This window comes from Eutrigla gurnardus (assembly GCF_963514095.1).
Source record: "Eutrigla gurnardus genome assembly, chromosome: 5".
In the NCBI taxonomy this organism is placed as follows: domain Eukaryota; kingdom Metazoa; phylum Chordata; class Actinopteri; order Perciformes; family Triglidae; genus Eutrigla; species Eutrigla gurnardus.
The window spans coordinates 21,607,040-21,737,423 of record NC_139919.1 but is presented as its reverse complement, the minus strand read 5'-3'; the positions used below and the strand labels follow the sequence as shown (position 1 = coordinate 21,737,423).

General features: G+C 44.0%; 5 protein-coding genes and 1 long non-coding RNA gene across 9 annotated transcripts in view; 3 read left to right on the top strand and 3 right to left on the bottom strand.

Moving 5' to 3' along the window:
• Positions 1-8,903: 8,903 nt before the first annotated feature.
• Positions 8,904-93,961, bottom strand: dock2 (dedicator of cytokinesis 2). The gene is made up of 51 exons (XM_084009213.1): positions 93,810-93,961; positions 91,795-91,878; positions 91,476-91,516; positions 91,227-91,282; positions 91,052-91,148; positions 90,814-90,962; positions 90,564-90,699; positions 89,859-90,016; positions 88,527-88,608; positions 88,152-88,287; positions 87,533-87,608; positions 87,306-87,382; positions 85,385-85,635; positions 85,167-85,265; positions 84,897-84,969; positions 84,566-84,669; positions 82,929-83,127; positions 81,923-82,020; positions 81,745-81,834; positions 81,419-81,519; positions 79,365-79,499; positions 74,552-74,660; positions 74,071-74,141; positions 71,725-71,831; positions 59,593-59,735; positions 53,687-53,782; positions 23,973-24,071; positions 23,606-23,700; positions 22,928-23,006; positions 22,707-22,807; positions 22,340-22,398; positions 21,852-22,000; positions 21,440-21,525; positions 21,095-21,251; positions 19,375-19,415; positions 17,574-17,664; positions 16,518-16,628; positions 15,982-16,071; positions 15,201-15,305; positions 14,842-14,983; positions 14,157-14,238; positions 13,957-14,041; positions 13,505-13,591; positions 13,179-13,355; positions 12,619-12,702; positions 12,394-12,531; positions 11,849-11,976; positions 11,461-11,668; positions 11,245-11,350; positions 10,993-11,141; positions 8,904-10,612 (listed from the first exon to the last, which is right to left on the bottom strand). Exons 1-51 carry the CDS (start codon positions 93,850-93,852, stop codon positions 10,550-10,552), a joined length of 5,523 nt encoding a protein of 1,840 aa, XP_083865339.1. The 5' UTR covers positions 93,853-93,961; the 3' UTR covers positions 8,904-10,549.
• On the top strand, positions 29,844-53,652 carry insyn2b (inhibitory synaptic factor family member 2B). 2 transcript variants are annotated; one of them, XM_084009292.1, is made up of 4 exons: positions 29,847-30,022; positions 42,145-44,071; positions 46,773-46,847; positions 51,532-53,649. In XM_084009292.1, exons 2-4 carry the CDS (start codon positions 42,501-42,503, stop codon positions 51,713-51,715), a joined length of 1,830 nt encoding a protein of 609 aa, XP_083865418.1. In that variant the 5' UTR covers positions 29,847-30,022; positions 42,145-42,500; the 3' UTR covers positions 51,716-53,649. The 2 variants fall into 2 exon arrangements, with proteins under 2 accessions (XP_083865419.1, XP_083865418.1); XM_084009293.1 differs by lacking the exon at positions 46,773-46,847 and having other exon boundaries at positions 29,844-30,022; positions 51,532-53,652.
• LOC311013270 lies at positions 30,868-32,481 on the bottom strand. Its single transcript, XR_014597118.1, has 6 exons — positions 32,422-32,481; positions 31,935-31,992; positions 31,690-31,751; positions 31,499-31,594; positions 31,290-31,406; positions 30,868-31,153 (listed from the first exon to the last, which is right to left on the bottom strand). It is a non-coding gene; the product is annotated as an uncharacterized lncRNA (long non-coding RNA).
• Positions 93,962-97,398: 3,437 nt separating the features above from the next.
• On the top strand, positions 97,399-107,297 carry hrh2a (histamine receptor H2a). Its single transcript, XM_084009832.1, has 5 exons — positions 97,399-97,470; positions 103,742-105,228; positions 105,377-105,548; positions 105,784-105,938; positions 106,689-107,297. The coding sequence occupies exons 2-4, from the start codon at positions 104,223-104,225 to the stop codon at positions 105,791-105,793; spliced, it is 1,188 nt and encodes a 395-aa protein (XP_083865958.1). The 5' UTR covers positions 97,399-97,470; positions 103,742-104,222; the 3' UTR covers positions 105,794-105,938; positions 106,689-107,297.
• A 10,648-nt stretch (positions 107,298-117,945) lies between these two features.
• tlx3a (T cell leukemia homeobox 3a) lies at positions 117,946-121,780 on the top strand. Its single transcript, XM_084009420.1, has 3 exons — positions 117,946-118,685; positions 119,659-119,896; positions 120,518-121,780. Exons 1-3 carry the CDS (start codon positions 118,259-118,261, stop codon positions 120,699-120,701), a joined length of 849 nt encoding a protein of 282 aa, XP_083865546.1. The 5' UTR covers positions 117,946-118,258; the 3' UTR covers positions 120,702-121,780.
• A 134-nt stretch (positions 121,781-121,914) lies between these two features.
• kcnip1a (Kv channel interacting protein 1 a) overlaps positions 121,915-130,384 on the bottom strand; it is a 32,257-nt gene continuing 23,787 nt past the window's right edge. For all 3 annotated transcript variants that reach the window (XM_084010064.1, XM_084010066.1, XM_084010065.1), the window contains exons 2-8: positions 126,445-126,569; positions 125,799-125,868; positions 125,643-125,713; positions 125,439-125,546; positions 125,242-125,346; positions 123,977-124,039; positions 121,915-123,508 (exon numbers count right to left, since the gene is read on the bottom strand). In XM_084010064.1, coding sequence (XP_083866190.1) covers positions 123,461-123,508; positions 123,977-124,039; positions 125,242-125,346; positions 125,439-125,546; positions 125,643-125,713; positions 125,799-125,868; positions 126,445-126,569 — 590 coding nt within the window. In that variant the 3' untranslated portion in view covers positions 121,915-123,460. The remainder of the gene's footprint in view (positions 123,509-123,976; positions 124,040-125,241; positions 125,347-125,438; positions 125,547-125,642; positions 125,714-125,798; positions 125,869-126,444; positions 126,570-130,384) is intronic.

Sequence of the window (130,384 nt, the reverse complement as noted above, 5' to 3'; positions counted from 1 at the left end):
TGGATATGAACGTCGGCTCTATTGATGTGCCGTGCGTCACGCCTGGTATCTGTCATCTACTGAGGATGAGGCATCAAATCTGCAGCTGCTGATAATATTCCCTTGAGTTTTCATTTTAATCATGAAAGATGAATGTTTTTGTGAGGACGGTCGTGGTAACGCGGTCAATGAATCTCCTTTCAAGGGTTTAACAGGCTCAACGTTTTAAGGTCGGTTTAATCTTTAAACGTAAATTAAAGGTATAAATTGAGTCATTTTTGCTCAATTTGTATCCTGGGGCGTCTGAAACCCAATCAAATTACATCTAATGGTTTTCCCTTCACTTATTATTCCGATATCCATGTCTAAGACACACCAAATTAGTTATTGATCTTATTGGGCTGTAAGATTCAGCATGCCTATCATAAGAGGCACACTGTTGTGTGAAACAGCTTTCATGATGCACAAAAGCTGCAATGAAATTGTATTTATTCATTTTGCTCTTATGTTTGATGTTTGTCAATTCTATCCGTCACTATGTATTTACTGCTGGCCAAAACAAAGCCTTTCTGCTCTGTTTTCCTTCCGGATGACCAGAGGGCTCTCAGCAACCTGCTCTCATTGCTCCTGATACTAGTCTTATGGCATGTTTTGTTGAGTGGTATTATTTTATTTATTGCAGCCTGAAATTGAAGTGCATTGCGGAATCACAGGTTTGAGCCCCTGTTCCTGAAACGCTCTGGCAAATGGCAGTAAGCCTTGTCACCATCCTGACAACACCTGTCTGCTCCGAGGATAATTGCTTGCCGTTTCCTCCCCGTATTTCCTAAAGTGCTGACTTGCTTTGACATGTGCTCTAGACATTTCGTCATCCCCATCTGTCCAGTTAAGAGAGCTTTATGTTGGAGAGCTTTCTCACAACATGTTGACTTATGATAGGAAAAGTACAGGTGCAATTAATTATGTTTATGAAGTCATTAAGGTTATTAATTACACCAGTTCTTTTCCTGAGCTGTCTGCTGTGCTGTTATCATCGACGTTCTAACCAACTCTTTTAACAGTTAGTTATCAACCTCACATAAGTGTTAAACAGCCCTCTGTTTTGATAATATCACCTCCGCTCAGCAGGACATCTTCAGACAACTTCACCTCTGGCAAGAGACTTGAAGAAAACATCTCTGAGGAAGCCCCCCCCCCCCCCCCCCGCTGATCCCGACATTTAAGCTCCCCCCCAAGTCTTCCTTTGACTCCTCATTCCTCCTGCTATCACCAACCATCTGCTTTATTTTTCAAGCATTGATATCATTTTTCACACGGTGGTTTTCTCTTCAGTAATGCATTTGTCTCGGTGGGGGATTTCTTCATGTCTATATTTTGAAATTGCATTCCTTTAAGGTATCGTAACTTTAATGCGAGTCCTCACGGGGTCCAATTAAGAATTCATCCCAAAAAGAGGCAAAAAGCTACAGGTCCTATTTTTCTTACCAGTGGTAATTATTAAATACATAAATATAATATATATTTCCAATATTCATGCCTGGAAGAATCTGGCAATACAAATTCAGACACCCCTAAAATGGAATATACCATTTTGGTCTATTGTCATTATATAATCTGTTCTCTGTTTAAGGCCAAGCTTATGAAGGAATTGTTGTCTTTCTGCAGAGTTTTTATTGATACTAAATTCATTTTTGTTCGTCTCCAGCAAGGATTTACTCCTGTTTGAATTTCTTTGCAACGTCTGAAACGATGACTCAGCCTGAAGTGTTTCTTAGTCATGCTGGAGAGTGAATCTCTTTAATAGTCTCTCTTTTCTTTTTTTAATGTTCTGCATCTTTCATCTCTCCTCCTATCTGGTCTTCAGATATCAGTGCATATGTAGAATCTGTAAACAACGGGAGGTAGCATCTGGTTTCTATTTGTAGTCCGTATAGCGTTGACCAATCACGTTGGAGTAGTCTTTGGTTGAATGCAGGTAAATAGTCCGTGTGGAGAACCAAAGGCTGAAATGTAGCCACCGGATATTGAATGAGGATAATTTAGCTTTTTATTGGTCTGAAATCAGCTTGGTAAAACAACCTGGTCGTAAACATCATCTCTCAACTCCAACTGGTCTCACGTCTGAAGATGCTAATTGGACTGTAAACAATGAACAGCGCACAGAAATGCAAGTCTTGGCCCGGATATTTGCTGGCTACGCCGAAACAAAAGAAACATAACCCCTCAAAGGTTTATCTGTTGCCAGACTGATAGTGACTGTACCATCTGTGATACACACTTCACATCAAAGCACACATGCTCACTAGTGGGAGGAAACTACGTGGCTAGAATAAACAAAACAGGTGCAACGGCTCAGTCAGCAGCCTTTCATTACTAATAGTGCAAACAGAGCGTCAGCGTTACTGTATTCAGGTCTGTGAGTGGCTGGATGTTCCTCCACAGGATGACATTGAGATGGAGCGTGCTGATCTGGAAACTCCGGTGTAATTAATGAGCCCACTGTGCATCACGGGGACGGGAGAGGGATGAGAGGAAGGAGTGGCGCCAATGAGAAAGCTGTGTTTAATTAGACTCATACAGAGGACTGGACGTCCTGCGGGACCTGCCTGTCCTCCATAAACTCTTACAGCATTACACTCTGCTGAGAGAAGAACCGGCCAATCGGCAGAGACAACAATAAGAGGAAGGCAAAGACATTGGCTGGCATTGGGCATCCCAGTGGCTAAGGGCTTAAGGCAGAGCAGATACTGGACTTTGCATCGATAATTTTAAGAAATCTTGATGCCTTGCTGATACCGGGCAGAGCTCAGCATCCATCTGGCAGCCAGGCACACACAGATGGAGGGGGGTGGGGGGTCTCCGAGGATCAGGGGCCATAACCCCTGGATTCTGATATCCTGGAGCTTTTTACAGATGTGTGCGCCACCAGATATACTATATGTCACTCTCCTGAAGGCAATCTCATTCTAATCGGCCGATAAACAGCATCAGATCGTACGTGCCCAGGTCAACAAATCTATCATTCTATTTCCTGGTACGAATTTAAGGTGCTATGCGTGGAACATTTTGTTATATCTCAACACACATTGCATCTACTGTACTACCTTAGTGTGAGTCTTTTATTTTGACACACATATGACACACACACAGACACACACACACGCTGAAAGAAGGGAAAAAACAGCAAAGATAGCAAAGAGTAAGGAATATGGAGGGAGGGACGGGTGAACGGGTGAATGGGTGAAGAACGATTTTTCTGTGTCTGTCCTTCCAGCTCAGTCCTGACAGAATTGTTGCGAGCTGGTGCAACAGATTGGCATCACAATCCATCACCAGGGGAGCCAGTGGCCACTCTGCTGGACTGATAACACAGTCAAGCTGTGGCTAACACACACACACACACACACACACACAATAGAGACATGGAGATACACTCAACGCATGCGCGAGAAGTTTGCGAGTGTTCTTGCCCTTTGAAAAAGAAAAAGGCAAGGAGCGTGCAGGAGAGCGAGAGCGCAGCAGAGAGTGGCGAGCAGCAGGAAGCGGACGAGAACGGGAGGTGACAGAAGGCTGTTACCTTGGCAACCAGGCCCCTTGTGACAACTGCCTAATCAGTGGGCGGACAGTCAGATACCCAGGGTGATTCCCCAGAGCCGTATGCTCATTTCCCCTGTGGATGGCTGGAACTATTTTACATTAATGACCAAGCTGTGACTTCTCACACAATCCCTCCTGTATACACACCGTGTTTAACGGACTCGAAGGTCCAACACTATAGCTGGCAATTTACATGCTGAGCTTCAGATTCTTAGAATGTGCTGCGGAGGAATATGAGCTCACTGTCAAAAGTTTGTGTTCAACACTTGATGGTAGAATGTTTTTTGATTTAGATGAACTCCTTCAACCTTGCTGTATATTTTATAAGAAATGATGAGAGTGCTTTAATAAGTTTGTTCCATATGAAAACCCTACAGAAAAAAACCCAACAATAAAAAAGTAAGTCAGTTACTGAGAGAATATGGTAAAAAAACAAACCAGTGTCAAACTATTATTGCTATATTATGACTTTTTACTGTTGAATAATGTGTTTACTTTTGTACTATAACTGCTTAATATGGATGCAGAGTTTGTTTTTTCACATATATATATATATATATATATATATATATATATATATATATATATATATATATAAACCCTGAGTATATCTTGATTAATTGCGTCCTCATTGTCTAAGGTAACACAGTCCTGTTAAACAATCTTCCCTGGTGTTAAGGTGTAAAACTCCCATCATTCCAATAGGCATCACACAATCCCCCGAGCGTGGGTCAATAGAGGCCTGTGATTGGTTGAATCCACAGAGTCTATTTGCTCTGGGGAGTAAAACACATGCAGATTCCAATCAGCTGTCAGTGCAGTCAAATTAACATGATTTGCTTAAACGAGTGCGGTTTCCCCGAGGTGAACCAAGTGTCAGACTAACATCTGCAAACAAAGGTCCTTCATGACCGCAGGCTTGTGGCTGAGATCAAAGGTCACAACCTTGTCAAGCATCCAGATCCCTCAACCTGGGAACAAAACACATTACCCTCAACATTCAGTGCTTTCATCCAAGAAGCACACAAAAACAAACACAATCGCACATCTTTCTTTGTGTTGTTTTTATGAAACTGTCACCTCGCCAGCTATTTCTCTCTCCCACCATCAGATATTATGTTCTTGTGTCAGTCTCCTTCCATCTTCCCCTTTTCTTCCATTTCCTCTGCTGCCATTGTGTCTCTGACACAGACACAGACTGTCATTAGGCCGAGGAAGTATCTGGTGGCAACACACAGACACGACCCGCGTGGCGCCTCACGTTGCATCGACGCCGCGCTTTGACACAGCATGGCCATCGCCAATTAGGATACCGATTTAAGACGTCAAACTCGCTCACGATCCTCTGCTGCTGCTGCTGCTGCTGCTCGCCCCGCGGCTACCTGGGAATGTCACGCTTGTTAGTCACACTCCTAATAAAGCGTGTTGCAGGATGTCATGGATCCCGCCAACGTTAATTCCAGCTGCCGAAGATCCATCCAATCAACCCCGAGGAGGAGCTGCTGCCCTCCTTGCTCCTGTCTGAATGAATGCCTGCCTGCAGCGCCACATCCCCCTCCAAGGTTAAGCCGTTCTAGTTTGTACAGTCTGCGTCATGGATACTGTACATATGTACCTTAATGCAGCTCTTTTAACAAGACATTCTGTTGTGTGTTGATTACATCATTCCTTTACTTTTCAGCACAACAGAAATCCTCTCATGCCCCTTGACAGTTTGTCACATAAGGCTTAGTATGATGTGTTTGCATTCGTTCTTGCTGTCATATTGCAATCTGTGTAAACTTTATTTGATAAGCTCACATCGTGTGTGTGGCCTGGTGTGTGTGTGTGTGTGTGTGGGTGTGCACCTCTGTGTCTGTCCACAGCTAATCTGGCATGCTGCAGCAGACTGCATAATATATTGGGTGTCCAGCTACGGCTGCGTGCTCAAGGACCTCTCTAGGTTGCGGTGACACACGCATTATCAAAACACTTCTTATTGCCTGCTTTGCACCGCCATCGATTGCCTGCTGACTCCTCACTCACTACTCCGAACTCACATACAGCTAAGGAAAGGAATAAGCATCCCCTCCCCAAAAAATGTTAAACTATTCCTTTTCAGAGGCTAAAAACAGGTCAGATTCATTTGTTGTGGATGGCCAACCATTACACAGCATGTAGGTACAAATCCTGATGAATGGGCTGCAGCAAGGCCTGATTAAAGGTGCTGAATCATGATCACATTTCGCCGCTTACTTCTGCAAACGAGGTGGAATGAAATAGAAAAGTTCACAGAATGGCACACTCTGATCCTGCATCTTTAATCAAATGTCACCTATCTGACATCAGGTCATTAAGTAGGTTTCCCCCTATACACTATACTATACATCCTGCTCAAGTACAGCAGGTGCTTGGCAAACACAGTGGCGTTTGTACTTCAAAGACCGCATCACATCCAAAAGTTGCACCTCAATCGACACGCAGCATGTGGGTTATTGCCCGTCACGTCGTGGCATCCGACTCTTCCTTTCGCTAGTGCGAAATTTCCATTTCGCAGTGAAACTGAGCTTTCAGAGCACCAAAGAAAATCTATATGTCTATTTCTTTTTTGATTAACGCCCCCCATATACTCTGAGTGAGGTGAGAGACTGAATTATGTTATAGACGCAGTTATATAAGTATCTGTTAAAAAAAAAAAAATCTACATTGACTTATCAGCATGGGAGCAGATACGTAAGTGTCATTACAGTCATTCTGAGATTAAGCCGTGCATCAAAATCTGTCATTAGTTCTGCAAATGCTGTAATTCCGGCAGCCTTTCATCTGCGATTTAAGACTGCCGCAGTGCATATTATTCAGTATACGTGCTGCAGTATATTATACATATAACCCATACTCAGAAGCCTGCACACACAGATTGCATGCACTACATTACACTCACAGGCATCCTGGTGAGATGGGCTGTCAGATTAAGGATTACCAAGGAGCCCCATAAAAACGCACAGCGGCAATGTTCCACTTTTCCGGCTCCCCCCCCCGTCAGCTGTTTGTGAAACCTGTCAGAGAGTTAGAGAAGTAAGAACAACACATTTAAAAGGAGGCTGGGAGAGGAACACGAACTGGCAGTAGAGGGTGTGTAGGACAGGAGAAAAGCAGCTGATAACTTGTACGTTGAAAGAGCAATTTAACAGCCTTCATCCCAAACACGTCAGATTCCTCGGTGCATCCAAAGAACTTAGTGTGTCATATCGTTGGGGTGCAACGTGTACAGTAAATCTGGTCTGCACTGGCCGAAAAACTCACTAGCAGGTGCACTTTAATAGGGGATGATTGATCCACTCGGCCTCGGTTGGATTCTATTTTACACGTAAATCAAAGCTATGAGGAACCCTTAGTGGATGTACTTATTGTGAGAGAGATTACCTACTTTTCATACACATGCTCACATGACTGTTAATAAGCCACTCGTCTGGTCCGTCAGGCAGAGAGCACACAAAGGGCACCGTTCCTATAAATCCAGCACCGTCTGCTGTAACTTCAGTTACACTGCACGTGTGTCACACCACATACAGACGGGGTCAAACACCTGTCTCAGCCTTCATTAAATAGCCTTGGATATGTAGAAGAGCTCTCTGCTGGCACATTTCAACACTGCACTCTACAGGCTGCAGCGGGAATTAAAAAAGATATATTGAGATATTGAGAATTAGTCATTCCAAAACCCTTTTACTCTGGAAATACCATATTAAGTATCTAATGTGAAACTAATTATTATTGGCATGTTATGGAGCAGTTCAGACAGCCACTGCCATTTGTGCAACTTAGTTCATATTAAGAGAAAAACTCAAATGAACCAAGACACAAGAATGCTGCACTTTGCAAACTATCTCTTCTACGACACTGGCTTTAGTCCCACCCTCTGATATTAATACCAGACACCAAGGACACACATATTCATAGTCTCTCCCCCCTCTAACCCCAACTGTCCTTTTCTTGCAGAAACACACCGAAGCTAGCCGACTAGCGGATTAAACCTTAAGACCTTGGCTGTAAAAAAGAAGATAGATCAAAACGTTGCTGACCAAAGGCAAACTGAGAGCAGAGGAAATGAGAAAACTGTCCTTGTGCATAAGTTTAACACTGGATTGAGGGAAAAAGCCAACATCTTGGAGCCAATTTTAACCATCGAATGCAAGATGCAAGACCGAAGAGAGCCCACAGCCCTTTTAGTCTTTCATGAACTTGAAGATCAATGCAATCGACTTGTGGCCGTGTCGCACCATCACTCCCGTGAGTGTACGTCGACAGATGTGCTCGGCTTCACCGGCCAACGGGAGGAATTGCATGTCATGGTGAAGTGAGAGGAGGCCTGGGAACGGTATGCATCAGGTCCTCCAGCTCCACAGTAATGAGCGAGGCTCCGCGTGTCTGCCGGATGGCTGCCATCTTGGCGAGAGGATGACATGAAAACTAGCCTTCCTGCTCTTACATCAGACCAGAAACAGCCATCAGATCATTTCTTACAAGTCTGTGTTCCTCTGAGGATGCACAGCATGCATGCTGGTGTGTGGAATCATCCTCCCCCCTTGAGCCTTACACCAGTGCTTTACTGCCCCCTAGTGGACAACGTTCATAACTCCATCCTCACATCTGCAGGACGTGATACAATGTTTGCAAATGAGGAGGTTTGCGATGCTGATCTCTAAACGGTTTGAAATTGGCCGTAAATGAGTCGTCTTCCGCCGCGCCCCCCCGACGCGTTCTCTTCAAATTAGCACCTTTATTACTTCTCCGTTAATTTCTATAAACACATATCAGCACATGAATGCTAACGCGCCGTCAGACTGACAGCCGATGCATTCTGAAATTGCTTTGCCATCAGACGCTCATTATGAAAGTCATTAGGATTTCTGACGGTTGGAGCTGCTCAGTCATGTCTGTCATCCTGCAGAGCCGCAGCAGCAACGAGCAGCCGGCAGATCTCAGAGCAGCTCAGAGAACACCGAGAATACAGACCACTCCATCCCATTTAAGTTCTTTGATGGTTTTAGCTTATGAGCACTAAAACAGCTTTGATTATGTATTGATAGATTTTTTTTTTTATGATATTTGAAAAAAAAAAAACTGTCACTGTGCGGCATTCATATTTAAACTGATCAATAGTCAGCCAGCTGTGTTTCACTGCATGCTATTTACAGAAACATCATGAATCAATGTGCCCAAGACCATTTTTTGAACACATTTAACCTTTTATATAGAATAGGTTTATTGATTGTAGCTTTGTTGTCATATTTTAATACTGAAAACATCATGTGAATGATTCAATAAAATTGATTTCTTAATGGGTGTGCATTTCATCATTTAAAACATTTATTTTACCTCAAATTCGATGAAACTGAAACTGAATAAAAGCAAAAGATATATTAAAGCCTGTAGTACGCTCTGAGAATATAGTCATTAAACTAATATAATAACTAACAATTACCCAGGGACACATAATGTGCCTTTGACAGTCTTAACACTGACTGTAACATCTGCAAGTCTCCAAATACCAATTAAAACGACATGTAAGCACCAAACAAAAACAGAACCCAAAAAAAGCAACTAAACCAAAAGAATCTGACATGCCTTCAGAGGCTAAAAAATAACACTTAATAATAACTGCAGGAGTTGTGTTTCTACCTGGTTTTTCTATAATTCATTTAGCCATAAGCAATTCATGAGTAACACTTTTCAAATAAATCACAGCTTTGTGAGCATGCTTCTATTGACTTCTTCTAAACAACAATGCACAATTTACACAATTAAACACCAGATTTTGATCAATTAGTATTTAAGTAACTTTCCAAGTCCTTGAACACACATACAGCATATCATTTAACTAATCAAATCCATCCTTTTCTCTTTTTTTTTTCCAGAAGTGAGATGGATGTCTGGACTAAAATCCCTTTGTGATGAGGGAAATGGTTTAGGTTTGGCATCACAGGCCTTGAGACGAGTTCTAAGAGGCTATTCTGCAACTTTAACTTGAGAACCTAACGTGGTCAGTGTGGCACCCGATAACTGAAGTATTAATAAATCAAAATGTCTTAATCACCCTCTGAATATCCGCACTCCGACGGGACAGAGAACAGAGAGGAAAGAAGATCACTGGGTGAGCTGTTCATCCACATCTATTAGCCATTAAAACAGCCCAATACAAAATGATATTTCATCAAACATAATTATATTCTACCATTGTAGGCGATACATTATCTCTCACATTGACTGTACTGGCGACTAATTAATACCCGTCAAATGCAGCAGCCTTTCAGCCCCTTTAACTATTGATTTTTATTAAAATGTCACTGAAGAAAGTGAGGCTAAAGCTCATTTCCTGCCAACCTCCCTATCTGTGAGGACTTTGAAGGGCTGGGTTGTGTGTGAGATGAGGGCCGACCTGCAGGATGAGTGAACCTGTGGGGGTCACCGACACACTGAGCCAGATAACAAGAGAGGTCATGAAATAAAGTTTCACGCTGGCTTCAAGGCTGCAATGTTTCTCCTATAAATCTGTCTTCATCTACGTAGATTCTATTAAACGTGCTTCAGTGACATTTTAACTTCACAGATATTTGTTTGGTGTATCAAGTCCTTTGGGAGGACACAGTAACCTTCTTTTTTGCTGTATCAAATGATTATTTTCCCATTAACTTCAGTCACAACATTGCCGAGAAGCGTATAAATGAGAAGCTTTTTAATTAAGCATGTCGGCGGGATGGTTTGTGTTTGCCCGTTCTCCTAGAAGCAGAATTGATTGAAAAGCGGGAAGGTGGCATTTGGCTTGGCTGGAAATCATTGGAATTACCAGGAAAAAAGGTCACGCCACAAAAATAGTCTTTATTGATCAGCGATATTAAGGCAACGGCAGTGCTGAGCCTGACGGGCAGACTGAGGGAGTGAGTGCAAATGCATACCGATACATAAAGAAACAGGAGATTCAAATACAGCTTTTTCAGAAGTGATTGCCACTGCCTTTGGTTGAGTCACTGGGCTTCACGTCCTCTGATTTGGAGCTCTGTTGAAACCAACAAACATGACATAATGTAAACACAAGAGTGACTCTTGGTAAAATGACTGAATGTTACTGATTTTCACCTGAAAGATTGGTATAAACATGTTCAAATAATTCACCTGTGGATTATGTTTGTAATAATCTTGGTAAAGTAATAAATTAGAAGAGAAAGGATCTATATGTCTGTACAATAAACATGAGGTCACCCAACAGCTAGTTATCTCAACATAGATAAACACGGCTTAGTGGTTCTGCTATTGGAAAGAACCAGATAACTGTGCTAAGCTAACGATCTACTGGCTGTAGCTTCATAATTAGCATATAGGAGTGATGGTTCTACCTGCCGTCTCTCTACGGGGCCACATGAAACCTGCTGGTCTCACCTTGGACTTGAAGAGGAGGTTGATGACGCCCTTGGAGCGTCGGTCGGCCGTCCGGTCAGAGGTCACACAGACAGACATGCTCTTGCTGTCCCTCCTGGCTCGGAGCGAGTCCACCTCCTCCGCACCCCCCACCACCGCCAAGGACAGACCTACACACAGAAGCAACGGAGGACTTAGCGTTTAGCCGTTTAAAGTGACTGAGAGAGAGCCTCCTCTCAGGGCCGTCGGTTTACAGGTGTGTACGTGAGTCACCTGTGATGGCTGGCAGGGATCTGGAGTTGGCGTTGGTCAGCGACACCTTCCCTTCATTCGGCTCGGATAAGTTGGTGTCACTGCGGAACTCCTGCTTCTTGGACAGCTAGAGGGAGCCAGAGATCACACCAAAACCCAGTGACAACACTTCCACAGACACAGCTCTGTTGTTTAAGCTTCCTCTCATCTTGACCTGCCACTAAAACCCAACCTCACCCGTTTGCTGTCCAGCGTGTTCATCCTCTCTCTCTCCTCTGTGATGAAGATCATGCTGCTCCTTTTCTTCTTCTTCTTACTCTTCCTCAGCTTGACCTCCGCCTCGCCCACTATCACCACCCCCTCCGGGGCGCTGCTCCCGCTCATGCTCCCGCTGGAGCGCTGCAGGGTGGAGGTCCAGGACGTGGGCGACTCGGGGGGGAAGTCCCTGGGACGGGGGCAGGGAGGATGTGAGTAATACATTCATAGGGGTCAAATGTTTCCATCCATAAGTATGGTGTTAGAAGGGTTAAAAACAAGTAAGGAGAAACGATGCGGATCATAAAATTAGGCCTTAAAACTGGAAAAATGTCAATTCCTGACAGAGCTTCAGGCGTATGAATGCTACCGTTCTGGATGGAGCTTGGTTGGAGTCACACAGTCAGATCCCTGCAGTGAGGAGATGGAGATGATGGACTGACGAATGGAACGCAGCATGGAGCGAGGACGAGTGGACTTCCTCTCGTCCAACTCCGGCTGGAAATAGAGAGTTATATTTAAAAATATACATTTCTATATGAAGAAAATGCGGCTAGGACATTACTGTTCACGAGACAAAGCAGAATACGTCATTAGAAGATAGAATAAAAGTCAAAGCCAGTGAAGTTGCATCATTAGCTTAATCTCTCCTGAAGGGCAGAGCAAATCTACAAGTTAATGACCACATTCAGGCCCACCAAGACCATCTGAACCACGTTCTGGTTGGAGAGATTTCTTTTTAAAAGGTACAACTCCCATATTAACACTAGGCTCAGAGGCTTTTGAAAGTGCTTTGATCTTTAAAATTTGCCGGGGTCAGCTCATTTGCAGCCTAATTAGCGCAGCATTACTTTGTGACCGGCCTTACAAGAGAACTAAAAGTATGTTTTTGGATCACATTTTTTCAGTTCTCACCAGCTCTCTCACTCCGTACTCCTTCTCAACCTTCTTCTTCAGCTGTTTGAAACACTCCTCCATGCGCTCGTGGAAAGGACGCAGGTCGTCCATCACTCTCTTCCCGTGGAGGGAGATCCCTCCGCCCAGTAAGGGGATCTAGAAACACGAATGCTGCGGCGTCAACAGAGAGCGTCCAGGTGGAAGCAACGCGGCGATATGAAGGTGCGTGAGCGTGCTCAGTACCTGCCACGCGATGAGGTCCTTGAGACGCAGCAGTTTCTCCCGGTCCTCGGGGTGCTGCTGGTTGTACTCGTCGGTAAAGAACGCCTGATTCAGAGGAAATATTAAGAACTCGTTTAAAGAATCGTGGCTAAACGTTTCACCTGCCCGTTTGTAAATTAATTACTGACTTTTCCACCCACGTGTGCACCCTCTAGGGCCGCTGACCGTATCTTATGCAGGATATTATAACACTATTATGTTTGAGGATTAATACTAATAATGTTTCTAGTTATGAAAACACCCTAAATAAATAAGTTCTTTATATGAAAGTTTAATGGAATTCAGCCTCAGGAGCTGATACAGATTTTTGTCTGTTAAACTCAGATAATCTTCATATAATTTTTGTGCAAATAAATGATAAACAATGACAAATAAATAAGGCCACTATGAGATGAACAAGCCAAAATGAAAGTTAACTTGCAATGGATGGATTTTAACCCCAGTATTCCCATATTATTTCAATAAAAAAACATCTGAAAATTGAATGTAAATTGGTTCCTTGGGTTGATTTGACAGTTTACCTTCTCATACTTGGCAAAGCCACCCATGACAGCCGGGTCCACGATGCCATTGAGCAGCATGGAGAGGGGGTTGATGGGAAGGGTCCAATCAGCCTGATATTGGTTAATCATGGTCAGGATCTTCTCATTGGCGTACTCCATGGTCTCGATGGCGTTCTCCAGTGGAGACAAGGTGGTCTGGAAGGAGATTAGGAGTGGTGGAAAGTACAGGGGGAAGAGAGATATTAAAAATGAGGGAAAGGATCGATGAAGGAAGGGAACAGGGATGTTTCAGGATGGGGACGTGGGAGGTGTAGAATAAAAATTCAGACCACACACAGACTTACATGTTTCATGTCAGTAGCCTCGAACCATCGCAGGATCCCTGGCAGTTTATACACGGTGGTGAAGGTTGTGCGTTCAATCCACATAGACTAAAACACAGGAATGGAAAGGAACAAAAATGATAGATTACTCTCATAACAGGATACCATATCTTCTGTCTCAACACAAATTCAATGTTTCTGGTCAATATTTATTTATATATATTTTTTAACTACACCCTTTTCTTTTTTTTCAGTCATTTGTTCTACTTCTTTTCTTCATCACTACACAATCTGATCTCTAATCGTGCACTTTAGTAATAAGTGAGTCTTATGTTGCATCTTAAATGCTCGTATGAATTCTAATAATATAATCTGATGTCTTATTGTATAATCATACAGTCTGCTGTGGAATAAAATCCCATCATTTTAGAGAATATGAACTCATCTTTTCAGACTGACAATGACTGACTCACAACAAACTCATTGTTTGGGTCTACAGGTCCTTTCCTCACTGGTCGGGAATAGTGAAAACGTTGCACGTAGTTGGACTTGTAGAAGCTGCATGTGGTGTGAGAAGAGAGGAACAGAGGTTTGAGTCAAACAAGGGAAATAAAAGAAAAAATGGCTAATAGTGAAATGTGACACAGACACGTTTAGACAACGTTTAACTGACTTGATGATCTGGTCGGGAACAGGTTTGTTCTTCAGGCGAGGAGGAATCTCAAGGACTGGTTTCACTGTGAAACACTGGATGTCTGGTTCAGATCACTCAGGAATAAATCAGAATGTACAAACTGAAAGCTGACAGACACATCTGAGCAAGTTCTACGTGTTAAAAAAGATGTTTAAAGCTGGAAAGTTTAATATCTTAATAAAGTCTGAAGTCTTCAATAACAGCCTGAATGTATGAATGAGAAGATGGCAGTTAAATGCCTAAAAATGCATGGATTTGTGTACATTCTTGCCTCTCATCTGATCAATGCACATTTCTCTAACTAACTGGAGCCGCACAGCACCAGCTTTCAGGGCTGGAAACGTTACAACATTTTCCTTTTGAAATCAGAAAAGGGCTTCAACATTTCTGTACGATGAACATTGAAATGCTCAATGTCAAACCTGAGGAACCATCTGGCTTAATTACCCGGTTTAAAACATTTATTAGAAAAGTAATCAAATATAATAAGTTCTACGACTTTCACGAAGTCATTCAAATACATTATTTATTACAACAGGGGTTCAAATTAAATATAGATCCAGATGACACCTGAAAGGTATGATTGTGCATGACTACACAAGGTCACTTTATATGACTTTTGTGTGTTTTTGAGTGTGTGTGTGCTAATCTGCCAGAAGGATACACTGCAGTGGAGAGTTCCTGATGTCATCTCCCGGCATGGTGGTGGTGTTGAGGTGCAAGGCGCTCGGGAACTGGCTCATCAGATGGTTCTGGAAGTCCTCTCTGCGTTCATACTCCTTACCACGGTGGATGAACACCTTGTCCTGAAGCCACAGGGAAGTGTACAAGTAATGATTATTTTATTCTTTTTTCCCTGGTGTCTTATTCTGTTGTCATTCTGCTGGTTAATTAGAAACACGTCCAGCTCTGTTTCAGTGCTGATAATGGAGCAGAAGGAAGGGAGTCACTGACACCTTTGTGCTTTTTACAATCTGTGTTTCTAAAACGTGAGAACTTCTTTTGTCCACTTGTTGTACAAACCCTGAGGAATGGAGGGTAGCCCTGCCCATAGTAGCCCACTGCAAAGTAGTCTGGCTTGGGCCTCAGGATCTTCATAATGTTTTCATAGAACTTGGCTTGTTTCTCCTGCAGAGAGAGAGAGAGAGAGAGAGAGAGAGAGATCAGAGGAGAGAGTTTCAGATGCAGCACTTTTTATCAGCTGGTGCCAATGACAAAGCTTCCCTCAGCACAATGCCGGGCCTTCAAGGGTGATAGATGGAGCAAAAATAAAAACGCACCGCATCCAAGGGCATTGTCTGTCATTTATATAACCACATAAATTCTGCATTAGCAGAGAGAGCCGCTGCCGAAGTCATATTAAGAAAAGGGAGAGATTTTGGGGGGGAAAAGAGTCAAACTCGGTGGGGAGGGGAGAAGGAGAGGAGAGTGAAAGGGAGATGGAGGAGAAGGTGGAGAAGCCAATGAGGAATCACACTTTGGCGGTCAAATGGTTATTGTGAAAGGTGGAAAAAGTTTGATTTGAAAGGTCAAGTAAGCATTCGTGTGTGTTTTACTGCCTGACCAACGTACATATTAACAAAAATGATGCATTCAATTTACAAAAGGGTCCGGTACACAACAGTTGAGCTAGCTGTTTTATTGCTGCTATTTAAAAACCTTAAATGGATTCCTTCAAACACCCACTTACACACGAGAACATCTGGAACATCTATAAAGGGAATCAGGTGAAGTCTCACAGAATGAAACGATGTGAGATTATGTGCAGGACGCAGCGTGGAGGTTTGAGAGCGTCATATATTACCAGTCTCTTGCTGAGCAACTCGTAGTCAAAGATCTCATTTTCGTACTGTTCAGCCAGTTCCTTACACAGAGTGATGGCCTCCTCCCACATCTAAACACACACACACACACAAAAAGAGAGGAAGAAGTGTCCTTCATTACAGCAGCTGTTAATACACCGACAGCAGCTGTTGTGGTGGGAATTCATCTCATGAACGTCTCTGGAGAGCTTATAGAGAAAATCAAGCATTCACAGAGAAGACACAATTAATCTAACACCCTCATCACTGAAAGGCATTGAAGGTCAGTGCCTTTCAACGATGGGACATTTGGAAAATTTTACAAAATAAAAGTCTGTGCATTGAATTCTGATTTTAGGGGCTTTTTTTCTCACCCCAAATCGAACAAAGAAGTTTCCCTAATATTGTGATTTATCTCCATAATTTTGTGAAAGGAATTCAAAGACTTGTGGAAACACCCAAAAGAAAAAGTTAAGTCCAAAAACTTCAAGGCGTAGTGAAGCACGAGAGGCGCGTTCTAGTGTCAAACAATGCTGACCTTGCCCTTGTCGAAGTAGTCGATGATGGTGTCGTAGAGCGTTTCCTTCAGCTGCCGCTGCGTTTGGGAGCCGTGGGACTCAAACTGGGGGCTGCACGTCTCGTCTAACCACTGGAACGGAGACGGGATGGAGTATCAAAACAAGAGCAGGAAAGTGAGACAAAGTATGGATACTTGTTTATCGCTGAACCTAAAGAAAGAAAGTTAGTCGGACAAATTTGGTTCTTTAAGCGTCCCATTTATCACAATGTTGAAACGAGAGAGGAGAAGCTTAGTTTCTTTGCTGTAATAAATCAATATTAGTCATAAGCCATGTGTGCCCAAAAGCAAGCAACACAATGCTCATTTATTATATAAATGAGACAATGGTTAATCTCCCATCACATAAATTACACCAAAATTAATTTAGAAAGCCAAGAAAAAGTGCACACTAATCTCCAAAAACTGAGTTATATTATTGGACCTGTTTTATCTGCTTAGGGAAGTGGGGGGGGGGATTAGAGTGTGCTGCGTGTTGCCGCCCGCTCGTCCCAGTAATGTGAAGCGGGCATGACGGGACTGACACCGGAGATGAATGGAGATTATAAAAAATGTTACAGAGTTCAACTGCTTTGATGTAACGATCCCAGACAGATAGAGAGGAGGAGGGAGGCAGAGGGGGGAGGCAGGGATGCCCTTATTCCTCTCTCTCTGGGTCTCTAAGTGTCCCATAAAAGAGATGAAGGGACAACAGAGGTCAAACACACACTTGTGTGATGCTGCTCACACACAAAAAAACTCACACACACAGGAATCAATCACCATAGCGCTGCACCCACGATGCTGGATGCCATGCCAGGGTCTAACCTCGGGGCTTAATCATTCGGAGGCCGGCGGTTTAACAACCATTTACCAGCTCATAAAAAACGGGTCTATTTCGTGACGGAAAAGTCACTCGACAGAGCAAGACATTGGGTCCAGCATTAAAATGACAAAACGTATCTCTCGCTCTGTCTCTCTCTATACACACGTGTGTGTGTGTGTTGGTGTGTGTGTGTGTGTGTACCTATGTCCTACCTTCAGCAGACGAGAGTGGAGCAGCAGTGTGTATGCTGCCTCGGTGTAGTTTTCACCCTCCAGATGAAGGTCCCTCAACTTGTAAAGGTACCTGATCACAACACACACACACACACACACACACACACACACACACACACACACACACACACACACACACACACACACACACACACACACACAGAGGTCAAGTTGATTTAATAATGTAACATGTAACGTATATATTCCTCCACTAGATGCCACTGTTGGGCAACTTGAAGCAAATGAAGCATTAATCACTGGTGTGACACTGCCTCACTCTGTCTGTGTCATGCTCATGCTCACACACACACACACACACACACACACACACACACACACACACACAGATACGTACCCTGAAATATGCACACAACATAAAAAGGTCAGTCAACATATAGTCTATTTAATGATCTGACAGATGTTTTGTGGCCCCATAATATGCCTGACAAGAAGGAAAACGGGAACATTAGGCTGCGAGTGAAGCGACGTACTCTTATACAGCGCCTGGTTTTTGTTTTGATTCGTTTCTGTGTCCGGCTGGACTTTCTTGCCATGGAATTGATGACAAAGCAAGAAAGCAGCGGCTTCTTGATGCTTTCAAATGAACAATCCTGCATGGGTTTGATTACTTAGTCAAGCTGCACCTCAATCTGCTTACCGAACCTGCTCATCTCAACGTCCCTTCACTTCACACCATTCGCTTGTCATCCCCCCTGTTCTTCAGTCTCTTTCTCTCTGTCTTTTCACCACTGATGTGGTTTTCAAAAAACCCAATTATGTTGGAAAAGGCAGCTCATTCTTCTTTATCCGTGTGTTTTAAATCATAAAACCATAAATTTCATCTGTCTAAATAATCACGTTAAATTAAGGTTTTATCATTACCAAATGGAAGAAACATTGCTGGTTTATAGATGTACATATATGTACATTATGGAGTGTATTGACAGATTTACTGGAAGTCCATTTAAAAATAAAAAAAGCCTAATTCTTTTGTGTAACATAGAGGCTAGGTGGCACTGAAATCACAAAATTATTATTTGGAAAGCCATTTTCCAAAGTCACAGTTTGATTGATACCAACTGTAAAACAAGCAGTAAAGTATTTAGTACATATGTCGTATATAATTAATACAGTACAGGGAATTATCAGTAGTTACGTTAGAATTAGTTTGATTTCCCATATTAATGTTAGCAATTAAGCTGCACATTTAATGGACCCCCCGCTGGGCCAGAACATAATGAGTTTGAAGTTTCATTATCCATGAATGGCCTCTACTAATACGGCTAGCACTGTATATGTGATATGATAACATTCTGGTTTATTACACCTACGTAGTGACCCAATGTGCGCTTCCATGAAACTATGTCTGTTTGCATTAACTGGCGAGCTGGTCGTGTGAAGCGTATTCTCCCCAGGATAGGTGGAGGCGGCTGATTAACCACAGAGTTGAGCTCACATTCACACATAATTATGTCCATAAGCCATCGCCAGAAAGCACATGGGACCTGACAGGATATGCCCCCCCCCCCCCCCACCCCCACCCCCACCCCCTCGCCCTCCGTCCCTCCCGCCAATCAAGCCTCTCTTTCTTTCTGCTCGCCCTCCAGTCAGACTAAGAGCTGATCCTGTGGATTCCGACATTAATTCAGTGGGACTCATATAATCCCTTGTCAGATTATGGAGCAGCACGCACGCACACACACACACACACACACATGCATATACAACACAGAAATGCACCACGTTAATGTATTTCAGGTCAAATGCAGGACATACATACCTGATGTACATCCCCTCCCGATTGATGTCCTTGTAAAAGTTCTGTGAAATCGAAAGAAAAAGTCGGTCGAGTTGCAGTCGACATGCATAATACAGATTATTAAATTCATTCTGAACAGCTGCACTGATTATCAGTGTAGTCGTTTCTGTATTTGCGTGGGAGAGTGTTTGTCTAAACAGGCTGTGCGCGCCCATTACGTGTCTTATACTGTATGCCTAATGCGCGCACGCACACTCGTTATGTTAAACTCCCAGTTAAATGAAGTTTAATGACATCTTCAGAGAACGGAGGAGTGGAACGAACCGATGTCACCCCCATCTCGCATCGCCGGCACGAGCCAGCAGACGCAACAATACACACACATAAACACGCATAAGAGCACAAATATGCAAAAAAAACAATTAGTGTGAAGTTCACTGGGAATCCAAAGCATACGCTATGCATATTTATATCTCATTGCTTTATTTATTTATTGTTGCTGTTGCAAAGGTCAGATACATATTGTTTGTTTGTCATCTTTAACTCTATTAGCTAATGTCTGTCTACATGAAGGTCAGACGTCTTTACTCTCAGCAGTCGCCTTTGAAACATCGTCCCAACATACGACAGTGGAACGACAGAATCGTCTTTTAGGCATCTTCACAAAGCCAAAACACACCAGGCGGCAGCCATGAGCCAATCTGTGTATACTTCATATGGAGAAAGGGTTGGTATCTGCTAGAACAACATGCTTTAGTCAGCATTGTGGGAGGCTATTTGTGTTCTCTTTGAAAAGTGCATCTGCATGAGGAAGCACACATACACTAGTTGTGTGTGTGTGTGCACCACCTAAGTGGAGTTTGCCCCCCCGGGGGAGGAAGGGGAGGGGTCCTCTCAATACTTTTAGCTGGCTGAACAAATGAAAGAGAATAGCTAACGGACGGCTGCCACAGGCTACAAGCCCAACATCTCTGTCATGCACCAACAGCCTGAACTCCTCATGGGAAACAAACTGACACAACAGTTCATCATTAAGTCATCCTCCTAACCGCTTGGTGTCTCGGAGATGTCCTGGAAGAATTTAAATTCTAGGAATCCACATAGAAAAGTGCAGAAATCAAAGAAGGCAAACAGAATATGGAGGTGGAAGGATAGGATTGAATCGTACGGTCGGTGGATGGGATCCGCTACTAAACTTGAGTATACTGAGGGGGAGAATCTTATTAGGAGATCACATAGGAGAAAAAGATGTGGAACAGACGGCAGCTGATGCAACCCTCTGCAAAGAGACCAGACACAGAGATGAATCCTTTCCGTCAGATCTATCAGCACACAAATCAAGTATAGGAGACGGGAACAAAGACCCCGGCGTGAAAGACAAGACATTAAATCAGTGTTGCATTATGAAATCATCAAATCGATGCGGCACTTTCGGTGCGGAGGAGATTATTGACTGAGGTCTGTCGGGAACAAACTCACTTACATCTCTCTTCTTGTATTAGTCTTTCAATTAATAATGACTTTATTGATGTGTGTGTGTGTGAGAGATCAACACCTTCGCTGGTCAATACTGCAGCTCCATAGAACAGCACAAGGTTACAGAAAAGCAGGACGTTATTATGGAAAGGCTCACAGCAACGTGGTGAAATTCAAGGATCTGCACCCACGTTGGTTTAAGAAAGCCCAGCTGAACATCTCGATTGTGGAGAACAAACAATTGTGAAAGGAGTCGGGACTTTACCAGAAGGTTGACGGTGCAGCTCATGCGGTTGTTGCGGCTGTCGTCGCTCATCACGGTGCGGTAGTCAAGGAGACGGATGAGGAGTCCTTTCACCAAGGCGACAAAGTGCTGCACCTGTGGCCTCAGCAGGGGTTTCTCTGCTGCACAGTCCAGGAGGCTGGCGGACAAGAAGCATACACAGGTGTATCAGAGGACTCTGGCTTGATATTCAGTGTTTGGACATGAGTCCAAAGTTAACTTATTGAGTGTCGGTTATACCACTTTTCAAACAGTATACCATGTTTTTGGCTTAATGGCTGTTCATGGCTTCTGTAATTGTGTTCATATTCTAATACTCAGGCCTACATGGTCTCCAGTAGTTGCATGTATCTCTCGTCTCCTCCTCCTCCCTCCACCTCGTGGTCCAACTTCAGAATGATCTCATTCTCAAACTACAGAAGACAAGAGAGGGAGGGAGGGGTGGGGGAGGTGGAGGGAGAGGGAGAGGTGGAGGGAGAGGTGGAGGGAGAGGGAGAGGAGGAGGGGACAAAACAAACACGTAGAAAAAGAAGAAAATCAATTATGCAAGCGTAATGAGGGTGACTCTTTTACCTTCATGAAGAGCCACAGGAAATCAATGGATGAGAACAATGTGCATGTAGCCGGCGTTTCTTCGTGTTTAAGCTGTGTGATTTGGCATTTTGTCATCTTCCGACAGTCTGTGTGCAGAAATGAGAGGAATGTTCTCGAGCATTTCTGTGTGCGTGTGTGTGTGAACCTTGAGGAAGTTCCCGAACTGTGCGTGTTCGCAGGTGATCATGTCGAAGAAGATGGGGATGGTGGCCCTCCTCAGCTCTTCTTCTGGGATCAAAGTCATCTCCAGGATGGGACCCACCATGCCGGGGATGAAACAGATCTTGTGACTGCCTGAAAGACACACACACACACACACATGAGGGTCCTCATCAAGGCTCCACAGGTCTCTCTCCACCAACACAACCTAATTCAATTCCTTCTATAATGGAGATGTGAATTGGAATTCCCATCTCCAGAATACGATCCTGTGCATGCAGCGTTCTCTGACTACCAGGGGCCACTGTGCATTTTATTTATACAGTTATGTGTTATATGCCTGTCCATGTGAAATGGTGCTGACATCGTGAACCCTTATTACCATGCTGTAAAGAAAACAACTTCCACTGGTTCCCCCTCCCCAACAATGCCTTGAGATGAGTGTAAACACGGATATAAACTCTGTTTTCTTACCTAGTTTGTACCAGATGTCCCGTAGAGCAAAGCCGATGAGTCTTCTCATATCTCCGTATCTGGAATTAAGAGATAAAACTGATTATATGAACAGACAGAAAGAGAAATACGCACCTTTGTTTGGAAGCAATGTTTTTTTTTAAATCTTCAGAAACCGAACAGCCCAGTGGAAGAGATAACACTGTGCTAATGTGCCCCAACATGAACTAAATTGAATGTCTTTCTGGGCCTCACACGGTTTTAATAGGCAGTGGGAGTGTAAACAGTGAATGCAGACTCCACAATAGATCACAAATCACTGAGTGTTTCATTAGAGGGGGTGGGGGGGTGGGGGGTAAATAAGGAAATTATATGGCCCTTCTCTCACTTGGCCAGAATCTTGTTCCTCTTGGTTGGCGAGAAATGCTGAAGCTGCAGAGACTCCTGGGTAATAAAAGCCACCGCCAAGTGGAAGTAGTTATTCCACAACTAGACGGAGAGGAAGAGCGAGGGAGAGGGGGGACACAGTAGAGGTCTTCATTAAAAGCAGCACGGGGAAAACAATGTCAATATGTCTTAAAGCCTTTAAACACAAATAAATACACTTACCTGCACTTCAAAGTCGTCGTTATTGAGGAACTTATGGTTCATTGTGTCTGCATAGGTATTGATGGCTCTCAGGAACACTCTGATGGGAGAAACGCACACATTGTGAGCGTCGATGCCACAAATAGAACAATCCAGAGGTCAATACTAATCAGAGCATATCCATTGCTTCCACACGGCTCTCAACATGGAGAAATGCAACTTATCTGTTGTTTTCTCAAAGAATTTCAGCTTTGACAGCCGCTGAGCTTTACTAACACAAGATTGCTTCAGATTCAAAGCTTCTGTGACGATGAGACATCACGGCCGCGGCTTCACACAGCGTGCAAGTGCATCGGTGATTTGTGACTTTATGCATTTCCACAAGTTAAGTAGCAAATCTGCTCCCCGTCCTTTCTGCACGAACACTATCTACCATTCAATCATTGTTATTCACAGCCAGCTGGCACTCCCTCTCTACCAACCCCTGCACATCTCTTCCCCAGACCACATTCTGTAGCCTCCTTATCAACCCATCTCCTCCTCTTCCTCACTCCCATTTTTACCCATTTGCCTTTTCTCTTCCTGTGACACACGGCTGCAGCCTAACATCCCAGACAGATACGCCACAGCAGCTCACACAGACACACACAGTGGGTGGACGGTTCAGATCTCAGGTCTGTATGTGTGTGCTTGTAGTACCTGTTCTGAACCATGATCATTGCCATCCAGTCAGACGGATACACATGTTTCCTAATCAGTTCCTTGAAAAGTAGGAAGGACTCCATCAGGAAGTCCTGCAGGGAAATGAGAAGGAGAATGTGTGTATATAGAAACATTTTCATTCAAGCAATATCAATCAAATCAGTTGGAGACACTTAACAGACATCTTTGCAAAAATGCAAGTTAAATATCGCAAATTTTCCACTTTCCAAGCTCGTAAATTTGCTACTTTTTTCTCCGAATATTGCCCCCCTCTCTCAGCTCCGTTATTTATTTCTTTACTACTTCCTACAGTGTCCCTAACACGCCGTCGTAGACATCTGCAGGTGTGTGTGTGTGGACTTACCACTAGATCAGAGCTTCCAGTGAAGGTTTCGATGTATGCATCATAGTGACAATCATCCATCTGACTGAGGATAGCCGTCATGCAGGCCACCACCCTGGACTGCAAAGGTAAAGTGTGAGTTACTTTTGGGGTACCGTCCAAAGACATTTCAATCTTCAGCTCATTCACTGGTGCAGCGTGTTTAATGCTGCCTAAACGCTTCTGTTGCGTCGTTAAACCGAGATGAAAATCTCTGCTAAAGTCCGAACAGCATCGTCGTAACATGAGACAAGACCTGGAACAAAAGGGCAGCGCTCTGAGCGAGACCACGCGATGGTATTGTTTTAAGATGCTGTCTGCGTGAAAAAGTAATCGCCACAATGTTATTCATAAATTACCATAATTACTGTAAACATTGCCAGGAAGTCTGGTCGCCTGTTCAGTTTCTAAATTGTATTTTAAAATGTGGCCCTCAATAATAAGGCTTCAAAATGATATTCTGAATACAACAGAAATAAATAAACCACGACAGAGCAATGCCATTATCAAGGAGAGTGGCAATTTTGATAAACATTAAATTCCCGTCCATTGTCCAACGCAAGACGTGGTCGACATAAAGTCACAGTTGACTCGTTGTCAAATATATATATATGTTTCATACAAAATCACTTCAAAACAAAATGCATAAAAGCTCCTGATTTCACAAAAGCACCTTTCATCTTGTTGGCAATGCAAACATACAGCACTGATTCACATGTTGCAGGGTTTCCTTTTAGAGTTGGCTTTTTAACTCCTCAGTATGTGCACTTAACTCTGAATATGTATACACACACACACACACACACACACACACACACACACACACGGAGAGACGGGTAATGGGGAGAATTGAATCGAGGAGATGAAAGTGAAGAAGACTCGAGAGACAGAGGCAACATTACTGTGAAAGTGAGACATGAAAAATAAGAACTGGCACAAAAATGAAGAAAGTTTTATATTTCAAGTTGAAATTGTGTGTGGAAATTTCCTATGCTAAAATAAAATATATATATTTGAGCTGGAATAAAGCAAATCATTCTTGGAAAATGTAGTGCAAACATTTCTGAGGCTGAGAGAGGGAAGACATGGAGAGGGCTGTCGGGAAAGAAACGAGAAGAAAACAGAAAAGAAATGGACAAAAAGTCAACTGCATTGACCAGAAGAGAAAAAAACAAAAAAACAATCAATGGCATGAAGGTAAAAACAATTAGCATATATAACATATGATTTAAGTAAAGCTAAACTCATCTCCCATCAGCCCCCTCCACTTCCCACTAAAATGACCTGACAAACTGAAATAAAACATTGAGTCCAAATTGAAAGAAGAAAATAAAATAAACATTTTAAATGAAAAATAATCTGCAACACATAAAGTGACATTTGATATTCAATTATTCCACTTTTGATCTTCATTTCTCCCCGTTAACAAGCAGCCACGACTCTCACACCGCTGAGATGCACTTACGCCCCGCTTAAAGTCGCCGTCGGCTCCTTTTGTTCTAATTCTACATCAACGCGTTCTGATCCTTCCCTCCGCTTAATTGCTGGAACGAAGTCACAAAACCCCTTTTCCACAAACGTGGCAGATGTGCAGGTATTCCTGCTTCATTTTAGCAGGTGGGGGTTTGTGGTGGGATTATCCTGCAGAGTTACCGGAACGGAAGGGAAACACGAGGCCGAGGTGAAGGATGACAGACGGTTAACCAAGATGAAAGATGAACGGCATCGAACGTGGTGACAGATTTCATCGAATCAAAAGGAGCGAGGCGTGTGTGTGTTTGGGTTGTCTGCACTGTAAAAAGGAGATTTTCATTTGCATAAGAAAACAAAAACAGAATTTCACCGTGTACACATGCATGTGTGTGAACTTTCTTCCTGTAGTTTCCCCTCACCTTCCCATCACATGGTAGATCTATTTAATGTGACACTGAAGTAACGCAGGTAAGTTATTGAAATTAGGGTTGTGGTCCTCTTCAAATAATGCCTCGGTTTTGTTTTAGAGGCATTAAAATGTACTCAACATGGAGAAAAAACGTGTTATTGACAGATATCCTAACATGAAAGCATTGAAATGATGTAATTATACTAAGTGGACAGAAAGCATTAACACAGAGTAGCAAATAGAAAAGCCCGCCTCACTCTCCCTTCTTTGCCTCCTTGGTCTGTAATGGTTGATCAATAATAGGATTAAGCAAACACACACACACGCACACACACTTTCTGGTGTACTATCGGGTTACATATTGGCTGGTTTTGTGTGTGTGTGTGTGTGTGTGTGTGTGGGGGGGGGGGGGGGGGGGGGGTGGTCACGTGTCATAGTGCCCTACTTCTGTGTAATTGGTCGTCTCTGAGGACTTATGCTCTCAATCTCCTCCAACACCATCTAAAAACAAACACAAACTCTCAAGGCGCCAAATAACTGACCATCGACTGTTTGTGTCCGAACATGAACATGTGTTTCATCAGAACATAAGAGGAGCTTATGAGCCTTGTGTGAATATATATATATATATATATATATATATATATATATATATATATATATATATGTGTGTGTGTGTGTGTGTGTGTGTGTGTGTGTGTGTGTGTGTGTGTGTGTGAGACAGACAGAGGGAGCGCTCAGGGCTTGTTGAGGCGAGCCTTATGCAACAGTGAAGAGATTACTGACAAAACAGGACACAGATGCTGTTGAGGTCTGGGATTTCTCTCCCTTCCTCCTCCTCCCCCTCCTCCTTCCTTCCATTTTCTCACTCCGCACTCTCATTAATAATGTATTAACAGCTGTAATTTAACATTTGCATCAATATGACAGCTTCCTAAAAGCCCACCTGCATGAGCAGAAATACATCTAAACTAAACATCGCTGGGAGCCTAGAAGCTGCAGTGTTACACGGCACCAACGTGTCAAACTTTACAACTGCTAAACTACTTCAGCCGGCTTTACAGCCTGTAAAAGCTGACCCACGGGCTGCTTTCTGTAGATTACAGAGGAAAACGAGTCCAGGGGATGAATAGACACACAACGTGAAACCAGACATGCCAACAATGCCATTTAATAACATAACATATTCTTCTTTCAGTTCAGTTTGACTTTGAATCCTATATTTAAAGTTCATCATCCCCAAGAGTTGCCCACTGGGCTGAACAGCGGAACGTGATTGATGCTAATTAAATATAATTATCACATAATTGATTTGAAATGAATACGGAGCATGAAAGTGATCACTTCCACGAGCCTAAACGGAAATACCAGGGTTTGGTCTGTTAGAGAAACACCAGCAATTGTTTCCGGCATGTTAGTCCCAACCGTCAGTCAATAGTGTGGAACAGCGGAGCGTGTCACCTGCCGGGTACGCACGGACGATTCTGCCACGCGTCACCATCGGAGACATTCTGTTTTGAGGACGTGTAGACGGACAGGAAGTCAATCACGTTGCAAAATAGACTACAAACACAAATTGTTTGTAATTGAACGAGTTTCAAAGGAAAGCTCGGGGGGACGTGATAACAACCGTCCATTCAAATACGTTCAATAAGCTCAATTTAGGTCCGTACCTGACGGTGCTCTCTTCACCGCCCTTTCCTTTTTTTTTTGGTCTCTTTTCCTCTTCCCTCCCCTGTCGGTCGTTCGGCGGTGCCCCCCAGGTGGAAAGTCATTTTGCTGCTCTCAACTGTGATTTTTCATAATTTTTTTAAAAATAGAACATCTGCAAAACACAGTCTCACACGAAGCCTGCAGCATCCCTCACAGCTCTGACCGCCCTGTATCACTCACACACACACGCACACACGCACACACGCACACACACACACACACACACGCACACACACACGCACACACACACGCACACACACACGCACACACTTTGCCAGACACCTGGGGCTGAGGTGGGAACTATGGATGGGTTGAAAGAGAGAAATGGATTGTGCAGAGAGTAATTAGAGTTAATTGTGTGGGTGAGTGTGAGAAAGCGGTGCTATGGGTGTCTTCGTTCGTGCACGGGTGCTTGCATTTCAACATGTATGTCCTTTTCAGAAAAGGGATCAATGTGTCCTCAGACAGGGAGTCTGTTCCCCCAGACACATCCAGGGAGACACTACCAGTTGCAGTTATTTCTATCAGTACCAGGTACAAATAAGGAAGGGACAGCAGAGAGAGAGAGTAGGGGAGAGGTCATGGAATAACGAGAGAAGAGTAGGAGACGAACTCACCAGCTCACACCCTGCACTATTACTCCTCTTCCTCCTCCTCCTTGACAATGAGATTCTCTACTCATCCTCTCCAAAATCAAATTGCGGAGACTTCAGAGCTTCAGACATCTCATCTCTCACCTCGTCAACCTTATGTTTTTTTGTCATCACATCTCAAGGCCCCATGTGTGGCACTGCTTATGTAATGGCAGACACACACCTATACACACACACACACACACACACACCTATATATATATATATACACACACACACACAGACACTTTGCTTGCCTCATCACAGGTCAATTGGAACAGAATGAAGGTGAGTCAACCACTTTGCAGTGCGCATACATTTCCAAAAGGGGGAGGAGTTATATGGATGCTGCACCAAGGGACCACACACACACACACACACACACACACACACACACACACACACACACACACACACACACACAATAAAACACAGAAGTCAAAACACAGTTACATAAGCCCTTGCACACAACAGGAATGCTTTCACTATCTTTTGAGCGTTTCTGCTGCATTCATGTATATCTTTTTCACTCATATGAGCCAACCTTGCCTCATATAAATGACCTCTGAATATGAGCTTGAGACGCCTAAACTTGCCCGTACAAGATGTTAGAAATACTCCCGCTTTTCCCCGATGCATGACGAATGAGGAAATTAATTTGCCAACACACAAGTCCTGCCGTGCACAAAAAAACAAAGCACTCATAATTAAGCGTAATTAGAGCCTGATGTCATACGGTGTTTAATCTCACTTTTCTATTCAATTCATCTGCTCTTTTTTTTGTCTCGTTTGCCTGGAGAAAAGAAAGCAGCAGCACTCTCAGCTGGTGGGAATGAAATAGAAAGGAACGAGAGGGTGGGAACGCCGAGGATAAGGTGAGTGTGAGGGACGGAGATAAAAAGATAAAAGAGGAGGGGAGGACGGAGTGAGGAGGCTAAAGTGGGGCAAAGAAGAGGGAGGACGGCGGCAAAACGGCTCAAGGGAGAGAGCGAGGTGAAGCTGCGAGGGAGAGAAAGTGACCGGGACAGGGAGGGAGGGAGGGAGGGAGAGAGAGAGAGAGAGAGAGAGAGAGAGAGAGAGAGAGAGTAGAATGCTTTCACACAGAAAAGCAAAGATATAAATAAAGTGACTGATAGAAGTCAGTGCGTGTGTGTGTGTGTGTGTGTGTGTGTGTGTGTGTGTGTGCCCTGGCTCGCCTCCCAGCAGCAGACACTTGCCTGCTGCCAATGTTTCACTGGGCCCACCATGCCAGGGTCACTCTCACACACACACACACACACACACACACACACACACACACACACACACACACACACACACACACACACACACACACACACACACACACTCTAACCAGGGCATGGCGTAGGATTCGCCACAGGGTAAAGACAAAAAAAAAACCACACAAAAACAGGAGAACGGACAGTGAAAGAGAGAGGAAGGTGGAGGACTTTATAACAGAGGTGACGCTATTTGAGAAACGGGTGAGAGCTAAAGAGAAATCGGTGAGCGAGAGAATTGCAGTAGATATAAAAAAAAATGAGATAAATCAGAGAGAGGCAGAAAGAGGGGGAGAGGGAGGGAGAGGGAGAGAGAGAGAGAGAGAGAGAGAGAGAGAAGGGAGGGAGGATCACTGGGCTCCGCGAGCATGTGAGGATCAGTGGCAACAGAATGAGACGGGGTGAGAGAGAGACAGAGAGCGGTACAGGGTCGGGGGAGAGCGCTACCGAGGACTAAAGGACTATCAGAGATGAGAGAGAGACGCCGTGAAGAAGCATGCGGACCAAAGGGGAGGACAGGAAAAGGTGAGTGACCGAGAAAGCCACGAAAGACAGTTGTTAGGAAAGAATACAGTGTTTTGAGTAAGTGTGTGTGTGTGTGTGTGTGTGCGTGTGTGTGTGTTTGTGAAAGCCTGTAATGTCTTCTTGTATGTTGACCCTCTGAGGAGACTCTCCTGTCTCGTTGCCCGCAGCTACACTTTATTTTCAAAGCAGCTCATTCAAGATTTAAGACACTGCCTGCGATTTGAATGGACACTGCATGAAAAGTCGGATTTTCGTCCCTGTAAACGCCCGAAAATCTCCCTAATTTTCGGGAGTTAACGACAATTTACAGGCTGCGAACGCCGCGTTCGTCTGTGCCGAAAATTGTCGGAAACGAACCACAGCGAAGGCTCTAATTAGCATATGAATAGCGGCGAAACCCCGCCTGGCCAGAGATGGCTTGAATATCCTCACTCAGGATTGGATGAAACCACTAGTTTTAAACAAGTATAATCGCTCGTGATTGGTTGGCAGATCTGGTCATTATAAATGTAAAGCCAACCCACGTTGGTAGATCTGTCACTATTGGTCAACCTGATGAGTCATTATAAATGTAAACCCCACCCCCGTTGGCAGATGTGTTACTATTGGTCACACTGGGTCTTTTAAACAAGAATAATCACTAGTGATTGGTTAGCAGATCTATCACTATATATATATATACATATATACATACATATATATATATATATACACACATATATATATTTATACATATATATACACATTTATTTTTATTTATTTATATATTTATAAATATAAATATGAATGAATTTATTGAGGAAAGGAAAAATTGCCAGGAGGAAGTATTCAAAGAAAGAGCTTTATTGACAACACAACACACAAATGAACTGGCGACATTCTGTCCGAATTTGGTCAATTTTACAGCCGCCTGCGGTGCGTGGCCCTGTACTTGGGAGTCTTCTCTAATCGCGACTGTAGAGTCGCACAGAGCTCGGTGAGCTCCTGGCTACGAGAGGATGGAGGTCGCACAATCCATCCAGACACCCCGCCAACGACGCCGTCCTCCTCATCAGACATCATGTCTGTGGTGGCGCACTTCCAACGGTCCGCCTCATCGCCAGCAAGCACACTCCGTCTCGCTTCCAGCAGCTGTAAAACAATCAATAAAGACAATCAGTACTGCGCGATGCACTGCGCATGGACACAACACATCTATTAATGCACCTGAAAATAGGTTTAGGTAGGTTTGGTCACATTGACCAAAGACGGATCTAATAAGTCTTACCCTCTTTCTCCTGGAACGACTCCGAGCTGACCTCTTCACAGCTTCCGCCTGCGATGCGAGATCAGGCTGTGTGTCTGAAGCTCCTGCGTACCGTTTCATAGTATGTCTTACAGGCAGCTGGAAAACAATTAAATGAGTGGTATGAATAAGAAAACTTAAGTCACAGTAAAATTAAAACAAGGAAGAAGAAAACAGTAAAAGTTACTTACACACAATGGCGTCACTATCGGCGTCAGAAATCCGGACTTGCGGACAAAGCTCCGAGCAAGTAAGAGGTCACAGCTTCGTTATGAGGCGAGGTTCGTCTGTGAAAACAAAATGAACAGTTAAGATCGGTATCTACTGTTAACGCATCTATTTCCTTATACAGCAGAATGAAAGCATATTCTTTAAATCGTACCCTTGCTCCGGTTCGTAGCGCCTACAATTCGTCTCCGAGTTGTGAAGACGGCGTACTGCTTCCTGTAAAAGACCAACAACGTACACTTAACAAAGCAACTTAACGTTACACTGGTTGCTCTCTCTTGTTCTTTTACAAGGCTACTATGCTACTTTTAGCTTGGACTATTAGCTTTTAAGCTACTTTTAGCTTGGGCTTGCTTTGCTAATTTTAGCTTAGCTAGCAGTCACCGAACATATTCTTACCGCAATCATCCTGAGAGTCTCCAGCAGTCCTGGGACATCCTGAGAGTCTCCAGCAGTCCTGGATATAAGAATTATAACATTTAAACCACATTTTCTTAAGTGAAGCCTCTCAGAGCAGCATTCCTGCTGCCGGTGAACGTGAACGTCTCCGCCTCGTTCCCCCCACTGAATGAGGCGCCCGGTGTCTGCATACGTCCCTTTAACGGACAACGGTGCACGGCGTTATTAATCACCGTTAGTAAATATATAACCACGGTTTAACATAAGCACTATATTATTAGTTAACGTCGGTAAAAACGGCACATTTTCCGCTTCGCTTGCGCTCGCTAACCCTAAATGGTAAATTAGCGTCAGTAGGCTAGCCGGCTGGCAGGACCTTCGATTCGTAGCGTTAACGTACAATGCCAACAACAATAAAGTAACGTTCATTATCAATACGATTTAAAAGTCAGCTGGAAACGTAAAAGTCATGTTACAGTATACTTACATGTGTACGCGGTTTGTGTCGGGCTCCTCGCCAGAATCACCGCAGTCGTCCGCCATTATCCAAAACTTGTGAAGTCAGACGAGTCGCAATGCATTTTGGGAAGTTGAGTAGATTTAGCAAGGTCCGCTGTACTCAGAAATTCTTGCCAATGCAGTATACATCCGGGCATTTCTCGCGTGCACAAATTCACATACTATTGTATGTGAACGCACTACGTACTCAAATTTACGTCACAATTAAGTACGAGTAGGACGTTAGTATGGCATTTCGAACACAGCCGAGATCTATGATCTATGAACCCATCCTTGACCCTCTAGCAGAACTACGACCAGCCATTATAAAGCAGTTTATAGTTGTTAATGTTGTGTCAAAAGGTACTGCATTTAAACATGTTACTGCGCAAGTTTCCTGGCTTCATCCCCATCCGGACAGACATTTTTATGGAGTTTGGAGCTTGCAGGGAACAGACACGTCATACCCAGCATCATTTCTGCCTGTTGAGCGCATTGCTGGGAGATGTGTGGTTAACACATCCACTGTGCATTTAAGCACAGAAAGGGTCACTGTAGTCATGCCACTATGCACAGTGGTTGAGCTCTAGGAGACTGTGATGTTGTTTGCATGAATGTACATTTTACCTTTGTGGCAAAGCCTGATTAAAAGTAATTGTTGAAGCAAATTGTTTTGTGTATCTTTGAATGAAGATGAAATTAAGTTATATCTTTGAATGAAGATGAAATGAAGTTAACACCTTTCAGAAAAATGTCACCTGGGGGAAAACTCCCCCTGCTACCCTGATTTGCATTTGTATAGCTCACAGCATTTTCATTTACATGTTAAAGCCTCCCCTAGGATTACGGGGAGGGGGGTCATGGGGGGACAACTGCCAAGCAAGGCCCACGTCAATTCCCGGCAATTTACGTCAGTTTTCGGTGTTTCCTGCAAATTGCCGTTTGCAGTCGTAAACCTGAACTTCCACGTCAATTTACAGGGCCGCTAACTGACGAAAATCCCACTTTTCATGCAGTGGGAGGTACCGGTGATTGTATGGAAGCGAGCCGCAGTGAGCCAACTGGACTAATGGACTAAATCCGTAACCTCTGGACTGCTAAAACACACACACACACACACACACACACACACACACACACACACACACACACACACACACACACACACACACACACACACACACACACACACACACACACACAGACTATAACTGGCTTTGTCCTGTTTCTTACAAGATTTGGTAGCTTTGACAAAAGTGCGTACGTCACTTCAGGCTGTTTATAGCAACTGTGCATATGTGTGTTTCTGTTTAAATAAGTAGTGTGATCACAGTGAATATGTGAGTGTGTGTGTGTGTGTGTGTGTGTGTGTGTGTGGAAGGTGAGTAATCCTATCCATCTGTCACAGTAGGATTTGCAGCATTTGATAACGTCTGTGTGTGTTTGTGTACAGTGTGTGTGTGTGTGTGTAGTCTTCTTCTGTGTTCCACCATGCAACATTAATTACAACTTTGTGCTTTTAACGAGTGCAAAGGCTTCTGTCAATTTAGGTTTGTGTGTGTGTGTGTGTGTGCGTGTGTGTGTGGATTGTGTCTGTTGGCAGATCGCTATTAAAAGCCTCTGAACCAATCGTCAGCACAGCGAGTGTAGCTTTAATATGGGATTATATTGCAATAACCTTTCTCTTATACACTAATGCTGCCCCTGTGCATCTGTGTGTGTGTGTGTGTGTGTGTGTGTGTGACAGAGAGAGAGAGAGAGAAAGAACAGGCGAATGTGTGCAGGGACCTACAACCGAGACAGTGTGGATAAATGTGACCTGTGCACTTAAATATTACATAACCTCATCAGTGAGTTGAGAACATCATTTGAAATGAAAGTTTGTGCGTGTGTGTGTTTGTGTGTCTGTGTTACACAATCAAACACACCAAGTCAAGTCAAAATAAGTATAATAATAAGTCAAAGAATCACCCTCTTCTGTCTTTTCTGTGTTGTAAATAAAGACTTTGATTTACAGATTGAATGTCGAAGAGGAAGCTCAAAATCCTCTTTGCTTGGAAGATATATAGAATAACAATACTGACAAATATTGGACCTGCAGGGAGGGAAGTACATTTCGTAAAATGCCATAATGCTTGAATATAATTGGAGCTTGTTGTGTTGTGCATGAGGTTATGATCAGAATATTGCTAAGTGCTTCTCTCTGTTTTTCTTGGATGAAAGAATGATGCATAGCCAACATAGGCTGGCAGAAATTAGATTCAGTAATCAAATCGATTTCAACTCTCTGACGAATGTGCTTTATTAATATGGATTTTTGTCACTTTAACATTTTCTTTCTTCAATATTTAGGAATGTTGTTTATTTGTCTTAAGTTGTCTGGCATTCTTTTGGCAACGTTAAGCCTCGTGTAGAATTAAAACATTGTTTACGTGGCTTGTAATAAAATCCTGCAGGCAGAGATAACAAGGAAACCACTGCCGCACAAGACGAGATAATTGGAAGGGGTATAATGCAAATGACAGACTAGGGAACCCCAATCAATAGTTTATGACATTATGGCACTTGGACTATAATAACATCACTATTCTCCCGAGCGTGACGGATGATGAGGGAGAGACAGGGAGAAAGGTTAAAGGATGCCGACATTGAGACGCTCAAAAGAAATGTGGGTACTTTCATATGCGGTGTCACTCTGCTAACCAGACAGACTGAAAAGGTGACGAGATGCGATGAAAGAGAAGAGGACGAGAAAGCCAGAAGGGCAGGGAGATGGATGAGGGGGAGGGAGGGAGGGAGGGGGGGAGGGCATCGGGGGCAACAGGATGGAGAGACGTGATGAGGAGAGAAAGACTGAGGGTTAATGACGGAGAGATTGGATGGGACATGCGGACAGGATGAGTGATATGTGAGAGGGGAGAAAGATGAGATGATAGAGAGAGGGAGAGAGACAGAGAGACAGAGAGAGAGAGAGAGAGAGAGAGAGAGAGAGAGAGAGAGAGAGAATGCAGGGATGAAAAGATGAGGTGACAGGAAGAAAGGTTTGAGCAAAAATTAAATACAGACTGTATCACATTATTAGCCACACACAAACACCCCTTTTCGTGTGTGTGTGTGTGTGTGTGTGTGTGTGTGTTTTCCCCCCGTTGACTTCCAGGATCCAGTTTGCCACCCGATTGTATTTCTCTCCGATCGTCAAATATTTGCTCATAAATATTCATTTGCATGTCGGTTTCTCGGCTCTGCTGCTCAACTAACACACATTCCTCTAGCCGGCAACAAAACAAACGAATGGAGCTGGCAGATGGATTTACGGGTGATATGCTGTTTGTCCCTATCCTTGTTACAGGTGCCTCACCGGTGGTAAATAATCCCCGCGCCATAAAATCAAATAGAATTCATATATTATCTTCCTCGGAGGGCTCTCTGACTGGAGCAGGACTTCACTTTGAATTACGTCCTATTTTCTCCTCATAAACAAGTAAAAGGGGATGAACGTGACTTAAACTTCATTAAAAAAAGAAAAAGTGGAATCTGCAGAAAATGGAGCGTCGGACAAGTTTAAACACGTACTCGATTAGTGATTTCATACGTGTGGAAGTGCAAATGAAGTTTCACCGTCACTGATCACGAGATGGAATCTCTTAAGACTTATGACACGTATGATTATGTATGAGAAGTGCAAATGAAAAGAGACCCTTTCTAAATACTTCAAATGAATATCATTGTTATGGTTATTGGTCAGAGGAAAAGGCTGACATGTCCCGGCTTGTCTGCCTGGCGGTTCTAATGAAGAATGACGACATCTCTGGCTCATTTTCCGTCTAATTGATGCATCGCTGACTTAAACGGGAACACAGACACGGCAAAGTGCATTTACTCCGAGGAGTGTTTTCAGGGGCTTATAGCTTAGAGGGTCTCTGGACACATGGCGGCAACACGCCGCATCCTGATACGCATTCGTGTTCGGAGCAAAGTGACGTTCTCAGAAGCACAACGGAGACGGAGGGCCAGATCGGAACGTGGATTTATCGTGAACACACCGTACACAATGTGGCTCCCAAAGTAGACGCCTTTCGGATGAGCCAAGGATGCTGCATTATTTATCATTTCGTTCATTCATAGTGCGTTTTTAATAACATTAGGAAACTTTCAAAACAGCTAATGACTTAATATCAGAGTCAGACAATCTGCGTTCCAGCTTGGAGTGTTTTCAAGAGCTCAGCTGATCAGAAATATGGTGATTGTTAGAGTATTTATGGGCATATTCAACAACGAAATGATGTTACACCTCAGCCCTTGAATACATTCTCTCAACACGTCAAATACCTACGCTTGGTCAGCAGACCTCCACTCCTCATAGTGTGCTTTCAAAATAAACTTCCATATAAAACTCATATAAAACTATATAAACTTCATAAAAAAACTATATGAAACTGTTAAAACATAGGCATCCTTGTAGGCTTTATGTTATATGGGGGTTGGGTGGACATGAAAAACAACTGCAGCGGTCTAAAAGTTTTCATTTCTTTTATTCATCACAAAATAAATGGTATGCGAGTGTTTGTAGGAAAGCTACATTAAGCTCTAATGCGAGATTCTCAGGCAGAAGCCGTTTCCATTATAGCCACTAATGACCTTGAAGAGACATTTGAGTCCAATGTGAGACGTTTGAATCTGCCCAGCTTCAAAGGGAGCCAAACGTGGACTGTGCAGGGTTGGCTGTGACACGCGGCTTTTGTGAGATAAATACCCAGCCTTTGTGGCTTCTGGCTCTTCAGTTAAAAAGCTGATTAAAGTGCACTGTCCCTGAAAAATAAAGAGTCCAACCCAATTAAAAATGCACAACAAAACAGAGCGCAGAAAGCCGAGCAAGTATCCGGGTGGTTTTGATGATCATTACTGGACCCTTCCTTCTGACGGAGGTGCGGGGATAAATGTTAAACACCACAGCACTTGAGTAAAGGTGAAACCAATTATGGAGACGAAAGAAAAACAGATTAACATGTGCATGCGTATTGGCTGCAATGCAGCATGCAAATATTGGACATCTGCTGACATATAATAATAACCTAAGCAGAAATGGTAATATTTGCCACTGGAGACCGAAAACTGAACACCATGAACACAAGCTGCCTTAAAGAGGAGGATTCTCAGTCATTCTGCTGAGTTTCCTCCTCAGTCTCATGTTCATCCCGGCGAAGCCGAGCAGTCGTACACGTAATGAGCTGCTCAGACCGACCGACCTGTCTGACAGCGTGTCTGCTGATCACACCGCCGCTCCTTCTCAGTCATCAATCACATCGAAACAAGTCAGAGAGAAGCTCTTAATAATTGAACAGCTCACACTCTTATGTAGCAGATCTTTGGGGCTACCTGTGCTGAAATCACTCCAGTTTCTACAATTATTCAATGACAATCACCTCTGCACGTCGCCTTGTAATTATGTGCTATGATTATGGAAATATAAGATATGTTGCATGTTGTTGTGAACTCTCGATTTGGGAAGTGGATTCTTTGAGATTTCTTTGTCCAGTTTCAAACACTTGAATAAGAGAAAGCTTTAGAGGGGGGGAAACGGACTACACTACCCAAAATGCAGTGTGTTCCCCGTCTCTATGGGCCAATAAAGTGCTGTGTTTGTTCTGTTCTGGTGGTGAGTGGGTGAGAGACAGTGAGTGAGAGAAGCAGTGTGATTACAGAGCAGTAAAGCGTACCTCGTTCTCCCTAAGAGACACACACACACATACACACACACACACACACACACACACACACACACACACACACACACACACACACACACACACACGCACACACACACACACACACACACACACACACACCCAGCCCGTCAATTGCTCTTTGAAAAATGGGGCTCACCTTGAAACGACAGGGGACTCGATTCGCTGGAGCATTTGGTTACTGCAAAGGCGTGGGTGCACACTCATTCACACAAACATGTAGGTACACACGCAAGAACGCGGGCAGACACACACACACACACACACACACACACACACACACACACACACACACACCACACACACGCATACACGCTGAGACTGCCAGCATTGTAGACAATTCTTGAATCCACCAACTGGTAAATTAAACTTGTTGCATGTATAAACAGATTTCATAAAAAGCTGCATCCTGTCAAGAAACTGCCTAGTGTGTGTGTGTGTGTGTGTGTGTGTGTGTGTGTGTGTGTGTGTGTGTGTGCGGTGACAGATGCTCCAGCACATTTGCAGTGCGTATTGATTACTGGCAGGAAGTGTGAGCCGCTTCCCAAAACTCCCTCCCTTTTACTGTCTGTCTTCATGCCACGCGTCCCTCTCTGCCATGTTTTCAACACTTTCAACTTTGGAAAATGGGCCTATTCCTCTTGCACATAAACACACATAAACACACATAAACACACATAAACACACGCAACACTTTCATCTTTCCATGATCCTACATCTGTTCTCTCCCCCTAATCCCTCCACCACTTTTCTGCTCCCCCCTTCTGCTGTCTGGGCCCTGTTTCTCCCCCCCTTTGTGTCACCTCCCCTCTAGCCCCCCTGTGCTGCCTCCCCTTCTCCTCACCGCTCGTTTCGTACAGCCAGAGGTGCGATGTGGGCGAGAGACTAAGCTTAAATATAGACAGAGAGAGAGAGAGGGGAGGGAGAAACACGTGGCAAATCAAAGACGGCATGACAGGAAGGGAAAAGGGGGGGCGGCAAGTGCAAAAAAGTGCGACAACAAACGCAGGTAATGATGAAAGACGGGGAGCGGCATCCAATAATATGTAGAGAGAGAGAGCGGTAGAGAGATGAAGAGAGACAGGTGTGTGTGTGTGTGCGTCTGTGAATCACAGAGAAACTAACTTCTGAGGATACGGTGGCACTTTCTGCCTGACAGCCTGCAGGTCAGGGGTGAAGAGTGAGACTCATGCACTCTCACGCACACACAGGGGAGGGAGGGAGGGAGGGAAGAGAGAGAGAGAGAGAGAGAGAGAGAGAGAGAGAGAGAGAGAGAGAGAGAGAGAGAGAGAGAGAGAAAGTTTGGGGCAGCAGATGCTCTGGTATCTGCTATGGCTGCTGGTGGAAAAGACAAGACTGCTTGGAAATGAGCTGCAGTGAAATTACCTTCTGACTCAGTCTGAATCCCAAGGCAAACACGAACACACACTTATACGCACATCTGCAGACACACACACAAACTCTGGCTCGCTCGCTCATTCGGGCTTTCCCTCTCTCTCTCTCTGCGATTTCTTTTTACAAACACCACATCTCAGTCCGTTTGTGGATGTAGTCTGCATCACAAATAGATTTCTAACACACCAAAAAGAAAAGAACACAAACATAAACCTGGAAGCATGAGTGAACTATGGGTCAAGACCTATATGGGTCACTACAGGACTTCCTTTATTGTTTGACCCCAAATACGCCGGCAACCACTCATAAACGGTCTGGAGTGTCAATTATCTGTGACCCCCTGCTGGCTCCCCGGCAATGTAGCAGTCCGTGAGCCAAACACACTGTCAAGATATTCACATGAATAGCAGCAATGTCACTGAAGTACAAATCCTTTGATTTATGGTCCCTTACGTAAAGCGCTTACATTTTTGAAGCTCCACTGGCTGTCAGCGAAGCTCACGAGCACAACTGTGTCCCGGGGACTTTGTCACGAGCACAAACAGCGCGGTACTTTGTGACACCAGCCGTTGTCTCAGCTGGAGTCCAGGAAGTTTCACAAACTGGAGATACCGACTCAAACAGTCTATATTTAAACTGTTCCCATTTCCATACCGCGGCCCCGGGACAGACCCACCAGCATGTTACAATGCGTTCACTCTTTTCACGTTTCATATTTAAAAAAGACCAACAATATTAATTAAACTTGCTGTCAGGAATAAAACAGCATTGGCATCAGGTTTGAAAATGAGTGTATATGGGTCACACAGAGCAGGATGTGTGCATGCCTCTGATAGGGAATACATACTGTATGAACTAATGGGGCAGCGCTCGCCTCGCACCCATTCCACTATCCGAGTCCAACATATTCTTTTACCGCTCCAGGGCCACTACTCAAAGGCAGACTTCTAAAACTTCCGGAAGCCTTGAACATGAATACGACGTTTGCCTTTGGTTTCGAAACAAGACTACTAATGATTTTTTTTTTCAGCAAACTCATGAATTCTAGAACTAATGAAGGAAAATGCAATATATCGTTTATTTTGGAAAAACACCGTAGTGTTGCAGCCTTGACCTGACAGCAGGGATCTGTGCTGTGTGTGTGTGTGTGAGAGAGAGAGAGAGAGAGAGAGAGATAGTTTAATACATAGACCCAGTCCCACTGTCTACACTCAAGGAGTCACAGACTTCGAGGTGTGTTTTCACAAAGTTGTGAGTGTGCGACGGCTCTTTCGCAGACATTTTGAGACCTTTATGCACATTTTCCAGAAGTAACATTTTTTTTTTGCCTCAGGGAATTACCCATGAATCATAGCGTTGTGACCCAGAGATGTAAAAAAGAGGACAAAGAGGACGGCAAATGGGTGTTCGGTCTGGCACATTCCATTTACAGGGAACCCTTAATGTTAATGTTTCCCTGTAAATGGGATATGCCAGACTGTGTGCTGTCTGGCACATTCCATTTACAGGGAAACATCGACATTAAGGATTCAAGATTGTACCCACAAGACATGAAATCAGGGGAATGCAAGCGTAGGCTATTACACACCTGGTTTGTTCACCAACCATTTCTTTTTAATTCTGCTTATTGAGGCTGTTTTCACAGAGACGAGTAAATAGATTCAGCAATTACCTCTCGTCTCGTAAAGGCAAGAGTCTGGAAGATGTTTGAATCGGGCAGTAAAAAAAATGCAAAATAAAAAATTGCACATAAGATGCTTTGGTTTCCATCAAGTTACCGTGATATGTTCGCTGCAAAGGACTGTCCCATTTGTATTTATACTATTTCAAGCCCATGCAGCCTCTCAAACTCAACTGTTTACCAGATGTCGTCAGTTAAATCCCTGAGGGTTCAGGGCTTAAGGCCTTAGGGGGACATTGGGATTGGATTTAACATCCCACACTGGCTGCAATGAAAAGACAACACTGGTGAAGATAGGAGGCCTTGGATGAGCTTGATTCCAAGTAAACATTTATCTTTTGCGACCACTTCCTTATCTGTTGGAAAGCACCAACATTCAGGAATCAACGGCACACCGGCTGCAGAGATATGCAGGGGTCTGATGTAAATGTAGGTGGAGGATGGTTTGTTTGATGCATCATCAGTTTGCGTGCTGCTGTGGGAGGCAAACATAACCTCACTTGAAATCACGTAATAAAAGACAACATCTGTGGTCCTAAATCTAAAGATTTAATGACGAAGCTCCTGGGGGTAAGTGCAACTACAGACATACTAACTATGACCCTTAAGGTATCCTCAGTCGTTTCGGTTCCCTCAAGAGAAACAGCTTGATGAGATTTAGAGTTTTGCCTCTGTAACACCCAACCACCTGCTGGTGTAATAAGGGTCTGATGGAGTCCCATCGATCCGGCCAGTGCGTGCGATCAGTCGAGGTTGAAGCTTTGTATGCGCTGCTTTACGTGCCCTAATGTCTGCGTCTTCTTGCCAATCTGACATTAATTCCCTGTCCTGCTCCTGCCTTCTGTCACTTCTCTCATCCACTGCCTCTCTCCCTTTCTTTGTCTCTCTGCAGAACAAACCCACAATGCCCAGAGAATCCAGCCGGCTCATCTGCAGGCCATTGGTTAGAGACCGAGAAAAGCCTCGACAGTGATGTCCAATCAGAAGTAGCTAATCTCGTAAGGAGGTCATTAATGGAAGGACATTGAGGGTTTAAAGCCTTATTGGATATTGAATTCCTGTCGGCCGCTCTCACATACAAACTCTCTCACACTGCCCCACAACCCCGCTAATTCATTTGGGTAAACAATAGCTGGAAACATTCCCGCTTTTTTTATTGGATGTGATCCTGCTGACGTTGGCTGATGTCAGTGCTTGCCTCCATCCTGTTCAGCTCCTCGGGGGGCTGAGCCAAACCTGCAGAGGAGCATGGGCAGGAGGGTGGCCGACCCTACCAATCCAGTGCCTGCGTTGGGGGTTCCCCTGGCGGGGGGGCGATGGGGGCCGCTATGCAGCGTCGGGGTGCAAACATCTCCCGGACTGCGGACTCTCCCCTCCATCAAGCGACACGGCAGCCAACCAACCAACGCGCATCGGCCAATCGCCATGGCAACAGACAAAACGACGACAGTGGAGGCAGGGGCGGTTATCAGAAGTGACAGCAACAGTCTACCGGTGTCAAAGGAGACATCTCAGAACGAGATCAACAGCCTGACACAGGACGACATGGGGTCACAGGGGTCGGGCAGCGGGGTTTACTGCCAGATCAAGACTACAAGGGCAAACCCCAAGGACACGAGAGATAAAAGGACAGCTCGGTATACCAACGGCAGCGTGGTGGCCTCTGACGCGGTGGGAGGGGTTTGCACCGAGGCCACGGAATATAATGTGACAACCCGAGAGAGGAGGAGGGTGCAGTCTCTGCGAGGGGAGGGCCACCGCTCGGTGTTAAAGACGGGGAGCGTTTGCACAACCGTGCACGCCACCCCGCCGCGGCCCTGTCGAGTGATGGCAACTTCCCCCCCCAGCCTCTGTGGGACGTGCGGGAGGAAACGGTCCCAGATTACACCGTGTACAGGCGCGTGTCGCAGGAAGGCCGTCAATCAAATAACAGCCAGTCAGACTTTACCTAATCCGCCACGGAAACCCAATCAGGCAAGAAAAGAATCGGCCCTGGACTCCCAGCATTGCACCAAAAACCCAGACGCGGCAAACGCCTCCACACACACGTTAGCAAAGACTTCTCAATTACCACAGCTGTCGCACACTATACCAAAAACACACAGCTCACATTCCAACCACATATCACACAGCCAGAGCAAAACGAAAGATCCCAAGCAGAAGACGCGGCCACTTTCTGCAGATTTCAGTCATTACAAGGACTCGGCTACACAAACAACAGACGCACACGCGCACAACAAGCCAGACGGGATCGCAGCTGCCACGGCAACACAGCGACCACACACACCATCGGCAGAAGCAATAGAGCCACATTTGACTGACAAACACAAGCATGACTTGGCTAAAATCCAGCACACTGATGAACACACTCAACAACCGGTCCGTATCACTCCTAAACACCCCGCTGCTTCCCTTCACAGTGACTTAAAATCCAGCAACACCCCTCCCCTCCCGGCAAAAAACTCTCCCAAACCCGCTCGTTCCAAACCAGCAACACCCGTAGCAAAAACCAAAAACAGCCAGGAGACCCCAAACACGCCGAAACAGGCGTCGCCGGAACGAGCCAGACTCAAGGACTACGCCAAGCAGGAGAGCAAATCAGTCGACGACCACACTCTGCCTTGCAAGACTCATATGAAAGCACAATGTAATGGGGCTCCGGGGGGGTTGTTGGTGGGACCCGCGGGGGGAGCACCGCCACGCGGGCTGGAGAGGAAGCTGCAGAGTGTGGAGGAGAACCTGCAGTCCAATCAGGAGAAGATCAAGGTTCTCCTCAATGTCATTCAAGACCTGGAAAAGAGCAAGGCCCTCAGCGAAGGGTGAGAGAGGGGGGTTAACGGGCAGGGGGTGAGTGGTGGTGGTGGGGTGCATGTGTGAAAGGAGACAAAAACAAGAGGGTTAGACACCGAGACAGAGGGAAAAGAGAGGGAGGCGTGAAGATAAGGACCAAAACAGATAAGAGATGGAGAAAAAAACATGGCGCAGAGATAAAGATATTCACGGCAATAGCGAGAGCTTCAGTAAGAGAGAGAGTGTAGAAGACAACGGGGTGTCAAGGGAGTGCACTGAGACTGAGCAAAGAGTATATTTGAGTTTTTATAGCAATATATACTGACAGGCTTTCAAGTCCGTGTAATAGATTTTAAATGTCAGGCCAGTGGAGAATCGCTGTAGTGTGTGTGTGTGTGTGTGTGTGTGTGTGTGTGCCAGAGTGCATGTGTCCAATCCCGTAGGGATATACGATACCTGCAAGCCTGTAGTCAATGTTACGAGATCCTTTCTCTTCATCTTAAAGGGTATGTAGTCCCCACGGTAACAGTGTCCCTGAGAGACATCATATCACCCGCTAAAGCAAACTACTCAGTTCAGTTTTTTTTCCACTCCTCTGCTAATTCTTTTATTCGTAAATCCTCCTTCTCCTGCTCCACATCCTTTGTCTCTCTCCTCTTAACAAATCCCTGTTGGCTTTCCGCACTCATTTTCTTTTCAATCAACGGACTCCCCTTTCTCAGAGCCTCTTTAACCCGCTTCAGGCGATCCATCCCTTCCTCCACCTCCACGTTCACATCTCTTTCCTCCTTAATTAATACCCTTTTTTCCCCTCTCTCCTCAGAGACCATTTTTTCTTTCTGCACCTTCACATGAGAATCACACTCTGCAACTAACACCCCCGGCGAATCGCTCCATTGCCCTCTCACCACTTTGGGATCTTCTCCCCTCTCTCCGCCCCGACATCCTGTCCATCACTCTCCCCCTTGCTGTCATGGGCGAGCTGTCACTCTGTTTGTTTGTTTGTTTCTCCATCCCTCCCTCATTCTCCACCTCCTCATCCTCACCATTTCACCTTTCCTGTCAGTCGTCCTTCACCTGTGGTTTCGATTGTACGTCTTTTACTCATCCTAACGTTCACACCGTTCCTTCAAGTTCCTAATCCCTCATCCACATCGATTCCTCTCCTCCCTAAAATTAGAGTTGGTTGTGATACCGACGACAGTATGGTTAATGCCTCTAATACAGACCTAAAGGCTTGATCAGGTAGCGGCGAGTACATACGACCATGCAGCCATCCAAAATCACGTTATCATTTATCCGCTCATTTACGCTACACGAAAACAGCGCCAACACGTGTCACTCACTACCAGAGAGAGATCTGCACATGTGACTTACAAATCGGGTGGGTGCTAGTGGACAGTGTAGCGTTAGCGCAAGTTAGCAAGATGTCAGCAATTTTAACATTTTAACACCGTAAAAATCCCTCCAGTAACACGTCCGATATTGGACGATACGCAAGTTTAGGTATCGGAAAGAAAAAAATGGTATCGGAACATCTCCAACTAAAACAAACTTTAAAAATCTAACTTTCTTTTCACTCCATACTCATGTTTCCCTGCTTTTTTCTATCCGGAGTTAACGGATGTCGCTAGTTCCAGACTAATCCACATCAGATTCATTTTAAGAAATGCAATTAATGTTTAAGCTGCACAAACTCAGTCTAAACACTGTCCTGCCCTGTGTGTGTGTGTGTGTGTGTGTGTGTGTGTGTGTGTGTGTGTGTGTGTGTCCTAATACTCTGTGTGTGATAAACAGGGGGAAAGGCCGAAGACAAAGGGAGAGGCAGAAAGAGGGAGGAATTATAAAGACATAAAAAGGCAGAGAAAGTGAGAGAAGCAGCTAGTGAGAGGGTCTACATGTATCTGATGCTGCGCCAGAAATGAAAGCACTTTAAGTGGGCCGCTGTGATAAAAGTGCCGGCTGAGCTAAGAGGCTGTCGCTGCGCTCGGCTCCTTGTTTTCTTTACTCTCCCGAAGCAAATACATGTCTTCTCTCGCGGTCGTTATCTTTGATAACGATTGGTAGGGGAGAAGAAGAAAAAAAAAAAAATAGATGCCAGTCACACGGTCTCTCACCGTGTAATTAAAATGTCTATTTTATCAACATGAATCAGCGACTCCCTCATTTAAACAGTTCAGTAAAGGGGCAGCCAAAATATCTTGGCAAAATAAAGCGTCCTAATTAAATGGTAGTCAGCGTGAGCTTGTCACATGTTTTAAGTCTTTTGCTCTGAAGTTGTGTTCAACCTCGATAACGAGGTCTGCATGCGTAATATTGTTTTTATGTTGCTGTTGTAATGCACACCAGTTTATATATATATATATATTTTCTTTTAGAATGAAAGACAATAAGATGATTTTAACGGAGCACCCTGTGTATGATATTGGTATAATGGCTCCCAGCTAAATGTATCTACACAGTCAGCGACTGCACATGTTGGCTGGAATACCAAACAGGCAAAACACCAGGACTATTTGGGCGATGTCCTGAATAGTGTGTGGGAACCTCGTCTGCACTACACATCACAAGCTAGTTTGTGCCCTTCGACGACCCCCAGAGAACACACCTGATGTTGCTGCACTCTCAAGTAGAAAAAAAAAAAGGTGTTTGTTCCATCAGATGTGGAAGTGTACACTTATGTTCCATTAAAGTCTGTTACAGTGTGAAACTCATCTGTTGTTTCTGCAGTCGCAGCTCATACAGAACCGGTCAGGACATTAACAACTGCCCCACCTGCCAAAAGACAGCCTGCATCATCTACAGGTAACCTGATCAAGATAATGAGCTTACTGCATTACGTAACCCAAACAGTGACAACTCATTCTTTCCTGCAGCAGAACAAACAGCCCTGAAACTTCTCCCGTACATCTGTGAACCTTTTTGCAGCGTTGAGAACTTCCATCTCCCGTTGTTTTCCTCTCAGCTCTTCCACGTTTTTATCACTTATTCACCACATCTCTCATGTTTCATTCTTCCTTTCTTCCTGGCATTCTACCCCTTTCTCTCGGTCTGATAATTGCACTACAATACACTATATCTCCATTATAGGAAAAGGAGGAGACTTTGGGGGAGATTTACTAAGAGTGGCGCAGTTTGCGCTGCGTTTGTTATTGGGAGTTCGCACACAGCGCACGCTGTGGACCTCATTTTACGTTGTATTTATCAAACCTGACAGCCACCGGAAAAACAACATATACTCTGCCCTCCAGCGTAATTAGCCTGTAAACGAGCAAGGTGGGCCCGCAGGTATGTAACATGGATCATGCAACGACAAAAAGAAAGCGCAAAAAAGCACATAAAGCAGCGCACCAAGGAAAAGGTAGCGTACGACAGGGCACAGGCGAGGATAATCAGCTCCACCAGAAATGAATGTGTCATGTGCAGCAAAACCGACAAAATAATGGGCAGATAAAAGAACTGGTTAGCTCAATTAATAGAATGGCCAGAGTAGAAACAAATGATGTCACCACCAGCAAGTCGAACGCCTGTCTACGGACTATCGCTGCAGCCATGTCGGTATTCTGTGAAAGGATTGCGCCTCAAGTGGCCACAATGTGTTAGTAAATCTAGCCAAATGAGTGATCCGCCTCATCGATATTGAAGGAGACGAGGATACTCTCTCTAGGAAATTTACACATAAAAGAATCTTCGGCACGAACAAGCAAATTAATTCAGCACCTAAATGATACGTCCTTCCTGTTCCACTCGTCCCCGGTGTGTGTGTGTGTGTGACCTAAATAAGTAATTGTGTTCTTGGATCCAGAGCTGCATCCTCGCAATCTGATACCGTATACCTCCCATCCATCTCTTATTCTCATTTTATTGTGTAAGTCATTCCATCTTTTCACCCCATGCCTGCTCCAGCTCTCTCCATCTCTAAGACTGCTTTTCTCTATACATCCATGCCACATTGCATCTCGTCACATGCCAATGCTAACATCACCTGCGCCCCACTCCCACGCCCTCAGAGCACTGTGCACGTTGCCTCACACGCGCTGGAAATGTGATGTTTCACATATATACAGTAGCTTGATGATGAACACAGAAACACACAATAAAAAGGAAACATGTCCTCGCTTAACTGGAATAATCCGGCATCAAAACCTGCTTTCAGTCCACAGCTTTTGTGAGTGCGTGTATCTGACAAAAGCTATGCTTCGAGCTAATCCTGCTTGTTTATAATCATACGTATATAAATTCCCCCTGCAGGCCACAAGGGATGAAAACACGTTTTATACGAGGCCTCTGTCTCTCTTGTTCCCTGTAACTCAAAAAGACATTCGCCTCCCAGCAGGCCCGCATGCATCCCTACTGTATTTTCATTTTCTATAACTTTGTTTAATATCTCTCATCTCTTCCACAACTACAACTCCCTCTGCCCCTCTATTATATGTTCCCCTTGATCTTAATTAACTCAGCAGGATCCTGAGCCAAGTTGTAATGAACTCCAGAGGGAAAGCACTGCCACATGGCAACATACATATCACACACACACACACACACACACACACACACACACACACACACACACACACACGCACGCACGCACACACACACACACACACACACGCACGCACACACACGCACGCACGCACGCACGCACACACACACACACACACACACACACACACACACACACACACACACACACACACACACACACACACACACACACACACACACGCACGCACACACACACACACACACACGCACATGCACGCACGCACGCACGCACGCACACACACACACGCACACACATCTTCCCCCACTGTGCACACACTCACAAAGATGAAAGCCCTACAATTTGCCTTACAACAACAATTGCTCACAAAAATGTTTTTTGTAGTAATTCTTAAATTAGTCCGCTCTTCCAAAAGTATTTCCTCACATAAATATGATGGGAATTAAATCTAAAATAAGCAAACTAAATTGTGGAGGGCAATAACGCTTACAAAAAATCTCTGAATATGTATGTATGTATATGTTATGCAACTATGTTGATGATCAGCCTAAATAATTGCACAAGAGAAATATGTAAATATTGTTATCGGATATAAAGAACATAAAGATTATTTTCTATTTAACACCATTTTTTTCCCACAAATAAACCCGTTTCAAAGAAGGCTGCCATTACAACGTTATACAGAAGCACATTTCATAATGGAAATTAAGATGTTACGATTCGTCCAAAGCCCTGAATTTAAATATCTCCAGACATTTTGGGGGACTTTTAAGAGCCCGGAGCGACTCTCATCTGAAGACTGTGATGCTACTTCTCACATCATTATCATCCATCTCTTGCACACATGCAGCCATTTACATGCTAATTCACGCAACAATAAGGGGAATCAGCTTTTTATTGGACACATCTGTGCTCCTATGCACACACTCATGACAGACAAAGAAATCCATTAAAGACGTGGACGTGCTGAATCTGCTTCACGGTTAATGTTCTTCTCATGTAATGCGTCTCCAAGCAGGAAACAGTTTCAGTGGAGACAAACACACAGAAGTCCAAAGCGCTATCTGTTTGATAAGACGCCCTTATCAAATCCTCAGAGTGGATTCTGGGGCGATGGGAGGGGAGGAGAGACACTGGAGCCGAGGAGGAATCAAGCGTGGGACTGAAACATCCATACTAATGAATTATGGTGAAAAACAGAGGTTTTGACTGTCATCATGTGTTCTTAATTTGAATGGTGAGAGACGAGGTGGGGTCGGAACTTTTCTCCCAAAACTTAAACCACTGAAACACAAAACACACACTAACACCTCAGATGTATTCTTCTATTCATACAGCTAATGAGTTAGTGATGTAACACATTCATACTGCAGCGCTTAAACCCAAAAGTGATGGTTTAAAAAAAATTAAAAAAAATTAAAAATGTATTCTTCTATTCATACAGCTAATGAGTTAGTGATGTAATACATTCATACTGCAGCGCTTTAACCAAAAAGTGATGGTTTAAAAAAAAAAAAAAAAAAACTGGCAGGTTCTCACACCAGGATGGAAGCAACTAGAACACACAGGCGCCAAAGATGACGGCGCACAGACAGAATTAAGAGCAGCAGCTTTTCCTATTGTTCCGTAATCCCACAAACAATGGAGAGAGAGCTAGATGTGGGTAGAGAGAGGTAGCTGAGACTGAAGGGGAGGTGGGAACATAGTGAAGTATACAGGTAAAGACAGACCCAACAAAGAAAAGTCCTCCACTCTAAATATATATATATATATGTGTGTGTGTGTGTGTGTGTAATACAGTAGCACATCTCCTTTATCATTTATTCATACTGGCCATCTCCCTTCCTCTCTGCCCGCCGGAGCTTTTACTTCCTCTTCTATTCACTTGCTCCTCCACTCTCTTTGTCTCTCCATTCACTTTGCTCCATTAGTCTCATCTATCCCTCTTTTCTTCCAGCGTTTCATCCACAACCTCCCAAACTGCCACTGCCTGCCTCTCTCTCTCTCTCTCTCCTTTATGACCTCCCTGCCCAGCTCTATTACGTTGCTTTTCACTTATCCGTCCCTCTACCACTCAGAGGACACAGTCAGCTTCTTTACAGAAGTCCCTGCATGATTCCCTTTTCCTCCTCACTCAGCCGTGGGCTTGTTGTGGAAGATGCACACGTCGGGCGTCAGGGGAGACATATGTGTTTGTACAGCATGTGTGTGTGTGTGTATGTGTGTGTGTGACTAGAGGAGGGGAGGTAGGTTGGGTTGTTGTCTCTGCTCTCCTTGCCTCATCATGTGGCTCATTACCTCCAGATGCCAGGCCTCCCCTATAATCCAACCCAACACACATCCTTTCACACACACGCGCAAAAAGAAAACGTATTTATCAAGAGGGGAGAGAGAAAGTCAAAAGTCTACCACACCATGACCTGCAGCGCTGGACACTTCAGAGGGATGGTGAGAAAGAGGGAGCAGAGGGGGGGGAAAGACAGAAGTGTAGAAAAGGAAAGCCGAGAGGGTCTGCCTTTGAACATATCAGAAGAGGCTCCTTCCTTCAGCTCCTCGCTTTTTACAAATCCCCCTCTCCTTTCTCTCGCCTCTCCTCCCTTTCCTGCTCTCTTCCCCATTCTCCTCCCACTCCCCTCGTCTCACCGGCCTGTGATCTATCGATGTGAAGTCAGTGGAACTATGTGTGTGTAACGCTGAAGGTGCATAAATCGGAGTAAAGAACTCAACATGAATTCACACCTTCATATAAAATGGCATTATGCATAAATGCAATCCCTCTTTAAGGTTTTGTCAGCGTTTTTTTAATATTTTAGTGTCACTAAAACACCTTTGCTCACCTTCCTCTCAATCCCTCTTTCTAATCTCTCTTTCTCTCCCAGTCATCACATCTCTCTCTCTGAAAATGAGCTAAATAGACAAATCTTGACTTGATTTGACACTATCCCATGCTTCAATACAACGTCTCTCACTTTCTCTCCTTTCCAGCGTGGAGCATGATTTCCGCCAGCAGGAGGGGCGTTTCCAGGGGGTTATGGACTCCTTGGAGGGGGAGTACGACGTGCCTGCAGCCACTCTGACCAAGCCCACGCTAGCCCCTTCCTCCTCCAGCCGGCCCAGCACCAAGGCCCGCGTCAAGAAACTCCGCAAGAAGTGTTTCTGGTGGCTTTAGGATTCAGGGGGGAAAACAGAACCTCTTGATCACATGGTCTCATGGGTGGCCATCGTGTTTTAGGACTCCACAGGCCTGCAACGTTTTGATAAAAAGCATCTCTCTAACGCTCCCGTTGTGTGTTTAAGTGTCATTACAATCAGCGGTGGCATCATGTGAATCCCTGTAAATGGCACTTTCTCCACGGCGATCCATCCTCAGCTTTGAAAATATCCACCAGCTGAGCGAGTAGAGAAAGAGGAAATGCACTAAAGACGGGACCAAAGGAGCTGCTGGACTCTCCTACCCGATACATCCGAGAGGATTATCGAGAACGAGATCACCGTGAACCTTCTCTCGGCTAATTTGAGGTTCTGCGTTGCGCGGATCCCATTTTTCCAATGATAATTCTGTAACAGAAAAATGAGGCACTGACACTGTGGATGACGGACAGACAGTATTGTTTGTCACTTGGCTGAGTGGCTGTCTAGACAGGCGGACAGATGTACGAATGGTTTTCATGCCAGGATGGATTCACGCTACAGCTGGGAATGAATCCTCACAACAATTTTTTTTTTGGCAAAAATCGCAGCCATTAAAAAAAGAGAAATCAGAACGCTTCTGGAAACCCAAGCAATTTAACAGCTAATCGGAATACTGTGACAGCTTGACAGCCAAAATTTGAATGTAGCAACAACTGAAGAGCTAAAGAGGATACGAAGCTGATGAGCTCGCTGGATGGGCATCAGGGTTTCGGAGAGCGCGGCGAGAGATGGTGAAGACTGTGTGACGAATACATGAAGAGACAATGTGATAGGCAGCTGATCGCAGACTGACGGGCGATTAAAAATTCTGTCAACGTTGTCTGACAGAGTGATTGATTCTCTCCTTTATTACCATCCAAAATGGAAGTGTTTTGATGTAAGCTCAATCTTGTTTCAAGGACCTTTACACACATACAATCACATCCGCTTACACGAGCACTGAAGTACGCCGCACACTCAGACATCGTGCACACTTGTGAACCAATGCAAAATAGGGGTAGACCAGTTATCACTCCAGTTAGTTATTGGCCTGTATTCATGTGTCAAAGTTGTATCAACATTTGCAACGCCTGAGCTAAAAAGCCACATATACACGCTGTATGGATTTCTGTGAAACTAGCTGTGAACGTTTTTTCTTGAGTTCACGTTGCACAAGTGGTGCAGGGGAACGTTCTGTAGTCGTGCAACATGTGGAACACCATCAGTTCCATGTGACGGAGCACCCACTCACATACAGTAAGGAACCCAGTATGTGGAACAAATAACAAACACCACAGAGGCCACATTTAATAACCCATGGACAATCCTTCTCCATGTCTATAAACATGTTCAGTTTAATTCACACTGCCGCTGCTATCTGGTTCATTCAGCTACAACAGAGATGTTCAAAACATACGCAATGCACAGAAGAATCTGTATATTTTATCACGTCAAGTTACGTTACCAGTAGACAATGTTTTAAAAGCATATCCCAATACATATAGGAATATGGTGTTTGCTATCGGCACATATTTTATCAGAAAAATTTCATACGAGTCCATTCCTGTCGCAAACACACACCCACATTATTAATTTGCACACCATTTTGCACACTGCTTAGTTCACAGCAGCTCAGAGGCTAACCACTAATCTCACAAGGCCCCCACTTCAGCTGCTTCTGGCTGACAAACTGCCACCAATTAGAATCCGGGATGACACCACACTTACTAATTAACCAGAGCAGTGTGTGAGCTTCCACGACGGCCCTATCTTTTCTGATCTTCCTTGTATGTACAATAAAAGTGTGTATTTTAAACAAGAAATGCGCTGGTGCTGATATCCTTTGAGTTTCATGAAAAGAAGAGTGGATGGGCTTAAAAAAAAAACAAATACATAAATACAAATCCACTTTAATAAGCAGAGAACGTGAGAGAAAAGACACAGGAGAGAAGGTTGAGCATGTACTCACGATGAGGGCATGCTCGCGACCCATCGTGATGAATGTCTGGTGGATGATCCTCAGCAGAGACACCACAATGTCATGGATATGTTGAAATGTTTCCCCCTGAAAAAAACAACACAGAGCAGAGTAAGAGAAAAAGAAGGTCAGGAGAAGAATTCTAAGGAGAGCAAACAGACAGATTTCCTCGGGAGTAAATGCACACAAAAACAGATGCAGAATAGGATCCTGTTGATCAGCATCCACTCTCTTTTTTTCCTCTTTCAGAGTCTCCTCAGGTTGTGTTTGTGGAGCTGTTTTCCTCTCTTCTAAACTCACTTTGCGGGCTTCGCTCCCGCTCTGACTAGATGATTGGCAGATCAAATGAAACAAGAAAGAGAATCACGTTGTCTGATTCTGAAATGTAAAAACCTATTCACTTTTCAGAAAGCCAGCCTCACTGTAATCACCCTCAGTTTGGACATCTCAACCTCAAAGGGACGTGGATGTGGATTCCTATTTTTTTCCCTTTGAAGCCTCTTTTCTGTCATCTTTCTTTGCTTCTCGGCCCAGAGAACGAGATGTATCTTACAGTCTGTGCTCAGACCAGTCGGGGTGTTAATAGTCAACTGCATGAAAGTAGGTTTACATGAGGAAGAAGATTCAAATGACATGTCATCATCTTCTATCGTGGTATATGTCATTTTAGCATAATAATATCCTCTGATAATGTAATTGAGTACATGGGGGCCTTGCAGTGGCCATGTTGAAACAACAATCAAATACCCTACATCAAATACCTTAATAAATAATATCATCATATGTAATATAATGTAGGGATGTAGATCATTGTAGATGCTTTAGGAAAGCATAAATACAGAAAATTGCTAGCTAATAAGGCAAAAAAGGAATCAGACTCTAAGGTAACGTCATTTTAGGCAAAAATAGCACAAGTCCCTTTGTCAATGTGCACAAGACAACACACACACACACACACACACACACACACACACACACACACACACACACACACACACACACACACACACACACACACACACACACACACACACACACACACACACACACACACTGAACTGGTCAATGGAAGCTGACTCAGTTGCCTGGAGGAAGTGACACTCTAAGCATCTGCTGCATCCAAACACACCTCAGTAACAATGCCGCAGGGTACATCTCTGTGTGTGTGTGTGTGTGTGTGTACTACTTAATGTGTCTTTGTATGAGCTGATCAAGAAAAAAGCAAAGAGCAAAAGGTCGGGAAAGAACAGAAAGGTAAAAAGGACTTAAGTTCAAAGTTTCAAGCACTCTCTCTTTAGTATGTTACTGTATATTTCATACCATTTCCATTTTAGACTCAAACCCTCTCACACACACACACACACACACACACACACACACACACACACACACACACACACACACACACACACACACACACACACACACACACACACACACACACACTTAGGTGTATCTGTTGATCTTAAATAAGCATAATCTCTTAGGTATGTTGGTTTCCTGGAGAGAGTGTCGTCTCAGAGCAGGAAGACAAGAGGTGAGGAACAATCCCTGTTCTCTCTCCTGCAGAACAGAAACACGTGGAAGTCTGGACTCAATGCTGTGAATTGATTTTTAGCAGCTCTACTAGCAACGTGACGTGGAAAAGGAAAGAAAAAAACACATTGTTTCAGGGGCAGGGGAAAGAAAAAGTAAGAGAGTCTGGGCGAGTCATGTGGCGAGTCTCTGACTGTTACCATCCTCTTTATCTCACTCACACACACACACACACACACACAGACACACACACACACACACACACACACACACACACACACACACACACACACACACACACACACACACACACACACACACACACACACACACACACACACACACACACACAGAAAAGTTTCTTACGCAGTCACACAAACACAAACTCTCCCACAGACACGAGCTTCTGTCGATTGCGTCATCTTCTCTCCCATCTCTGTTTCCGCACTTCTCTCCGATTTGGAGACATCTGCGGTGTGATGATTTAATCAGGTACCACCCAGAGCGAGGAAGACAGAGATGAAGAGATGTGTGAGAAACAAAGGAGAGAGAGAGGATGGAGGGCGAGGAGGTGATACGGTCTCTCATCACCTCTCCTACTTGTACTTCTGTTGTTCTCTGTTATTTTCTCCCTCCCCTGTTCCAATTTTCATGTCTCGAGCTCCCTGCATGGTTTTCTTGTACAATCCCCTCATCTTATTATCTGTGAAACAAACACGTTCGACTCCATCTGTTAAATTGTTAAATGTCTGCTCTTCCTTTCAGTGCTTTTCATCCTGCCTGCATGGCCATGAGACGTTTTCATTCCTCTCGCCTTTATTCCATTTGTACATGGGGAGAGGCAGAGGGAGGCATTTCATAGGCAAACCAGTGTCTGGGTTTTACAAATAGCTGTGCAGCATAAAGAGTTGCAAAAGGTTACAAATGAGTTGTAAGTCTGCATTGGGGGAGACTCATGTACCGCTACTATATTCCCCATTGTTAACGGCCTTAATGAACATTTTCAGCCCTGATGTGCAGACCCACAACAACCTAATGAGCAGAGGGCTCACTCTTCACCACCCCCAATTAATTCCATGGTTCAACTATTAACAATTTGACTCCTCTCGATGTGATAGAGGTCCACAGAGTCTCAGAGCGACTGGATTCCAACAAATCCGCAGATCCTCACTTTCACGAGTTAGCGTAGCAAAACATCCGACTTCTAATTTACTGACTTAATCTTAGCCCTTTTCAACAATGAGGATTTTGTCTTTGCTCTCCCTTTGTGGAGACGGATCCCTCAGCGGTGAGGCCTAAACTATGCATTCTAGCTAAAGTCTAAACAAGACAGAACACCATCACTATTACAGTGGTGAATGATATTATTGAGGGACTGGACTGTGAAACATATTGTGCAGCTGGATTTGACGCAATTTACCATGTCCCCTTGGCGGATAGCATCTACAGTATTTTGCTTATCTTGGCTGTTTTTCAGCTGATTTTCAAATTACTTGTCAGCTAGAAAACAATGTGTCCAATTTACGGGGACTTCCTTTCTCTCTGCAGGGCGTGCCCCAGGGTTCCATACTAGGACTACTATGGGGCCCATTATTGTAGCAAAACGAAATGCGCATGGAGGGCTGGGAAAATGTATCCGATTTGTAAATGGGTAAAAAAAAAAAAATGATCTCAGAATCTGTATTCAGATCAGGCTGCAGCTCGCATTCTCTCTAATCTCTAAGAGCCAGCTCCTCAAAAAGAAGTCCCATAGTATAATGAAAAATAAGTACCCTATTCTCACTTGATTTATTACCGTAGTAAACACTGAAAACATAGGTTTATGATCTTATTTGCTACTTTAAAGTTTTCTTCAAAACAGCATGATGTTCATTTGTAAGTGATTCTCCCATTTAGAGTAAAATAGACGATAATGTAGGGTGTGCTTTAGGGCGTAGCTACCCTGTTATTGACCTGTGTGAGAGTTTTTTCTTATAATATAAGCCTTTCACATGTTTTCAGTTCATGAAAGTAAATTGTAACCTTTTTGGTTGCCTTAAAATATCCTATTCAGCATTCGTTTATACTTCGATCCACGTTCTCATGTCACTTCTGGTTGCAAAAATCCAAGATGGCGGAGGCCAAAATGCCAAACTTGAGGCTTCAAAACTGCAGTTTACAAACTAATGGTGACATCACAGTGACTACGTCCACTGAGCTGGAACAACTCAGCGGGCCTCTCCATTTTTACCCCCGACCTTTGCTCCACTTGTTGCTGTGTCAGAGATCTGTAAAGGTGTGAGGTGATCTGGCTGTACCTCTCTGGCCACACTGTGACTCAGCAGCAATACAGGCCACATACCACCAGGTGGTAACACCCAGGGATGTTAAACACGACGTTACTGGGCTGCATAGCCATACATAGGCGCTGCATTGTACACCAGCCACTCGTACTTGTGTAATACTTATGTAGTACTTATGTAGGCGGCTTTTAAGTGACTTTATGTGGGAAGACTTCTGTTCAAGTCTCTGCTAGCTGGTTAGCTTTGTGCATCTTTATCCTCCCACGATTCATCCTTTTTGAAGAGGTATAACGCAGGGTTGGAACTAATATATATATATATATATATATATATATATATACACACACACACACACACACACACACACACACATCATTGCTGCTGCTCAACACTCAGGGGGAGTGTGTGTTTTAGTGTTGTGTCAAGCAGCCATTAAAGCCTAAGGATTGAGACAAATTACCTGACAGACCTGTTTTTTTTTTCTAATCCGCGTATCATAAACCGCTGACTATAAGAATGACTCATGTAGTTTGATAGAAAGCCTGTATTAGACTGTGCATCAATCGTATTGTCATTTGTATATTATTGTAATTGTACCTTACATGTCCTTTTAACAGTCTGCCACCGCCTGCTTTCTTCCCTTTTTTTTTTTTTTTTTATACCTCACCCGACGCAAATTCATCTCATCATATTCACTCCATTCCATTTATTACTCCTCTCTCACTGTCTCCCCTCTCTCAGCTCATGCTTCATTAGTGATATCCATAGAGCTGTGGGGAAAAAAAGCCACACCTTCACTTCAAAGAATCAGCAGGTTGTCAACAACTTGCAGAAGCAATTAAAAAGCCCTCAGCTGGATACCAGTGATGGATTTGTGCGTGTGCGCGCATGCATATTATAGATGTACAGCAGCTAACAAGATTTTGTTTTAGCAGATGAACATGAAACAAAATCAATTTGATTCTACGAACTGAAGACTAAACAGCTTAAGGCTATTTACTTTACTCTTTAGGAGACGAGTCATGCTGGGGTTACACGGGGCTCAGGTGTAGTTCAAATTCATCGAGCAATGCTGAAAAGATGGAGGTTATGTTTTCTGATTCGTGGACCCTAACCCATGTTTTTCAACACTTTCCGGATGACTAAAAAAAGTAAACTCCGTCTGGACTGACCACTGCTGTAATGTTTGATTGAGTGAATACGAACAACAGTGTAATCGGAAGTGAATCTAATGGCATCTTCACGGGAAAACGGTTTACGCTTCAAGTCTATTTTTTCAACAATATGCACCTAAATGTGAGGTTGATGCAGACTGAAAAAGCCCTGAATAACCTTATGTATCTACATTTCACAACAATGGCTCGGCCTGTTTGCACCACAGACACTCCCTTACACTACTTTACACTACTACGTTTATGCTATGTTCACGCTATGAGCGACAAAAGCAACAAAAAGGTCAAACGTGGCCAACTCCATTGTTGCCGATTCCATTGAAGTATTGCTCATGTGCTCGTTGACAGAGTAAACAGCCCTAGGAACTTGTTTTTTTTTCTAAATCGAACGGAACAGGGTGAAACAAAAACAAATGATTGCCCGACGCCTCACTGCGCGTTCACATCTTTATGTATGCAGATTGCGTCGTCTGGCTTAAGTTTAAAGTGGCGTTGCTGCTGCTTGCTTCTGGCAGTTGAGTTGCACCTCAAAAGGCCATTTACAGGCTCTGATTTTGTTTACCGCTGCCATGATTATACGTGTAGAAACGGCAACCCTACAGTCATGCAGATAGTGTGGAGAAGCTACAGATGATTGGGAGTATTGCTGTTTGCATACTGTGTAAAACTACAAAAACAAGCTGCAAATGAAGGAAGTTGTAAAGAGATACAAACTTGAAAGCTGTTTTTTTTTTTCAGAAAATGCATTTAAATGTTAATTCTTAGCCTAACCATATCCACACGGGAACTAAGCAATCTCTATCTTGTGTGTGCACTGCTGTCTGCTATGACACAGTCAACCAGAATGCACTGTAATGCCATCATTGGGGCTATTTTTCCTTTACTATAAAAATGCAGTGCGTCTCACCACGTTGTCCCTGCTGAGGACCTCCAGAATGTTGTTGAGCAGCTCCAGACTGTTCCTCCTCTCATCGTGAGGCCCGTCGGCCATGCTGGCCAGCGCCCCGCTCAGCTCCCGCAGCATCATGGGTAACAACACGTCACGGCACTCTGTGAGGAAACAAAAAAAACAATCAGTCAGGTTCAATAAGCCAGGTAGGAAACATTGTTTAGTGCCAGACAGAAAATCCCAGCATCAACATTTTATGTGATTCCTGTAAAAAAAAATCTTCAAAACCCAAATCTTGGACTCTTACATCAATTGGTGCAGCACCTGTGGAGACAGCTGCGCCCACACAGCTGTGAGTAATGATGCCACTGCAACCCTGAAGAAGAAATTCAACCCTAACCCCCGACTGCACAGTGGAGTGATATCAATCAAGTGTCTATTTGCAGTTCCACGAGCGTCCGTCGCTCCGTCAGTCCCGCAGACGACTCATCAATCACCGCTTCCTCCGCCCGTCTCCCTGATTGATCCTAATCTTTCCTTAATTCACATGTTCATTTGGTCACACATGCAATGCTTCATGGGTAATTAGATCAACACAATATTACATCAAAGTCAACGTGGGAAAAGGAATGTTACGTGTTGCCTTGAATTCTTACAGAAAACACCGGGTCAGTCATGTACAAACGATACTTGTGGGTGATGTAAGATGTCCACAGTTAAACCTGCTGTACATTGATTTTATACGACTTCCACATGGACCTTATCCAGTCCATAAATTCTTTATGGATGTAATATGGTCAGTCTTCTCTGGGGTCCAAACTCATTTTAGGAATTACAGGAAATAACTGAAGGACTAAAGCAGTAAATGAACCGTCATGAAGTCAATTTAAAGCAAATCGGAGTATATTAAAGGGTGAGTAAGAGACTTTGACACCTTTTCTTAAGCAGTGAACATAAAATTAAGCCATTTCTAAAATGTGGCATCAATCTTCTCGAAAGTTATTGCTAATTCAATAATAATGTGAAGACTGGTAGACTGCCATCCAGACAGAGCAAAGATATAATATCGACCGTCTTAATTTAGATGGCAGATCCTACTTTTGAAAAACAAATATAACTCATTTAACCCCAAATGCTGTTTGGAGAATAAACCATCTATGTGTATAAATGCAGGAATAAAAGAAAAAATATGATTCAGCAATTTAATAGAATGACTGGGCTTTTAGTTAGAGAGGTTTTTCTTTTCAAAGTAAACTGTCAGACTGATCAATATGTTTATTTGCTGCCCAACAAATATCCCTAATGCACAGTCGATGCTCTCAGCTGCCAACACAAATAATGTTACTTCAAACTTCGAATGATTCGTTAGTTTCATGACAAACCAACAAACATAAATCCAAACCTTCCAGCTTAGTAAAAAAGTTTCCTTTGTGAACTTTTACTTTGTTGTCACAAAACCACAGCAGCTGTAAAACGACACCATGTTTTATGGACAAGAACACTGCCAGGACTCGGTATGCTCTGACAGATAATTCTAATTATTGATTTTCAACAAGGTCACCCTAATACAATCCGCATCTGATATTGTTTGGAAGTCAGCAGAGCCGTGGCCAAATTACCTGCTCACAGTCACACTCCAAGGTTACGGTAAATCGATTCGCAGACGTGGAACCAGAGTTTTAGATTATGTTTTGAATCAAATAATCCAGGCTGTCAACGGTGCATTCATCTCCACACAAATTCAACTGATTTGCCGACTAGTAACTGTAACTATAGCAGACCTAACTCCATGAAAGCACGTAATGATGGTGCTAGCTGGCAGACATAATGAGCATAAGCAACTTGATTATCAAACAGGTCTCACTTTTTTTTTTAGCCAAGGTGTTTTTGGATCAGTTTTAGCAGATAAAATTATTTACCTCAAGGTCAATATGAATTGTTAATACTAACTGCCTTCATATCATGTATTATGCAGTTAAAAATATGTATAATAAGACAACAGCGGTTGCAATGAAACAGTGTATTTTGTCTACCTTGACCTCCACCTTTCTTGTCTCCTTCTTTCTCCATCTATCTGCCCCCCCACCTCCTCCACCACAATCCTTCTCTCGTAACCAGAGGAGCACATTAAAAGCTCATTTAGGCCGATGCTCGTTAGTCACATTATAAACTGAGCCCAGCCTTTATGCCTGCTGAGTGGACTCCCATCACAACATTCACTCCATCACACACATGCAGACAGGAGAAGGGGAGAAACGCATGAGTCACAGGATGGAGGGGGAGGGGGGAGGGGCCTGGACAGGTAGAGGAAATCCAACGGAAGGAGGGGGACGTTGAAGTGAAAGAACAGGAAAGAGTGGATGAGTCTAAGGAGTATCTAAGTGCCATGCTATTTAAACATAACGTGAAACACAAATGCATTGTCAGAATGAGAAAGGACTGCATTCTGGTCTGTGGTCTTAGAGGACGGCGTTTAGGATGCAACTTTATATTTCAGTTGAAAACCTCCTAAATCTGTTTAATCCATCAAAACACAAATCATCATCTTCTGTCCTTTCATATAGGACAAGATGCGTTTTATAGCAGCATTGTTATTTGAGCAGAATGAATCCACCTGCCTTGCGGGCGCCTGATGAATCATTAAACCGACTCCATTCCTGGTGAAATGACCCCAACGCCACACGCTTCTTCGTTTCTGTTGATCTAAGAAATAAACCCTGCTGGTATTTCTGGGTGCAACATGTTCAGGGGAGGAACATGTGAACTAGAGAGCAGGTGCGGTGGGGAGGGTTATCCTTTTGTGTGATACCTTTCATGCGTTTTGTTTGTACTGTGTCAGGTGCCAGGCGTAATGGAAACAGCAAGTTTCAAGGTGCATGGCTACCCTGACCCCGTGTTATTGTACAGGAAGGTGAAGGAAAACATTTACTGAAGCTCCATGCATAACATTGAAGCACTTCGGTAAGGTGTTAGATTAGATATGAGGTTAGGAATGTATGTCTCTATAGTCAGCCAACATACAAAAAGCTGCCTTGAAGAGAAATATAAGTGAGAGAGTAGAGATCAATCAAGACAGAAGCTTCATTGTATTTCTTTGTAGTTATTTTCTGAATAAAGAAAACTTTCAGCAGCAATCTGAAAGTATATACTGTACTAGACTATAGATCGATTTCTCTGTCCACCCACAGAGACACAATCTGCTCGACTCTGGTAGAGAGAGCGTGCCGACACTGGAAGATTTTAGATTTGCCTCAATTTGAGGAGCGATGGGAAAAACAAGCAGAGTCTCATGCATTTGAATACTCTCTATAACCCGTGCTCTCCCGGGAGATTTTGCACGCAGAGTAAAACAACCTCGAGTGTTGGAACTCAGAAAAGCCTAATAGCGAGCTCATCTCCAGCATCACACTTTGACAGATCTGTTGAGGTGCGAGTCGTCTGTTCTGATTTTACCCAGGTATCCCTTTTCCCTTTTAAAATGCCTCCTGAATATGAGCATAAAATTGATGAAGAGCGGGCTGCCTTGGTAATGCTCCTCCAGACTCTGCAGCTGTAGTGTTCAGTCACCGATGTGGAACGCTGCCTTTAACATTGCAGGTATTTCTCTGCACCTTGCCCAGCCTTGAATAACATGGGGAATGTTAAAAACCTGCTGCTTTCAGCCTGAAGGGAAGCTTTCTCCCAGTCTTCTTTGAACTTTCACCAGGCCTTCAGGGGCCTTTCAGTCTCGTAACACCAGCTACAATGGGATGCAACTCTAAGGGTCGAGGGCATTCCAAATTACTGCCATTTCCAACGCCCTCCGAGTGCACAGAAACGTGTGTTTGCACCAAAACACAAAACTTCCTTGCACACAACGACTGTACAATAAATGATGAACAATTCCTCTTTAAAAAAAACAAAGGATGTCTCCTCACAGCGGATCACATCAGTGATCCAATCAAAGCAGATGGATCCCCCCTGTGTTTCCTTTTTAAAAAGATAATGCAAAAGAACACACTGCGAGTGGAGCCACTTGAGGTCATTCCAGTGATTTTATTTCTTGACTGAGGCAAAATAAACCCCTAATAAGAGTATTAACATATTGGCTGAGTAGTTTAACTATCTGTAAGAGACACAAAAAAAGCCATTCATTGAGCTAGAGGAACTTTCAGTGAGACAGTGAAATGCAGTCGGTTGCTGACAACATGCAATTAATGCCTTGGCAGATCTGTTGGGTCCTTTATTGTAACGACTTTGCATATTAAGCTTCCGCTCTCAATCTCAAGCTTCTGCCTTTCTTTTCCTCTTGCGTTTTCTCACTTTCTTCATCAGTAAGTTCTATTCTTTGGGTTTCTGCATAATGCTATCTCCATCTTCTGCATCTTGATCTTTCTATGGTTGTTATGTACGGACCCCTCTACTCGTCTTTTCACACCTTCCTCTTGTTTGCCATTTCTGTGTTTTTCTATCTGTCAGTCATAATTCTGCTTCTCCAATACAGCAAAGCATTTCAAGTCAAATTATTTCATTTGAAAACCATTAACCAGACGTCTGTTGTCACAAGCTGCGTGTCTCGTTTCCTCAGTGAGTATAGAACAGTATTGAATGTGCCGTGTGTTGTGGATCTTCTCTGGCTTCAGCCTCAAAGACAGAACTTTCTTTGGGGCTCCATACCAACGTGGCATCCTCCCCTGGGATTGGCAGTGACTAACCCCAGCCATAGCCCTAATCCTATCACCTTAAACCAATTTTTGGTCGAGCTTGCAGCTCCTCTGTAAGGGAGCGTCCTAAGAGCCTGAGAGGCTCAACGAAGGCTGAGAGGATGGGGGGGAGGGGGGGGTGCATTTGAAGAGGTTTGATATGCATTCAAATACATGTACTCGTCATTTTTATAATGGAAAAGATGCCATTTGACACACCCCTGTGACTAAAATCAGCATGCACCAGTGGTCTCACTTATGCACCACATGTGTTTATGTTCCACTTGCCCGTGTGATTTAGTTGCGTGTTATGTGTTTTGTCCTGTGGGGCAACAATGCAGTAAATCAATTCAGCCACGCTGCGGAAGAAAGCTTCGCCAACAGGCACAGACAGCCAAATGGAAATCGCCGTCTCGGGGCGAACGTCGGAATGCATTTTAACTTTTTTTTTTTTTTCTTTCCTTGAACTAGCCATCACCTTGTGTGTCGAGATACACACCCGTTCAAAGAAACTGAAAAACACATTCAGAGCATCAAGTACTCATCTATATTCAACCGGAAATGTCTATTTATTCTAACCGTTATCTCAGCCTTTTTTTTTTTATTATTAATTCCAATATGTGTCTGTGTGCCCGAGTGTGAATTGTCCTTTTTTTGTGTCAGAATCGGTGCTATTTGATGTGTGAGAGCCGGACCCTCTTTGTTGCCCGTGTGAGTGTGTGGTTATGTGTTTGGGTTACCAAGTTGGGGAGATGAGACGGCCGCTAGAGCCGGCGAGCCGCCACCCAGAGAGCGGCTCTGATGGCTCGGCGGCACAGCTCATCCCTTCCCTGTTCCGTGCTTTTCACTTGAAAGCCAAACACAATAAACTACAGCGCGTGATAATGAGATGCAATCTGGGTTTGTAAGAGGCATGTAAATCAGCGGCGTCTTTCTCTCCGTCTCCATCCCTCTCCTCCCTCCCTTTGCTTGTTGGTCCCTCGCTTTCCCAGAGTGATGGAGAAGACGATAAGAATGGGGAGGTTTTGGAGGAAACAGCCACAAGTAAATCTTTCCTGTCGAGAGGCGGTTGGGACCGAGCCAACTGTCTTCCTGCTTTGTGATGACTAAATGTCTCTCAGCGATTTCCTTTCATCTCTCCACGCCACTGTGGGTGTCTCCTCTCATCCACTCTCCCCCAGCCCTCGTTTATCTTCCTCCCCCCTTCCTCACTTTTTTTTTTCTCCCCTGCCGTGCTCCATCTTTAAACCCTTTTTAAAATTTAAAGCCATACATTCACTCAGTTTGTCTTTGGGGTGTGCCCGTCTGTCTACACTACTACCACAATAGAAAAACGCTGATGCGGTGGTAAAAATAGATTTAAGAACTTATTTGTAAACGAGATCGCTGTGAAGTTGTTTAATGGGATGATATTTCTTTCACAGAAATGCATGAAATCGTCTTGCCGGCGTGATCGAGTGCTGTAACGTAAGTACGGGGCGATAAGTTACAGATGATGGAGTGCACGGCTGATTGATGTTGATATACAGTGATACCTGAAAGAGCACTTTTCCCTGTGATTTTTTTGAGACTTGGCACAAAACAAACACTGTCAGCAAAAACCAAAGTAAACACAATCACGGGAAAGAGGGTTTCTTTTCTCCGAAGTACTACACACAGGAAAAACATCTTTAACATCATAGAATTATATTTGCTCATTGGTCCAGAGGGCCTGTTTGTTATACTCGCCACTAAAACGAGGATAACAAGGAGTATACTGTGGTGATGCTGATGACATAATCCCCCGAGCGTTGCTTCTAGATGGAGCTTTTGTTTCTTTTACCATCACGCTTCGAACCTTAGTCACCGTCTGTGATGTCGTCTGCTAATTGCCACCCCTCACCTCTGCCTTCCTTCCCGGCTCCGTCTTCCACTGTTCGGTTGATTGACCAATTAAGTCTGCTGGTTGCATTTGTTCCTGCAGCGTTTATTGATCAATTAAACTGGAGGCAGACCAATGGTATATGAAAGCCTTGTGGTGAACCATGTCCCTGCTCTGACGGATGGGCAGGCTAACTCTCAGTGTCCTCTAATGTATTTTATGCTGCATCTGTAAATCATTATTCGCATATTCTCATATATTATCTAATTTACTGAAATCATTTGTTATAATATCTCCAATGTCAACCACTTCAATTGTTATCAGTGCTGCTGCATAATGACCCAGCTCCCCAACGGGGATCATTAAGCTTCAATCAGTCCAATAAATGTTTTTTTTCTTCTTCTTCCTGTAACCCGAGGAACGCGACCAGAAAGCTGCGGCACACCAAGCTGTTCCATCAGGATGCTCCCGTCTCCGGTTAACAAGAAATCCCTCTCGCCTCAATATCAAATTCATTAATGGGCGAGTGTCTTGATACACTCGGCGTGTCCCTCTACTGTCCTTGTCTGCATTCCCATCGAAGACAACCCACAGACACAAGCATGGAGCGGAATATAGATGAGACGGAGGGAGAGCGCGAGACGGACACATTTCCCCAAAATGATTAAACTCCATTCACTTTGCTCCATTAGCCTCATCTATCCCTCTTTTCTTCCAGCGTTTCATCCACAACCTCCCAAACTGCTCTCCCTCCCTCCCTCCCTCCCCCCCATCAACTCACAGCTCCAATTTTGTTGTAAAACAAGAGTCAAAAACCATTTGTGGCAGACGGCTCCTGTGCTGTCAAACAACTAATCACACACACACACACACACACACACACACACACACACACACACACACACACACACACACACACACACACACACACACACACACACACACACACACACACACACACACACAAACACACACACCACGTCTTGTACACAATTTACATCCCTAATCCTCTGACAGGTGTGGCAGGCGGTTTTTGCTGGGTGTTAGTTGTTGTTACAGTAAGGCGTGACATGAACCCTAATGTGATGCAACACAAGTCAATGCAATGTAAGACAGCATTAAATAATACATGGGAGCAAGACACAACGGGAGGTAAGAGAAGAGGCGTTGGGAGAGAATATCATGGAACAGAACAGCATAGAAGAGATATGCGTGAAAGAAAGATAGCGGAGTTCATGAGGAGCAAACGGAGAGAAGCTATTTAATTCTGAGAAGCAGCCATATCTGGGTTGTTTTGTAATTCACCGATCTGTCTCTTAATATGTCTAACTAAGGATACAGCATATGGCAACATGGGGGCTTACTGGGTCAGCAAGCAAACTGTTACGTACTCATACACCCTGAGCAGAAAAGCTGACAGCTTTGAAATTACAGCTCAACCAGCTGCTTTGAGAAACGCTCGGAGAAATACATTACAATACATGCAGGTCCCTCGTGGTGCACGCCTACACATGCTTACCCTCGGGGTAACAACACACATATCAAATACCATATTTACACTATTAAAAACACTGGGTTTTTTTGTTGCATTTGTTCTGAAAAGAACATTTAGATACATAACGTGGCTTAATCTTGCAAAAAAACAACATTTTTTGTCATCTAACGCTATCTTACAGGCCAGATGTAGAAAACCACATTCAGTGTCACTCCAACCGGAGCCTAAAGTGACCTGTCACTAATGCTGATTGGTAGCGAATGCGGGAACAACCGAGATCACTCAACACTGATTAAACCCTGACGATAATGATTGTACAGTACATTGCTCATCCATATTCATCAGGCGCTGGCGTGCATCTGTTAAGTAACCACAGCAGGCGGATATATAGACATGGGTGTGAACTATGTGTACAGTACTGTATAATGCACTCCAGAAAAAGCACAAGCAATTTAAATAATGGGATTGCGGTTTCTTTTTTTTAAATATATGGATTGATATGAATGACACGTTTGAACTTTTACCCCATAGATGACACAGGATTTCTGATGTTCTGTATTTGGGGGCTATTTATTAAGTCGTGTGACAAAGATACCCCACTGGAACAATTCATCTTACGCCAAAACAAATTGGGTTTCCTTTAATCGGTTTATGTAGCACAAGGCGACGGACGCGGCGGTCGTCTTTTCTCCAGCTGGACAGATGGCGGAGGGGAAATGACGGCCTGGCTGAGAAAATGCAGAGGGTTAGTGGATTGAATCGGGGACTTTGGCCAGCTTTGGGAAATGAGTGGGCGAACACAATGACAGATTCATCCCTCTGCTCTTTGCTCTTCCTGATCTCTCGTTCTTTTTTTTTTTCCCCTCCCCACTTTATCAGCGTTGATGCTCTCAATCTGTCACAGTGATTGCCTGACGACATTATAATTTGCCTAAATTGAGCCATAATGCGTCCCGCGGAATTTAATATTGTCCCAAAACCAGATTAACCCTCCATGACAGGAGGCACATGTGTATCTGTGCATGTGTGTCGGTGTGTGTATACGGTGTGTGGTGCCAGCAGCTTTAATCCCAGGAGCGTTGCCCATGGTTGCGACCATCAGAAAGCCAAGCACATGGACGGATTGGCAAACTGGACACACAATCTTTGTTTTTTCAACAATAAAGGACAATTAATTTAACAGATTTAACAAAAGTAATGATCTACGAATAAAGATCTTTCATTCTAACGTTCCGACAACCATGGTGATGTCTCTCTCTCTCTCTCACACACACAAACCCTCCCTCTTCCATCCTCTCACCTCTGCCACACCGCCAGTGACAGTTTCCCCTGGTGAGACAGCGTGGCGGGCCCACTCGGATAGTCAGACAGGCAGGTAGGGTTATTAAATATGTATTGCAGAGCAGTGATAGGACACCGGGGGCCATTAGCCATTATAAATATATGATCCATCTCTGCTGCATATTTCAGCCTCCTGGACGAATGGCATCCCGGCATACGAGCCCTCTCATTAGCATCCCGATGCTAAAATGCATCTCAATTAGGGTGAGTGTCAGTCCTCATTTGGTGAGGCAGGGATGGAGATGGAATAGACCAATGTATTAAAAAAAAAAATGAATAAATAAATCAGCGCTGTGCCAGAGTTTCGGGGGGCATGCAGGTTTGCTGATAGATTGCGTGCGAGCGAGCCTTAAACTTTAATGACTTCTTGACTGTTTAATACCAAAACAGGGCCGGTCTCTCTTACTCTTACTCTCAGAAACTCTTATTTTTTTACTCTCCCCGAGCTATTTTGTTTTCCCTCAGCACCGCCATCCACCTGTTCTCTCCTCTCACTTTATCCGTCTAACATCCACTGCTCCTTCTGTTTCTTCCCTACTCCATTATCATCCATCTTTCCCATCCCTTTACTTGTCCCTCTGCTCCTTCCCCACCTCCGCCAATCATAACGACCAAACAAGATTATATCCTTCCTTTTCTCTTCTTTCTGCTTCATTTTCTACTTTCCATCCTTTCCCCCCGCACTCGTATCTCCTTCGTCTCTCCTCTACCGGAGTCCATCTCCATCATTATTGCGTCTGAAGTGTTTTAGTCCATCAGGAGAGCCTCAAAATGACGACTGGCATGCATCCAAAAACACTCACAGTTATGACTGGAGTTCATAGTCATTTGAATACTTGCTGAAAGGTTGCAGGGCCGTCTGACTGAAAATTCAGAGTAATTACTTTGCTAAAAATGGGTATGTATCATTTCGGCATGACACCCGACATTCCTTTGCCTGGTTTCCCTTCATTCTGCTCTCTTTTCTATCTGTCGCCATCTCTCCCTCTGCCGCTCCTTTCATCACTCTCTTCCCTCTCCCCCTTCCTTTCCTGGTGACAGAGTGCAACTCTGAGCATGTTGACAACTAGCCAGAGGGCTGTGCCAGTCGCCGCCGCCCCCGGGGAATCAATCATCTGAGCCAGGATCAATACCACGGGACCGTATCCTGGACCGGCCACCGACTCGGCTGGCAGCGACTGACTGATGAAACGACATTCAAGGCAGCGTGCGCACCCACTTAGCATGCACCACTGCACAAACACTCACATGCACAGACACACTCGCGACCTGATATAGTCTCATCAAGTCTGACAAATACATACGAACGTGTTCCATGTGTGCACGGATGCTCATTCTCCACACAAGGCCGACTTCTCAACCAAATTTGGTCTTCAACAATCACTCATACTCTACTTCCCATTTTCCTGTTTGCACTGCAGAGACCCAATTATGGAGCCGCTTATCAACTCTATTATACGGCAGGAAAACATTAGCCTACTCCATCCATCCATCCCGGTGTGATCAGGAAACAACCACTTATCACCCCACTACAAGCAAATTAGACAGACATAATAGGGCTGAACAGAGGTAGGGGGTGGACTCAGATTGGTGCAGTATGCGATCATTGATGTGCACTGCATTTAAAAAAAGATACAGATAGAAAAAAACATGTGTCCCCGGCAATTATGGCCAGTCTAGTGAAAAGAGTAGAGGAGGCACGGTGTGAGAAGTGACACGTTGATGACAGTGAAGCTGCAGCACTCTGAAAACACTGCCTGTCTTATCGACCTCAAACACTAGGCGGTATTACATCTTCCCATCACCTGCGACATTAATATGTATAACATGTTTATTTGTGTATGCACAGGAAATGCCAATACCACAAGGACAAATGGATACTGCCAGTGACTTAAATACATACAGGTCGATGTTATTTTAGCCTCATGACTGTTCAATCTCAGTATGAATGAGATGAATTGACCTTTACCAGGACGTTAATTGGTGCCTCTCCTGCTGATTGTAATGAGACGGTATCTGACTGGGGTCCATTACACTGATTGTAATGCCAGCGGAGGTGAACAATGCACAAAGCTGAAATTGTTCCAGCATCAATATCAAATAACCATATTTTTTTTATCTGAATGTCAGAAATAACCCCTGAGGAAAAGATTGTTTGAAAAAAAAAAAAAACACAAATATCCACGTTGTACTATTTGAATGGAAGCTGAGCGGAGAATCCTTAAAGTAGGTTTCATTTTTAAATAAATCGTAAAATATTAAACATTCAAAGGGCTCAGACATGACGCAACATGACGGGTCAAATCATTTCGAAATGAATGAAATTGAGCCGAATCTGTGTGTACATTGCAGTAAAGCAAATAAAGCATAAATGCATTAACACCGGCGTGTCCTTTCACCGTTTGGCTGATGCTTTTATCCGGAGTGCTTTACTGGATTGCCCTACAGGGAATGGAACATTACCCTTGCAGTATGCACCACACTTTTATCCACTTTGCTGTATCAAGATAAAACCCTTTGAAGCAAAGGACACTCCTACTGCATAAAGTAGTAGTGGGAACAGCTTACTGGCCAGTTCTGTTGCCTGGGCTGGAATTACTCAGTGTATAACAGACCTTTTAATGGGATCTCAACCTATAAGTGAGAAGCTCCTAATGCTCGGAGGGATTTCGTTTTGGTAGTGTGCACATCTGGTTACTCACACAACCTTGCAGTTCGCTATTGGTTAGCGGCTCAGTGCCGAGGCCTAGAACTGGAGAAAGATGACATACCTTGTCTCTGAAAGAGTTGGCTGCTCACAATCTCAGTCATGGAGGCCACCTTCTGTTTCTGGAGTTTTTCAGGGGGGATGCAGGAATAAAAGTCATGCAGCAGTTCACTGTGGAGAGAAACCAACAGGCACTGGAATAAATAATCAACAGGATCATCACATGGGAGCAGCAACAGGGTGTAATAGTAAATATTCAGGAATCATTTCCCACATTATATTGCACGTTTTGGATTTTAACCATCGCCTCGCCCTGATTATTCCCACTATGTAATCGACTCAAAGATCAAAAAACCACAACCACACCTCCGTCAAGCTTTACACATCCCTCCTTTGAGGTCATTAAATATGCATCCGCTAAAAGCAGAGTGCAGCGTGGACATCTGTGTGCGCTGCATGACAAAGAATGAGCCAAAGCCTCAACGCGTTCTAATGAAGACACAGGTTTGAGTCATCTTCCACCGTAAATTCAATTTTAGAATAATTAAACAGGCTGGTTGCAAGCCCCCCGGTGTCACTTAGAAAGATTGAACGCTCGGAGCGTGGCAAACCCTCTGTCTCCATTTTTTTGGACCGTCTCTCACTTTGTCTCCATCTCTTTAAATTATGCCACCCAGATTGCCGGAGCACTTTCGGTATAAAAAGGTGGTACAAATGAATAAAAACGCAGTGCCACCCGCTTCCAGAACACAACAGAAAAAAAAGGTCTGTGTGACTTCTGATGTGCATAAGCTCACACAAGGACACACTGGGGCACTGAGGCTCAGTGCTGACTTACCAGGCCCACTAATCATCTGAGCTGAATTTAATTAAAACCTCAAATGTCAGCCGTTTCCCTCATAGGCTCTGCTCAGACCTGGAATTAACATGCATCCTGGGTGATGTGATCACAAGCCGACGGCTCGGAGCGAAGGTGTGAATGCACCCGAGACTCAATGAGATTGAGTTTATACACACTATTTTCTGACAGGGAACTTAACTGAGAGGGAAAAGTGGTTTCTGACGGCAAGATAGAGCGGTGGAAATATTATAATAACTATTTAGCAGATACTTAAACGGATATATTTTTTTTTTCTGGTGGCGAAGATACATTTAGCTACTACCTTTAGGTAACACACTGACTATTATAAGCATCTCACAGAACCACTTCAAACCTAAAATCATCCCTTTAAGCATGAACAGGACCAAAGACAAATAATGGACCCCTGGAGTAAACAAAAGACAGGTACAGCTGACAGCGTCTGGGCTTCTCCCACTCGGCGGATCACAGGTGAGTTTACAATGTGACTAAACAGGAGCTGAGCAGATCTTTTGATGTCCACCTTGTGATTGTAATTCACACAGCTCGCTTTTCTGGAAACTCTGCCTGAGGCGATTTTTGATCAGGAATGCAACTGGGACCTTATTATCAAGTTTAGACGGCTCATGGTTTATTTGCACAGAAGACAGACAATGGAGGTGAGTGAACGCGTGGAAGGGTAAGAAAGAAAAAGTTGAAGACAGCGGGAACGTAATGCGCTGGTGAACTGTGTGCATCTGCTTCTGTGTGTGTGTGGCAGGTGATAGAGGCAACACCTTTGTACCGCCGTGTTGGCGTTGAGCCGCCCTGAAGACGGAGCTGGCAGATGTGGATAATCCAACCACACACAGAAGCATGCACAGGTCACAGGGAGGTGAGAAGAGAAACCGTGAGGATGAGGGTGTTTGTAAGTCGAGGAAACATCAGTTAAGATCTTGCTTTCAGTCAAATTACGAGGTCACAACCCAAAAACGGGATCCATGTTCGGTGGTGGAATTGCTAGAGGACAGATAACCGGCTTTGAAACAAAGTGTTCAAACGGGATAAGTATATAGGCTGAGGCCATTTCCTGGGCTAAACAGTATATCGGGTGTTTGATTTGGGGTCAAAGAAAGGTTAAACGAGCCATTCCAAGTCTGCCGTTTGGTTCTTAAGGAGGCTCAGATTAAAACAGAGAGAAGAGGTTCAAATGGCTTTTCTTTGATGGTTTCACTGAAATTGTCAATTCACTCAGGGGCACATGGAGGAGGCGTGTGTTCGAGTGTGTGTCCTTGTGTATGTGTCAGTTTGATGAGATTTTTATCACCTGATAAAGAAGGTACAGCTCAACCAGGATGGAGTGTGTGTGTGTGTGTGTGTGTGTGTGTGTGTGTGTGTGTGTGTGTTGGGGGGGGCGGGGTCACCGAACAAAAACCAGGAGGAAGAACTTCAGCTGGGCTGAAAGCTCCCATTTATCCTCTCTGTAAGTGTCCCTGAACGAGGCTAAAGATAAGGTGCTAGTGTGTGTGTGTGTGTGTGTGTGTGTGTGTGTGTATATAAAGGCAAGCTTACCTGAGGAGTTTGGCATCAAACACTTTCTCAACATCATGCAGGACGGTTGGCAGGTACTTCAGAGCAGCAACCTGATGACACACACAAACCAGAAGTAAACACCGTTAAAATGCTGCCTTGAAATCCTGTGAAAGCTGATGGGGGCAAAAAGAAAGTGCCATCAAATTGTCTGTGAAAGTGGGAGATAAATATATTTTTTTTAATGTTTTTTTTCGCAGGGCTACTTGTGTGTCAGCCTTACTTAGTACTTGTGGTGCCTCGGTGTGTACTGTGACGATGAGAGGAAGAATATATAGTCATGTAGTCATAGTCGGCCTGAGAGATCTCATTAGAGGAGCTGGATCACGAGGAGGATGAGAGCCAGACAGGTAAATGTAAAGTAAAAAGCCGAGGATGAAGCAGAAAGGGGCGAGGATGAAGATGAGAAGAATGTAAAGAGGATCGGGAGGTGGTGAGGAACTGTGTGAACACGCGGGATTACCCTGAGCAGCAGAGTGGTGGTGTAGTCGGTTCTCATCAGGCTGTTGATGGATTCAAAAAGCCTCCTTAGCGACTCCTCAAACTCCGCCTGCTCTTTCCCCTCGTACAGCCTGAGGAGGGTAGGAGGGAATTAATGGCAATGCAATCGGGGAGAGAGGCAGAAGAATCAGACAAATGTCAGGGGGGGAAAGAAATGATGGTGTGATTAGCGAGGGGGATGAAGGAGGATGGAGGAAGGAGAGAGAGATGAGAGAAAACAGCAGGGGGGGTTGAATAATCAGGGAGGGTGGAGAGACAATATGAGACAAAGTGTCAAAACAAGGATGGTTGATAAGACGCTCAAGTTTGATGTAAATGTAGACAGAAAGAACCATATTCATAAGTTTCAGTGCAACAGAAATATGGAGGGATTGTTATCCAAAAGCTACTTTAGCAACTTAAATATATAACAATATGGATGGACAGTAAAGTCAGGCTTTACTTCACAGCATCTCTTGAAGTCGTTTCCTTCCTTTTGCGTCTATCCTTTTTATCATCCGTCGCATCCATCACTTAAGCCAGCTGTGAGTTTGTGAATTTTTATATCCCAGACAATGGAAACCACTGGGGTGTAAATTATTCTGCAGTTGTTTCTCATCACAGTTCAAATCGATTCCCAGTTAGTAATAGGCATGTTTTTGAAGTTATCCTCATTCAGCCGGCACTGGCTTCCTCTGTGAAACACGAAATTACACCCAGATTCCTGGAAATGGAGCGATGGAATGAATTGGCTGCAGTTCCTTACTTATAAACTATGCAGCGTTGATGGCTGCTGTCCGTAAACACCCCCATCATCCTCAGCTCTACGAGCGAGCGAGGCGGAGATAGAGAGAGAGAGAGAGCAGCGGGGGGTCGAGCAAGCTAGAGAGGGAGTGAGGTGAGTGAGAAGAAACCAGTGAAGGAATAAAAGGTTATTTTCTCATCATTTCAGAGAGGGTTACTTGATAGAGCACAAATAAATGTGGCCACGCCTCCACACAACTCTGTGGGAAAGTGATGCACTGCTGGACTTTGAATGAATGAAGCATCCTGTCCGCTGTGACCCCCTCTGTGACCCCCTCTGTGACCCCCTCTGCTCTTTATACACTCACAGTCACAGGTCACAGACAGACAGCAGGAGAGAGAGACAGCGATGTAACCCGGTCACGGCGTTTCCACCTGCGTGCCGTTATTGGCTGCAGAAACGCCCCGCACACGGCCAAATAACAAGTAAAGAGCAGATAAAGGCAGAGGGTAGGTTCTCTGCAGATTAGAGCCCGACCAGTATATCAGCGGGCCGATATTATCGGCCGATATTAGGCATTTTCCAAACTATCGGTATCGGCATTTATAATGGCAGATAAATGAATATTTTAAAAATAAAATAAAAACGGACGAAACACCCTTAACAGAATTTGTCTCCAGTCTTGTTCGAAGTTATATTTCTGAAGCTTACCAAGTCTTTTAATAGTGGTTACTTTGTGTTTGGTTGTTGTTGTAATTGTGTTTTTGTTCAAAGGACTTTAAGTTTTATATCTTAAGTTTGTATTTTTATACATTTTATTTAACAGAACTATAATATATTTTGTTGTTCCTCTGTTTCGTTGTGACAATAAAATATTTATTTGTAAACTGCATTATCATATTATTTTAGTGAAGACTCAAAAATAACTACAAATAACTAATGTTAAGGAAAGCTGTTAATGTTTTGTTACGCGTTTCTGAAAAAAAAATATCAGCCTATATATCGGAATATCGGATTTTTAAATCAAGAAACATTTCTATCGGTATTGGCCTTCAAAATCCTTTATCGGTCGGGCTCTCCTGCAGATACACCACACAGTTCTAGTGGGTCATGAGTGATGAATTATAGAACCAGTACACGTTTTATTCTATTAAAGAGATACGGCAAACTCATGCAGCATTAAGGTAACAACTTTACATAACATTGTCAAGCACCAACAGAGTGATTCTAACAATCCCCCCTCTGACTCAACAAAAAACAAACTGGGTTATCTTCGTTGCTGCGACTCCCATCACACATTCAACACCCACACATCCCACCCGCATCCCTTAAGACTCTCTCCACTCTCCTTACCATCTCTGTGGGATTCAGTGGAGCCGTGCAAGTTGTTAATTACAATGGAAACGATGAGTTCTGGAGGGAAGGATTATCACGTGGCACACAGCACATTTAGCATGTGGGATTAGGCGGTAACACACAGAGGTATTATGGCCGGGCTCTTTGCGGAGTATAGTTATGATTACAGACGCGCCATTGTCCTGCTTAATCCGTCGGCCCTGTCTGTGCATGAATGTGTGTGTGTGTGTGTGTGTCTCAGACTGTTGATGTGAGCTCACACCACACATATACATGCACTTCACTAAAATAGTTATACTTAGTAGAGAACTACCTTCACATGCGCACAACAACACAAATATGTCACACTCATCTACCTAATAGATGGAGGGGAGAGAGAGATAGAGAGAGAGATAGAGAGAGGTAGAGAGAGATAGAGGGATGACGTGCAGGGAATGAACAAAGGGGAGAGAAATGAGTGAGGAAAAGTACAGAGGGGGTGGCAGAACAAAAAAAAAAGGAGAGAAAGGTGCAAACCTTCCCTGAATTATGAAATCTCTGTTCAATCACATCAGTCTTTCACCTTGTTATGATTCACCCTGGACCAATCAGTAAAAAATTACTTAATTAAGTAAATCCACGATGGACGAGCGGACAAACAGCGTGGTGAGCCAATATCACTGCGACGCATCAATAAAGTATATTAAAAACTAAATTGCTACTCTAAGACTGATCAGTGAAACTTTTGAAAATGAGTCACAGCTACCTTGAGTCTTGTTATCTTATCTGAGAGTCAGAGTTTCCTCATGGAGACACTGGAGACCCATTAGGCCAATCAGAATAAAGCGTGAAAAAGATGAAATGCGTCAAAGTATCGAGTTATCAGAGTCTTCTTCGCAGCTCTCCCTGTAATGAGTGTGATTTTAATATGAACTATTTCTCATTATTTTACAAGAAATGTTATTATTACTACCAGATATTATGTCTTCCTAGAACAAGATAACTAAATTAGAACGTCGTTGTTATTAGAAAAGCCATAGTATACGTTTTCACTGGAAACAAAAGTGATCTCATAATAAGATCCTTATCGCATTCATTAGAAAAGATGTTCTTATTGAAAAACGTACTTATCCTTCATGACAGAATGAATGTGACGTGCTCCGTAGGACAAGGTACGGGGAGGAGGAGCAAAGGGAAGAGAGAAGGTGAGATTTAAAGTTGAGCGGAGCGATAGAAAGAAAGAGGATGAGGGGAGGATCAGACAGATGGAGGAAACTGGAACACAGCAAATGCTCCGGGGAAGGAAAAAGAAAGAGATACATCTGATGAACTAGACTTCAGGGAAGTAATGTGAAAGCTTCGGGGCGTGAAGGACAGAGAGAAGGTGAGGGAAAGAGCCAAATCTGGTACAGCGTGCCTTACATATTTCTGAAGGAAACATCACAGGTACCTAACACACTTTACGCAAAGCCGGGTTTGACAAGCTAATAAATCTTCAGTTCCGCCCGTTTAACTATTAATGACTGCTAGTCTTGATGGTGATGAAGACGGAGCCTTACAGATTCACCTACAGCACGGGCGGCTCCCATGAATACCTGATTCTCCGTTGGCGTGACAAGGTCTTATACGAGGAGAAACCCGATGTGGAAACTTTAGATGCGGAGCGAGTTGAAGTAATCAGCTGCAAGTAGTTCGGGGGAACGACGGATAGGGGGGGAGAGAAAGGGAGTGAGATTTATCGGCTCAGAGATACCCAGGGGAGCCCCCCCCCCCCCCCCCCCCCCCCACCGCACACACACACACACTTAGGGATCTACATCATTGCATCCACACAAATCCGCACCCACCGAATAAATAAACAAACGCACCCACCACATCAATAAACACACCAATTTTCAACAAACAAAGCCGCCGATGCCCTCGAGAAGATTAAAAAGGGAGACCTTCATTGACCAGCAGACTTCCAACGACAAACACACACACACAGACACACACACACTCACACAGACACACACACACACACACACACACACACACACAGACACACACACACTCACAGATCCCAACTCACTTATACAACCACTAACACACTGCTTCTAACAGAGACACACAGTGCAAAACAATTCACATAAACTTTGCATTATATGAGCAAGCGTTCAATTATGCACACAATCGTGTCTTATATATCACACACACAGACACACACACACTCTCTCACACACACACACACACACACACACACACACACACACACACACACACACACACACACACACACACACACACACACACACAGACACACACACAGACACACACACACACACACATTGGTTGTGGATCATGTTTCTGATTTGTCAGCATCCATTTCTGTGCGCTGCGGTTTCCCCACTTATTGTGCGGTGCAGCTCTCAGCTCAGCACAGTCGCTGTCATAAGTCTCTCTTGCCTGTCTGGCGTGGCGTCGGCTGCACATTCAGCAGAGCCGCCCTGCCATTAGCTCTAATCCGGACACTGCACTTCATCGTCGATGCTTATTAGCAACGTTAGTGCTGTAATCAGCAGCTCCTTTCTCAGGGAGCTGTCAAAACCAATAACCCCCGCGGCGTCACTGGGCTTCTGTGTGTGCTCAACAAGAACTATTTGGATTATCGCCCAAAAAGGAATCAGCAGCTGTTAGCATAAAGATCAGTCCAGGCGAAAGGTGCAAAAACACTCACTGGGAGTAGAGCATGCGTGAGCGGACGATGAACTTGAAGATGTACTCGAGAGCCTTGAGGGTTCGGAGGATGGGCTCGCACTGTTCGCCTCGGCTGGACACGTCCAGATACCTCTTCAGCACGGACATCAGCTTCCTGGGAGGGAAAGACACAACAAGGAGATTTCCTTTTTGGGACGTTCCACAGGTTGTAAAGTTAAACTCGACAGTGCGACAGAGTGTGGGCTGAAAGAACGACAGAGAGGAGAGACTGGCAGGGAGAAAGGTTGTGGGAAAAATGGCTAAATAGTGTTTCACACCTCAACAGATGTACCTTTCACACAGCTCACGGAGATTTGGATTTGCCTGTAAATGCATGGCGGAAAAAAGAAATCTTTCTCCAACACATGCACACCCCACAGGTGTCTTTAGACACACATCTATATTAAGGTGTGTGTGGCACAGAGTTCAGGCTCAGGTCATGACCTTAGCATCATCTCAATGGCACATAAAAGACAATACCGGAGGCCGTAAGAGGGTTTAGACTTTTGGCTTTGTGATGGCTCCTTTTCCATGAACTGGCAACAAGGGATCACCCATTAACTGGTTTAAAAACTACTCAAATCCTCTTAAACAGCAGTAATAATACATAATAACGCTCCTTTAAAAAAACTAACTCTAATCTGGCCTTACTGCCATCAGGGTGGCCCTTCAAAATACCACCAACGTGATTACCGCTCAGTCTTCACCCTGGTTTTGTTTTGCTGCCTGGCTTAAAAGGCAAGCGCATGGGGGATTTATTCTGTTTTAAGAGCAAGAGATAGTTTAAATGTAACGAGAGGGAGTTAGAGAGTTTTACATAACCAGCCTCTGGGCTGATAGGCGTTAAGCTGCAGTGACCCTCTTAAAGAGGGTGAACACCAACACACTGGCGGAGGGAGGGATGGAGTAGACGGGGCGAAGAACAGACGAGAAGAGAGTAAAGGAGGAACATCACAGGGATATTTGGTCAAAAGGAGGCCGAGGGAACGAGAAGATGTTTGAGGAAGCAAGAAAAGATTCGAGGGGGAGGGAGGAAGAGTTAGAAATGCTTTTAATATTCTAACTGAAGCTTAAATAAATATTGTCTTCAGTGCCCACTGAACCATGGGAAGTGTATTAACAAAGAGTCCAAAGCAAACAGAAGTGTTTGGCTGAGTGCTTGAGCTGCTGGTCCACAGAGAGGCAGGGTTAACACTCTAATCCAGGAGTGCGTCAAAGGCCAAAAGACACACTGACCTCCGGTGGCAGCTAGATACAGTGCAGCATTCAGTCACAATGGGATGAGCGTTCACAGCTCTGGCATGAAAGATCATGCGTGAGATTCCAAATGGTACAACCCAAATTATTGCTATTTATGCATGTTTGCCGTTCTGGTGCTGTAACTTCTAGGAACCCCAAATAGTCTGTTCTTTGGCTTGATGACAAAGGATTATTGACATGGGATTTCAGAGATTTTATTATTCCCTGGAGTTTGGGAGAACTGCGTTGTAAAAGATTGTACTTACAACGTAAACAAGAACATTGCCGATACACGGTAAGTAATATAGTGTGTTTTTAAAGGTAACATGGTGTCATTAAACCTCATACTTAGGTTATGCCTGAATTAAGTGCCAAACGGGCATTTTATGGAGCAATAAAGAGTATAAAATTATCCCTTAAATAGTTGCAGTCAGTAGGTCTCCTGTGGCAAATTAAATAAGGATAAGGATCTTTGCCTTCTCAAGACATTCAGGCAAGCTGCATGAATACTGTATATGCATTTGGATGAACTTTTTTCTTTTTGGAGCATCTATGTGACTCTTTGCCCTCATACATGTTACACGTTGCTTGTCTGCAGTATTTGCCTTGTTGCTTCTTCCTCGACCGTAAAATATCAATTTAAAATCGGTCAGATTCACGTCAAGTGTTCTGATGAGGAAAGGATCTGATGCAAGACATACGCGGTGGTGAGACGGCGCTTTCTTTCATGCAGGAAATGCGCACGTAACCGAGTGAGAAGAAAGGAAGCGGGTTGAGATCCAGGAAGTAACCTACTTGTAGGCCAGCGTCGCGCTGAAATGCTGCTTGATGTAGGCCTCCAGCACCGTGTTGAAGTGCTGGAACTTCCTGTCAGCGATCAGACCGATGATGTATATCTGGCAGACAGGAGGAGGTGGAAACAGAGCGGGTTACATGTTTGCATGGACATTTACAAGGCAGATAACAAGACATTCAGTCGTCTGATGGACGTGTTTATTTGGGGGGGAAAAAGACGGATAGGTAGACGACGCAAAGAGACAGCGTGTCACAAAATCAGCTGCATCTGTTGACAAGCTGCTAACGCGGAGACACACACGTTATCCTGGTAAACACACACTCACCAACGCGTCGAACACGAGGATGTCATAGTCGTCAGTCTGAGAGTGTTCCATCATGATGTTGAACAAGGCATCCAGAGTGTCCTGCAGGAACTAAATGTACAGAAACAGGAGAGAGATCCGCTGAGAGGGCGCACAACTACCGCTCACACAAAGACACGCTTACATTCACACCGCTCACCTTGACCACCTCCTCGCCATCAATCCCTTTGAGTTTCTCAAGGTTCTCTTTGAGGAGCTCCGGTCGAGTCCTCCACTTGAGCAGCCCCAGCAGACCCACTGGAGAGGAGAGACACAGGTTCTGTTCAGTGGTCTTAACACGCAGCTGTCTAGCATGCTGATCAAAGCTGCCCAGATCAAAATGTACTCCTAGTTGTAGTCATTTTTCACTTTCTGTCAATATATATATATATATATATATATATATATATATATATATATATATATATTTATAAGCTAAGCTGTTCTTCCTGTATTTAGGGAGCACACTTAGCTGAACATTCAGATCCACCGTTTCTGTCATTAATTTTCCTAGAGTTTGACGTGGGACACATTTCCATGTCTCTGTAGGGCTGCCCGGTCGAAACTCACTGCTTTTCCTGTCCAACCATTTTTGACTCGCCAAGTCAAACGGCACATCTGGCGAGTGCCCCCAAACAACACTGTGTGTGTGTGTGTGTGTGTGTGTGGGGTATGGGTGATTAATACTGCAGGATAATGTTCATTACAATGATGGACCGGCTTCCTCAGTAACAGCTGTTGCACTGCACCTGTGCCTGCTGCACCTTACTGTCTGGAACGTACCAGCACTTCGGCGTGTGTGTGTGTGTGTGTGTGTGTGTGTGCGTGTGTGTGTGTCTGGCTGGCTGCGTGCCAGAGTGTGTAGGACAAAATGACAATATTCCTCACTAATCAAACCCATGTAAACACGGTTCAGCCTATCTCGTGTTTACAATTCCATGACCATGAACGCATCACACACACACACACGAACGTATAGTTCTGGCATCGTTAAACCGCATTAACATACTGTTGACTCGCCGTTAATTGTCTAGCTACACCTTTACCCTTACATCGGCCTTCAGCTATCATCGTGATGCCCATGTCAATGAGGTACGCTGGTATCATTCTTAACATATGAACACACACACACACACACACACACACACACACACACACACACCTACCGTTCTGGGTGAGTTTGGTGGAGCAGACCAGTGTGGAGATGGAGAAGCTGTCCCTGGAGCTGACCGACAGGCCTCCGCTCCCTGACAAGTTGCTGGAGCTGCGGCTCAGCATCGCCACCTTGTGGGGGTCGCCTTGGTGGTTGCGGGTCGAGGGCACCGACAGGTAGCAGTTCACATCTTCCATGCGCTTGCTGTCACCCTGAGAGGACAGTGTGAAGGAGTCCTTTTTAACACGCCAGTAGCTTGTAAATGATGGCACAGATGTTTGGTGGCTGCCATAGCAGCATCGGGGTAAGAATTATATTTCCTGTGTTAGTCAAAATGTCTTCATGCGGAGTAGAAGACACTGGGGTTTGCTACACTTGCTTTATCTACTCAACTCGGTTTGTAAATTGTTCGGAAACGATCTAAAAGTTCAGCATTTTTCTTGCTGAAAAGCTCAAGTGAACACATAAGAAAATGTGAAATTTGAAAAAGAGACAGGATATCATGGCATGTTTGTTCATGTGATCATACTTTACCTACTGTACACTTTTCCACGTATCAATTTCCAGTCTTCAGGTCATAGATTCATTCGGGCCTCAAAGCTCAATAATGCGAAACCACAAGTGATGAGTGTGGAAAAGCAGGGAATGAGAGATTGAAGCCATGAGCGGCACCGAGAAGGAGAGGAATGCAAGGATAACGAGGGATAATCGAGAAAAAGGGCACATAAGGACCATTCATTTGGCCTTTGAGTGCATCACAAGTAATTAATCTTCATTGCGTTTGGCATTTAATCAATAGGGGGATTCAATCTTAGCCTTGGCTCATTTGGCAGGAAATCTATTTGGCTTGACTCGACCTGGGTGGCCATAATCTCCCATCAAGACTCACTATATGTTTGTCTTTGATGATGGATGCAGCTGAGCTCAACTGTTACAGTAGATACTGTATCGTTGAGGTTAACAGCGGTTCAGCCTTTTCTACGATGTTTCAAGCAAGAAGCCATTTTTTATGATATGCAAACAAAAACCACCAGAGCTGCACAGGAACGGCAGTGAGCTTCGGTACGATTAGAATAATCGCTCTCATTCATGTCTTACCATGACGGACGTATCAAAAGAATTACGTCAATTGGTTGAGCTATTAATTACCAGCTGGCGACACTTTTAATTTGACGTACTACTTCAAGGGGGCGCCTTGATCGGCGAGCGGTGACAGCACCATATAACCACAATGTCCCAGATTCAGTTCGGCCTCTGGACATTTGTTGCATCTCTCTCTCTCCCAATTTCCAGTCCTGCTTTATGCTGTCATCTGTCCGATAAAGGCGAAAAATGACCCAAAAAAAGATTCCAGATTTATTGTAGTCGGGGCTGTTTAATCCAAACTGGTAGATCTAACAAAAGTAATGAGCTGTGACCCTTTCTCATCATAAAAGGCTCACTATGTCATTTATTACTCCCGGAGGAGCTTTAGTATTTTTATAAGTCTCAAAGCTTAGGTCAAGGAAGCAGGGATATGGGTGCCAATAATAAAAAAAAGTTTCACATCCAATATTAAATGAATCAGGTTTTCAGGGAGCTGAAAATGTTACTCTTTACTTGATTAGCTTTTCCTGGAATCTGTTTTCCCAAGTTCTCCAAGTTTCTTACCTTGAAGACTACGAGGTCATGCAGTCCATCTTGGAGAACAGTCCCATCGTCCTTCATCAGACGCACGAAGGCCATGGCAAAGTTCTTCTCACTCTTGTCCTTGGCTACGAGACGGAGGCGGCGGGGACGTAAACAGAGAGAGGGAGGAGGGGGGGGGAAACACATCAGGGAAATAGAAAAGGGTGCGTAATGATGCCTTAGGTCATTTTTTCCAAATTGCTTATCATTGGGTCCTTTCAGTGTCCCATGATGCTCCGGGGGATCGGAGTAGAGTGTGAGTGTGGATGCATGGAGAGGATAGACGGGTGGAGGGAGAGAGGCTGATACTCACACTCCTGGGAAGAGCGGTGTCTGAACATGAAGCGTAAATGAATTCTGTGCATTTCTTCCAGAGGGACAGCCACCTGGAGGACACGTCAAATAGCAGATCTCTTAATACTTTACACATGAAACATTCTGGGGTTTAAGTGAAAGATGTGGTTGATATGTGGAATACAAATGTTGAACAAATGACACCTTCTAGGAAACTAGAAGAAGTGTCTAGACAGAAGTAAAATTAGACCACTAAATACTTCTGTAACTCCCTCTTCAATGCACACACCTTAATTGTCTCCATCCAGCGAGGCTGCTTGATTTGGTAGTAGATGACGGATCTGTACTCACTGACCGCCTTGTCCCCTGCTCCCAGACAGATGGAGTTCTAGGCAAGAGAGATCAAAATAATTGTAACGTTGAGCTGAAAGGTTTTAAGTTTGTGTGTGTAAGAGCTCCCTCATTGGACCACCCAGACGTCTCTTAAATGCTGCACAAGCGGTTTACCTGAATGACCTTGCCCTCCTCGTCACACACCCACATGATGACCTCCACGTTCTTCTGCGTCGTCTTGTTGTATTTGTCAAAGTCGCCGCCCTGCAGGATGAGGTAGATGTCGTTGCGGACATCTCCCGGCATAATGATCTCTGGGAAGCCCAGCTTGCGGGCCACCACGGTGCTGCGGTCCACCAGGTGAGGGTACTCTTTCCGGATCTGGACTATGTCCCCCACCAGGGCCTTCATGGTCACCCACAGACCTGGAGGAAGGTGAAGGGAAAGCTACATATTAATAACAGGTTGTTTTCCCCTTTTTCTAAGCAGTGTTCAGTTCCCTTAAAAACACATATTCTTGATATGAAAAAAAAGGCTTTAGACCATCATGTGACTCATAATCATTAGATAGATGGCATGCTGATGCATGGCTCATATTCTCTGGGATATGCTGCCTTTAATTTGGGAGAAATCATTCATCAAGTTGATAGAAACATAAAATTTTATTGTGGCATTTTATTTAAGGATCTACATCATCAGTTAAGAACCTTCAACTCATCAACTGATTTATTGCTAATTCATTCCTAATTACACAAAAGCTTTGAGTTAATGAAGTGTCACAGAGATTTGATTAGATATTCTCCTTTATTCTCCTATTTCCACCTTAAAAATGACCAAACTTGATCACCCCAAACAGGAAAACACAGGGTATGTGTAGCTCTCAGAGATTTAAATTCAATACTGTACCTCACAGAGCTTTGTGGGAACAAATATCAATAAATTGAACAATATTTACTTGGACAAATAGGTGCCACTCCAGGCTATTTTAAATGAGGGATCCAGAGAGGAATTTTCAGTTCTCGCTGCAGGTAAGTAAATTCAAATTAAAGCCAAATGAATGAATAAGGAATTTCAAGGCCCGGCACTAACAAAAATTGAATTTCAAAACATTTTAAGATGTTTCCAGGCCGTAATGAAACCCTGAAATATTCAGCCTGAGAGCTGAACTTAAAGTGAGATCCACTTTGTGTAAAATATGAGTGTTTATCTATGGCGAGCGTAATGTTTAAGTGTTCCAAGTGAAGCGGGGATGTACAAAACACCTGCCGTTGTAACAAACTATGCTGTAATCAATAACACTATAAACAGGGGGGCTAAGGAGACAAAGAAAGTGTGAAGGCTTTATCATAATAGGCAGAATATTTCACAGCTTTCAGAGAAATCCTGGGAGAAAGCACACACAAAGGATGGACATGGCATGAAAGAAGGGGGTTGGCTATTTTAGGGAAAAACATGGTGGTTGAAATCCAAACTATGTCACAAACCTACATTCCAGAGGTTAACCACACACCTACGGGGAATACTCTGGTGCTGTGGCAAAAAAAAAAAAGCATCTCAAAGTGAGAGGAAGGACAGATTAGTGGGTGAGTAATGTTAAGAACAGACATCTGGTGGCCTTAGGTGCTCCGTCCATATCTGCTGGCCCAGGTGCTCTTTTCATATCTAGGTTACGCCGAGGGCTTTCAGGAGCGAGAGGGAAGATAAAAGCCGGGCGAGATGACAGTGCAGTCCGACACGCAGGTTTACTCCGGCGGAACAAGACGGTGTCACCCATAGGGGCTGTCAGAGTCCGCCATAAACATGAGGTAGCGGGGCAGCGAGACCGGGAGGACGGTGAGGGAGAAATAAAGGATAAGTAATATGGAGACATCGGCTCGAGGGCGCATGCTATCCATCAGGATAATATTCTCCCTTCTCACTGGCACAGCAGGGGGAAGAGGCGAGGAGGCGATGAGGAGCGGCCATTATGACTGACCACAGAATGATTGCAGCGTACACAGTCCAGCGGGAACCTTAAGTGCATTCAAGGCCACTAACTTTGGCCGAATGGTCACGTGGCGCACACCTACAGGAAACAAGAGAAGGCCAACGGTACCTTGTCCGCCGCTGTCTCCTCGCGACGCTGTCACCTTGTTCAGCAAGGAGTGGAGAAAGTCGTTCTCAGCGACCACCCTGAAGCCAAACAGACACACTTTAAAAACCACGTATCAACTGTTTGAGCTTAATATCCAGCAGATTTTGGAAAACGTTCAAACACAAAACTGCAACACTGCTATCTAATTAGAGGATTTGTGAGTAATAGAGGAGGAAAATGGGTCATACGGGAAGAAGGGGATGAAAAACTGCTTCTCCTCGTCGCATTCGATCTTCCCTTTGATGAGATCACTAATGTCCATCACTGCCGAGAAAAGGAAAACAAATGTGTTTGTGATTGCAAAAGAGAAACACTCTGATGTGGATCTGTAGTCTGCAAAGACAGCCTCTGTGAACATACAACCACTTCACTTCCTGATGGATCTTTTCTGTTAATTGAGGATAAATGCAATTTTTTTGAGCATATAGGGAAAAAAGGTAGTAGACGATCAATATATTAGTTTTGTTTGTGCAAAAGATGACTGTGGTTGTCTTGGTCAGTTAATATGGGAAATAAAACCTGCAGCACCAGCACCAGCACCAGCTGACAATCAGAGAAAATGACCTTTAGGGAACAAAAGTAAAAATGACTGAAGACGCTACTAAAGGCCATTAGTGTTGGCTAAACCGGTAACATTTTGCAGTGTGAATGAGGTAAATGTATTGCAGCTTGAAGAGAGAGGCCACTAAAAGCCATGCCCGTAAGTCTAACAACTACAAATAATACTTTGCATATTGCTGAAACACTTGGTTTGGGCAAATGGGAAGCACCGACAAAAAAAAATGGTATTGACTGATTTTCAAGTACCTGCCACACCGAATGGTCTCCTCAGGCCTTGAGTGCTTTTCTTGTTGTTTGTCTCTTTCAGGTCCATCCTGCCCACCCTCACTATCTGACAGATTAGATAAATCTTCTCTCTGCACAGATCCTTGTTCCCCAGGTCCTGGTGGAGACAAACGGGGAGAAAAGAAAGCAAAACAATATGTATAGAAGTGGGAAGTGGGAATAAAAGATATGAGGAGGAAAAAAGGAGTTGGGGGACATTAGGTTGATGGGAAAGAGGGTGAAGGAGAAAAAAATCAATGCAATCTTCTAAGAGGGAATGCATCTATTCATTCTCATACAGGGCAGTGTCTGTAGCGCTAAGAAACAGCGTGATAGTGCCATCATTTGGTGACTTACTGTAAAGACAACCTTCAGGTTGTTGAGCATGTCGATCTCCTTTGGGAATCCTTTGCTGCCCCAGCGTACCAAGTAGTTCTCACTGCACAAAGCAGGGGAAACAGTTGTTGTTACTGTTACTGTTACAATATTTTAATATATAGACACACAATAAGGATCATCTCATTCTCTTGACCAAAAGAAAATAATGTCTTTCTTGAAAAGATGAAATGCTATTTTGGGGTTTCTACATTTCCACCTACAGGAAGTGATGAAATCAAAGGGGTAGGAACGCTATCTGTCCAGTCCAGGACTGAGCGAGTGCCCAGTCCAGATAAAGCTGGACTGCCTCCCTCATCTTTAGGTACTCTTTGGCAAAATCACAGATCAGCCTGCCTGGGTTACATGGGCACGCTGCAGTACAGTACAGGCAGTATCCTGATGTGGCATTACATGATTTGTGGGGGACTTAATTATAAATTCCAGTTCCAGTCATCCCCTGACAGGCCTGTGGATCCACTAATGCCACCCAGTGCAGCTGCATAACAACTCAGACTGATGTGCTAAAAATACAACCTCTCTATTCCCAATAGCATGTTCCTGACATACAAGCATCTAACTGAGGGATGAATAGAAAGATAGTCAGCAGCACAGACATGTGAACAGTAGCGGGAATCAACGCTGATGAAAAAGTGTCCGACAATAGACAACCTAGGGGGATGGGGAGCACAAAAAGAAAGAAAAAACAAGCATTTAACCTATTAAACAAGAGAAAATGAGACAGAGACTAACCTGAAACAAGGACAAATACCAAGAGGGTAAGAGATGATTGAATGGTGATGGATATGTATTGAACAAAACATGATGGATCCAGGTCTATCTTAATACTCCCTGCTGCTGTGGCTGAGGCTTAGATATACCCAGTATGACAGTGAGTGACAGGGTTTAGCATCAGCACTGTCAGTGCACCACATAGCACTGCCAGTCAGTATCTGCTGCCCTATAATTTGTATTTTCTGTATTCTTATTTTTGGCATCCCATTGTTCTAATTTAGCGCGCAGAGGCAACAAAAGAGGAGGAGAGACAGCTGTGGGATGGAGGTGAGGTTAAAGAAAAATCTCAACTTAAATTCAGCGGTATTTCTCATTATTTTCTTTTATTATTTTATGATTTAAATCCTGCTGCATATGAAAGGAGGGAAGGAGGGATCAATATAAGCTACAAGGTATATGAATCTGGTGCTTCAAATCCTCTAATCAACCTGAAAAGAAAACACCAGCACGTACTAAAACACCTTGTGAAGCTCACTCTACAGGGGTACAGACTACTAAAGAGAGAAGAACAAGCGACACCTGATTATGCTCTGTTTGATGGGGTCGTAGAGAGACATGAAGAGCTCCGAGTCCTCTCCGATGCGACAGACGAAGTTCCTGACAAAGACGTAGAGGCTGTGGGTGGGCGAGGACTGGATCCGTGCGGAGATCCCGCTGTGATCCGTCTGGATGTTGGACTGCAGGAAGAGGACGTTGGTTGTAGGAGGTTAACTTGGGACAAGGGTTTAACGGGAGAAAAGGAAAGCCAAAAACCTGCATCTCGAGACAAATGTGCATGGCTGGAATAACAATATATAGTCGGTTACTTCAAGCTGGGATGTATAAGATGCAATCCAGAGTGTAGAAAATCTCTTCTCTCAATGAAACATTGTAAAGAAGGCTGTAGATTTGAAGTTAAATAAAGCGAATCTTAATCTTAAATCTCAATCAGGCTCAGCTGGCAGACATGATTGGCAAGTAAAATGCATTATCCAAGGCTAAAGTTGCATTATGCTGCTTTCTTATCGTAAAAAAAAGCTTTTATATTTTCCCATGAGCGGTTTCCCAGGGAAAAATCCCATGGTACACATTTCTCTGGAATGTCAAGTGCAGTCAAACCACAGCAATATCAAAGAAGTTGCCAAATAAATTCAGTTGTAATTACGACCTCTCTCTATCCCATGAGACACCCTGTGTTGCCCTTTCCATCGTGGCTTCTGGTTTTTCCCTCTCCTTGTTCCTCACCTGCTCCTCTTTGATGCGCTCATTGATCTTGGCCGTGGCCTCCTCGTGGGCCCGAAACAGACTGATGACACTCGCCCGTTCTGGGTCCAAGATGTTCCCATTCTCATCCCGAACCACCTGGTCCAGCTCCAGGATCCTGGAGTAGGAAGCAAGACATAGCGCTGAGGTGAGGACTGGGGACAGAAAACTAGCTTGTTTCGACAGATCAGCTTCAAACAGTGCCCGTATTAAAGTTTTTAAGCAGACGTACTTGTTGCCATAGTCGATCTTAGAGGTGACTTTCTGCTTGAGCTCCTTGAATTCATCACTGGGCAGAGTGCCAGACAGGAGCTGGGAACGCCACTCCATTAGTTCACACATCAGCCTCTGGACCTGCTTCACACGTTTCTGCTTATTGGCCTGGACAGGTAAGATGTTTGGTGTTACATTCAGCCACAGACACATTCATATCATGTCTTCTCTTCGCCTCTTTTTGTTTTTGTTTTTACCACAAAGAGCTGCTTCCATATGCTTCCCCATTCCCTCAATGTGGTGGTCACTTCCTTCACCAAGGGCATCTCTGCAGACATCACTACCTCCTGACCTCTGGAGTCACACACACACACAGGAATGTAACAAACCTGAACTCTGGGAGTCAAACGAAGACGTTTTGAGTGCACTCACCCTCGTTTTTCAATGACGACCACCTTAACATGGATAAAACTGGCAGGGAACACTCCCTGGAGATGAATAAGAAACACTAAATCAGTGGCAGCTCTCACCTGTCTTATCCACAAACCTAGAAAAGAAGATCTCCCAGTTGAATAAAGCTGGTTGAACATCCAGCATAATGTGTTATTGTCACCTTCCTTTTAAAATCAATGTGATTCACCGCCTGGTGTAAAAACAGGGGCTGGGTGTGTGAGCTCTTACCCGTTGGGCTTTGTTCCGAACCAAGTAGCCTCTGTACCATCCTGAAAGACAAATCGACTGTCAGCTTACTGACATCTCTGTGTGTGTTGGGGGAATGAAACGTAGAACAAAAACTATGATGCACAACAGGCACAATGATACCAAAATACTCTGACAAAAGCCAACATATTTCACTTTAAGGACAGTACTAACTTTTGTCATTTTGACCAAATGGTTTATATGAGGGGAATGGGAAATTATGTTTTAGGACAAGCCATGTATGGATGCAAAATATGAACATATCCTAAATGTAATTTAATCAAATTTGAGGTATTCTTACCATCACAGATCTCCTGGATTTGGACGGCATCTCCGACCTCGAGGGAAAGCTGCTTCTCTCCTTTGCCGACAAAATTCCACTTAACTAAAAGAGAAAGAGTAACATTGACGTTAAAGATAAATAGCTTGACATGACTAGCAATAAGAGTAGTCTAAGCGTGTAGTAAAGCATCGTGAATACATTACACCACCACACCGCTATGTGTATCACAGCTACTGTTTTCTATCTACGGTTAGCATAATAAGCTAGATTGGTGAAGTGCAGCAGCTCTTCTGTAACCTTGGCAACAGTTGTCCTGCCACGTGGACGTGTGAGGTTATGATAAACGGCCATGAAACATAAACATGAACATTGGAAACAGCGGGACCAAGCGTTCATCGAGAAGAAAAGCACGTCAGGATCTCAGTGGAAGAAAGCTAAGATGAAGACAAGTTGAATAGAGATCAGGCGGCGCTGAAACGCAGCGTGGAGCTGTCAAATCACTACAGCAGGAGTGACAAGGAGACGACAACTGGGAGTTTATTCCTGCCTGCGGATTTATTTTCCAGGCTTCTGTTTACTGGTGTTTACATGGCACTTGATGGACTGTTGGCAGACCAGCTTGTTTACTGTACAAAACCATGAAGGCAGAGCTGAAATGATTAGATTAACAGCTAACTGATGGATCTGGAGAGGTCAATTCGACTGCTGAGAAATTGGAATGATGGAAAGGCAAGCCAGGGAAGCTAGAACACATTTCATTACATGAAAAAACAGTAATAAAATGAATTAAGACAGAATAAATGACATTTTAAAATGAGATTAAAGGAAATATACACTTAAATAAAATGCAAACCAGAAATTAATTTTCACTATTTTCTCAATGATTAGTCTAAAAATGAATCTGCAGAATAATCAACAATGAGTAGCCTATAATTGACTGTTTAAGTGGCAGAAGCAGGTGTTTGCAGCAGGAATAAACAGTGCAGCAGATACATGGACATCAGTTTGACTGGATAAACAGTGGCAGATACCAAATTATTTATTTTTTAAAGCTGAAAAAGTATGTGTGTGTACATACGATTTTGTGGTTTCTACAGTATTTATATGGACGCCTTTGAAGTTAAAAAAGAAAAGGTCCCTCCTTCCTCCTCTACTTCCTGTGTTGTAGCCTTACTCAGACCAGGAAGATATTCAGTCTACATACAGCAGATAAACAACACTTCTATGAGTAATCTTATTAGTAATTGATTCAAAATGGCCTATGGAAATCCATCGCCAATTTTCAACATCAATCTTAACCTATAAAGTGGTTGCACATCTTATATTAATTGTCTTCACTCATTTCCTAGAAATCACACTGAATGCCAACCGATAAATCATTGCATTGTCGGCAACGGGCCAGAGAACCTCTGCCGTCAAATTAGAAGTCAGAAATATGTATTCACGCTGATGCTTGCGAGTCGGTCCCGCGTATCTAACGGCAACACATGCTGAGCCATATTCAACCCACAATCCTGATAAACTGCAGATTGTGTTTCAACCATCTAGGATTTCTTCCTGGTGCCAAAAGCCATTTTTCCCACATCTAAAACAGTCATTTTGAGAATCATTTATGTTCCTGCTTCTGCATTTAAGCGATGTATAATATGAACTGCATAAAGATTGTCAACAGACGGCCACTCGTTTTAAACCGATTAAATGGATGATAATTCTGTGGATGATTTTTCACTCGTACACGTTCTGTTGAAGGCAAATGGTGAATGTGATTTGGGGGGATTTATGTTCTTTTAAGTGAATTGTGTGTGAGGTGTACATCCTGAAGCTCCGTCAGACCGTTAGCACCTGCTCACATCCTGTTAATCAGGAAGTGATGGGCATCATGTTTTTCTCTATCGTATTCACGGCGTGGATGATTTACCGTCACGCCGAAACAGAGACACACTATAGCAACACGTATGTGCATGCACACACACAAAAACACACACAAGTGAAGCCACACACACACACACACACACACACACACACTGACTTACCTACGCCGTACCGCTCCGAGGTGGCTCTCGCCCAAGGAGACATGACTGCATGTAGACCTGCTTTCTATTTCTCTCTCTCTCTCTCCCTCTCAGGTTTTTTAAGGGTGTCTGCTCAACTTTTCACTTCTGTTTTTTTTTTTACTTTAAATGTGAACAACAGGCCCATCCCCCTTTGCTTCTCTTCCTCTTCTGTCTCTCCCCTCTTCCTGACTTCAGGCCGTTAAGGGGAAGTGAGCGAGTGCAACAAGGTGGAGTCCAATAGAGCCCACAGGCCTACACGGCATGTGCATGTCTCCATTTTGCTCTGTGCACTTAGGGGATTACGAGAACTGTGTTGTGGCTGCATGTAAAACATGTTTCCTGTTAAAGAAGGGCTGAATAGTGATGTACGTAGTCTGCTTGTTATGGTAGTCATCCATTCTTAAATTTGAACCAAATAGGTTCCGGACACCACGCCGTGTACAAAGGCACTGAACCGTGGATGACTTCAATCGATAGTCTACCAGCTCACGCTGTGACCCCTCATCTCTTCCCTTTATGCATCATCCTCCGAGCCTGTGAAATCCAAAGTGTTTGAAGTTAGAAGACACGGCATCACAGGCAGCAGAGTGATGATGTGTTTCTATCTATATAACTGCAGCTCGACGCTGTCTTCACCTGCAATCCTTTCCCTCCACAACAAGAAAAGACTGGAGAAATCACCAGACCTGAAGGCCAAACACCATAACTAATACGACTGTTGATTATCAATCTGTGACTTTGATGATGTGATGATGAGAATCTGTCTCACTGTCACACAACACGTTTTATAACATCAAAATTGTATTAAATTGATTCAATATTCTTCTTTCAACTGAATAACGCAGGAGTCATTTCTGAATGTTGTTTTAAGAATTCATATTTGAGGAGAATAAACAAATAACATTCTCCTTCACCACCCCTGTACCACCTTCAGATGAAGTTGCCAGGGTAACGGCCAACAGTAAAAACAATATGGATAAGAGAACCAGAGGGTCCGTGCACTAAAAGCACGCATGGCCGGCCAGACTATGTCAACAAAGCAAGGAGAAGCTCAGACAACACACACAGAGGGATGTCAGGTAGACATCACTCTGTACCTTCATATAGTAAAATAGTTGTTTGCACCATATATTAAAAAACAGAGATTTGTTTGTTTGTTTATTTGTTTTATGTCTAGTTTAGTACAGCAACTGTATACTGTGCCTTATATTAGTTGGATGTCAATAACTGTGTTTCACAATGTTAAAATACCAATAAAAATATTGTGGCAAAAAAGAAAATAGTTGTTTGCTGCTTTATTAAAACTCTGGATCTCATATATTGCACCTCATTTACAGTTTACAGTAACATTTAAAAGTCGTATTTTTAATTGATGAACTTCTTTTTGTCCATAAGAAAACACCACAGGGCACCTCCAATAACTATTTTATAAGAGTATATATACATTATATCATGATACTGGTGCTTAGTTTAGCCAAGAACACAACACATACTGTAGGTGACCGTTCTTCCATCAGCAGCCTATGTTATTTCCTGGGAAGCCAAAGTCACGCTTACAATATAAACGGCTGCTTTGCAGGTTGGTTCTCAAGCAATGAGGCTGTCCACCCTCGACAGACACACACGGGATGTGATTTACAGCCCTATCAGCGTTTAAGTGTTGCCGCTATGTGCTCCGGAGACGAGCTTTCATCCATCTATTTTGCAAGGGCACCGTTGCTGCATCCTGTGCTTTGCACCATCTAAGACCACTGTGATTGGTTTGTAGAAATACAAAATAAGCCAGAGTGTTTTCCCCCATAGCTGAATGATAATGTTTGGACTCAGACCTCTATTTAGCGCTGACACAGCACTGTGTAGGTCTGGCTATTACAGTATACAACATGCAGCCTAAGTGATGTGGGCTGGATCTGCATTGCCTCTTTGCCGACAGCTGACAAACAAACACACACTAACAAATGATTTCCTAAGAAAGAATAATTACTTTGCAGATCCAATAGAGGGCAGTATAGAGTCCTAAATCCTTGTTTTATTCCCCTGGCATTACCTCATCTTATCTCATCAAGATATGGTGGATATTTTACACACTGTTGACCTAGACTGGGAGCTGTGGTTTAACTTCCCATACGATTTATATTACAATGCTAATGGAATTTGAGGTATCACTGCCAACTGCCTTATTCACACTAGCAGTTTAAATAAATGGTCCCTTTCCTTGGTCTGCCTAGCATGGGAACACTGGGGCCCGAAGGCGTCACAGCCAAGGAACACCTAACTATGACGTTAATTATTAAAAATAGCAGCGGTGACGCTGTGGACCCAGAGGTGGGGGTGTCAATCAGGTATCTCCGCCAGCTCAGGAGCATCAGAGGGCACGTTGTTATGGAAACATGGAGGGGAGACGGAGCTCGTCGACGCTTCACGGGTTTCACACTGACAGAAAAGTGAGCTTAGAAACATGAATAAGTGTGCGCACGTGAGGAGGTGGAATTTAGTAATAAGTGACAGGATTTGTTTGCTTTGGAATGAGAGAGAGAGAAATAAAGACAGGGCAGGTCGATGAAGAAAAAGGAGAGAAGGACAGAAGAAAGGGAACAATATGATAAAGAAAGATACGTTATCACATAGTTCTGTGTAGTGGAACAAGACTGGAACCTTGTTGCTGTGACACAAGGAGAAAGACGGGTGGAGCTTAGAATGTGCGTAGAAAGAAAAGACTGATATAACCAGAAATGAATATACAGATGAAGGAATAGAAAGAGACGGCGGGCAAAGGAAAAGCCACACAAAGAGAATTAATTCACTATCAACTATGAACGAGGCCACGGGAACTGAGACGTAGCCAAAGACGGGCGGAGGTGAGACGGATAAAGGGAAAAAGGGAGACAAAAGTTCTGAAAACGGGATGCGATGACGAGCTGTGAGTGTTGCCCAGAAGATGAATTGATACGGGGCCACACACCGGGGGCCAAAGCACACGAAAAAAAAGATACAAAGGCTGAGTAAAAGGCTGCACCAGAAATAGAAGGATTGATTTAGAAATCTTTGTGACCTATCAGGTCATTGACATCACTCCAGTGCAACCGGTGCCAGTTCTCAGAGATTTACCCCAATGCCGTCCATCTATATAGCTCTGAAGAATGACTGTTTAGACAGCAGTGGTATTTGTGTCAGCCTGAGACAGAAAAATAAAAAAAAGAAGTCAAATACAAGAAATGATGCATGTGTGAATAGCATTCCTTCCTGTGCGGCTGCCCACTACCAACTTGTCTGCCAGCTTTTCCATTAGGGCGTAATGCAACAGGTTGCCTGGATTATTAAGCCCGGTCTCAGTTTGTTGCCGCTTTATCGCAGCAGCTGGCACATCGGCACAAGTCGGAAAGGCACGATAAGAGAATGGAAGAGCTATTAAAATCATTTCAAAAGCAAATTACTCCAGAAGAATACAAGGAGGTAACAGAGAGAGAGAGAGAGATGTGTGTGTGAGTGTCTGATGCTCCCTCCCTCTCTCTCTCTCTCCTCTTTCCCACACACACTCACAGATTACGCACACACTTCGTGAGCAAGACTTTAGTTCCCTCTGCTCTCAGGGAGCAGAGTAGCGGGGCGGCCGTCTCAGGGAAGGACAAACAGCACCGCGGTGAGTCCATCAATTCCTACTTGATACTTGTTGAAATATGTCTAACATGTCAAATATAGTCGTGTGTGTGTGTGTGTGTGTGTGTGTGGGTGTGTGTGTGTGGGTGTGTGTGTGTGTGGACACATAGCCCCTCCGGCTGTGTTCATGGTGTTAACCGCAATGTTTGCTCTAAGTCTGCGTTTAATTTTTCCCGGTATGAATTCCAGCAGCCAAATAAGAATATTGGTAGAGATGATATGACACACGACCCGCGTCCTGAACAGAATCATAGGTCCCGATTCTGAATGTTTGTCGGCTCATGTCGTTGGGAAATCATTGAGAGATCTTACTTTGTAATGGAGTTCACATGCTTAGATTCAAATTCACAGGTTAGTGGTTGTGGAGATTAATCCTGGGAGCATGTGAACTCTGCACAATGACAAATCTACACAGGGGTCATTTAATCAGTAGTGAAATGAGGAAGTGAGATTGTTCCTTGTGTGTGGCGTGCGATGCAATTTATATCTTACTTTGTACAAGTTTCACATACTAAAATGAATACAGTGTGAATTGCCATAGTAACGACACCCACATAGATAAACTTAGATAGACTGTCACAGATGCATACATAGATACACGAGGAGAGAAAGAACCTACTGGTAGCCACTGGTACCAACTCATTTTCTCATTCTCTTATATTACAGCATGATGGCTATCACAATTGCAAATTAGCAGATTTGAATTGTTCATTATGATGAGGCTTCTCTGACTGCATAATGATAATGATAATATTCCCTACTTGAGAAATCTGATCAAAGTTTTTTTCAAAAAAGAATAATAAAAAGACCTCATCTTTATTCAGAGTTTCACAAGATCCGTGATTTTGTCATTAATGTTTCATATTGGTCACATTTGAGAAGATTAAAAAAATGTTCATGAATATTTTCATGTTAAAGCCTCGCAAAAGATCCGCTTTCTTTGGCTTCATGTTGATAAAGCTTGTTTCACATGGTTAGAAATCGTGGTTTTCACAGCTTGTTTTCCTCCTGTTGCTGAAACCAGACAAACAGCTGGAAACGTATCTCACATAAGATACTGAAAACAAGCAATCAGCAAAAAACGTTGCACATCGGTGGCCTACATATGAAGTGTGCAGGTTAACCAGGGCTGTAATCCAAGTGAGCACCCAAAGTCAGTCAATCAACCGAATCAACCAACAGGAAGGAGAGAGAGGATGTGGTTAAGTGTCATGACTCGGTCAGGGAAACACGCTGCTCAGCAATACACCAGACAGTGCAACTATTTGATATAACCTGTGCAAGTGTCTTCTGTACGAATGTCAAAATATTTGTCTACTTATATCTATTAAAATGCAGCACCATATATGGAAGCCGTGCTGCGGCGAGGACCAGACATAATGAGGGCAATCCGTTATCCCCATGTGACCTGGACCTGTTTGTGTATGTCTGCAACACACTAATGCCTGCTGTTAGCATCGATGCATATTTCATAGGGGCTGCCTCCCCGCCGTCACCTGTGTACCTGCTCTCGGTGCGTTTCGTTTTCACGCTTCGTCGAGATTCCACAGTTTCCCTCCGCTGGTTAGGACACACAACCGTTACCAGGCAACCCATCATCACACACTATCTCTCTCTCTCTCTCTCTGGGTCTTTCTGTCAAGGACAAAGACAAACAGGAAGACACACACTGACATCCGCGCACACACAGGCCACGGCACATTGACAAAAAAAAACGAAGACGGCTACAGATCGCTTTGCAAAAGCGGAGGAAGTGAGTGAGCCAAGCTTTTGGCTCAATTGCATTCTATTAGGATAAATGAAGCATTCAGATGTCTGATTGCATTACGTCGCCCTGATGAACACACGCAGGGACAAACGATGCTTCATACATCCGTAGGCCTTTTCAGCACAACCGTCCTCGTTAATTAATTGTTTATCCACCTCCTAACGATTCTTTCATGTGAAGTAAATCCAGAGTAAACAATCCTCGGGAGATTGGGGGAAAAGTGCACTGCGTCATCGCGTGCACAAAAGCTCCCCGCGCGTTCTAGCAGCATTGCAGACGAGGCGAGCAGTCGGGGGTTCGGGGGAGTCATCTCAGGACACTGCAGTACCTCCTACCAACCAACAGGTGACAGATACTCTGACTGTGATCAAGTTTTAATGGGCTGAATGAAGGAGCGGGATGAATGCATGAATGATTTATTTCCTGTATCCGTGATTAGTTTGGAGCAGCATGAAAAAAAAAAGTTAATTTCACACCCTGCTGACGGTATTTCAGTGATTCGAGAGGCAAGAATGAATCAATTTCCAATATTCAAAGACATTATTTGGCACTCGTGACAATACACATGATTACTTTGGCTAATGATTTGGCTGAAGGAGAGAATTTATGCCTCATTTGTTTATTTCTTAAAAACAGCTGGCTGGTAAAAAAAAAAAAAAAAGGTCACAGAAGGAACACTTGGTATGTGGAGAATCTCAAATCAAGAAGCGTGTCCCAGCTGAGAGGTAAATAACCTCATTACTCATCCCCGAGTTCAGGCCGTGTCTGGTAAAGAGCCACTGTTCCAAGTTCCTTTCTGCCATGCCTTTCATCTCGATATCCAAATTGGGCTCTTTTTCAGCAGACACTTACTGAGTAATGGAAGGTCTAGATGAAGCAGAATGAAGCCTCTCCAGCTCATTTGCATTGTTCTCTCGCGCTAGGAGACGCGAAGAGGAAGCCGTCGAGGAGCTCCTTCATGTAAACCACTTAATAGTTCATCTCTTGTTATGTCCACCGACGGTTGCGCGTTCACGCCGGGACAAACACTTCAAGGGGCCGTCCTCAGAACCACAAACCCGTGACGCCTTTTTTTTTTGCATTCTCCTGCAGGAAACCTCTGAAAGCGGCCATTACCATCCATTACAGTCCTCGAAATCTATTACCGGGACGTATGTCTGACATGCGAGCGCGTGCATGTGGGCCCAATATACACAGTTGTAGTAACACTCACCCTTGTTTTTCCATTAGGGACAACTAATGAGAAGTTAGTGAAAGAAAACAGATGGTCCGTAATAGAGTAGCGAGCTGTCTAAGTGAATGATGCTTTATTTATTTAGGAGGATGTCATAGTTCAACATTAAGGAGACTCTTCACTGCGACTTAACGACGAAGCAAAATATGACATGTCATTTGTACGAGATCAGTTTTTGCGCTCGCTTGATAAGTGAGTCGGGCAGCGTTGTATAATAATATGGTTTTATTAAAACAAATGTTTATGCAAAAATAAACAGGAAGGGAATATGGTTATGGTCTCTAACACACACATGCTCTGTAACATGGGAAAATGTTACAGTATTTTGCATTTAGCTGAAGGCAGACATGAACACACACACACACACACACACACACACACACACACACACACACACACACACACACACACACACACACACACACACACACACACACACACACACACACACACACACACACACACACACACACACACACACACACACACACACACAATGCCTCAGGGTTGAGGCGAGGTTATTGGAAAACGTCTAGTGACCTCACAGGCCTGCGTTGGATCCGAGCCAAAACTTCCAACTAATTCCAACAGTGAGCGAGTGTGTGTTTTTGTGTGTTTTTGTATGAAAAAGAAAGCAAGAAAGCGTCTTCGTGTGAGGGATAGATTTCCGATGATGAAAACATCTGAAATGTGCGGCATCAGCGAGTCCCTCTGTGGTTCTGTCAGATAAAAAGGCGGAGATGTCATGTGCACTCCGTTCGTTAGTGGCCCTGTTATCAGTTTGCTCTGGATGAAGTTGAAAGCAGTGAGTGGCTGACAGAAATCTGTCCAAGGAGCAAAAAAAACCCCTCAAGATTAGAGATGGTGTCCTGGTTTCTATAGACCCAGATTTAATTAAAACCTTTCTTTCTGGCTTTTTTCATTAAATAGTCTAATGCTTTTTTTTCTCTTCCATGTCTGCCTCTCTCGCTCTCTCTCTCTCCCTCTCTTTGAGGTGATAAGTGAGTGGCTCTGGACCAAGTCTGGCAAATGTCCCAATGTCCATTACAGTGTTAGAAAATAGACGAGCAAACATGACCCACCACCCACTGACGCAACACACACACACACACACACACACACACACACACACACACACACACACACACACACACACACACACACACACACACACACACACACACACACACACACACACACACACACACACACACACACACACACACACACACACACTTATCAAGTAGTTAGTCTCATTCCACCAAGCACACATTAAAACATGGCATTAATGAGTTCACAGAGGACAAACAAAAATATGTCACTTTCTCAACAAGATCTATGTATGAAACAACACTTAATAGCCAAAGGAACATTATTCATGAAAAGCACTTTGTTTACTTGCCATATGATAATAAAAATGTTTTTATTTATTCGTTATTTGGTAACTGTATTAATAATCCTATAATTGACTCACTCTATCAAAATCCATCCATCCATCGTCTACCGCTTATCCTGTATTCAGGGTCGCGGGGCTCTATCAAAATGTTAATTATATTTAATAATAATGAAACCAAAAGCAGACTTGGCTGGAGCGCAGCAGGTTGCTCAGATATACTTACCCTGCTGGCTGAGGCCCTCGGCTAAACAAACTACTGTCTTGCTTCATGGTTTTATGATAGTTGGATCAGAGTTCCCATTAGCGGACTGTCTAATACGGCAGCTTCACTTTTCTTCCAAGAAAATGACAAGAAGAAAAAACTGAACATTACAAGTAACAAATACCTTTACATTTGTTTCATTTGGATTATAAAAGCACCTCCTTGTAAGGACACATAATAATAATAATAAATGTGACTGGAGTTACTCACTATGGCGCTCCCATACTGAATTAGTCACCTATAATACATCATCCATTCAAAGGCTTTAAGTTTAGAATCAGACATCAACTATGTAGTGATTTGTTCCATAACTCAGAAAACATGGAAGCCAGAACTAAATTTAGTGTATGTGTGTGTGTGTGTGTGTGTGTGTGTGTGTGTGTGTGTGTGTGCGTGCGTGCGTGCGTGTGTGTGTGTGTGTGCTTGTACTGCTGTCCAATTATAGTTTCAAACCATCGCCCTGAGGGCATTTCTCCATTGTGAAGACATTTCGGCCACTCTAGAGGACTGTTTGAAGATTAGGTCTTAGCATAGTTACGTCTTGTGAAGTGCCTGTTCAAAACGCGCTGATTGCTTGACCTCCACTCAGCCAAACAATTTCACACTTGACACTGCGCTGCCTTGGGTGACGCCGATTAGTCTAACGGTTATTGATAGAATGACTAATAAATATGCCTATAGATCTCTGGTGTCTCTTTCTGTCGGTTCATGAACGTGCTACTGCGAGCGGCGGAGAGCACGCTGTATCCAGCATGCATGGGCGGTCCCTTCTCAATACAATACACAGTGTGTACTTAACATACTACGACTAATGCAACTGCACTTTGTTGGGTCCTCAACAAACACCTGCCAAGTGTGACGTCAATCAGACGCATACACGCACATACGGAGACGCCTTCCTTTTGAATAATATTGTTAGAATAGAAACAAAGAAGGTTTAGTTGGGATGTCAGAGACGTCTAGACCTTTACTGGTGCTACAAATGAAGCCTGAAAACTTAGACAGTCACACTTCGTCTTGAGATAAATATTTAAAATTCATCAGAGTTCATTAGAAACGTTTCCCAGAATAAAAACAGTGTTTAAACCTACGTCTTCAGCGAGATTTTTATCATTTTCTCAACACACTGCGAGTCGTACTGTCAGAGGTTACTGATTTATTAGTTTTATCAGCGACTACAAGCCCGGTGCCAAGTCAGTACTTTGTCTTTGTGACTGCGGTTTTGTTTTACTTGATTTCTATCTCATGATAGTTTTTAACTCTGTTTATTCAACAAAAAAAAAAAAATTTCTGCAATCGTGTATGGCCAAAGATTACACTAACAAACACACACATGCCAACAGGAAATAAAATACTGTATCCAAATATATTGTTTTACAAGAGAATTGAGAATGTATCCCTGAGGTTTTTTTAATGTTAATTCAGTTATGGTTGTTATTAGACTATATAACCTATCAGAGGCATTGTAATAAATCTATAAATAGTTTATAACAAGTTATACTTATAAACCAAACCTTTGTTGTGACTGCACAACACCTGCAACCAGAAAACCCTATGCTGATTACCAACTGTGTTTCTCATCTCTGTCCACTAGGTGTCCCTACAGGCATAGAAGATGGCGTTGAAGTCAAAGTGAAGCCATGGACCACCAGGAATCAGCCACACAGCCATTATACACACTTCCACAGCCAACTGCAGAGCTGATTCTCAGTAGCGTCTTTTATCAGGAGACAAATGTTGTTCAACCAACTTCTTGGAAGGGTCGTTTCGATGAATACCGTCACAGGTGCAGCTGAGTCACAGGAGAGCTGAAAGCTATGGTTCAGGGCCAGCAAGAACAGCAAACAGTCAAGAATAAGCGGCGGAGGCAGAGGAAACATTAGGACTGAGAGAGGGATCACATGTTAGATTAGATTGTATGCACCTTAATAAACGGGAGCACTCTGAATGAGCATGTCATAACGTGTGAGCCTAAGGTTTATCATTTACTTAACTTAAAGGAAAATGTAACAACGGTTGAGAAAAAGCTCCAGCGATGAGGTCATCAGATCGTCTCCAGTGAAGCGCCAGCGATCATGTTGTCACAGGTGATACTGGCGGTCAGCCTGTCCCTCCTCATCCTCCTGACCGTCAGCGGCAACGTGCTGGTGTGCTTGGCCGTCTGCGGCTCCCGGCGCCTCCGCTGCCTCACCAACTGCTTCATCGTGTCGCTGGCCGTGACCGACCTGCTGCTCGGCCTCCTGGTGCTGCCGTTCTCCGCCCTCCTCCAGCTCACCAACGACTGGCCGCTCGGCCCGGCCTTCTGCAACTTCTACATCTCCATGGACGTCATGCTGTGCACCGCCTCCATCCTCACCCTCCTGGCCATCAGCGTGGACCGCTACCTGGCGGTGACCATGCCCCTGAGGTACGCCTCGCTGGTGTTGCCGTGGCGAGTCGCCGTGGCCATGGCCAGCGTTTGGACCGTTTCCGTGGCCGTGTCCTTCCTGCCAATCCAGATGGGGTGGAACACCGTCAACGGGACGGTGCAGAACTACGGGCCCTGGGCTCCGGTGAGGAAATGCCGCTTCGAGCTGAACCGACCCTACGTCCTGACGGACTCTCTTGTCACGTTCTACCTGCCTCTCGTGGCTATGTGCTGGACCTACCTCCAAATACTCCGCATCGCGCGGGCGCAGGCCAAACGCATCATCAGCGCCCGGCCCACTTGCATCGCGAGCTACAACTGCAGGAACAACCCTTCCGTCGGCACCACGGTGGTCTCCAGCGTGACAGCGGTGGCCCTGCGGGAGCACAAAGCCACGGTGACCCTGGCGGCCGTGATAGGGGCTTTCGTGGTGTGTTGGCTGCCGTACTTCATCCTGTTCACAGTGCTGGGCCTCAAGGAGCATCCAGATCCGAGCACGGTGGCAGAATACCCCATCGTGTTGTGGCTGGGTTACGCCAACTCAGCCTTCAACCCTATCCTCTACGGAGCCCTCAACAGGGACTTCAGGTCGGCCTACAGCCACCTCCTGAGATGCCGATGCCCTACTTACAGTGGGTGGAGGAGCCGGCAGCCGTCTCTCACTGCGACATCAGGTACATCTGCACAGATGTTACGTTTCAGGATCTGATGTTTGTTTCTGATCCACAAAATGTTGCAACCAGTGTGAATACAGGAAGTGTTCTTGGTCCAGGTTTTAGACTATACTGTTCCTTGTCCCCCCCCCCCCCCCCCCCTTCTCAGTCAGAGACCAGCTCACAGAGGTGACACTGCTGTGTGGCCACACCCCTGCCACCTGCAGGGCCGGTCTAACGGAGCAAAACTTCATGCTTCAAGAGATGAACAGCGAGACGGCCACAGCAACTATCCAATTTGCAAACGGCACCGCGGTGACAGATGTCAATGGCAACGAAAGGTGAATCATCATTCGGCATATATTTATCTTGTGCTTCATAAGCACACATTTTAGATGACTTGATGCAGAGACATTTATGTCAGAATGTCACTAAATATATATAATATTAAAAAAACAATGGAACTCACATCTGTGATCTCATAAATTCAACATAAATTCCGTCTCACAATCAGAGACAATGATTCAGTCACGCACAAACATTTGGTACTCACTCTCATCTCTTCTCCGAGTGCAGGTCGTGCTGAGCCCGTGCTGGTGAGGTGGGTGCTGTGTTCACTAAACTGCCGCCCCGAACCAGAATCCATCAGCCTAAGAAGAAAGACAATGGAAGATGGACAGAGATTTAAAGCCCCCTCTATTTCCGTGGTAGAAGCACCCGTAATACAGCACGTAAGTAGATAACACACACACACAGGGACGGGCCCTCTAACCCCCGTAGACCATGGCGAGCCCAGAACAAATGAACTGTGACGCACAGATCCTCGCCACGTCGTCCACCGTGCATCAGGCCATATGGCAACGTACTGATTAGGCCAAGAAATTTGCTTTCAGAGGAGATACATTATCCAGTTTAACATCCTGCTCTCATTTCATTGTTCGCACTAAGTGAACAGCAGTGAGTAAGTGGTGTCTTTGTGTATGCTGTGTTGTAAAGTGTGTATAAGTTAAAGCAACTAAACAACAAAAACATTTTTTTTCCCACCCTGGTTACCAACTCATTGTAAAGGCAGGCTGGTAATTCAATTTTCAGATTAGTAACGCACTAAAAAACACCCAACACTCCACAAAAGTCCCCATGTCAGACAGCAGTCTAGGTATTATATTTCATATAGCCAGACATGTTAAAAAAAAAAAAAAGAACTAATTATGCCTCGTCAGGAGAAACCTTCACAGCACTCAGACAGAAAGCTGACATTACATCTTACAATTACTGTCTTGAATTTGGGGGGAATGTATTGTTATTTATCTTTTAATGAATTTACTGAGCAAAATTCTATTTGATTTTGACTTTTGTTTTCTTAACCACTAAAAATTATATAACGCCACAGAAGTTAAGTGAATGATTCTGTCCTCCCCACATATTTTACACCCAAAGTGATTGAATCCTCTTTTGATTTGTGTGTCTTTTCCGGCTGTTAGCAACCACTCTATCCATAATTCGACATAAAAAAAAACGAATGTGGGAGAGAATGGGACCTCAGCAACACCACACCTCATCAGCAAGAAACCAAGCGTATACGCACACAGCCGGCCTCTCCCCGTCCAGGACCGAACAAACGATGATGCTTCTTCTCCGTGGATGGAGCTATGCGGCCGTCATCACACAACGGCCCTGATATGCTCTTGAACTCACGGCGGACTGAATGAGACCAGCCAATTAACTTGCTGGTCATCAATTTAACGAACGACAGTATTTAAGGTGACTCAAGAGTGCACTCCAGTGGAAACACAAAGTATCACAGCCTCCCCCTGAAGTAAATGGAAATTAACGATTCACAAACTCAAGAGAATGGAAGGGAAAGGGCAATGAATGGACTTTTATTAAACTCGCCACCTCGTATAGAACGTGTTGAAACGTGTGACATCTGAATGTGTAGCATGCCTAACTGTTGTTATGTGTCTCTACTGTTGCTCATTTAGTGGCATAAAGCTGACAAATACGTATTGCATCATAACTGTAAAAGTAACTGAAAAAACGGCATGTTCTGATCCTACAAAAGACAAAAATACATCCATACTGTATGAATAAAGGGCAGCTTAAATAAAGAATATAATGTACATTCCCGTTTTTGAAGGCATAGTATGGATACGGATTATCATGTGGGATGAAGCAGAAAACACTGTATGAGTGGTGAAACGAGCACAATGGAAACAATTCATCACAGCTGTCAGCTCGCATCGCCTCAAACTATTGCCACATTAACACTTAACCTTCTCCATACTTGCAGCTATTTCCTTTGAGGACTGACACAGAAGTGTACATGATATCCATCTGCATGTCGGGAAGCAGCTGGAAACCAGCCATGGAGGGGCTTTTGCTCTACAACCCATTCAACAACATGGAAATCTAAACAACATTTGGCATTTAGTACGGCGGCGTATTTCTTCAATTCGGTTCCGCAGATTTTTACGATCCCTCCTCCTGTGCGAGGAAGTGATCCTTTCTCATGGAACTGTAAAATCTGAGGGACAAAATATGCAGTCGGTCAGTTCGAGATTCAGAGCATTCATATATCAGCAAACAACTATGAGTAAAGATATAGAGGAGAAATGTCGACCTGAGCAGAGAATGAAGTCGCTCTCCCTCTGTGTGTGTTGTTATTTGAGCCTCCCTGTAAGGACCTGCGATAATCCTGTTAAAAGAGACGCATTCTCGCAAATACTTCTGTGGAAACGGCAGCTACGATGTTACAGCACGTTGTAATACTATATATATACTATATGACATTTGTGAGTTCATTTGTGAGTGTTTTTTTATGCATTAGCTGCATCGGAAAAATAACATTACGTCTTTAATCGGGCTGTGTTGGGGGCAGTTGTTGAAGGGTACAAAGATATTAGCAAATTGTGGCTTTATTATTAATTTTGGGGAAAATAGAGAATGATGGTCAGGATGCATCGCTGCAGCGTGGCCTGTAACTTTGAAAGATACTGTCTGGACTTTGGATTCACAGACAAAGTCGAAGTCTCATTCTAGACTCGGCTGAACGTTTGATGCATTTTGCATTTATGCACACGCACACTGACAAAGTAGCATTACCAGGAAGCATTACTCCTTGAGGAGAATGATTACAGTGAACAACTTTCCCACGTAAGGAGTATTGCGTATTTTATTAGCATAATAAGAAACAATGTATCATTTAAGTGCCTTTAAAAAGGCGAGTGGGGGGGGGAGAAGAAAATGACAAACAGATGCAGTAAATGTTTCATTTAGGGGTTTCATGGCTGAAAAGCAGAGTAGTTAATAACTCAGACGGTGGGTCCGATCTGTGCTCCGTCCTCTAACTGGAAGACATTTATTAGGCTTTCATCTCCTCGACTCCTTCCACGTCTACAGAAACATAATGTGTCCCTTTATAATTCTGGCTACTTGCTACCCGTCTCCATCCCTTGACCACTGACAGCTCAAACGACATGAAAACCATTCATCATCGCTTCTTTAACATCAGATTAATGTAAAGATGAACTCTTTCTCTTTCTGCCACTCAAACACACACACACACACAAATACAGTACACACACTCGGCTTGCTCTGTATAAGCTATCAATCATAGATATTGTCATTATTCAACCGTGTCATCGACAAACCCCTCTCCTTCTCTCTCTCTACTCTGTGTCTATGTCTCTCTCTCCTTTTTTCTTCCCTCTATTCTTTCTCTCTCTCTCTCACACACACACACACACACACACACACACACAGAAGAGAGGGAATCATGAATCATAAATCTTATGAATGCCATCTAAAGACTGCTCAGCACTATGAGAAAGAGAGATGATTGATAGATGCGAGTGTCTGTGGCGAAAGCAAAGAAGATGGCCAGAAGGTTGTAACCAGCAACACAGAGGTCAGAAACCGCAGTTCAGGGGTCAAACGTATCAGAGGTGGCGAGATATGGCCAAGAAGGAAGGAGAAAATTAGGGGGGGGGGGGGGGGGGGAGGATGGGAGAGAGTAAATGGTTGAAGGGGAACGGAGAGAGGAGGGAGGAGGAGGAGGAGGAGGAGGAGGGTGTGGGGGGATGCTGCCACAGTGAGGCTCAAGCCATAACTCATCTTTTATTAAAAATAATGAAAAAAACTTAATGAGTTAATAATATCATGGAGAAAGAGATAGGGAGTGAGAGGGAGAGATGGAGGAAGGGACGGGAGGACGGAGGAAAGGAAGGAAAGGAAGAAAGGAGAGGAGGAGGGAGAAAACGACCGAGACGACGGAAGGTAAAAAAAAAAAAAAAAAACGAACAGGGTCAACGCGTGTCTCTTTCCACCCTTCGGTCATTTATTCCCTTTTCCAAAGTTCACACCAGATCCATCACAGCGGCGGGGACAATCACAGCGATCCCTCCCCCCCCCCCCACCCCACCCCGGGTTCTGCCGACCGAAATCCCAAAGCCTGCCTGGTAATTAAAGGCACTTAACAACCAATTAACAGTGATGAGCTAAATTAGCAGGATACTGTCTCCTTTGACTAGGCTACTGCATTATCAGTGTATTGAAACGGCGATGAACAAACCTCAGTGGCCCGTGTTTGCATGTAGGCAAATGACGGATTAATTACTATTAAAACATCAGCACCTTAATGAGCTCGGAAACAATTAGAGAGGTCGTTAGCGTGTGGAGAACGGCTGAGATCAGGGGGAAGGTGGGAGCCAGCACAAAACAAGAGAGAAATCTTCATTGGGAAGCAATACTGATTAAATGGACGTGCGGTCGCACTCATCGCCCAATATCCGTGGACCTATTAAATACGTGACATCACCATTTGTCTTTTCCACCATCAAGCTACTTTTCTCCTGCCATTATCTTTCCCCCCTTCTTCTCCTTCTTCTCCTTCCTCCGTCGCAGGCTTCCCCAACTCTCTGCCTCCGTTTCAGCTTCTCATAAAAAGCCTTTTTTCCTCGTTCTTCCAGTCCCTTTCTCTCGCTTTTTTCACTCCCATTCCTTCCTTCCCCCCTTTCATGCTTGGGGGGCACAGTCCTGTGAAGGAATTTAATATGCAACTTTTATATGAGAAACCAATCGCATACGTCTGGGTCTATTGGGCTCGCAATCTATCGGCCCGGACGGCTAATGCAATAGAAAGAGCCGGGGCTATTTATCACACGGGGAGCTATCTTTTTCTCTCTCTCTCTCCCTCTCCCACTCTGCCCTCGCTCTCTCTGTCTTTATTCAAGCCCGGATTCATGGCTGCCACTAAATCAGGCCAACTATGAGCTATGGCTGCCCAGAGGGCATCTCCTCTTTTATAGAGGGATTTGGATTTTGTATCTACTGGTTCCTCAGTGGTCGTTGAGACTGTGCTAACGGAAGCTATAAACATTCAACAAACAAAAGGCAACCACTTAAACGTTCCTCCGTCCCGGCTGTAATGATCATGAGCATGTAGAGATATATGGACGGAGGGGGATGCATAAACCTTGGCGAATAACATATCAATGGCATTTACAGTGGGAGCCGCAACGATTTGTTTGGTGCGCTTCAGACGGAAACACAAAGATCACGTATGAGCACGCGTTTGTTTTATGGTTACAGAAACAGGCTATAATTCACACAAGAACATTAATAGGCACGCAGCAGCAGCAGCAGCTTCAAAAGTTTCCGGCTGAAAAACAAAAAATGCGACAGTGTGCAGGAGGCGCTGCCCACCTGCAGCAATTAAAATGCCTCGGAAAAACCAAATTCATTTCAACAAATTAGCCACATTACTGGCCACTGTGTAATCGCTGATGGCAATTAATAAGAAATTAGTCACAATCAGCCCTATATTAACATCTCACCCAGGGGCCGCGGCTGGAAATTAATAACCAGAGATTCATCTCTCTTACTGTCTTTCTGGCTCTCTCTCTTTCTCTCTCTCTTACACACACACACATACATGCACACACACACACACACACACACACCTCTGCCCACCTATATTGTTAATGAATCTCCTCTAAGACACAGACACTGATTTTTTCTGCGTGGATCGTCTCATATGATCCACAATCTGCTCATGTCAGCTCGCCAGCTTCCTCTTTACTGGGGTGTGAAAACCCCCTGAAAGTTGTGTATGTGTGTGTGTGTGTGTGTGTGTGTGTGTGTGTGTGTGTGTGTGTGTGTTTGCTTTCTAACACAATCAACACATGTGCTGGACATGTATATAGAGAGATATACAATACACGTGTGTGGTGTGTACTGTACGTGTGTGTGAGTGTCAGAGAGGTGCTATACCAATGGGGGGGGGGCATCGGTGGAGACTGGGCCCCGCCCCTAGGGGTCCTCACACCAATCAGCAAAGCGCAACAAGAATCAATTAACACCAGTGGGAGGGGGCAGAGGGTACGACACCACACACACGCGGTCCGCACGCACACTGCCCACACACATGGTACTGTCTGAGGAGATAACCATCAGATCACACATCGTGCCAATGTGTGTGTGTGTGTGTGTGTGTGTGTGTGTGTGTTTGTGTACGCGCACACACGTGTATGTGTGTGTCTTTGAGCGTGTGTGTCCTTATCCCGGTGTGCCCCGGTCTCTCATGGTGTGAGGTTGGGGAACAGATTGGGGGTCAGCAGGGGGGTCAGGCCAGGGTCACCCCCGTCTGAGGCGTTTGTGCGTCTGTGTGGATGTGTGTGTGTGTGTGTGTGCAGCCTGACCACCACTTCCAGGGCCCACTGGCAGGCAGAAGTGAATAAGATGGATGGTGTTGATTCATACTCTGAATTCATTGCTCCTGCCGAATCCATAGAGAATAAATACATCCACAGAAATTACAGAGCAAGGGGACCAAAATGAGTATCTCACATTTCATATTCCTGCCCCCCCCCCCCTTTCTGGTTTGGGGACAGCTGCTGGTTACATGAAAACCATTCATCATTGCATCTTTACTGCACAATTATTGACAGAGAGGAGGACGAGGAGCCTTATTCGTATACGCGTTACGAGATTGGAAGAGAAAAGTCACCCTTCAGTGAAAAACGGGAAGACTTAAGCAATGACTGAAGGGAGCTATGTTTTTTGGGACGGTGTGGATCCCTCGCTGAAAAGCAGGACAGAGGGCAAGACAGCGAGACGAGACATTTCCGCTACAACAGACAAAACAGAACGGCCAAATAAAGTGATCAAAGAGTGTCTACCATTTGCCCATCAACGTTCCACTGCAAAGCCCCACCTCTTTCCCCTCTCTCTCTCTCTCTCTCTCTCTCTACACACATTGCCATCTCCATCTGTTAGCCCATTGCATTCGTGCACCCCCCCCCCCCCCCCCCCCCGTTTCCTCTCCTCCTCTGCTCCTCTCTGGCCTTCCTACCCTCGGGGAGGTAAGGTGATCTCCCTGTGCTGGTGTAAGTGACTGGTATTAGTCTCCTTCTCTGTCTGTCTGTTTGATCCCGGCACTAATGACTCCACAGGGACTGGGGTCTGATAATGGGAAATCAATATAGAGAATAGCGCTCTGGAGTGGGCTCACTTAGCTCTCGCTCTTTCACGCCTCACAGCAAAGTGCCTCTGTGTGTTCGTGTGTGTGTGTGTGTGTGTGTGTGTGTGTGTGTGTGTGTGTGTGTGTGTGTGTGTGTGTCAAGGAAATCTGTCCGTGCGGAGCAGAATTTAAATATTATCGGCACAAAATACTGTATATAACTGTTTATTTTCACGTGTTGTCATTCAAATGAAGGCGTGCTTTTCTACTGGATGAATTTTTTTTTTTAAAGCACACTGGATCAAAGTAGCTGGAGACATTTTTTGGGGTCGTCCGGCAGTAACGTGCATATGTGGCCGTGTATATCTGAGCTTGTGTGTCTAATCGGTCACACTCACGCCTGGGGCCAGACAGGTGGGGCTGGTGGCGTGAGCCTGGTGCCCCCCCCACCCCTCCACCCTGAGGGGCCAGAAGGCCCAGCGAAGCAGGGGGCTGGAGTAGCTCCCTCTGCCAGGCACCAGAGCACTAAGGCAGGTGGCAGCTGGTCCTCTGCCCCCCAACCCCCCCTTCATCCTCCCCTGCATGAGCGCCCCGCGGGCAGGCAACAGGAGGGGTGAGGAGGTCAAGAGGCAGGGGAGAATGGGTGGAACGGCGGCGACATGCGGGATAATCAGCTTTTATGAAGCAGAGAGGACACGGGCAGAGACACGGCTCTGACACAATGCAACCGACTACAAGCAGTAATGAATTAACACATTAGCGCCACGACCAGAGGCGTTCAGGAGCACTCAGCTGCTCTTAAACACAAGCCCGCACTGGGACACTCCCTCACACACACACACACACACACACACACACAAATCAGTCATAAGTCATTAAAGCAATAGAACACACACACACTTATTAATTACATCAGTCATTTTGCGGATGGCAGATCCCTCTGAAAGCCATTGAGTGTGATGAGAGACTTAAAATGTCTCCAGAAAAACAGGAGAGAAACTTTTACTTAGCACTCAGAATAGATAAAGACAGAGATTAACTCTTGAAAGAAGAGCCACACACACACACACACACACACACACACAAAGACAAGACAATGCTATGGGAATCCTCATGTCCAAACTCAAGCCATGTGTTCAATTATCATCAGCCCCAAATGATCCCCATTAATGCCTTAACTCCTTCTCTCACATCTCAGACTTCCATCCTGTTTTTGCTCTCTGCTCTGCGTCCATCCCTATAATTCACGTCTGTGCGGTTTACTTACTTCCCTTTCTCACTCTCTTCCTCTCCGTCCTCCTCTCCCTCCCTGCCTGACTTTTAACCAGCGTGAAGAGGCAGCCATGCATTCAACCATCAGACAGGCTTACATGGTCTACCCTCAAACGCACACACACACAGACAGACACACACACACAGTCGGAGCATATTGTAACAAGAATGCAATGTTCATTTAAACAAATATCTGCCATATCAGGGCATCTTTATGTGGTTAAATGTGCATCCTGCTACTTTGCTTACATGACTAACTTGTATACAAAAGCAGACAGAAAGTCCGTCTCTTGGTTGCCGTTTGACTCCACGTGAAGAATGAATCTAAAAATCTACCAGTGTGTTTTTTTTTTTTCTTTCTTTATAATCAGCCACTGCAAGACTTTTTCCATCATCTTTCCACCAATAAAAAGAACCTTTCGGGTTGACAGCTTTCATATTCGGTAATTAAAATCCTCTACTACTTTATCTACCCAAGCCGTATATTTGACATTTACAGTGAAGGTTTACTCAGTGTATCTGCTGTTTGTTTTTTTTTTAGTGACAGATAAATTGTGTCCACGGTGTACAGAGCAGTGGTCCAGTGACAGCCCAGGGATCATGATGATGATGGCCCTGACCCAGTCCCTGATGGGGGATCCCATTCCTCTCTTCTCATCCAACAATCCCACTGAGCATGTCAATATGAAACACTATCTCCCCCCCCCACAACACACACACACACACGGGCGTGCTATCCCTCCCATTACAGACAAGACAGGCTTGTATTGATAGGATGAGCCTGTAAACTGCTGCATTTGTGCGTGAGAAGATGCATGGCTGGTATGGGGGGGGTGGGGGGTGGAAAACGTGTAAATTACACTAAATCAAGTCTGCCGACGGTAAAAACGCATTTTCTGTATATTGCTGTGATTTACAACACGACTTCTGTTGTATGTGGATTGAAAGAAAAGCGGAGCCATAAAGCTTTGTTTACCCAACTTAAAAAAAAAAAAAAAATGTAAAAAAAAAAAAATCCCCAGCCTTGTAAATGTTGTCAGATGGCCGATGCTAGTGTCTTTCAACTTAATACTACCTATATTAAATAGTTTAAATATTTCATAAGGGCGGTTTTTAGAGAGAGGGAGGGGAAATCGTTAGCCGCGGTAAAGTTTCATTAACTGGTCCCCATTTCGCTGCGAGGCAAACTCATCTCCTCTTATTGTAATAAAACAATCTCTCTCTCCCTCTCTCCCTCTCCCTCTCTCTCTCTCTGGGTGCTGCCTTCCACTCGTCTCCCTCTCTCCACCGCCTCGCTCCTTCTCTTTTACATCATAATAATACACTACATCCCCTTTAAATGCACTATTACTTACCGCTGCCTTTTCATATTGTAACATCACGGGCACTTTAGCGACAATATAAAAGCGTGTCATTCATTATTCAGAGGCAGCCGGCCTCGTCCCCCTTTTAAAAAGTCAGGCGCGCTGCTGAAATTGATAACAGCGAGGAGACGCGCAATAAAAACGCAGCCCCCGGGTACCGAGCTGCAGCCCAGACCCCCCGATTATGCAGATCAAGTGGTAATTTCTCAAACAAATCGCACTCTTTCACTCTTTTGTTGTCGTTTCTTTTTTGGACTTTTTGGAATCAGGGTTTGGTGGGTGTCAGCTTTTATATTGACTGTGGAGAAAAAAGACAAAAAAAAAAGAAAGGAGGATTGATGCGCATCTTAATTGTTGGTGTGGGCTGCAGGCTTTTCAGAAAGACGAAGTGTAAATGTTTGGGCCTGAACGAGATAACCTCAAGGTTGCGCAGTTTTTTTTTTTTTCTTCTTCTTTTTTTTTCTAGGCATCAATTATGTTTTATCTTTTTTTTTTTCCTGCTGTAGCTAATCACGAAGCAATGAAACGATGGGGCACCGTTCACACACTATCAATAAAGTCAATAAAAGCTGGAGGCGGGCTGGGGGTTCTCCTGCTGGGGGTTCTCCTGCTGGGGGTTCTTTGGGGAGAACCGGTGTCACAGTGATACCCTGGTAGGTCAAAGCTAATGTGACATAATCACTCATAATCATTGGATTACACCGGATTACTAACAGCCAACATCTGCAACCAGTAGGACCCCGTCTGCTGTAGGGGGGGGGGGGGGGGGGGGGGAGAGAGAAACCGCCTTCATGATAAACACAATAATTATTAATTTTCATCAAGCACGTATTCAGTTGTGATCCACGTCGTCGCACAACTTGCCTTAATTGCTTGAATAAATAAATACATTTAAATGCGCGTTTTTTTCGATGCGTAATAACCTTTTTGGTAATTATGCTCGCAAAATGTCATCGAGAGAAACGCCACAACAACAAGAAACCGTCCCCACGATGACAGCTATAACAGACCAATTCTCCCCCATCAAAAGCCACCGGTGAGCTCACATATGGCGGGGTGAAGCAGCCAACATCAGAGTCTGTCCATATTGCCAAACAAACACCTCGGGCCTTGTCCCATCTCATATTGCTTCATAAGACTTTATTGGGGAGGGCGAGACGCGCATCTTTGTTTTTAAATATATATTACCCACTATACCGTTTCTTTGCATTTCCTTGTGGGATTTGCGGTGTTTAAACACACACGTTACAATTCCATCTGACTTTATTTATTTATTTGTTTTAGATTTGCTTCAGATTAACATATCAGGTAACATTTTTTTTAATATTCCACTGACAATTCGAGCTAATAGTCGGCATGGAATGTTACCAAGAAGACGTGATAATATCTAAACGCATGATTAATAGCTGAGCAGATCTTTTTCAAACCCTCACAAACACATTGTCACTAAATGAATATGTTGTTTAACTACTGTAATGTGATCGCCTAAAAAGCCACCTGCCGCATCCGAACCCGACGCGCATTCGTCTGCTCCTGAGACAAGTTAGTGGAAATGCGATTATCTGGTCACTTTGGGCGCCTGTTACGTTGAACCTGAGCGGGTTTAGCAGCTTCCACAGCCCTGACACTTTATCTGAAGTTGCCCATGGCCTTCCCCTTGTCAGCTCATTTAATGTGGCCCCGGCTACCAGGGACAAATGGTGCTCCGTAGGTGTGTCCATTCAGACTGCTGTGATGGGTTTCACGTGCGTAATTACGCACCTGTAAAAGGATAACCCTGGTTTTGTCGTTTTTATTCTGTATCAATAACCTCACACTGAGCATATTTAATAAAGGCTGCTGGAATTGATTATTGAGCAAATAGCTTCAATGATTTTAGGATACTTGTTTCCCAAAGGTGCAAGGAAAACATGTTGATTTCAGCTTAAAGATACAACATTTTGAAACACTGCAGGGAAATATCAAAGAATACATATATAATACATAGAATATATAATATATATATATATATGTGTGTGTTCGTAAGGCATGGACGATGGGAAGGATTCTATAGTGACAGGAATATAAATTCAGAGCGATATTTCTTCCTTTTTGTTTCTCCTTTATAAGACAAATAGATCCCTCCGCGTGTAAACGTTTCATTGACATTCCACATGTGTCATATGATTTAATATTTAATTTTTTGATGAGTGAAAATGGGGCAGAAACCACAATCCATCAGACAACCTAAGGTGTGCAAAAAAAAAAGTTTTCCATCCCGATATAATCTGTCATCAGAACTTATATTAAAGAAGTTTATGGGAACGAGCGACCAAACTGTTGGTTGAAACGATCAAACATAGACGTTCGTCACTAAAACCCTTCAAAGAGCGTTGATCTGTGTTGATCCCTGACGTTTTTATTTCACATTTGCCACATAAACGTCGACGAAGCTGCCGCACTCTCCGTTATAACGACACAAAACGACAACATCCCATAATGACTCACTCTCAAGGCGCGGGGATGCCATACCTTGTATATGCATGAAACAAGCTGACGCCAGCGGTTACGGGAAATCTTGGTTTATTTCGCCAAATCGTGGGCCTACCGCCATTAACATTCAATCAGTCATCCCGCTGCCAGCCAATGAGTGGTGGGGAGGGATGGAGGAGGACGGAGCTGCTAGACTGAGCGTTTTGACGCGCAGAGAGGAGGACAGAGCGTCACATCTCTCCAAACGCCCATCAAACTTTCACGCCAGCCTGTAGAGAGGACCCAGTCCTCGGAAAGAGGCCTATTAGAGAGAACGGGGACGCGCTGGGTTCTGGGCACACGGCTGGACAGCGATGGAGACACTACTGGCGATTACTTTTGGTACAGTTTGACCCCTTCTGGCATTCCCTCCACGAAAAATATCCCGTTCAGTTTTCCATCGTCTTTTTTTTTTTTTTTTTTTTTTTGCGACAGAGCGACGGGGATGGAGCAAGCACCCAGCGCGCCGAGCCCTCCTCCGAAACCGGCCCACCACGAGCCCATCAGCTTCGGCATCGACCAGATCTTAGGAGCCGGTACGGAGGCGGAAAACGGGCGCGCGTCTGGAAGGCAGAGTGGATCCGATTTAAGCAACGGGGACGGTTATTACAGTTTAGGAAGCCCGACCGGAGCCAGCGCGCCCTCATACACCGCGCTGTCTATCTCCCTCTCCGGTATAATGCCTCCGGCGGAGGCTCCGGGTTCATACGGGGAAAGCAGAGGTCTGGGCAGTCGGGGAGTGATTCGAGTCCCGGCCCACAGACCCATGACAGCTCCGGGACCCCCGGCCCCCGTCCAGAGCGCTGTCCCCGGGTTTGGGGGGCTGTGCTTCCCTTGGATAGGAAACAGGTTCGCCAAGGACAGAATATCAGGTAGGCCAGATGTTACACCTAACGGGTCTCCCCCTCATTAAAAATGGATTGGGTTTAAACCATTACTAACTACTGAATCATTAAAGACAACTGTGTCAAATCTGTGTAAAGGCTTTTACAGCCAAGTGTTCTCTGTTTAAATGGCTTGAAACAAAAGAAAACACCAACCAAGGGCACCTGTTTTAAAGTTTTCTTTACATAACTGAGTATACTATATTTATATATGATTATTATTATTAAACGTGTGGTGTTGCTGACTTCCCTCGTGTATTAGGAGTTGAATATTTAAATAATACATTATGTAGAAAAAGCAAAACAAATGTAGTTCTGTACAATCCCACGTGTCGTTTTATAGGTTGTGTTTTTATATAATCAAAAGGCAACAACAAGCTCTATTTTAATGTATTGCTGTAGTGTAATTACTTAAAAAAAAATGTATGAATGGGCTAATTCAAAGATAAATGAGAATACGCCTCCTACCCCATAATTTCATTTCCTTTCATTTATAAAAAAGGTATAAAAAAAACCATCTGAAATGATAAAATGTGTTATTTGTTCTCTGTTTTTAACACAAAGGTGAAGAAGATCAATTGGGAATTAACAGGAGCCTTTATTAGCAAAGGCCTGTAATATAGTGTGTGAAGATAAATAGACCAATAGTCCTGCTGTAATTAGCAGTGCGGATATTATCCGTTAAAGCTCAAACTACTGGAACATATGCATTCATCTATTTCCTATAATAACATTGTTTCCAATAGGCTACATGGCCAGACTCATCTTTCACAATAAATCCCGTCTCACATATTTCACATATGGCTTACACCGTCTAAATAGGGAATTGTTGTCAAACAGGGCAGATCTCTTGTGATAGATGGTCTTGAATTTCCATACAGAGTGGCGAGTGAATTAGTCTGTTTGCTGCCGTAGAAAAAAGCTCATATCTTCCACTCACCGGTGTCTCCGTGTCCCGCAGCGGCTCTGGTGCCGTTCGCCGTGACGCGCCGGATAGGACACCCGTACCAGAACCGGACACCGCCCAAACGGAAAAAGCCCCGGACGTCCTTCTCCCGGGTCCAGATCTGCGAGCTGGAGAAGCGCTTCCACCGGCAGAAGTACCTGGCGAGCGCCGAGCGGGCCGCGCTGGCCAAGAGTCTGAAGATGACGGACGCGCAGGTCAAAACCTGGTTCCAGAACCGCAGGACCAAGTGGAGGTTGGTATGATATTTCACATTCACGTCCGAGTTGTGTGCGTTTGTCACCGCATTCCACAACGTAGACACACGCACTTATCTTCCGTGGTGTTAAAAAACTAACTTTCCGCCTTCTGCAGATGACCCCACGCCATTTCCTGTCAAATGACCCCGTTGACACGGAACCAGATATCTAAAAAAAAAACTTCAGGCTAAACATAAACAACAAAAGATTTTTTTTATGTGTGTTTATTTCTATAGTTTTATTATCTTTTTATTTTATTACCTTTTTTTCTGGTATTTCTCTTCTTTTCGTCTCCTATAATAATCCTTAGAATTAAGTATTAATATAAAGAAAACAAGTAAAATATATTTTTTAAATCACCAAAAATGTTGTTATTATTGTTGTCGCTTATTAAACTAAAGCTAGTGAATTAATACATAACCACATGACATCCTTTCATCACGAGACATCATTTTATTTTTATTCTAAGAACGCATCGCTGCTATTTCATGCGTCTTTTGGGAACGCTCACAGTTGTAGGCTCTTTCTTCCCGTCATTTAATATTACATAACCTCACTCTTTATTTGTCTTTGCATTTATTTATTCATGTTTAATGTTTCCTCCTGTCTTTATTCAGGAGACAGACGGCCGAGGAGAGGGAGGCGGAGCGTCAGCAGGCCAATCGCCTCATCCTGCAGCTGCAGCAGTCCGCCCTCCAGAAGTCCCTCAGCGAATCAGCGGTGTCGGATCCACTGTGCGCCCATAACTCCTCCCTGTACGCCCTGCAGAACCTCCAACCGTGGGCCGAGGAGAGGGAGTAAAGGCCAGACACCACGCTGTAATCAATAAGCATCAGCTATTATCCCCGGGAGGATAAATAAATTAAATTAGACCTACATGAGGACAGTGGGACTTACTTTGATCCATGCAATGGATAAAAAAAAAAAAAAATGTTGGAGGAGACGAACTGAAGAATGGGCCATAGCCATTTGAGTGGACGGTTGAGAAAACGGACCTGAAAAGACGGTGAGTGACGTTTGTCTTGGAGCAGAAACTTACTTGGAACAAATCTGGCAACCCGTATACTTGGCAACCGTGAGACTTTTTCAAACCCCAAAAAGGAAACAGAACTTGTCATTAAAAAAAAATCTCGTTTGTCCTCGTATGATTGTACTTATTCTGTTTATTAGAATAAGAAGAGAAAGAATCCCGGAGACCTGAAGGAGGCAATTAAATCTCCACAGTGAGACACGATTTAATGTTTTCTGAAGGTCTTTGCTCTCAGAAACCAACTCCTAATTCTGAAACAGACCTGGCAACACTCTGAAAGGGTCGGCTCTGTTTTTTTTTAAGGGGAGGAAACACCAGCTACATAAAAGCAAGGCCTACAATCCTTCTCGTATACAGAAGAGAAGGCTACTTGCATAATAAATGTGTCTCTGAGTTTGAAATAAATCTCCTGTTATGTTTAAACAAAATACACAAAAGAATGGTTTCACCAACTTTTAGATAAAAGCCGGTTCAGAGATTTTCTTTTTTGATTGTTATGATCCCATTTATAAATGTACCCACAATGCACCACTATACACATACAGGTGTGGTGCACCGCCATAGCCCACGAAAAGGGAAAAGTCCAAAATGTTACTTAATGGGGGAGGAATGCTTTTGTGCGCGGTAATAAAAGGGAAATAGATGTCAGGGTAAGAGGGGAGAGAAGTGAGGGGATATGAAAGAGGCTGTAAGTCGGGTAATATAGGGAAGTGATGCATGTTCAGTGATGATGGTGACGTTTTTTCATATGCACATTATCACGCTTTATTTGTGTGTCCTTTGGGATCGAGGCACAAATGTACAACTCTTTTTGTACTTCCATTGTATATGTGTAAATAACAATATAAAACTGTTCATGTGACCCTTTTTTTTTTTGCTCTCGCTCTTTATGATGCACCATAAAAACATTTTTAATACACAATAATTACACGCTATAAAATGAGAGGGAAAATATAAAACATAGCAGACATGAATCCATTTTGTTTCTTGCAAAGTTTATTGATAAATATAATGATTTTATACAGTATTTCAATACACACATTATTTCATTCTGACAGTTTGAAGCTGTCTGTCTGTTTGTCTTCCTGTCTGCCCGTCTATCTGGAAGTGTGTACGTTTGAGATGAACGCGTCTCGGCAAAGGATTTTTATTACACCATTGGTAGCACAGTGAGAGGACATTGACTGCAAATTATTTATCAATCTGTTTGTTCCCTGCTCAATCGAAACATGGCTTCCGTTCCTTCAGAATCAGTGACAAGGTCTCTCCCGTCTCCTGTCTCTCTTCCTCCACGATCCCCCCCGTCTAGCTCCCCTGTCTCTCCCTCACAGTGAAAGGTTGGTCGCTTCGACTCGTGTTCTTGTTAAACAGACAGAACTGATGATGAAGCTCTCCTCTCTGGCAGAAAACACGGTCAGCTGGACTCATGTTGGCGTCCGCAAGATGAAGCTACATGCTCGAAAAAAACAACCCAAAAAAAATCACTAATATTCAGGCAAACAGAAAGTATACATCAGGACAACACACTTAAACACATGCAGATCCGTGTTTCACTCCGAATCTGCACGTCAGCAGACCTCGAACAAAGAGGGTCAGGTAGAAGAATTAGCTATATCCAACGTGACAGAAAGACAGACAGTCAGAAACACGCAGACGAGACGCAAATGATTCCACGCGGAGTGAAAGAAGCCACAAATACAACCTTTAAATATCTACAGTTCGTTACACTGAACACTGAAACACTGACCGACACCACTGGAATACACACAGCTGGTGTGAAGCTGCCACGAGACGAAAGACTGCAAGCCGGCTGTAGTTCAGCTCTGCGGACCGTGTCGGGCCTGTGTCTGGATCCAGGATGCTCTGTGAGATGCTACACTCAGACCGGGGCTTCCCAAATGTATGCACGTAGCTGAGTAATATTGCCACCAACTTCTTCTTTTTTTTTTTAACGGCACATATACGTTAAATATGCCTCTGTCTTGCATGCTTCACAATATTGCTCACACTTGTTGTATTGACACAGAAACTCAGGATGAAAACGGTTATTTATTTAAGCCTCTAATGCACAAAGTATGCATCGGGGTTGATCTGGCTGACAGGATTCCAGTCCTGCTTATTAATGTGTTTTAATTTCAACTTTTTTTTTTGGAAAAAGCATTGGACCGAATGTGAGGGGATCAGTATTTACAATTCCATGAAATACGCACTTGTCTGAGGCGGGAGTGAGCGTAACGACGGCAACAAACGAGGGGGACGAGGAAGAGGTAAACTGTTACAGAGAGGTCAAATGATGCGTTTGAGTCCAAAGGACATTTTCCAAAAAGCGTTTGTCGCCACAGATTTGAGACGCCTCCCGTGAAGTTTTTGCGGCAAACCATTCCACACAAAGCGACAAGGTCCATGTTTCGTTTCATAATCGAGCTATGCTGCTGTATGTTCATCCCTTCTTCTCCTCCGTCGCTCTTCTTTGCTCTTCTCTCGCTCTGTGCTTTCTTGTCTGTTGCACCGTCTCCCTCTTCTTTGTTGTCTAGATGACATTTTCAAAGAGCTGCAGAGACCTCATGATGTTTTCATCCTGCAGAGAAGATGGAAAAAAATGAGGAGGCCGAGCGTGAGGAGAATCCTACAATCACCAGTTAATTCAGTTTACTGGCCACTAGGGGGCAGTGAAAGCCCGTAAAATGTTGGTCAGTCATCTCTGCGGACGAACAAACACATTAATATAAAAGGTAGCAAAGATCATAATTAATAGCCAGCGAAGCGAGGCCTGCAAAGGAGGAAGGCACGCAAAGCATCCTGGGAAATAAGGACTTTTATCAACAGTAGGTAAAATACTTTGCTCTCTCTAAAAAGCAACCATAGGCCTTTCTCACGCAGCAGACATTTTGTCACAGCAGGAAGAGCACAACACAGGTGTTTCTAATAACATCAACAATGGCCGACTTTATAACCAACCACATATCAACACGTCGACACACGTTACAGAGCCGAAGGGATCCGTGTGATGGAGAAGTGGATTTGAAGGAGTGAAAGAAAGGAGTACCTCTTGACAAGAGAGGATGAATTCATCCAGAGTGACCACGCCGTCTCTGTTTTTGTCCATTTTCTGTGGAGAGCAACACACATTCTGTCAACCCATTTGCCAGATTTTCCCTCTCACCTGTAGTGAAATTGATTTTGGTGGAGTAAGCCGAGTGTTGGAGATATCGGCCGTTGAGATGTCTGATTCTTATAAATATATGGCACTCGGCTTGTGCTCAAAGCACCAAAAATGCATTTCAAACACTCAACAGCAACACATGTTTGCAGAAAGCATGACCTGGTTACTAAATATAATCCACAGGCTCTGTTTCATGTTGAAACGACTTTCTTTCAACAATAGTTCTTACATGAAACTGCTGACAACAAGCTGTGTGGATAATCTTGTGTAACTGGGTCAGGATTTCTGGAAAGAGACATTGCCGTTTAAAAAAAAAAAAAAATGTGTTGCACTTTAAGCACCACAACTGGAGTGCTGCCATATAGTCCCATAACATCCACGAGAAGCCAGACTCTCTCTGGCTGATATCTCCAAAACTAGGCAACTCACACCAAAACAGTTTACATTTAACATTTAGGTCATTTAGTAGACGCTTTTGTCCAAAGCAACTTAAGATAAGTACATTTGTCAAAAGAAAGAAACCACAACAAATCATTGCCAATAAAATAAGAGCGAAAAAATAGTGTGTGTATAATTTACAATGATAAATACACTACAGTTAAGAAGTAAAAGATGGGTTCTTTTTGGATGTGCAATTTCCATTTTCATGGAGTCTCGGACAACATCAATACAATGGAATACAATTTATATAAAATATTTAACAAAACACACAAAAAGGCGGGGTAAGATAACATAACACAGGATCATTCAAAGATTATATAAAAGCAGTAACACAATATATGCTTAATTAGTGACATTAGTAATAACACATTATTGTGTTAAGGACATGAACAAGTGATCCTAAATCATTTTGTTTAAAAATATTAACCCAAGATACAAATTAGCTTATAAATAAGTAGACGCTCTACTAAAACCAGTAGCATCGTCGTGTCATTTTGGCAACGTCTTTGTTACTCAGAGCTTTCCTGCAGAAACACCAGACCTCCTCTGCTACTAGTCATATGTCCTGCACCCAGATTTAGTTTTTTTGTGCCAGTTTGGTTTGTTTTAATTTCTTATTTGCTCTTAAGCTTTGATGGATATCGCCGCTCATGCATCTGTTTGGTCAAACATCAGTGATTGTGTTTTTAGGGCTCCAGTGTTTTTACCTGAAAGAAGGCGTCCACGTGCTGTTTGGGTGCATCATTCTTTAAGGCGGGGTAAGTGTACTTCCCCATCATGTCGTATATCGCTCTGACAATGTCCGTCATCTCCTGTGAAGACAAATGAGACGTGAGATGAACATAGAAATGCAAACACAGTGTGCACATGACCACGAAAGGGGAACAGAATGAAGGTCGGGCACCTCTTTGTTGATGTATCCATCTCTGTTGATATCATACAGGTTGAAGGTCCACTGGAGCTTCTCAGTGATGGAGCCTCTTAATAAGATGGACAGAGCTGTTACAAAGTCCTGGTGGGGACAAAAGAAGTGAATGAAAAACTGGGAAAGGAGAGTTTTGAAATGAAAACAAGAATTTTAATTGGGTAAACAGAAAATCGAGCAAACCTCAAACTTTATGGAGCCGCTGTGTGCTGTGTCAAATGCGTTGAACAGGTAGTGAGCGTAGGTGCTGGCGTCTGCAGGAAGAAGAAACACTCGTCAGTACGCTGGGTAGAAACAATATGGAAGTCACGTCAAACAGCACACACTCTCCTTCCTTACCCCCATGTGGGAAGAACTGGGAGTATATTTGCTTGAAGGTGTCCTCGTTCACAACGCCACTCGGACACTCCTGGAAAGGGGGGGGGGCAGCAGAAAGGGAGTGTGAGGAGGAGGGGACAGTAACCTGGGGACAGTCAGATCGAGGTGGACAGAGACTGATGGAGGCTTACAGGTGGACATTTAGGAAGGAGAACAGACGGCAGTTGCAAACTCTGACCATCTGTCTATGATGTCACTGTTGAGTTTAGTTACAAAGTGCTGTAATTTGGCAAAAGGGTGTCCCGAGTTAATACCCGATTCTATTTGAATACCGTAGCCTTTATTCAAATGTATCTTTATATTGTAAAACTAAAAAAGAAGGGAGGATTGGTCTACATTTATAAATAATATAATATTATATATAATATAATATTTTTTTTTAAGAAATCTGCTGCAGCTTCATCACAGCCGTGCAAATATATACCATGAGGACATCCAAAATGAAACTGCGGACAGCTCCTGGTGCTGAAATGAAGTCTAATTGAACTTTAAATTCATTCACAGCACTAAAGCAAGCGATCTGCTCATCAACACATGGGACTCCTTTGCTAGGTCCTGTACTGTATGTAGCTATGAGGCATTGAGCTGATCCCGCACAGTCACTTACATTCTTAAAGCCCCGGTAGAGCACTTGGAGCTCTCTTTTGCTGAAGTTGGTTATAGCCTCTAGCTGGTCCAGGCCCTCCGGTCGATGGCACACCATAGTCATCTCCAAGTCATCGTCAGCTTTGTCTGCACACAGATAAATACATTCCTTTACTTGCACACAAAATACATGAACAAAAGCAGATCATCCAAGTAATATAGAAGAGAAGGGAGTGGACACAGTGAAATAATATGTATGATCTAATCCACTGGCAAAGGCAGGAATCATAAGGCTAGTTTTAAAAGGATGTGTGTGTGTGTGTGTGTGTGTGGGGGGGGGGGGGGGGGTGAATGAGAGGTAGAGGTCAATCTAACAACTCCATGTGCCTCCTCTCACTGGCCCTATCATTAACAACTCATTACTCTCCTCGCCAGAGGGGAGGGGAGAGAGGACAAACCGTTATGACTGGGACAACACACACACACACACGCACGCACACACACACACACACACAGAGGCTCACAGTGCCTACAGTTAAACATAAGACATAATAGCACATTTGTCTACACATTTGCACGAGTGCACGCAAACTGCCTGAAGCCATCTATGTAATAATTATGCATAATATTATAACTGTGCATAATTTGATCGAAATAATCATAAATATTCAGAAGATGACAAAGTGGTCATAATGTGCAGTAGTAAAATGCCAGAGCAAAAAAAAAAAAAAAAAAACCCACACTGGCGGTTAAGTAATAAGATGGCACGTTTTATGAACACCATTTCAGAATAATGTGTAATTGCCTGTGACCTGCCTGATCCTGTCCAGCTGGGTTGGCTTTAGTGTGGAGAGCCCTGAAGATATCCTCTTCTCCTAATTCATTATAGTTTGTTAAAAATCATAGAGTGATATGAACATGTTGGAGAACAGACAGACATTGGAGCATGAGGAGTTATTCATGAGGGCTAACTTCCCACCCAAAGGACTGTGGGGTGATCAAGTTTAATTTCCTCCCCTTCTTTAGCATTTACATGCAAATTAGGGTCATCAGTAAACAGATTGTTGCACTGCTATCAGCAGACAGTAGTTTGAATGGGAGCTGGTACGGGCTAGTGTCTGGCACAGGTACAATGAGTGATTTAAAGCCTTTCTAAGGGCTCCTGGCTTTAATGAAGTGCCACAGAGCACAATGTTCGCACTCTCCTTGGCACTACAGAATTTGAAACATCAACAGTCTTGAAATAGAAACATTTTATTTTGTTTTAATCTGCGTGGGAAGACCATTTGCGCTTTTGTAAAGCTTCATTACACAATACCTCTTCAGAGGTGTTCTCTCAGAGAAGCGTGCGTAGCAGGTCAGCGTTTTCTCTGTGCCTGGCAAAGGCAACTTCCTCTCGCTGCTAAATTTAACCTCAGTCAACAGTTCAGCGTTCCCATTTCATACATCAGCAGACCTTTTCATGGAAATACCTGCACACAAGTGCCAGTATAGGGGGACTTCTGTATTTTCAACTCTGAGTTTTTGTGTCCAATGGGGTGAAAAACGTTTGCCATTGGTCCGCTGCAGAGGGTACAGAGAGGCGGTGACATCACAGATCTTTGAGCGGCTGCTGTCTGCAGCATTCTTGTTCAGTACTGGACTAATCGTTTCATTCCCCGAATGGTCCAAGTTGATAAAATAACAAAGGTATCTTTTAAGTGCAAAATTGGGTTTGAATTTCATTGCCGATTATGATCCGTTTGAACCTGTAATCCAACATAACACTGTATGTAATATGACTAGATTGCAAAACAAAATACAAGTCATTTTAAACTGATTTCTACATTGAGGGAACACATCATGACTTCTGTTGACACACACACACACACACACACACACACACACCCTGCAGGCCATTAATTCCATCGCTCAGACAGTTCAATGTTTATCTGTGCCACATTAGGGTGGGTTCACACTCATGAAGGTGAGGTTATTCACACCCGACTCCCAGTGGTTTTCATGAACAGCCTAGCATATAGTGCATGATGACACACACACACACACACACTCACTGTGACTCTATTGTCCATATTAAAGTCTCAATAGCACCTGCACAGTTACCGTTACACTTACAAAACTACTGCAGCTCAGGACATCCCAAACTACACTGTTATGCCTCTTAAAGAAAAATAACTTCACACCAATCACTTGAAAGTTTTTTGGGATATGATATAAAAGGGCTGCAGTGCTGAGATCCTTACAAGTCTATAAGTATTTGATGGAAATAGTTCAGAATTCATGAATAAAGTACATGCAGTGGAGAGCTGTCAGTCTGTTGCTCCACACATTAATTCACTACTTGTTTATTGTTCTCCCTGTGATGTTCTAGGAGTCTTAGTTACACATGTCTACCATTCCCACATAAATAATCCAGATCTTTGTTTTGCTATTATTTCAATAACTCGCTCACCGTCTACAGTGATGACTCCCAGGAGGTGCAGCATTTTGACGGCCCCGCAGCACAGCAGGATGACGGCTACGGCGTGTAAGCTGTTCTCACTCTGCTCCTCTCTGTCCATTTTTGATGAGCTGCTTTTCTTCCCACTGGCCTCCGGAAGTCTCCAACTCACCTCTGACTCCTTTATTGGTACTTTTACAACGTACCCTCAACTTTAGGACTCGGACTTGCTATCGCTTTCCCACCAGTTCTGACTGCAACTCCCTATTGTTTCTCCTACTTTCTCTGGTGGCTTTAAACTTTCTACCCATCCTGCCTTCTCCTACAGCGAGCTCAGCTCTCGCCTGCCTCTCTCTGTCTCTGTCTTTTTATCTCCCTGTCTCTCGACTCCTTTGGGCATCTCCCTCTCTTATCCTGACCTTCCCTCCCATCCTACTAACTCTCCCCCCTGTCCACCCCCCTCCCCCCTTCACCCCTTTGTTACAGCCACTGTGTCCTTCACTCTTTGGGAACGGAGCACTAACGTGAAGGTCTAACCTGAACACACTGTAACGATGATAAACTCACCTTCTACTGTACGACCGTGCGTGTTTGTCTTGTGACAGTGTGTGTGTGTGTGTGTTCATGAGCAGATCACCACTTGATTAATTGGGCCCATTAAGACACACGGTCAACCCCCGAACAACAGAAGGCTTAATTTACTACAAAGTGACTTTTCTGACGAAACGCACCTGCGTCCCTTTAAAATGACTTACTCTCCGATGTAAATAACTTCATCTTAATCAAGTTATTATGAAGACACCCAGCGAGAAAACAGGATCCATCCTCTTTGTATTCTATGCAGTATATATATATAACCTGCTATAATCAGCGAGTACCAGCAGGGGGCAGCAGCAACTAACACAGAGGAGACCAGTGTGCGTCATAGCTTGTAATTAAGACGTGTTGTACATGTAATTACTCGTGTTACTGCAGATTTAGCTGATATGTTTAGTCATGCATGGCCAAGCTCAGGAAATAAGAACGGGTCTCATTTGCCAAATTAAAGGTACGGTGCTCTTAAAATGTAAAGCATTATATGATGAAATAAGCAGTGTTTTCTGAGCAGCTGGCACTGATTCATTGTCTAAAATGTGAATGTAAAGGAGGAGCTGTGATTGGCCGACCAGCTGACATGCAGGCTGCAGGGGGCTCTGCTGTATCAAGAGGTTTCCCACAGAGTTGTCAATTGCTTTATTTACTGTTCCGGGATTAAAGCGGCAGTGCTGGGTAACATTTAATTTAGTGGCAATAGCATTTAATTTAATTTGCCAGACATTTGAAAGATGCTCAATAGTGTAAACATCATTTGTTATGGATGATTAAGTGTATATTGTGTTTGTTCACGTACAGCAAGCGGCCTTGAGCAACAACATTTCGGTCACAATATAATCACAGACACGGTGAACAGGAGAGCTTCCTGCAACAGATTATTACTCTCCTCACAATTATTATATGAGTTCTGCAACAATACTATGAAAGG

What these genes read in the sequence shown, in the direction of transcription:
- hrh2a (XM_084009832.1), top strand. Translation starts at nt 104,223, where the DNA reads ATGTTGTCACAGGTGATACTGGCGGTCAGCCTGTCCCTCCTCATCCTC. An exon ending in GTCTCTCACTGCGACATCAG is followed by an intron (nt 105,229 to 105,376) that starts GTACATCTGCAC and finishes CCCCCTTCTCAG; the next exon opens with TCAGAGACCAGCTCACAGAG.
- insyn2b (XM_084009292.1), top strand. Translation starts at nt 42,501, where the DNA reads ATGGGCAGGAGGGTGGCCGACCCTACCAATCCAGTGCCTGCGTTGGGG. An exon ending in AGCAAGGCCCTCAGCGAAGG is followed by an intron (nt 44,072 to 46,772) that starts GTGAGAGAGGGG and finishes TTGTTTCTGCAG; the next exon opens with TCGCAGCTCATACAGAACCG. An exon ending in ACAGCCTGCATCATCTACAG is followed by an intron (nt 46,848 to 51,531) that starts GTAACCTGATCA and finishes TCTCCTTTCCAG; the next exon opens with CGTGGAGCATGATTTCCGCC.
- tlx3a (XM_084009420.1), top strand. Translation starts at nt 118,259, where the DNA reads ATGGAGCAAGCACCCAGCGCGCCGAGCCCTCCTCCGAAACCGGCCCAC. An exon ending in CGCCAAGGACAGAATATCAG is followed by an intron (nt 118,686 to 119,658) that starts GTAGGCCAGATG and finishes CGTGTCCCGCAG; the next exon opens with CGGCTCTGGTGCCGTTCGCC. An exon ending in AACCGCAGGACCAAGTGGAG is followed by an intron (nt 119,897 to 120,517) that starts GTTGGTATGATA and finishes GTCTTTATTCAG; the next exon opens with GAGACAGACGGCCGAGGAGA.
- dock2 (XM_084009213.1), bottom strand. Translation starts at nt 93,852, where the DNA reads ATGTCTCCTTGGGCGAGAGCCACCTCGGAGCGGTACGGCGTAG. An exon ending in AAGATCGACTATGGCAACAA is followed by an intron (nt 90,700 to 90,813) that starts GTACGTCTGCTT and finishes TTCCTACTCCAG; the next exon opens with GATCCTGGAGCTGGACCAGG. An exon ending in CCACCACTCTGCTGCTCAGG is followed by an intron (nt 74,142 to 74,551) that starts GTAATCCCGCGT and finishes GTGTGTCATCAG; the next exon opens with GTTGCTGCTCTGAAGTACCT.